Raw genomic sequence first — 144,179 nt, 5'->3', positions numbered from 1 at the left:
TAAAAACAGAATAAAACCAATTAAATAAACATTTAAACAGTTAAAACCCTGGAGAACCAGGCCAAACATTTAAAACAATTTAAAACAGTTTACAACATTTTAAAAACCCTGGAAGGCCAGGCCAAACAGAAAGACAGTAATGAACTCAAATTACGGATTTCTGTCGAGAGTGCATTCCACAGTCCAGGAGCAGCTGCAGAGAAGGCCCACCTCTCAGTCACCATCAGACAAACCGGTGGTAACTGGAGACAGACCTCCTCAGATGACCTTAACATGTGGTGGGGATTATGATTATGCTTAACGTGCAGTGGGGATTATGAAGAAGGGACTCTCTAAGATAACCGTTAACCTTTAAAGATTAAAATTAGTAATCTGAATTGTGCCCCAAATCCAACCAGAAGACAATGTAGCTATTTTAACACAAGTGTGATGTGCTTCCTTTGGCTCACACCTATAATTTACAGGACATTGGATTTTGAACTAATTGAAAATTCCAGGTAGTCCTAAAAAGAAGTAGGGATGTGCACAGAACCAGCTGGCCCAATTCAGTTCGAGTCCTGACTGGCCTCGAACCCAACCAGGCCAGTTTGGTCCATCACCCCCTTGAACACCCCCGCCCCCGTTCGATCTGGTCAAGGGAGAGTTCGCGGACGTTTTCAGGTTTTAAAAAAATTCTTTTTTACTTTACTCCCTTTGGGGGAGTTCCTGGAGGTGGCGGGGTGGTGGTGGTCCACAGAGGTTCCCCTTCCCCCTGCCGGCCTTCCTTATGCCCTCCCCCAGCCGCTTCAGCCGCTCTTCGGCCTGGGCCACACAGAGGCCAATTGCGCAGGCACGCAGCCTCCATAATGGCCGCCAGGCTGCCAGGAGAAGGCTGGAAACCTGCCGCAACTCCCTGGAAAGGAGTGAGGTAATTTATTTTTATTTTTATTTTTAACCTAAAAACGTTTATGAACCCCCCGAACGGGGTGGTTCAGTTTTATCCCGAACCATCAAACCAAACCAGTTCGACATCAAACGGGCTCGATGTCGAGCTGGTTTGCACATACCCTTAAAGGCAGCCTCACATTAAACAAATCCAATAGTGCAAGAGGCTACCAAGTCATTGCTTCAACTTCAAATCTACATCTTAACCATGTGATGTAGATGATCATAAATCTTTTTTTTTTAAATTTGGTTATGACAAACAATCATGTAAATAGGCTCACAACAATGAGTCTCTCTCTCTCTCTCTCTCTCTCTCTCTCTCTCTCTCTCTCTCTCTCTCTCTCTCTCTCTCTCTCTCTCTCCTGGCTTAAGGTACTTTCATATGTTTCATATCAGGCACAATTTGGAACAGTCAGAGCTTGAATTCCAGAATTAATGTGAATTCAACAAACTTGAGTCAATATAGTGGTTAGGTACATGGATAAGTTACTTCTGATTTCTGGATTGAATGTAGCAATCTATCCTTTGATCATCAAGTTTAGGAACACCCATTCATGGCTGATTATAACAAGTGACAGTATCCAGTGATAAAAGTGCTTTAGACTGACAACTGTGAAAAAGTCCAGACTCTAACTGTGGATGTCTTAAGAGAAGAACCGTGATGTCCTCTTCTAAGACTGTCAACTTAACAATTTCCAATAATCCTGAGAAGAATTTAACTTTAAGAGGTTAAAACAGGAAACATATTTCTTCCAACAACAAAAATCTCTGACAAAGTGTATATGGTAATCCTGACTGAAAACCACAGAAGGCTACTTGTTTAAAAATGGGAGAGAGGAATTTGCCTCTGACCATTTTGTAAGAAATGCTACGATTCCATCTTCCCCACCGCCCCGCTTGTTCTTGAAGTTGTTTCAGCATTTAGTAACCAAATAGAGTATTTCCATATCACCTAAATATGAAGCTAATGGAAGACTTGTGCAAGTGCTTTTTATATTAAGATTTGCCCAAAGAAAGGGGTAGAGGGTTTTTTTTTAAAAAAGTCATATAGGCCATATTCACATGTTATGTTCAACATCCGTACATTCTAGGCATCTTGGGACATTAAGTAAAAGATGTTGCATGTGAGTACAGTGTCTAAAACAGAGCCACAAGTCCCACCCCAGTTCTGACACTCACCCCCTTGCTGGTGCCGCTCACAGATATGCTGGCATTCATCTGAAGAGACAAATGCCATATCTGTAAATGCAGGTGTTTCTGTGATTGGGAGGCTGGGATACACCAACCAACCTCCCAATCATGGAAATGACTGCATCAATGGATACTGCATTTATCTCTTTAGATGAATGCTATCATACCCTTGAGCAGGGGGTTAGTAATGGGGGGCCTACTGACCCCATTTTAGACACTGTACTCACATACAGCATCTTTTATTTAACATCTGCAGAGGGCTTCTGTGTATAGGTTACCCAGGTACAGATCTGTACACATGTAGGCTACATTCAGACATAACGGATAACTGCAGTTAATCGTGGCCAAAGTTGTAACTTCGTTGTGCTTGAACGCCCGAAACCGCAGTTATGGGCCAAAAGGGGCCTCCGGTTTGCCTCACCAAACTCCAGTTTGAACCTTCCGTTATCTCTAAGGTTTGCCGCCGACACCTGAGATTTGGCCACTGAAGCATTATGTCCAATTGATGATGCAGCTATAACCATGGTTTCATGCCTATTTTCAAACCACAATCATAGAGGCAGCACTACAGACCTGCCCAAGGATGTGGCTGTTACATGCTTTCGGCACTTCTTGCTGGCAGCCTCTTAGAAAACCAGCCTCACATCTTCTGTCAGCGATGCAGCTTTGGAGTTGTCAGGCTACAGGGATGCCGCCACGCCCCATCCCGGACTTGTCAGCCTGTCAAGCTGCACCCCGTTGCTCAAGGGCAGCCCTGATTCCCACTCTGTCCCTTGCTCCCCACACCTAGCAAGCAGTAAGGCGAGGACACGGGATGATAGGACGGGCACCAAGTGTTCTGCTCCCTGAGAGGAGAGCAGCAGGCATGTATGTTCACAAGCACAAACACTCCAAATGGCAACATAGGCAAGGTAGCCCATCACAGCACTGGGAGGGGAACATTTTGCAGAGGGAGGGAACCTGGGGTCAGGTATAAAAGGCAAAGTAGCAAAGTTCTCCCCTGCCACACACACATATAGGTTGGGGAAGAGCGGCCAGCCCTTTGGGGGATATTTGCTCCCTAAGTCTTGCTCTTGAGAAGGTCCATCTGTGATGACCTATCTCAGACTTCATCACACTGGAGACCTAGCCCATGACCCTACGGAATGCTCTTCATAAGAGTGGCAGACTATGGGGAGTGAGGGAGAATGTTCAATGTAGGAAAGCCGCAGGGACAGGCACTTGGGAGAGTGCTGTCCTGGTCTCGGCGACTGCCACCAATCCACTGTCAAACTCTGTGCCCTGCCAGTCCACACACCCATGTGGGGATGTGCACCCCTGCCCGTGGCCCCCAAGGGGTGCACATCCCAGGCCAGCTGGAAACCGGGACTCTCCTCTCCAGGGAATCCCCATGCCAGGAGATCTGCATATGGCACCACACTGGACCCAGGTTTAAAGGTCCACGCCCAACCCCTGTGACTTCACTGTCCACACAAGCAAGTATGCCCTGACAAATGATCCCCTCATGGCAGGGATAGCCAGCATGCACAGGGCATCCCCTCTCTGGCTGGGGAACTTGGGGGGGGGTGCTCATGTCCGGGCTTCAGGGACTGCCACAAGTAGGAATTCAGGAGAAGCCAAGTTCTATATTTTTCACAGAAAGGTTGGAGAAGGAGGGCCCACCCCTTCCCCTTTTGGAGGGTTCATGACCCCAGGCTTACTCATGAACAGGGCTGGGCAGCTGGACTAGCAATGCTCCACCATTTGAAAGGAGTTTTCCTCTGTGATGAAGATGGTTACAGAGCCAGCACGGGGAGTGGGGCACAGCTCAAGAGAGTGCCTGGCCACAGGGACGCTCCCACACCACTCATGAGAAGAACCATCAGAAGGGAAGAGAAAGAACTGCCAACCATAATCACCAACATTATGTGAGGGCCGAACATCCCTTTCTCCCATGGCAGCCCTCTCATGAGAGTGTCAGGCCATTGGGGCTCCAAATGGAGCAAGGTTGCTTTTTGGATGACAGCCATCAGGAGAGGTATCAGCACTCCTTGTCTTGGGAACTGTGGTTAAGCTGCTGCAAAAACATGCTGCCCACCAACCTGTGTGGAAATGTGCACCCCTGCCTGTGCAGCCAGGGGCAATGCCACCATCCTGGGGCAGCTGGAAACTGGGTATTCCCTCTCCCACCAATACCCACACCAGGAGATCTGCATACGGTGGCACGCCAGGCTGGCCCTGGGAATTTAAAAAAACAATTTATTTATTTTTTTGCAGACAATGCAATCTGAACAACATAAGGCTTTATCGTAGGATAGTTGCACTGATAAACAAAACGTGTGGAGATCTGCGTGTTACTCTATCAGATCTTGGAAATGACTATATGATGGGACTTAGGGGGAAAGATTACATATTCAGTCTTTGATACAGCTGAATATTTCACAAATTCATTCAAGTACAGATGGGCTTTACTTGCCTGGCATAACCCTTTCTCTGAAGTTAAAAAGATTTGGATACATATGTTTTTAGATTCAAAATAAGTATCATAAGAATGCATTATCTTTTCTCTCTTTAGTTTTCACTGGATTACTAATTGGACAGGTTTGTTGATAAAGTCTTTGATAACTTTATGTTATGGCTTTTTCTTGTCCCTGCATCTTATTATTTTTATTTTAGTTTAACAGCATTACCAATTGGCCTGGTTCATTGATGATAAAAGGCCCCTTTAAAAAAAATTCCATTATAGATTATTACAATGTTTTAGCTTACTAGTTTTCTTTTGTCTAGTAGGAAATGTTTCATATACTTACTAACTTGAACACTTTTGTTACTTTTCCGCTCTGGTATTTTCTATTTCCAGTTAATCTGACTGGCTTCTAAACAAAGTTTTGGCCACATTTTTGATAGTCCTTTACTTATTTTTAAATCAAATTGTTTAGAGAAAAACTGTTTTTAATTACAGATTACTTCACTCTTTCTTCTTCTTCTTCTTCTTCTTCTTCTTCTTCTTCTTCTTCTACTTCTACTTCTACTTCTACTTCTACTTCTACTTCTTCTTTCTCCTCTCAGTTTGCCTTGATGCAATCATTCAATACTTTTTGGTAGATAATATGCTAGATACCTGAATGATATAAAAACCAATGAGATTCAGGTTTAGTTTGAAGCTTATAACTGACAAAGTTGCCACTTTTCCGTTATCATACCTTTTCCTTTGGACTTTGCTTTAAAAGGATGTTTGGTTGGATTAGACAACTCTGATGATAAGATTGTACTTTATTTGTGGATAATAAGTTTGCAAAATAAGTATGCAAAACTGTTTTTATTCATGGATATTGTAAGTTTGGAGATGCATCCTATTGTTTTGATTTTATATTATTTTCAATTTTCTCCCTCACCTTTGTATCTTTGTATTTTGAAAACCAATAAAATTTATTAATTAAAAAAAAATGGACCTGGGAATTTTGAATGGGTTTAAGGGTCCATGCTGCAGCCCAGTGTCCACACCATCCATGCAAATGGTTTGGGTGGGGATGCTATTGGCAGGGGGTGCTAACGGAAGGGATTCTTGCAGCAAAGTTCTATTCTCTTCACAGAAAAGTTGGGAAGGGGCCCCCAGCCCTTTCCCCTTCTGGAGGTTCATGCCCCCCCCAGGCTTACTCATGAACAAGGCTGGTCACCAGGGTCAATCTTGGGTCAACTGAAAACCTTCTTCAAGGACACAGCCATCTGACCCAGGACTCACTGGCCAGGCATGAGAGGGAAAGGCCACAGGGACACCCCCAGATAACTCATGAGAAGGACCATCAGCAGGGAGGGGGAAGAATTGCAAGAACAAATGAATACAGATTGCAGAACATCCCCTTCTCTCACCAACACCTTGCCCTGCTAACTTGGCAAAGAGGCACCTTTTTAACGTGGTGATTCTCTTTATTTAGCAGGGGAAGAGTAACTGGCCCTCTCCACCCCCAGCACAGTACCCCTCCAGTGACTGTTGCTGGTATCTATGTTTCATTTTAGATTGTGAGCCCTTTGGGGACAGGGATCCATCTTATTATTTATTATTTCTCTGTGTAAACCACCCTGAGCCATTTTTGGAAGGGCAGTATAGAAATCAAATCAAATCAAATCAATAAATAACACCTCCCTCACAAGAGTGTCAGGTCATGGGTGCTCTAAATAGAGCAAGGATGTTTTTGGGATGGCTGTCACAGGAAGTGGTACCCTGGACATTGCTTTCCTTATCTTGGGGACTGCAGATAAGCTGCTGTGAAACTGTGCCCCCTACCAGCCAGCCAGCCTGCTCATGTGTACATGTGCACCCTTGGCATTGTCCCGGAATGGCCACCCCGCTGTCTGGGGGTGGTCGGAGAACATGGGCTCTCCTCTTCTGTGAATCACCAAGCTGGCAGATCTGCATACGACACAATGACGGACCAGGACCCAGGAATTGTGAATGGGCTTAAAGGTCTGTCCTGATGCCTATCCATCACTCCCCTCTGTGTACGTGCCTGGGCAAGGATAAAGAGAGTGTCTAGATGGCCTTTGGGTGCATGAAGGTCTGCACAGGAGAAGAGGTTGGGGAGGTATGTGGGGATCTTTTTAAAAAAAAAACAAAGAAAGGGTGGGGAAGTGGAGCCCCGCCACTTCCCATGGGGCATGTGGTGTTTACAACCATGGCTTACTCATGAGCAGAGACAGCAGGATCAGGATCAATCCAGTTTTTGGAACTATTCTTCCTCTGTGTTGAGGACAGGTCTCAAAGCCCACGTGGACTACACCCAATCACAAGAGTGTGTCAGGCCATGGGTGCTCTAAGTAGAGCAGTGCTGTGCTGCTATGTGTTGGAAAGCGGTGGGCAGGGGTATCTCAGTGACTGCTTTCCTGGTCCCAGGGATGGCGGCCAAGCTGCCAGTAACAAGCCTTCTGCCTGGCCATCCACACTTGTGTACAGGTACACCCTCATATGCAGCCCTTGCAGTCACCCCCACTGCTTTGGGGTTGGGGTAGAAGAAGAAAGTGCCCTCTCCCGCGATTTCCCCATGCTCACTTATCTGCATGCGGTGCACCGACAGAGTGGACTCAAGAGTTTTGAATTTGTGTAAATGTACATTCCATTGGCCCCATCCATGGCCATGCACATGCCCAGGCTATGACACAGGTGGTGTCAGAATCTCCTCTGGGATGTGTTCCAGGGTTCAGAGGGATTCAGGGAGAGGGAGATAGTGAAGAATCTTTTCTATTTTTTAGTGTGGAGAGTTGGGGGCTCCACTAAAGCGAGGTCCAGTTGGGTTCATTGGTGTTTAAGTGGGCAACTCAACTCTTGAGCTCGCAGTCCACAGGTGGGGATCAGCCTTTAATGGGCACAGCACAGCCATATCCCCATGAGAGTGTGAGCCCACTGGGCAGCAAGCTGCCAGACAGCAGGTTTGTGATGCTTCTGGATGGGTTGCTTTACCAGGGTCACCCCTCGTGACATTTTCTCTGGTTATGGTGGGACAGACTCCCCAGCATCCTTTCCCCTCCCCATCTGCATATCCCATTCTAACATATGTGGATTTCCCCCTCCCCTCCCATAACAAAAGTGGAATTCTACCCGCCCAGGACCCAAAACTACCAGATAATTTGTGTTTGTGTGGTGCTTTCAGAGTGCAAGACTACTTGAGGAGGTAGGAGGGGAAGTGCCATTGCTGGCAGAAGTGCTGGCATTGCAGGATATTTAAAGAGCTTTCAATGCCCTTTCCCTGCTGAGGGTGGGTGGAGCACTCTGAAAATGCATGATCACGCTCGAAACGCCCCTTCAAGGTGGAAGTCAATCCTGGCTGCTGCAGTGACGTCTTGTTCACAGTCTAGCCATGGAGCTGGCTGGGATTGGCCTTGGAGGCCAAACAGCAGGGAGGGGCTTCTCTCTCCTGCAACTGGAGTTTGGCTGTCCATGGTTTGGTGAATGTCTGTGGTGCAATTTGGAGTTTCAAATTGAAAACCCGGCCACAATTAACTGCAGTTATCCATGACATCTAAATGCAGCCTCAGTTATTCACATGTTATATTGAACACAGGTACAGTAGTACACTTCTTACCTGTAAATTGCATTTGAGGTTCACTTTTAAAATAAGCACATGTACAATCATTCACACAAAAACATGAACATGTGTACATACATCTGAAAGCCGGTACAGAATAATGTCTGAATATAGCAACTGTTGTTTATGAACAAGCATCCATCCCAGCTCAGCCCTCCTAAAATACAAGCTGCTCCTCTGCAGGTGGCAAAATGTACAGAAAGCCGCCAAAGGGAGGGTGCCAAAGTATCCTGGCTGCTTGTCGCTATTTGTTGCTATTGGGGAGTTTGCATTGTGTTTTTGTAAGGAAGTGGGTACATTAAATCTCCTGCAGAAGCTAAGCCACCAAGCCCCCTTGTTCATCTGATGCCCCAACACCTCTCCTCTCCGTGTCCCAGCTTTCTAGCATTTTCCATTCAGCCAGATACACATGCCCTCAGTCCTTGGATGGTCATCATTTCCAGGACTTGTATTCATTGGTACCCATTTCTTCCCCTTCTCTCAACCCCCAGCAACCATTGTGCTTTGGCCAATTGTCTCTTTGGCCTCAGCTCTTCTTCTGCCTCACCACAGCTTCTACCTTATCACTTCCTGTTGTCCAGGCATTCTAACACTGGAGTTCTAATGGATTGGACACCAAATTACCATTGCTCCTGTAGAGCACTACCTTGTTGTTATGTCCTGTGGCTCTTATAGTATCAGTTCTGGATTTGCCAATGGATCTGCTTATCAGATATGCCACAGCAATGCAGCCACTCTACCACTGCATCTTAACCCTGGTCATTTGAAAGTTGGACTTTCCTCTTCAACACCCCTTTTGCTTCTTGCTCATAATAATGGCAATTGCTGACACAATGAGGAAACTTACTCAAATTGCCTAACTTGTCTTTTTAATCTCAGTGGGACTACTCTGAGTAATTTTCCTCATCATGTCAGCCAGTATTTCTAAGTGTGCAGTTTAAGTGTAAATATATTGCATTTAAAAAAAATCATTCCCACTTTTTAAATTGCAAACCCTCAAAATAGGGATTCACCAACTTTTATGTTTGTGATTCTGTTACTCAATCTGAACATTTGAAATTGTATGGCTTACACATCTTTCAAAAATAAATATGTTGTGAAGGCCCTATATTTCCAGGAAACTCATGCTTGGTTATTGCTAACACATTATATTGCTTGATTCAATATGACATGGTTCCTCCAAAAAAACACCCCAAAAAACCCCTATTGAATCAAGCAGAATCCCTTATCATATAGCTTGATCATAGTGCATGAGGTTAAAATCTACACTTCTGTTGATGTATATGCATGTATTTTACCACAAGCCATCTTGAAAGGCATTTGCAGATCATTTAAGCTTCCTCTGCTAACTTGTCCTGTTCAAACTTTTAGCCCTTGTATAAGTTAATGATAGACATTATAGAAGCTCAAAACCAGTTATAAAGATAGAAAGTCAGCAGGGGAGGGGGCAATTCCCAGTGTATTGTCACATGTATGATAATTTGCTCCATGGGCAGAAGTCATGGGTGTGAGCAAGGAGCTCCTGGCTCTCAGGAAAACAAGTTCATTCCCTTGAGATCAAGGTGGCGGATCTGGAGAAGCTCAGAGAGACAGAGAGGAATGCAGACAAGACCTTCAGGGATGTGATAGAAGCATCCCACTCCAGGGCTGATAGCTCATCTGTTGTCAGGGAGAATGAAGGTCTTGAGGAAGGAGGATATCAATCTGAGGAAGAGGGAAATGCGCCTTTAGAAGGGATCTCTTCCGTGGAGATGAGCCCATATCCTCTCACACAGGGGATACTCCTCCAGGGGCTGGGGGCCATCTTGTAATGGGTGATTCAATCATTAGAGGTATAAAGAGATGGGTTTGTGACTAGCATGTTGACCGCATGGTGACTTGCCTGCCTGGTGTGAAGGTTGTGGATGTCACACACCATCTAGATAGACCATTAAGCAGTGCTGGGGAGGAGATAGCTGTTGTGGTGCACGTCAGCACCAACAATGTGGAGAAATGTAGTTGGGAGGTCCTGGAAGCCAAATTTAGGCTGATAGGTAGTGTATTGAAGTCCAGGGCCTTCTCAAGGTAGCATTCTCAGAAATGCTAACTATTCCACGTGCAAGTACAGTGAGACAGGCAGAGCTGAGGGGTTTCAATGCATAGATGATATGTTGGTGCCGGGAGGAGGGGTTTAGATTTGTTAGGCACTGGGATACATTTTGGAGCAAACCAGGTCTGTATAAAAGGGATGGGCTGCACTTGAACCAAGATGGAACCAGACTGCTGGCGCTTAAAATCAAAAAGGTTGCAGAGCAGCTTTTAAAATGATGCCTAGGGAATAGCCGACAGGAGCTGGGCAGTATCCGGTTCAGCAAATGCCATCCTTTAAAGTGCAAGGGTGAAAAGGATTCAGAAAAACAGAAGGGTATTGTTATCCCTAGATATAAGCTCAATAGAAAGGACAGGGAGGGGCACCTTGGAGGTGGAGTAGCACTGTATGTTAAAGAAGGGATAGAATCTAACAAGGTAGAAAACCTAGGAGGACCGGAGTCCTCCACAAAAACCCTGTGGGTGATAATACAATGCCTGAACGAAAATGTGCTACTGAGGACATGCCATCGCCCGCTGGATCAAAACGCTGACAGTGACTGAGAGTTGCAGGAGGAAATCAGGGAGGTGTCAAGGAGAGGCAGGGCAGTAATAATGGGTGACTTCAATTACCCACACATAGATTGGGTAAGTTCATAGTCAGGTAATGACAAAGAGGTCAAATTTCTAGATACGCTGAATGACTGTGCCCTAGAACAGTTGGTCTTGGAACCATCCAGAGAAAAGGCGACCTTGGAATTAATCCTGAGTGGCACTCAGGACCTGGTGCATGATGTCAGTGTCATCGACCCTTTAGAGAACAGTAGCCATAGTGTGATCAAATTCATCATACATGTGGGGAAAGAATCACTAAGGAAGTCTAACACAGACATTTTGAATTTCAGAAGAAGAAACTTCTGCAAAATGAGGAGTATGGTAAAAAGAAAGCTGAAAGGGAAAATTAGGAGAGTCACTTCACTCCAGAATGAATGGAGTTTACTCAAAACCACAATACTAGAAGCCCAGTTAGATTGTGGGGCTATTCTTACGATCACAAAAATCGGGCTAGGAAAATCCTAGCCCGATTTTTGTGATCGTTAAGAACCACCGGGCTCGCAGCCGAACCCGGTAGTTCTGGAGCGGCTAACCCGCTCCTATAGCCCGCCCCTTAGCCCAGGTTTGCGGAGCGAGCGCTCCGCAAACCCGGGCTATCTGCTTGTGCATAGCCACGGTGCACCTCCGTGCTGTGGCTACTCATGAGTAGACCCCCGGCCAGGAGGCTTAAAAGCAGCCTCCTGGCTCGGTGGTCTCCCCCGTATGCCCTGCGCACTCACACAGGGCATATTGGGGCTTCCAGGGGCCGCACGGCCCCTGAGCTCCCCAGCCCCTGCTGGCTCCGTCTCGGAGCTGGCCATTGTGTGGGCAGCTGATTCGGCCGCTCAGGGCTCCCTGCCCGCTCGTGAGCGGGGAGAGCGGGCTTAGCCCACTCTTTCCGCTCACGGCTAGGAACCAGGTCTCACTGATCGTGAGACCCGGTCCTGTATAACCAAAAGGCGGAAATGTACCACTAAGTTCAGGAGGATGCCAGCATGGCTACCAGGTAAAGTCAAGGAAGCCATAAAAGGGAAGAAGACTTCCTTCCGAAATTGGAAGGCCTGTCCAAATGAAGAGAACAGAAAGGAACACAAACTCTGGCAAAAGAAATGCAAGGTGACAATAAGGGAGGCAAAAGGAGAGTTTGAGGAACATTTAGCTAAAAGCATCAATTTTCTTACTTACTTAATTACTTACTTATTTGATTTCTATACTGTCCTTCCAAAAATGGTGCAGGATGGTTTACACAGAAAAATAATAAATAAATAAAATGGATCCCTGTCCTCAAAGGGCTCACAATCTAAAAAGAAACATAAGATAGACACCAGCAACAGTCACTGGAGGTACTTTGCCGCAAGCTGGATAGGGCCAGTTACTCTCCCCTTGCTAAATAAAGAGAATCACCACATTAAAATGTGCCTCTTTGCCAAGGCAGCAGGACAATGAGGGAGTGAAAGGGTTATTAAGGAGGATATAATGTTGCAGAGAAGCTGATGCTAAACGAGTTCTTTGCAGCTGTTTTTACGGCAGAGGATACTGAGCATATACCTGTTCTTGAATCAGGCCTTTCAGGGATGGAGGCTAAAGAACTGAGTTAGATAGAAGTGACAAGAGTTGATATTCTAAACTGTCTGGAAAAACTGAAAAGTAACAAATTGCCAGGGCTGGATGGCATCCATCCAAGAGTCCTAACAGAACTCAAATGTGAAATTGCCAACCTCCTTTCTAATAAATATAATTTATCCCTGCAATCAGGCTCTGTACCGGAGCCTGAAGAGCAGTCAATGTAATACTGATTTTCAAAAAGAGATCCAGGAGCGATCCAGGAAATTACAGTCCGGTTATCTTAACATCCGTTCTGGGCAAATTGATGGAAAGCAACCTCAAGGATAAAATTGTAAAGCACATACAAGAAAAGGCCCTGCTGGAAGAGAACCAGCATGGTTTCTGAAAAGGTAAATCTTGCCTCACAAACCTTTTGGAGTTCTTTGAGAGTGTCAACAAGTGCGTGGATAAGGGTGATCCAGTTGACATAGTATACCTGGACTTCCAAAAAGCTTTCAACAAAGTTCCTCATCAAAGACTCCTGAGAAAACTTAGCCGTCATGGAATAAGGGGACAAGTACATGTGTGGATTGCTAACTGGTTGAAGGACAGGAAACAGAGGGTAGGGATACTGTAAACGGAGAGTTTTCACAATGGAGGGAAGTAAGAAGTGGGGTCCCCCAGGGATCTGTACTGGGACTGGTGCCTTTTAATTTATTCATAAATGATCTAGAAGTAGGGAGTAAGCAGCGAGGTGGCCAAATTTGCAGATGATACCAAACACTTTCGGGTAGTGAAATCCAAAACAGATTGTGAGGAGCTTCAAAAGGATCTCTCCAACTGGGTGAGTGGGCGACAACATGGCAAATGTGGTTCAATGTTGGCAAGTGTAAAGTGATGCACATTGGGACGAAAAACTCCAACTTCAAGTATATGCTGATGGGATCTGAGCTGTCGGTGACTGACCAGGAGAGGGATCTTGGGGTCGTGGTGGACAGCTAGTTGAAAGTGTCGACCCAATATGCGGCAGCTGTGAAAAAGGCCAATTCTACGCTAGGAATCATTAGGAAAGGGATTGAAAATAAAACTGCTAATATTATAATGCCCTTATACAAAACTATGGTGCGGCCACACCTGGAGTACTGCGTGCAACAATTCTGGTCACCACACCTAAAAAAGGACATTGTAGAACTGAAAAAGGTGCAGAAGAGGGCAACCAAAATTATCAGGGGCCTAGAGCACCATTCTTATGTGGCAAGGCTACAACACCTGGGGCTTTTTAGTTTAGAAAAAAGACGACTGCGGGGAGACACTTTAGAGGTCTATAAAATCATGCATGGTGTGGAGAAAGTGGATAGAGAGAATTTCTTCTCCCTCTCACATAACACTAGAACCAGGGGTCATCCCATGAAATTGATTGCCAGGAAATTTAGGACCAGCACACGGAGATACCTTTTCACATAATGCATAATCAACTTGTGGAATTCCCTGCCACAAGATGGGGTGACAGCCAAGAACCTGAATGGAATTAAGATGTGTTTGGATAACTTCATGGAGGAGAGGTATATCAACGGCTACTAGTTGGAGGGCTGTAGGCCACCTCCAGCCTCTAAGGTAGGATGCCTCAGACCAAGTACTATCATATGCGGATGATCCCTTAGGAGTCTCAGTTCGTGTACCAGGTTTCCTCTCAGATATGGTGACTTGGTTTAATTTCTGTTTCATGCACACAATTTACGCATGCTTATCCCTGTTAAAAACAGGGGATGTTATTTCATTTCCCATTTGGAAAGTTCTGAACAGGAAAACCTGGGTCCATTTATATCACTGAGGGCTCGTCACACGATCAATCTAATATCAGTCTGGTTGGAATCTGATTTTCCCGCCATGTGCACTCCCACCCACTGGGTGTCGTGAGAACCCAGACTGTGTGTGTGTGTGTGTGTGTGTGTGTGTGTGTGTGTGTGTGTGTGTGTGTGTGATCTCTGGTTGGCAATGAGCCAACTTGACATGAAGGTGAGATCAACAAGTTGACTTCAGATCCTAAATTATGGATCTCCGCTTCATGTCAGGTTGGCGCATTGCCAACCAGAGATCACTGAAAAACCTGGATTCCCAAGACACACTCTGTGGGAATGTGCATGCAACAGGGATCTCAGATTCCTGCCAAGCTGACATTAGATTGATCATGTGAATAGCCACTGTGTAAAACTTAGCTTCATTTATTATCATCAGTATAAGCTGCTTTGAGGGCCTCTGGACAAAAAGCAGGCTAAAACAATGGCAATAATGACAGAACAAACCAGAAAACCTGTCAGTGTACATAATTCAACATAGTGATTATATTAGTTCCAAAATTATTATTATTTTTAAATTAAGTACTTAAGGTTATTCAGGGGTCTTCCAAGTTGTCTAGCAGTGCAATTCTGTTTATTTGTCCCCTTGCGTTTAACAGGGTGTACTCCCAAGTAAGTATGCATAGGATTTCAGTCTTAATTTATTTTATCTATCATTCATCCAGTTCATTCATTCATTCACTTTATATATTGCCCTTCCAAAACAAAACAAAACAAAACATTTAAACCAAATTAAAACTCATTAAAATTAAAACTAGATATCATTAAAAGCCAGATAAAAAGATGGGACTTAAAGGCTCTCCTGAAGGCCTCCAAGGCCGATAATCCTCTCATATCCATGGGAAGTGTGTTCCAATCCACAACCCAGGGGCAACAACTGAGACCTGATCCTAGGTCGCCACAGATGAACTGGTGGCACCTGAAGACACACCCCTCCTGATGATTTTAATGAGCACTGGGGATCTTGTAGAGAAGATCTACAATATTAGTTCAAACCAGCAGTAATATATTGGGGCCATTCACATGACCAGGCGGGCGGGGTGGGGGATGGACAGGCAGAGGGGAAGGCGGCTCCAACTCACTTTCCTCCCAGAGGATCAAAGAAATGCTGCTGGGAGCATGGACCATGCTCCCTGATGATCCGCACTGCACCGCACAGCATGGAGCTCTAGAGGCCAGGACATCCCGGCCTCAGAATATCCCACAATGTACCATGCCACGAGTACAGTGCATCCCCGGCAACCAGGTTAAGGGAGCACTCCATCTCTTAACCTCAGCTAAGAGCCCGGCTTAGGAGTGGGGTTAGGCTTGGTGGGAGCACCAGGATCTGCGTGGATCCATCCCTGCCCGCCACATGAGCAGCCTGGGTTAGGCTGATCAGGAGAACAGCCTCCTTGTTTTCCAATACAGTAGAGCTTGGGGCTGCAATCCTAGTAGAGCCACTTGGAAGAAAGTTCTTCTAGTGCTGAACATCCTTCCCCATAAATGTGTTTGCAGTCTCAACACAAGTCTTAAAACACATTTATGTGGAAATCAGTCCTGTTGATTTTAAAGGAGCTTTCTTCCAAATAAGTCAACTGTAAGACTGAGGTGAAGGTTACTGTAACATTGTGAGGGACATAGAAAATATTTGGATAATCAGATGAGGGAGTGCTATATTTACACAAGGTTACTTTGACATAAAGCTGCATGGGAAGCAAAGTGATAAATAACCAAGACTAGCAGCCCGATCCTAATCATGTTTAGTCAGAAGTCCTATTGATTACAGTGGGATTTACTTCCAGATAAGCAGGTTTAGGATTATAACCTTCATTAGCAAAGTCCACATGAGAATTCTATAAGAATCATATCTGTGCAATAACATTTGCACCGATAAAATATAAAATGTAATAACTATTTTAGATGCTAGCACTGTATTGCAATTTGTGCTGGCAAACTATTACACAGAGAGAAATCTGTAAACATGCAGTCTTCAACAAGAGCTGCTCTTTGCAGTTTAGGAGAGTCATAGAAGGCTGTGGCAATTCACATTGAATAAACCAACATTCTAATCCAATGCATACTTTCTTCAGAACAGTTGAATTATATTTCTCCAGAATAACTCCACTATCTACAAAGGTACATATACACACAGGGTTTCAACTTTGGTTGAAAATACGTTCCTTTAGAACCAGCAAGGTTGCTTACAAGGAAACATGTTTATCATGAGGTGCCAGGCTCCAGTATGTAGTGCTAGTATGCACAGGCCTCTCACTGATGTCTATTGTTATAATTTATTATTATGCTGCCAGTATAGTTAAGATGAAGAATTGTTTAGCATTCTACCACTATAAACCCTAAACATTCTATTGGACATAAAAGTGAAACCATCTTTCTAATCTCTCTGAAAGCTGGCAAACATCAACTAGGTGACAAGAGACACCAGTGCACCAAATCCAATGTGGATCTGCTGTAAAGTGACTGATATGCAGCATGTGAATGTTTAAATTCTAGGAAAGAAAAGTGATGGCTACCTTTTTCTCCATCAGATAACATATCTTGTAATTTTTTTCTACGACCCTTTCAATGTGTTTTTTTGTTTTTTTAAAGATTCAAGTATAATCATGTGCCCTTTTGAGGGGGGAAAACCCCTGTCAGTATTTCCTAGCTATTGGCCTCTGAATTCCTTATAACAAGAGGGTAAAAATAAATAAGGGTGCAAATCAGCATTTTTTGTCCTTTGAGGGTTCTGAAGCCAGAATTGGGAAGGGCACGTTCTGGAGAGTAACTTGAATGTAGGAGATTGATAAGGGGAGTTTAGGAGCACTCTGGCATGTCTATAGTTAAACGAATATTCCCTTCCTCCTTTTCCTTTTATGGGCTTTTGTTTTCTCCCTCCACCAAGGTGAAAGTCAGATGGTGGGGATCCATGCAAGGTCACACATGGGAGTGGCAAGGGGACCTTGGAAGGGCATTCAGAGTGGTGATGAGGTTTAGGGGAGCCATACTACAAGGGCATGCAAGGTGCATGAAGGCCTTGTGAGAGCATAAGATCCAGTGGTGACATGACAGATGGACTTGTGAGGGCCTCCAAAGTGGCATCAAAAGTGGTAAATGGTTTTGTGAGGGAATGTGAGGTGCTGTCAAGGTGGCAGGAGGCTTTGGAAAGTCACACGAGACTGTAGTAGGGTGATGAATGGATAAGAACATAAGAACAGCTCTGCTGGATCAGGCCCAAGGCCCATCTAGTCCAGCATCCTGTTTCGCACAGTAGTCCACCAGGTGCCGCTGGAAGCCACAGGCAGGAGTTGAGGGCGTGCGCTCTCTCGAGCTGTTACTTCCCTGCAACTGGTACTCAGAAGATCAGTGAGGGCCATACACAAGAAAGTGGAATGATAGTGATTGCACTTGCAATGACACACAAGGAGACAACAAAGTTGCAGGAGGCCTTGACAGTAATAAAGGGTGAGATAGTAGGTACTGTAGAATCCAGAGGAAAGACTTGTAGCATTCAAGGACACGGCAGTGGAGCAGAATCAGGAATATAAATGATTTAATGAAATAGATCTTATTTACAGAAAGGCAAGTGCAGACTGCTTTCCATGCTCTGCGGCTAGTTGTTTATTAGCCCCGCCTCTACTCCAGGACTGCACTAAAAGTAACTAAAGCACCATTCAAAAGCTGGCCTGTGTCAAGGAATGGATTAACCAACAGCACCACAGGCACATGAGATGATGGCTAGTGGTGGACAGAGGTTGTATATCAGTTATAGCATGTCTGATCATGGAGGCTCAGTTTTGCCACTGCTCCTGTTATACTTCTCCTCCATGAATTTGTGTAATGAGCTTTCAGTAGGAAGATAAGAGCCCTCTTAAATTAGTTAAAAGGTCCATCTGGTCCAGTAAGACCACATTTGGCCTTGGCCTTTCAGTTGGGGAGCTCCAGGTGCAGTTTCCCCATCACTTGTTTGAGGGGCCCAAATGAATTTTTGCCTAACACATCTTTACAAGGCACAGTGCTTCCTCAAAATGCCACTTCTACATTAACTGGTCAGTTAGGAATTTAACATGTCCCCAATCCAGCTACAATCACTTCCTACAGATTCACTTGATGGATTTCTGTTCGATACATTTCTGCAAGCACAATTCCTCCCCTACAAATCATTTTGTGCACTGTGTTTAACTGTATTTCACTGCCTGCCAGTTCAGAACAAGAAGATGGGGAGCATTGCCTGGCTGCCTCAGAACATGCTGACACATTTCCTCTCCTAAGAGAGGAAAAATATCTATTGGGGGAACAGAGATGAACATGTTTGTGGATTATGCTTCTCCCTTTATTTAGCTTAGCTCCGAATGGACTAGCTGCTGCCTTGGTTGCTAATGTTTTCATCTATCCTTCCCAGGGGTGGAGCCAGCATTGAGCAGTAGGGTTCAAAGAACCTGGGCCGCCAATGAAAAGGGCCACCAGTGTCCTCCGTGCACATGACGTCATGTAGAAAGGTAGCATGGCCCAATCGCTGGAGGGCCTGCCCCAGCCTTCCTGATGGCATGTGATGTCACTTGTAAAGGGGCATGGCCACACACAAAGGGGGAGTGGCCTGGGCTCTGGAGAGCCATGCGAGCTCTCCCAAGCTCATTTCCAGCCATCATTTGCTGTCTGGCTGTGTTTATTTCTAGGAGTGTGCACGAACCAGTTTGTCGGTCTATTCACAGACCACCGAACCGGGTCAAACGACTGGCATTTGAGCTGGTTCAGAGGTGGGGTAGGGGTTGCTTTAAAGCGTGGGGAGGGTGTCCTTACCTCCCCCACCCTGGTCAGCGTAATACCGGAAGTGGCAGGGGCAGCAATAGGGTATACAGCCACCCTGCGCCAGCAATTTTGACGGCAGTGCCAGTGGGGAAAATTTATTTATTTATTACACTTTTATACTGCCCCACACTCGTGTCTCTGGGCAGTTCACAATGATAAAACAGCCAAAAACACATATAAAAACACATAAAAACAATTAAAAACTAACAATTTAAAAAACCAGTTACAGAATTAAAAACCTATACCTTATTAAGAAGCTGAAAAAGCCTGAGTAAAAAGATGGGTTTTAAAATATTTTTTAAAAATTGTCAGAGATGGGGAGGATCATATCTCAATAGGGAGCGCATTCCATAGTCCCGGTGCAGCAACCGAGAAGGCCCGTCTCCATATGGCCACCAGACAAACTGGCGGCAACTGGAGACGGATCTCCAGAGACCACCGCAATGGACAGTGGGGCTCATAATGAAGAAGACATTCTCTCAAATACCCAAGGCCTAAGCCATTTAGGGCTTTACAGGTTATAACCAGCACTTTGTATTTTGCCCTGAGACCTATAGGTAGCCAGTGTAACTCCGTCAGCAGAGGTGTAATGTGGTCTCTCTGAGATGACCCAGAGACCAACCTGGCTGCTGCATTCTGAACCAACTGAAGTTTCTGGACTACATAAAAAGGCAAAAATGTGGCGGCAGGTAAGGACACCCTCCCCGCACCTTAAAGCAAACCCCCCCCCCGCCCACCATCCCAGGAGTGCATGGAACTGGTTCTCTGCACATCCCTATTTATTTCCCTTTCTCTCCCTTTAGCAAGGGAGAGAAAGTGAAATAAACACATCCAGACAGCAAATGCTGGCTGGAAATGCAATTGGGAGGGTTAGGGTGTGCCCTCCAGCGACTGGGCCGTGCCCCCTTTGTGAGTGACATCACGCGCATGGATGCATGGTGCGGGGGCCACCAGCAGGAGAGACACAGGTGGCCCTTCTGCTGGCTACACCACTAATCCTTCCATTTTTAGTCAAGATGCCACCTCGAATGTAATCAAAATATATGATGTTACTGTATCAAGTATCTGAGTTCTACAGAGCTGTTGGCAAAATAAATGGTAATGGCTATGCAAACTTTTCTGTTTGCAGAATGCTATTAATATATCACTTTTGAAAGTGATGCATTGCAGTTTTGAACAAAAATAGCATTTTGGGGGGGGAAACACCCACCTCTTAAATGCTTGGAAATAATCAAAATTCACTCCAGCTGTCTGCAGTTTCTTCAACTGCTGTTACCAGTTTTGGCTGAGGTGTGAGGAAGAGATGTCAACCTGGACAACCTTCCAGAACTAAAACTTCCTTTTGAATCCTGAGCAGGTTATTTGAGGACTATGGCTGGATGCTGTGAGAATGCAGATCTAGAGTAAGGTATTGATGGCATATCCTCTGCCATCCTATCCTATTTGTGGATGCTGTTTGGATATATCAGCAACTGGATACATCACAATATGGATGCATCACAATATGTCAGAAATTGTAAATTTCTGGCTTGACGTTTACCATAGAGAGGGATTTTTGGGAAGCAATGTGCCTTGTAGAGACGCATCAAGCAAAATTCATCAGGAGCATCTTTAATAAGTGAATGGGGAAGCTGCATCTGTTGAATTCGGCTTGGATGCATCTTCCCAGCCCAGTGTCCAGCTAAAAGGCCAAAGCAAAGTATGGTAGATGAAGCCTCATTTCCAAAGCCAGCATAATATACAAGATTGTACATAGTCTTTGCAGCTTATATGCCAACTAAACTTGCAATTTCCATTCTTTTTAGAGCACAAATGAAAATGTAAAGCAAGGTATCCAAATCCTACTGCCCTGGTTCAAGACTCTCCATTCCTTACACAGGAATAGCAAGGATAGTGGGATGAGAGGGGATGGAATGCTGCAGGATCCATTTCCTTTCTATACAGGATTTCGAATACTTCACATGTAACTGTACAGTATACTTTGATCATTTTAACACCTCCCTAACTTTGAGATGGAAGTGATTAATTTTCATTAATCATCCAAATTGGTGAGCTTTTGTTAGCCAAAGAAAAGTCATTGGTTCCCAATGGTTCATTGGGCATTTTTATAATGGTATAGGTCCAATCAGTGTTCTCTCTAACAGGGATTCCCAGATGTTGTTCACTACAACTCCTAGCAACCCCAGATGTCAGGTATAATAGCCTTTGGCTGGGGATTCTGGGAGTTGTAGTCCAACCATATCTGGGATTTGGGGAATACTGGGTCCAATGTCATACTGTATGATATGGATCAAATGACATTATAGATAAGTACATCATTGGATGCATACCATACAATATGTCAAATGAGTTAATGTCACCAAAAAATATAAAAGCATTCAGCATTTTTGTTCCAGACTGCCTAGCTTATAGCAAAGATGCTGAATGTTTTCAATAAAGAGCTGGTTGCATTGTAGATACATGTTGTGCTTCAACTGCTGAATCTGAAATTAAAATGCATGCTGGGAAACATTAATAACACAACTTCACTCACTACTGATATATTTATGTTCATTTCTTCCAGCTGTTATGTCAGGCCAAACACCCTAGAGAATGTAAAGAAGGTATTGGAAACCATTCAGCTACACAGCATGCCGTTTTAACAGGTTCCAGGTCCCCAATTAGTTGTCAAGCAGACCGCCAACTGTGGCTGTTAAAAATGCTCAAAAGAGAAACAGTGACCTCTGCTGGGCTTGTGAAAGAAGTCAACTCGAATTTGGCAACAAGCTGATGTATGATTAATCTAAAAAGAGGACTCATTCGCTTTCCTTGGGGTGGGGGTGGGATGAAAATAAGGCATGTTGAACATATTTTGTGTTGACATAGATGTTCGTTTTGAAAATAGACTCTTGTATTAATTAAGAAACATCTTCATCGTGGAAGAGCCAGAAAACCATAAAGCTTCTGCTTCAAAGCACATGGAGCTTCAAAGCCAGATATAAAGACTAAACAATTAGCAAAAAAACATTCATCTTCTTTTTCAAGTGGTGAAGAACTTATACAGTCCTAAACTATTTGGCCAACATTACTTGGTTAAACAAACAAAATGTCTTGTCATGGTTTAGTGGTTACATTTAATCCTGACACAGAAGGCCAGGTGGTTAGTATATCACTGAGGGCCTGTTCAAACATTAAGTGCCCAAGTGAACACTGCCCAAACGCTCCCTTCCCACCCCACCTAAAAAAACACACACAAAAAAGCACGTCTATGTGCTGGTGCTTCAGAGGGAAGCCTTAAAACCGGTCACATGACTACAATCATGCATAGAAGAATCATGCAAGATGCCTCCAAACCAGCACTGCCCCGCCAGGGTAGCTGCTAAAAGTTGGATTGCCTGATTAGGTCCAGCCATGTAAGACATAGTTTACAAAAGTCTAAGAAGTGTGTCCTCCAGTCATTTCCACCTGACTGCAGCCAAGGAAGAGACCCAAGGCTTCCTCTGTTAGCCTGGCAAGATCCAATTGCCTTTTGGCTCCTTCCTTCTGAAAACTATGTCCTTGTTCATGTAACCAAGCTGAAGTACATGTACACCACATAATCACAGATTCATCTCCTGGAGCTTTTTCAGACAGCAACTTTGCTGCAACTTTGCTTTGGGAGGGTGTGTTCACATATCGGCCAGATTTACCCTGAAGTCCATGAGATATTTCAGAGAGTACTTCACACACAATTTGGGTTTCCCCCTCCATATTGGAACCTAGCCCAATTTCTGCTCGGTAAAAAGTCTTCTTTCTGCGCCAGAGTATCTGTTATGCTCCAAACTTGCAGTAAAGCTTCATGGTAAACCTGAGGTAAAGCCTGCTGTCTGAAAAGCCTCCTGTTTTCCTTTGCCTCTGCTTTTCTCCCCTTCCTCCATTGTCTCTCTTGTGTCTCTCTTTAGATTATAAACCCCTTTGGGACATGGAAGTATCTTTTCATTCTGTAAAAAGCTCTGGGCACACAAATTTGCATATATAATTGTAATTATAGTACAGTTTCTTCTATATGGGTCAATAGCATTGACATGGAAGCATTAAGTTTTGAACTGTCCCTGAATGTTGTTAGTTTGCATGATTACCTTCAGCCATTACCACTTGTAAATTATCAGTCCCCTCCCCATAGAAGGATATGAAGGCTTCCATGGAGGTAGAGGCGTTGAGATTTCACTCACCTACTAAATACTAGGATCTAGGCTGAATGCCCCCAAGTTGTGGTAGGTCATCTGTCTGTGGCTTCACTACCTTACAGGCCAAGTAGCTGAACTGGCTACTTTGGCAGTTCCGTGAGCTAGAGAGAGAGGAACCACTCTAGTCTAGAATATGTTGTGTTTCTTCTTAACAGCATCCTCAAAACCTAAGCACCTGTCAGAAAATTGGAGAATGAAGGGACAATATGCTGCGAGTGCTTAAAAGAAAAGGAATACTCTTTTACAAAACAACCACAGTAAGCTGTAAGTAAACTATGCCGTCGAGTCGATGTCGACTCCTGGTGACCACAGAGCCCTGTGGTTTTCTTTGGTAGAATACAGGAGGGGTTTACCATTACCTCTTCCCGTGCAGTATGAGATGATGCCTTTTAGCATCTTCCTATATTGCTGCTGCCCAATATAAGTGTTTTCCATAGTCTGGGAAACATACCAGCAGGGATTCGAACTGGCAACTTCTGGCTTGTTAGTCATGTCATTTCCCCACTGCACTATTTAGGTGGCTACAGTAAGCTGTAGTGAAAGGGGGGGAAAGAAAATCCTACACAATGAAGTAACCTGATGTAGGGAGAGAGGTGTTGGTGTTGGCAGGGGTGTAACTATAATAGGGCACGGGGAGACAGTTGTCTGGAGGCCCACTGCCTTGGGGGGCCCCCAGAGGCAAGTCACATGACTGACTCCCCCAGCCGCGCACCCGCCCGGGCTTCCTTCAGTTGTATTCAGCCTCCGAAACTGATGTGAGCGTTAAGACCTGGAGCTACCAGAACAGCATGTCTTTCTCTAGTACCATTAAATGACTTGCATCGTCCACAGTTTACAAAACTTTTGAGCTGAGCTTCAGTGGGGTGGGAGGCCCATTTTATAATCTTGTCTCTGGGCCCACTCCAACCTTGCTACGCCCCTGGGTGTTGGGAAGTAGGTGTTTGTGTAGGGAGTAGAGATTATTTCTCCAGTTCTGAAAGAGAGGTTCACTAGACCCTGAGCATGAAAACAAGATCCATCCATTTAGCCTCCTTGCTCTACCCACTTTATTTAACCAGCTGACATCCAGACTAACATTCTGTATGCGGAAAGACATTCTGTGTGCACGATAGGGGAGGGGTGATTTTCATTGGTCTTCCCTTCCCACAGCAGTCCACAGTGCCTCTTGAAAATATGCTCCCAAATATTGAATATATCTTCGGGAGGCACAATGGGCTGTAGAGGAAAGGGGAAATTGGTAAAAATTGCCCCTTCCTCTGCCTTTGCACATGTGGAACATTTTTCTGTGCATACAACATCAGTCTGGATGTCAGCTATTGTTCTTAAGCAACTTACTGGTCCAGTATTCCATCTTCAGTTGGGCTACAACCAGTCTCCCAGAGAAAGGGAAAAACCCTCAGACTTCAGAAGGAGAGATCTTACCTAATCTCAACAAGTTATTAAGGCAGGATGCACAATGTTTAAATCCGTTTTTGCATTTCCTACATCCCATTTTCACATTGCCTGAATATCTGCCAGCTTTTTAAGAACCATACAAAATCGGCATTGGCTGCAATATATGTTTTTGCCCACTCTTTATTTTGTTTTGACAGCACTTACAAGCTACATATTACATACTAAAAGATATTCTTTGCATCAAGTGCAAAAATACTTGAAGATCCTTCTGCATCCCAATAAACAATTTCCCCTTATTTGCTTATCCAACTCATTTTTTAAAAAATGAATTTGATTCATCCCCTATATTCTGTCCTAAAGCTATGTCTGTATTTATTTTCATCCATTAGAAATCTTCAGCACAACTTTCCTATATTGTTTTAAGGAATCTTAGTTCCTAACATTCCACTCAAGATCATACACTTTCTCAGTGAGAAATTCCCCTTACTTTATTATACTGGAACAATTGTGCCAGTCAGGTGCGGCTCGTGAATGCGCCTGCGGGGGGGGGGGGGAGTGGCGGGCGGCTTCTTTAAGGTAAACGGAGCCAGTGCTCTGTGCCGACCAGCAGCCCCTGCAGCGGGGAATTGCCTCCACCACTCACCTGGCTCCCATGGAGGTGAGTCCCTGCCAGTGGCCAGGTGAGTGGCGGAGGCGATTCCCCACCGTGGGGGCTGCTGGGTGGCACGGAGCACCGGCTCCGTTTACCTTAAAGAAGCCGGCCCCCACCGCCCAGCCCCCCCCCCCCACAGGTGCGTTCAGGAGCCGTGCCTGGTGCCAGTATAGTTGAGCTGGAGAGTGTTTCAATGTTCCACCATTATAAACCCTGAACATTCTATTGCTTATAACATCAAAAGCATTTGTCCGATCTGCCTGGTCATCAGCACACGTTCCCTAGGTGACAAGAGACTCCTCTCCAACAAATTTGGTGAAGATCCATTGTAAATGGCTTAGACAGAGCAGTTTTATAATTTTCTCTTTTGAACAGGGGTTGGTGAAATTTTTTCAGACTGAGGAAGTGCTATTTAAATGCTTTTGTAGTCCATTTGCATGGTTTCAGCCTTTAGACTGCATGCCAAGAAAGCGCCTTTTATATATCGCCGCCCCTCCGGGAACCAACTGATTGATTCTCAAAGTTCAGTTTTAAGAGGCCGAGAAATGCATTTTTAGTTCTAACAGAGTCTGTGTGCAGTAGCAAGTTTGAGGTTACAGTGTCCACAGCACTGCCCACAATAAACATGGCAGCTGATACACCTCTCTGCCTCTCTAGCTTCCTGGACCCTGCTCCTCTGGCCTGATGGCCCCTCATAGGAACATAGGAAGCTGGTCCATCTAGCTCAGTATTGTCTACCCAGATTGGCAGCAGCTTCTCCAAGGTTGCAGGCAGGAATCTCTCTCAGCCCTGTCTTGGTGGGCTGCAACAGTCTGGTATATGATGATAGCTTTGGAAATGGGGTTCCATGCACCCATACTTTGCCTTGATCAGAGATGCATCAGGCAGAAATTCATCAGGGACATCTCTAGGAAGTGATTAGGGAAGTGCACCTTTTAAATGTCTGCCTGGATGCATCCCTCCCCAGCCCAATGTCTAACTGAAAGTCCAAGGCAAAGTGTGGGTGCATGGAGCCTCATTTCTAAAGCCGTCGTCATATACCAGACTGTACAAAGCCTTTACAGCTTATATGGCATGGAAGTTAAGATGGGCACCTTAACTTGCAATTTCCACTCTTTTTAAAGCATGAGAGAAGATGTAAAACAGCTTAACATTCATTTTAAACTAAGGGATTTTGGATTACTGAATCAAAACACTGTGCTCTCATAGCACTGATGAATCTATAAACTCATGTTCAGTCCCTCATTTTACACAGATTGCTTTTGTTTAGCAATATTGCACTGCAACTCTTGAAGAGTGTGTGATATGTCTCTGTGTCACTAACAAAGGCTATACAATTTAATCTTAACATTACACAAAGGCTAATTACATAGCAACAGTAACTAGCCGGCTGGCTTTCTTCTGACATGTTTGATAGATCAGTCACACGGATGGTAAATAAAAAAAGTTCCTACCTCATCAATAGCTTAGCTACCAGCTTTGAAAACAGTTTTGCTTCCCAATTTTATCTTCAAGTTCTTGTAATGCAGCCGTACCTAAAGGAATACTTTTATTGAGTTCTTATTTTGTTTTCTTTACATAGTCTTCTCTGCCTGTTGTTAAGCAAAGAAACAACAAAAGCGCAGCACAACAAAAGTTGAAGAGTTTATGCATTTTTTTTGTTTGTTCCTAAGAATTGCAGTTGAACCACCATACTATTTCTTGGCAGATACTGGAGTAAATTATATCATGATCTACACTTCCTTATGGTAAACTGTGAACTTCAAAGGAACATTTAATTTATTGTGCATGAATGATCTGAAATCATCATGTACTCAACTGGTGTGTTCACAAATCCATATGCCACAGAAGTACTGAGGACTAAAAAGAATGAACTTGTCACAGGCATAAACAACCCTGATCATCTTCTGAACTGGCTGATAGACAACAGAATTCTTGCACCAGAGAAAAAAATGGTTTTATCCTACTACAGAACACGAACAGCAAAGAACTCCAGGGTTTTGGATATCTTAGTTTCTCAAGGTGAGCGAGCTTGCAGACTGTTCTTTTATCCCTGTCTGAAAGAGATAGAGCCACATCTATATAACAGCATTAGGAATTATGTCAATGATGTGAATGGGAGAATTGGAGATGCCAGAAGGCAACTGATAGGGTACCTACTTGAGAAAGATAAAGGAACTATTCAAAAGGCTAAGGATTATCACCAAAAGAAGAAAGATAGTCCTAGACAGGTTTTTGCTAAGCGGGGAAAATTGACTCGGGGAAAACAGAAAGAACCCCAAGTTTCAACTACAGTAAAACCCAAAGACGATGTCAATTCTCTTTTTGATTCTGTGACTAAAGGTAATATTTCTGATCTTAGAAAAGCATTACAAGAGAATGATGTTAATGCAGTCAACTCTTCAAATGAAACCCTCCTACACATTGCAGCTGCTCATGGGCACATGGAAATAATTGATTATTTAATCAGCAAAGGTGCCAAGCTGGATGTAAAGGATAAAAAGGAAAGAACTCCACTACATAGAGCAGCTGAGAGGGGTCATGAGAATGCCGTGGAAATGCTGCTCCAAGCTGGTGCCAACATGTATAGCTTGGATCAAGGAGGCAAAACTCCACTTCATTTGGCCAGTCAGAACCACCACACCCATGTTCTGAAGAGCATCCTGAAAGAAGAGGCAAGACGATATAAGAACCGGAAGAACTTCCTACACATGGCTGCACTCAGAGATGATAATGACTTGGTACAAATGCTGTTAAAGAATGGTGCCTTGGTGGATGCCAAAGATGAGAGAGGCCAGACTGCATTGGGCTATGCTGTGTCACAGAGATTTGAGAAGACTGTCAAGGTACTGCTGGAAGCAGGAGCCAGCATTGACTCCAGCATGACTGATGTAGCCTTTAATAGCAACAACCAATCCCTGTTCAGGTTATTGCTGGAATACTCCAGAGGATTGTCACCAGATGCCATGGTGTCAGCTCTTTTTAAAGCCATACAGAACGATCTGCACGGCATTGTAGCAGCTTTAATTGAAAGAGGTACTGACATAAATGCTCTCAATGACATGCAGTACTCACCTTTGCTTGTGGCGTGTGAAATGGGGAAGACAGTGTCAGCAAAAGTTCTCATTGAAAAGGGGGCCAGCTTGAAGGACAAGACCCCCAGCTCAAGCACTGCTTTGCATCTGGCAGTTCAAGCTGGAGCCTCTTCCATCATTAAGTTACTTCTCTTAAAAGGAATGGATGCTAACATTGCAGGCCAGGGACACCAAACACCCCTCCATGTTGCTGCATTTCACAATAAGGGAGAGGCAGTTGATATATTAATTGAAGCAGGGGCTAAAATTAATTCAGTCACTAAAGAGCTATTCACTCCATTGCACATCGCAAGTCACAAGGGTCATGTTGATGTTGTTCAAAAGCTGTTGCAGCATAAGGCCAATGTCAATCCTAAAGATAAGCAGTCCAAGACACCTCTCCATCTTGCAGCCGAAATGGGAAATCCAGCAATAGTGGAACTTCTTCTCAATTCCAGTGCTGACCCCAGTGCAGCAGATAAAGAGAAAAAGACTCCACTTCACCTTGCAGCCATTGGAGGCCATCTGAACACAGTGAAAGCTCTGTTAGCTAAGAAGTCTAGATTTGGAGCCAAAGACATGGATGGCTGCACACCAATGCACTATGCAGCCATCAATGGAAGTACAGAGATAGTGAAAGCTCTTTTGGTGGCAGGGAAGAATAAAAATATTGATGACAAAAATATTTGGAGAAAGACGCCGCTGCATCTTGCAGCAGAACATGGACACAGTGATTTAATACATTTTTTGTTGAACAATGGCTCAGCTATTAATGCTTTGGACAACAATAAAGACACTCCACTGCATTGCTCTTGCAAAGCTGGCCATTTCAACTGTGTGAGCATTCTGGTTAATTACTCTGTGGGAGAGAAAGCAAATCTACAGGCTACAAATAGTCTGAAGAAGACTCCGCTACAAACAGCGGAATCTAATTCCACAGAAAACCAAGCTCAAATTGTTACTTTCTTGAAAAAGAAAATGTTATTAATAAGATAAATTTCAAATGTATGCAAATAATCAAAATGTATGTAATAAGTGGAAGTATTTCCTATGGGTGGCTGCCATGATGATATGCAACCTACCGCCTCAGTTAAGATCTGCTGCGGCTCTCTTGTGGATTTCAAAAGAGGCTCTGATGCTGCCCTGAGGCCACGATTGCAGAAGCTGTGTTTCTCTGTTTCCCAATTGTCCCAAATGTGATAACCTGTGCAAACACAACTTCTGTAACCACTGCCTAGGGCAGTACTGGAGCTTCCTTTGAAGTCTGCAAGTATTCCACAGCAGAAGCAGTTCCTTATGGAGGCTGTAGGCTGGGTGTCATGTCAGCCACTGTCTATGGCCTAGTAGTTCATCCTGAGGTGGAAAAACCTGTGTCTGGCTTATACTATTTCAGGGTCAAAAACCAGACATGCCACAATGTGGAAGATCATACCTCCCAACATTTTTTTTTTTAATAAACTGGCTGAAAAGAGGGGTTTAATCCTTCTCCCCCTACCCCATTCTCCCAATCAAAGCTGCAGTTAGCCTCACTGTCAGAAAAGGAAAGACATGTTAGAGGTACCTGATCTACCCACCCCCCGCCCCATGAGACTAATCGCAGCTACATGGGCAATTTTGATTGGGGAAATTGAATGGTGGGGAAGGGTTAAACATCCCCTTCCAAAGCTTGATCTTCCAATCAGAATCAGAGTCATCTGCAACTCCTTTGTCAAAGAGTATTCTCTTTCACTCAAGCATGCTCATTTTCTTTGTATGGTTTTTGTTTTTTGTTTTGGAATGGTGAAGATTCAATCATGTGAGTATGGAGGATCACCTGAAGTGGTACAGACAAGACATGGGCTTCCAACCTCAGTAAAAACTAGGCCAAAGTTAACTCAAGATAATTAGTTGTGTGCTAAATGCACAGAGTGCATGCATGTCCCTGCCTCCCAGGCAAAAAGAGCACCAAAGGGAGCTGGGCCATATGTCTTTGCTAAATTGAATTGAATTGTGACATTCAAGGTCAACATGTCTGTCCATTGATCAGGTGTTAATTGTTTTGACAAAATGCAACCTGCTCATTTTGAGCCACTCCACAGACAATTAGGGCCATATGAAAGATTTCACAGGCTCTCTGGACTGATTATCACACATGTATAAGGTCACCTTAAGTGGTGCAGCAGGGAAATGCTTGACTAATAAGCAGAAGGTTGCTTGTGCAAATTCCTGCTGGTATGTTTCCCAATCTATGGGAAACACCTATATTGGGCAGCAGCGATATAGGAAGATGCTCATAGGCATCATCTCAAACTGTGCGGGAGGAGGCAATGGTAAACCCCTCCTGTATTCTACCAAAGGCAACCACAGGGCTCTGTGGGCACCAGGAGTTGAAATCGACTTGACAGTACACTTTACTTTATAAGCTGTTATTTCTTAATAACTATCTGATAGATATTTAAATTGATACTCTGCAGAAATTTATTTGAATACCTGCTCTATATCAACCAATTGATGCCTTTAGATTTCATGACATTTCCAGACCATTAAGAAGAGCTTAATGCCTGATTTGAGTAATTAAGAGCATAATGCCTGATCTGATCTGATCTGATCTGATTTCATAATGCCTGAAAACACACTATTGAACATACATTGGAATTACCCATATGCTGCTAATGTGAGTTTGAGTAAGTGCAGATAATTTCAGAGCGAGTTCAAAACAGTCTAAAGAATGAAGGAGGAAACAGGGATCTTCCCATCTAGCACATTTATTCAAATTTCTAACTGTATCCATACCAAAGGTTTGGTGTGGGGTGAAATTAATACAGAGTAAAATAGAGAACTCTTAAAAACTATTCCTCCTTCTGACTTAGGGCCAGTTCACACATATATGTTTATCACTTGCTGATTGCAGACGAAGTGATAACTTACATATGTGAGATAGCCATCACAGATTATAGTGATTAAAATCACCCACTGTCATCTCAAATACAGAGACAGTTTACACCAGGGCTGTACAAGTTCGGCCCTCCAGATGTTGTTGTACTACAACTCTCATCATCCTTGTCTGTTGGTCACTGTGGCTGGGGATGATGGGAGTTGTAGCCCAGGGCGCTTTCAAGATTACACCCTACAACAGTATCACTATGTATCTGCTAAGTGTGCTTCTGTACTTCCTGTGTTGTGACACCACAGTCCCTGCGCGGACAGCAAGGTGCCGCTCAGATTTCTGATGCCTTCTTTCAGATTTTATCTTTGCGTTATAGTGCTACAACATTGCATGTGCATTGCAAAAAAGTAGCTGTATTTTCCTGTTTTAGGAGGTTTGCGCTAGCTAGAAAAGACTGCTCCCCCTGCTGGTGGCTTTGTGCAACAAACAGCTGGACCTTTTGTTTATGTTTTTAATACAATCCTGCCAAGCTCAAGTATTTTACAGCTGTTGTAGCATGTAATCTGGAAAGCACCCTGGTTTACACGATCAGCTGAGACTCATTGTGAGGAGATACTATTCAGGCAATATTGGATGCTGTCCCAGTACAGAATCTACAAGAGCACACCTGTAAGCCCTGTCCTCATGCTGACATGCTTTGAGCCCACTCATCACAAGTATAACATTTGTCTGAAGAGAGATACTGTAGGAGTGATTCTCCCTGTGACTACAAATTGTAAACACACTGTTATGTTTCGAACCCAGTTTAAAAATAACATCTCTGAAAGATGCTGAGGCTCAGTCTTTGGTGATCTCCCATAACCTCCCATATCCCTTTGGTGATCTCCCACAGAGATGTCCCATAACCAGTGAGCTACTAGAAAGAAGAAATAACAAAAGAGAGAACTCCATTTTACTCACTTGTATAAATTAATTTTACCAATACATCTAACTTTAAACATACAGCATTATGAAAACAAATTTAAGGTTTTCCACATATGTGTGTGTCCTGGAGGGAGAATTGTTTGTTTCTCATGTCTCAGCCAGAATAATAAAACCTAAAAGTTTTGTTGTTGTTGTTGTTGTTGTTGTTTATTACACATCAGCTTGCAGACCCTTGATCTGGCCCCATTAGAAGCAGCCCTTTGCCACCAGGACCACAAAATAGCTGAGTCCAAGCTTTACTGGGTGTTTGTACAAGTATATAATTCACCAGTTTCTGCAAGAGGTGCTGAAAGCAGCTAAAGCTGTAAATTATGTATTCATAGTGGCAATTCCACTATTTTCAGCACCGGAAGTCAGAACTAATTGAATTCATTACTGTGTGGCTGTATCCTTACATGACATGCTGATATCAGCATCAAATACAGCAGAAGGCAGGATTTCTGTATCAAACTTATTCATGCAGACACACACACCAAAGGAAGTCTGGGGGCAGAGCTTGTTTCTAACTTCTGTTATTGCATGGGATCAATACCACTGACATTTTGTTTGGTTCTGGGAGCTGTAATGGAATGCACTTAATCGTTTACACAGTGTATTTCCACGAACATTTATTTAATGGCAACTTTACAACTGGCTAGAGGCTGTCTTGAGACTTGTTCTTAATAATGCTGAATTGTGCTTGACTGAGTCTTTAACTCCTGTTATGTTGTTATTTATTTACAGTATTTTATTTATTTATTTATTTATTTATTTATTCTATTTCTATACCGCTCTTCCAAAAATGGCTGGGAGCGGTTTACACAGAGAAATAATAAATAAATAAGTGGACTTAAGTCCACTGTTCCTTCAGGAAACGTATAGCAAATTATACTGGGCTCCCAGGCTGTCTCCCACACAGATGCTGGATGAGACTGAGACCTATTTAAACTGTCCGTTAACAACACTGCACCTTCACACCATTTTCAGGCCATTTCTTCAAAAACTTTAAAATAACTGAACCTAGAAAGATACTTCCGTTAGTAGTTTCATAATTTTCAGCCTACACTAGTTTTAAACACGATATATTTAATATCCTTTAAGGACTACCTTACTGCTCACTCCTGACTCCATATAATCTTTATAATTAATCCTTGAAAACGTGCCCATGGGGAAGCATCCCGGCACCCAGCGGATTGGCTGGGCAGCAGAGGCGCTGGATTGGCTGGGCGGCAGGAGCTCATGCACAGCAGGAGGCCATTGAGCTGCTGCCAGGGGAAATGGTGGTGGCCGTGGCAAGGAGGCGGCCGTGGCGAGGAGGCGGCCGTGGCAGCCCCAGCCGTGGTGAGGCAGCAGCGGCCTGCGTGCCTGCTGGGGTCAGGAGGCGGCTGGGCTGCCAGGAAGAGGAGGCGGCAGCTGGAGGGGATGGAGAAACCGGCAGAAGAAAGCACGGGCGGTGTGTGTGTGTGGGGAATTGGGCTGGGTGGGCATCAGAGACGCCCGCCAGAAGACAGAGTCAGGGAGAAGGGGCTGAAGGGGGGGGGAAGAGTCGAACTAGGGGCGCAGACGCTATGCGCCCAGTCAGCTAGTTTATGTCTTAATACAGATCCTTCGGTAGAGCACTCTTACTCCAGTGTGAGAACTGTCCAGGTATCCTACCCTCAGCTTCCCATCTACCACCTCCCAAATCATTAGGACAGGTCTTCTTATCTCAGTTTAAACTTCTGGTGAAAAACTTTATCAAGAATGTCTGGGAATTCCAGTTACATAATGTCTACTGAATCATCTCTATCTACATGTTTGCTGAGACTCTCAATGAATTCCAAAAAGTTGGCGAGGCGGGACTTTCTTTAGCAGAAGCCATGATGACTGACAAGCAGCACTTATTCTCCTTCATGTTTAACCAATCTAGATTTAATCATGTTTTCTTCCTGTTTATAAGGGACAAAGTTTGACGGACAGAACTGTAGTTTCTTGCATGCCCCCTGGATCCCTTTTAAATGTAATTTGGTTCACACTGGCTAATCTGCTAACCCCTGCTAACTTGGTAAAGAGGCATATTTTTAACATGGTGAACTCTGGAACTATTCCACCTGCTAACTAACCCCTGCTAACTGGGAAAAGAGGCACCTTTTTAACGTGGTGATTCTATTTAGCAGGGGGAGAGTAACTGGCCCTATCCACCCCCAGCACAGTACCTCCAGTGACTGTTGCTGGTGTCTTATGTTTCTTTTTAGATTGTGAGCCCTTTGGGGACAGGGAGCCATCTTATCTTATTTATTTATTATTTTTCTATGTAAACCACCCTGAGCCATTTTTGAAAAGGTGGTATAGAAATCGAATAAATCATCATCATCATCTCCAATTCTCTGAAGTCAATTTTAACTCCCCTCCCCCACCCCAATATATAGTAGAAGTCTTTAAGAATCCCTGGTGAATCCCTTCTGGTCCCAGTATCTTGCTAATGTTGGGATTTTACCATAGACATTGCCTTGTATGGGGCATGCTTCTCTGTGTGAATATTTCTGTGTACTGGTCCTTTAAGTCACGCTTTGTTTGCTCCTTACTTGTTGCCTTGAATTCAAACTGAGTGGTTCTCTCTCCCTCTCTCTGCACAAGAGACTGTTAGGCCGAGTTCAGACATAGCATAGAACCGTGGGCCCAAATGGAAGTGCAGTTCCACCCCCCGGGTCTCCCGTCCACATTCGGATGCTGGCAAAAGGGGCTTCCTTGAAGTCAGCGAGATTGCAGAGAGGCAGGGGAGCTGTCTGTGCAGGCTTCCTTCTTGTCAGGAGGGCAGCCCGCATAGCCAATAGGGCCAGAGTGAGGGACGAGCTTTCTCCCTCAACTCCAATCCGCCCTCAACTCAATCAGACCCAAACTGCGGTGCCAGCGATCAAATGTAGAACTGGCACTGTAAAACCAGAGTTAGGGGCAGCGAAACTCCACTCTGACCTAAGGTAAAGAAAGTCGTAGGTACTGTGTAGCAAACTCAGGTGTGACCCTTTTTCTGCCCAAAGACACAAAAATCAGTCGGCTGTGTCGATGCATAAAAAACCAAGCCAAAGTAGGGTCCTAGTTTTATTTGAACTAACAATAGCAGTAGTTATTGTTAGAGGTTGTTGATTTTTACCCACAATAGGTAAAACAGCAGAGCACTAAGGAATGAGCACACACCAGTTACAGAGTAGGTAGCAGAGGATGGTTTGGATATTGCAGCTATTTAGAGAAAACACATGGAGATCCTTGTATGACTAAACACTAAACATTTATTGGTTAAATACACTTAGATAGGAAAGACCTATATCTAATCTAAAGGACTACATAATGGATAGGTAAGGAGAGAGAGAGAAATGTTTCCATCTGCTAAGAGGGAAGGAAGGGATTCTGACTCGGCACAGGAAGTGCTGCAGAGTCAGTTCAGGGGTCATAGAGTAGGGACAGAGACCCTGACTCACTGTCTCTACTCCCAAGGCCCCTAGTGGTCATTAGGACAGTTGGTGCAAAAGGCTGATGCACTGGAAGTTGATCTCCAACAGTTATGGCTACTTTACTTTGGTTTTGGGTGTGTCTATTTCGGTCTGGACCGTATCCCTCCCGATTAATATGCTGAGCCCCTGTTTTTGGCATTGGCACTGTTCTTCTGCCTGCCAGGCTCCACTCCTGCCGAGTCACGTGCCTAGCCTCCGTCTCCACCCAGCCTATGTTCCTTCCCAGCTTTCTTTTCCGCTCTCTCCCTCTCCCGTTTCCTAGAGACACCAACACCAACATCTGTGGGCAAAAGGAAGCCCAGTGAGAGCTTCCCCCTTTTGGAGCGCATGCTCCAGCCGCTCGCAGGGTTGCGGCGTTCCCGTGACTCGCGGCGGCAGGCGACGCGCGCCCTTTGACCCCGTTTCCTGTTTAGTTCCTGCGAGATCCGGCGGACTTGCCACCAGTAATGGAGGCTGCGGAGGAGCTCGATATCGATGTGGAGGGGGATGTGGCGGCGGGGCCGCCCGGAGAAGCTCAGCCCGGGTAGGTGGGAGAGAGGCACGCCTGTGGCTTTCCTGCGCGCTCCTCCTCAGGAGCGAGATTGCCCTGCGAGGCTGGCGCTGCTTTCCGTGCAGGAGGGCTTTGCGGTCGAGCCTGCTGCACTGAAGTCCTCCGCTGGCTTGTTCAGGCCCGTCGCCGGTCCAGCAGGGGCTTTGCGGGGAGGGGTGGTGGTTCTGTGACAGGAGTCCCCTTCTCCGGTCTCCCAAAATGTATTCTGGTCCTGCTCTTTCAGTAGGTTTAACCAACCCCAAACGCTCTTAGATGGTTTGTTTTCCTGCTCTGTTTACGGTGGAAATGTAGCAGAATTCCCGAGTCTGCCTCAGAAGGGTGGCACGGCAAGTGCCTTCTACCCCTGAGCTGCTGCTTGATGGGCATGCTACCAGAGCTGGCGTGTGTGCAGCCGAGTACTGAAGGGTATAACTAGGCAAAGAAGAAGAAGAAGAAGAAGTTGGGGTTGGAGAATGAAGTAGAGGGGGATTGCACAACTCTAGTCCTCCAGCTGTTGCTGGACTACAATTCCCATCATCCCCAGCCACAGTGGGGATCAGGAATGATGGGAGTTGTAGTCCAACAGCTGGAGGACCAAAGTTGTGCAGCCTTGATGCAGAGGGTGAGTGCACTACAAAAGAAAGGCTTTTCCGGCTGATTAATCTCTAGAAGGGTTGTCTTTCAACTGTCCAGCAACTAGGTTTTTTTTAAAGGGCTGAGAAAGGAGAGATATCATATAAGCTAAAAGGCATTTGTTCCTAGGCACAATTAATCTAAGAAATAACTTTGTAATTCTCAGGCACTGTTGTGTTTTTTATTTTTGTTTATATACAGTATTTAGTGGTAAAACTGCCACCCTGTAACCAGAAGGTTACAAGTTCAATCCTGACCAGGGGCTCAAGGTTGACTCAGCCTTCCATCCTTCCGAGGTCGGTAAAATGAGTACCCAGAATGTTGGGGGCAATGTGCTAAAATCATTGTAAACCGCTTAGAGAGCTCCAGCTATAGAGCGGTATATAAATGTAAGAGCTATTGCTAGTGCTATTATATACTATAGAATCTTCTTTGAAAATATCTTATATTTCCTGACCTCAGGTTATAAACCTTCTGCGTATCTAGTATTTTTCGATATTCTTTTTTCGGTCGTATTTGCATTGCACTACTATTTCTTGAATATATTATATTGTATGTTGGCTGCTTCCATTAAAAATCATGCTCAAGATTTGTTTTACTATTTACACCATGAAGTGAGGACCTAAAATAACTATTTTCTCTTTGCATGTACTATAGGTTTTATAGCTTGATTCTACATTTCTCTGTACAAGTGAAAATTTACATGGGATCATGTGCAATCACCAATGCATCATCTTGTGATGTTAAATCTAGCATTAAAGTGCTAGTACATAAATACAACTTTTGAAAAGCTTTGTTTTTAGAGCCTCTCTTTCTCCCTCTGATAAGGAGCTCTCTCTCTTTTTAAATTTCAGAAACTGTGAAAATCCATCATCTTGCTTACTCCAAGATCACTACCTTGACTCAACTTGGAGAACTGATACTAGTCTTGTAAGTCAACTATGAAACAAGCTGCTAACTCTGAGACATCCTATGCCTGACTTCTTAGAGATATTTTCTTGATTTTTTTTTGCCTCTGCTGCTTCAGAAAATATATTGACTGGGATCCAAGGGGCCAGGGGCAGAAGAAAACATGATGCTCATGCTATTTCATGCACAAATACTCAAGTTCGATCTGCATACACAACTAGTTATGTGAACTAGTTTCACATAATTTTTATATGACTCTGAATACAGTTTAACTTTTCCACGCTCAGTTCCTGAGCAAGCTGCTTGTGCAAGGAAAATTTCTGTTTTGTATGCATTGGAGTATTTTTAGATCTCAGGCATGAAATGGAAACAGGTGGTTCATGTACTTCTTAATGTTATGCTTATTAAAACTCTTACATATGTTCCTTTGCTCCAGTTTTCATTGATTTGGGTTACCTTATTCACTGATTGCTGTTAATCTTTTCAATTCCAGCTAGGCTATGAATTTTTCTGGGGAGTCTTAAAAAAATAATTGCCACCTCTCTCTTTCAGCTTTGCATCAATGAAGGGAAGAAATACTGCATAACTGATTGTATGGTGTTTTTCTTTTAGCCATGGAGTCTTGATAGCACAATTAGTGAAGAGAACAAGGCTGTTATTGAGAAAATGTTGTTGGAAGAAGAGTATCCTTTTTGTTAAGTATGCCACCTAATGGCGCAGCGGGGAAGTAACTTTCCTAGGGAGCAAGAGGTTGCTGGTTTGAAACCCCAGTGGTATGTTTCCCAGACTATGGGAAACTCCTATATCAGGCAGCAGCGATATAGGAAGGCATCATCTCATACTGCACGGGAAATGGCAATGGTAAACCCCTTCTGTATTCTACCAAAGAAAACCACATGGCTCTGTGGTCACCAGGAGTCGACATCGATTCAACGGCACACCTTTATGACAAAACAGAATTCTCACCCCAAGAAACTGATTTTATAGTGTAAGCTTGTAATTAAGAGGTCACTATTAATTAAGAGGGAGGAGATCAGGTATTGTGGTAGCAGGCCCGAATTGTCTGCTTTGCTAAGCAGGATCTGTTTTGCTTTGCCTTGCATTTGGATGGGTGACTGTTTGAGTGCTGTAAGATATTCCCTTTAGAGATGGGGCATAGCTCAGTGGAAGGGCATCTGCATGATTTTTTCTATCCTCCCCCACACCCCCAACTCACTTACTCAGTGTTTTAATTATTGATACAGTTGGACCTGGTGTTTGAAAGTCAGATAATTATTTCTCAGTGCAGGTGAAATTTGAGCTTTGTTTTGTTATATTTTCAAAAGATAACTAACATGGAGTTAGCACTATAATACTTGTTGTGCCACAGAGAGTTGCTAATCTTGTGAAGAAATTTAATATTAAAAACTTTGGTAGGGGTGTGCATGAACTGAGGTTCTTGGACAGGTTTGGTGTCGAACCAGATTGGATGAGGTCCAAACCCGTTGAGTGCCACTGGAGGGGGAGAGAAGTGGTGAATGAGATCTTTAAAAAGGAGGAGAGCAGGTCTTTACCTTCTCTTCACTGCCCCATGAAGTTTCCTGCTGTGGCAGCCCTCGTCCCAAGAAACTTCGTGTGTCGCCAGCACCCACACAGCATCTAACATTGTGACTGATGTTAGAGGAATTTTCTCCTCAAGCCTACACCTCCTGCTGTAAGAAAACGATTTTGTAATTCTGTATTCTGTTACATTTTCCAGCCTGTCACAGAAACTAAAAATGAAGTATCAGTGATTTAATGACCCATATCCATTAATTTGCATGTCTGTAACACCAGGGTTTAGGGATGTGGTAAAGGTGCAGCCCTTTTGATGACTGCAGAGTCTCTTTGCAGACTTGTGTAGGTGATATCAGCTTCCTGTGCTTAGCCTTGAATCTGGGACTTTCCAGATTCAACCTGAGCGGGATCTAAAATTAACTGAGTGGATATCGAAAAACATGTGAGTGTGCACACATGCCTTAGAAAGAACACTGTTCCCCTTCCATCCCATAAAATAGGCTTCTGCAGTTATCCTATGCCTAGTCTGTGTGCTGTACCCTGTTTCTGTACACAGATTGCATTTGCTGGAATGCAATTAACAGCTTGTAAATACAGTATAGTTATTGAGAAAATAGTCTTGTTCACAACTCACTACTTCAAAAAGTCCTTAATAAATTGCAGGTACTATCTGTCTAGCAAATCACTTCCAGAAAAGTTTTGGCATGATCTGAAAGAAAATGATAAACGGAGCACAAAAAGGTAAGCTATATTGTGTGGAGACTGTGACTTAATTGTAGTATAACTAGATATTTTAAAGAATCAAAAAATGTATATTAAAAGGCCTCACCAAAGTGTATGCAGTAACTTTATCTTATTTTGTATTTTACAGTCCACACAAGAAAGAAGGAAAAGTCACGTATGTACTTGGAGTGCTCAGTCTTAACTGTTAAATGACTGAACTGAATTAATTTAGGACTTGTATTAATACTACTTAAAACCCCCAGCAATAACTGAATTTCTGACATAGGTTTCCTATTGCATCTCCTTGTTTTCTAAAGCCACCCACCCTGTGAAGAAAGTAGCAACATGTGAATAGCTTATGTATGAATTAGAAGATTTATCTTGCCTAACTTGAAGACATTGAAAATGGATAAGAGCAGAGTTAAAATACATTTACAAAATAAACCCACAATGAAATAATATCCTGAGAAAATGTATTGATTAAAAGCATCTTCAGAGATAATTGTAACTTTCTAATGGAATAAAAATGTGTTCAGCTTATGTTTAAAAGCAGGTAGAGAAGGTGCCAACTGGATTCACACGGGAGGGAATTCTAGAGGAGAAGAGCAATGACAGAGAAGGCCTGCTTGAGCATTACCACCAACCGTACTTCAGAAGGTGGTGGGATGCTAAGGAGGGCCTCCCTAAAAGATCTTACTAGGTGTGCAGATCTTACAATGTGCAGGGAAAGGGTCATTTAGCTCTAAACCATTTAGGGTTTTAAAGGTAGTAACCATCACCTTAAATTGCATCTGGAAACATACTGGCAGCCACTGAATCTGGTACAGTAATGGTGTACATGTTCTGAAACTCTTGTGCTTGTAAGAATTCTTGCCATTGCATTTTGGAGCAATTGAAGTTTCTATATGTTCTTCAAGGGTAGTCCACACAGAGCTCATTGCAGTAGTCTAAATGAGAGGTGTGGATAGCCATGGCCAGGTCCATCTGAGCCAGGAATATACTCAGCTTGCACACCAGTGGAAACTGAGGAATGCCCCCACCTTACTGTGCTACAGCTGCCCACTGTGCAACCAGGTATAGAGCTGGGTTGAGGAGCACTTCCAAGCTGTGAACGTACTCTTTCAAGAGAAGTGCAACCTCATCTGGAACAGGCTGATACATTATCCCTGGATCCACAAATCTCTTGACCAGCAGACCCTTTGTCTTGTCTGGATTTTATTTCAGCTTGTTTGCCATTATCCAACTCTTCATTGAGTCCAGACACTGATTCAGGATATTCACAGCCTCTCCAGCTGGAAATGGTAGTGAGATGTAGTAATATACACAAGTGACAGAACGACTCTCTAGTCTTGATCTTTTAAAAAAGGCAAATGGATGAATGATCTTGTGTTTATGCCACATTTCCAAGTATAATATCTACGATCATGTTAATTCCAGTGAATTTATGTATGTATTTATTTATGGATGAGGTTATTTTGACAAATACATACTGAACTGAAGCTCTTTAGCTCTTTTTTATTTTGACAGCTGCATTTAGAATCAGGGTTTTTGACTTTATTTTTTCTTATAGGGTACGTTCACCTTCAAAATCAGCTAGTGGATCATTAAAGTGGACAGCGGAAGAAAAAGAGTTGTTTGAACAAGGACTGGTAAATGCAATATTGTTTCTGGTTACATTATTTTTGTTTAAAGTGATACTATTGTATAAGAAAATGGTACTATATGACAATTTTTTTAAAAAAAAATGTAGCATACTAATTAAGTGGTGACATAATGTTAAGTTTGAGGGATGGTTGAAATAATCCCATGCTGAATGAGAGTCCTCTGCAAGCCAGCAGGGATCTCTGAGATAAGTTGCTAAGGGATGGAGTGGATCACTTGTTCTTATTGTGTTTAGCCACATTATAGTTTGTTCTCCCAAGATCTAGTTTTCTTTCTCTTTCACTCTCCTAAAGTGTTTAACCTTGGGTCCGAGATATCTTAGAGAGCGCCTTCTTTTACATGACCCCACGACACGCTAAGGTCATCTGGGGAGGTCCGTCTCCAGTTACCACTGGTTTGTTTGGTGGCAACTCAGAGGCGGGCCTTCTCTGTAGCTGCTCCTAGGCTGTGGAATGCACTTCCAGCAGAAATTCGTAATCTTAATTCTTTACTGTCCTTCAAGAGAGCCCTTAAACCCATCTGTTTGGCCGGGCCTTTTAGGGTTTTTAATTCGTTTTAATTGTTTTCATGTTAACCTGGTTTTCAGGTTTTAACTGTTTTGATAGTTTAATTGTTTTTAAAGATGTTTTTAAATTGGTGTTTATATTTGTATTTCTGTTTTAATTGTTTTTAATGATTTCTGTTTTTTAATTGGAAACCACCCTGAGCCAGCTCGGAAGGGCGGTATAAAAATCACCAAACAAACAAACCTGATATCTTGCTATGTTTGTCCCAGCAAAAAGCTGTTGTGGGTCAGTAAGTAAAGAGGTGGGTGAAAACTTCTGACCTAGGTGTTCTGATGCATCTCTATAAGACATGCTTTTAGGAAGTAAATGTCTCTTGATGCTGGAGGCTAACAGAGGCCTATATCTCAGCAATAAAAGCCTCAGGAGGTAAATTGACTTGTCTACAAACACAACGCTAAACTGTATTTTATTTTTCCCTATTAGGCTAAATTTGGCAGAAGATGGACAAAAATTGCCATGATGATTGGAAGTCGCAATGTTCTTCAAGTCAAGAGTTATGCTAGGCAGTACTTTAAGAACAAGGTAAAACATGCTTGAGAATGGCAGAGTTGCAAAACATCTTCAGCAGCAAGTCGCTCTGAGAAGGAATGACTTGGGCAGAAGAGCCTTTCCATTTGTCCTTCATAACCAATTACTCACTTTAATTCCTTGTTTGCTATAATATTAGTTGGCCACTTTGTATCTTGCAAGGTTCCCTCTTCATTGTATCCTGCCTTGGTCATTTGTGACTCTTTCCGGCTTTCTTTCCCCTCCTTCCAAGCTTTTTCACACAGGAAAAAGGGGAACAAGCTTGCAAAGACCACCAAGTTCTTCCCTTGTGCGTCACAGCATCTCACTTCAATTTTCCCTTGGCTTACACACACATGAGCAGTTGAGCTATGCAAAAGGAGAAGCTTCTGTTACTGCTCAGATTGGGATGAGAGGATTTTTGCTCTATCTTAGCTCTGGAAAAAATGGGTAGAAGTTACCTCTCTCTTTTTCCCTTGGTGAGGAAAGGAGTAGAAGTACTTGTCATGGGCTCCATTTCTTTCTTAGTGTCCACAAGTCCTGCTAGCCAACTTTTTATTTTTCATTCCTAATTAGTCGGGAGGAGGTACTATCCACATTCACAAATCACAAAAGTCTTGCAGATTTGCATTAACATATTTCTTGGACTTGGTACAACTGAGGCTTCTTCCTTTACTGGAATCCAATCCTAAGTCTTGTTTTCCCTCAGCTTTATTCCTTTTGAGTGTGTGTTTGACAAAATATGATTTTTATGATATCTAGATATTCTGTAACTTTGACACATTTTCTGTGCAGCCTAGTAAATGTCCTGAAATGCGATCCACACAGGTTAGGGAATATTGCAGAACAGGATATCGATACAAGTTTAGTGTGTGACTACTCATGTTATTAGATTGCTTTGGGTACTCTTAATTGAACTACTTGCCACTGCAGTGTTCATCCCTGCTGTTTACTAAACCGTGTAAGTAACTTTATATAAATATCTGAACCTCAATAACAATATTGTATTATCTGCCCTACAAACATGTGTTTGGATGTGTAAAGTACTATGAACATTTGTAAGTGTAAGTCTGTAATGAGAAGTATGTGTTCTTCTGCATTATCCAAAAATTGAAATAAGCTATTAGATGGCAAATACTAAGCCAGAACACTAGATATTCATATGATTAGGTGGTTTGAGCTGTCTGTTTCAATGAGCTATCTGTTTGCTTTATGAATGCTGCTGTTCTTAAAATGTGCATGCTGCAGAGCAATTGAGGAGAAATTCTCCAAAGCCTTCAAGTCAAAAGTCATTTGAAGGAAAACGTAATAAAATCTATTCTGTAAAGTCAAATTGAGCCTCTTAATTAGTAAACAAAGCTAATATCTAACAACTGTATATAGTTCAAACTAATGTTCTTTTTAATTAGAACACTGCTGTTGTCATTCTCAACTCTTCCTAATGTACTTATCTTTTAAAGACAAAAATGGATGGCTCAGAAAAAGTAGAACAGCAGCATTTTCACAGTGCTTCAGTTCCTGGCAGCAGTGAAGACGAAGAAGGGAAAATGGCATTATGGGCACCCACACACCTAAGAGGTCGTGCAGATCCTAATTTAAATGCGGTGAAAATTGAGAAGCTATCAGATGATGAGGAGGTAGACATTACAGATGAAATGGATGAGCTGCTTTCTCATGTGCCTCATCAAGAACCTGGCAAGTCTGAGTTACTGGATATTCCAAAGAGTCCAGCTGGACAAACCAGTTGGGCAGACCCTATTTTGGATTCTGCGGGACATATATCTACTGTTCTCTTAACTGCAAGATATATTCCTAAACCAGAAAAAAGCACAGTTGAGAGTCCAGAGACTACAATACCATGTTTTGATAAAAATGGTCATGAACTTGTGAAATTAGAAAACCAGAAGTGTGACAGAAAAGGCATTTCTGATGGCATTGATTGGTTTTCTAGTCCAGAGCTTTGTGGAGAACACAGGGACTTTGCTGATAACAGCATTCTTTTCCATTCTTCTGACCAACTGGAAGAGGAAAATCAGATGGATGTAGAGGAGCTTAAACCACCTGATCAAGAAGTAGAAATAGATAGAAGTGCCATACTGGAAGAAGAAAAGCAAGCAATACCAGAATTTTTTGTGGGACGTCAGGCTAAAACACCTGAACGCTACCTGAAAATCAGAAACTACATTTTGGATCAGTGGTAAGCAACTGCTTTGGATAAATGCAATAAGGGAGCAGATTCATATGTAGATGTCTGCTATATTTCCTTCAATTTGATCAGCCTCCTAGACCAGGCATGAAAGAAATAGAGTGAACCTGCTTGATGACATCATCCCCTTGGAGCAGCTTGACCTCCCAGGGTGAGGGAAAGCAGTTAGCTCAAAATGGGCCTGGTCAGCACACAAGATACTTCTAACACTGGTTATACTGTGTAGTAAATGATGGAACCACTTGGTAGGTTCTGGTTAACTATGTCCATTCTAGGCGCCCATGAGGATGCTAACAATATGGAAGCAATATTTCTTGGGTTGTGAGTAGGTGTTCAGTTCCTATCCTTGGAATTGTCTTTGTGGTGTAAAGTCATACACCAGAGAGCCAGTGTGGTGTAGTAGTTAGAGTGCCGAACTAGGACTGGGGAGACGCGAGTTCAAATCCCCATTGAGCCATGATACTTTCTGGGTGACTCTGGGCCAGTCACTTCTCTCTCAGCCTAACCTACTTCACAGGTTTGTTGTGAAAGAGAAACTCAAGTATGTAGTACACCACTCTGGGCTCCTTGAAGGAAGAGCGGGATATAAAATGTAAAAAATAAATAAAATAAATACAGTACCTGCAGAACAGACAAGGGTGGGACAAAAAACTGTATATATTTTTTATTTTTTATTTATTTTATTAATCAAATTTGTACACCGCCCTAAACTTTCATCTCTGGGCAGTTAATTATAGCATAAAACAGGTTAAAATATATAGAAAATCTTAAAACAATTTAACAATTTAAAAATCACCCACCAATTAAAACCTTAAAATTTTAAAGAACTGAAAAAGCTTGGGTGAAGAGGTGGGTTTTCAAATGCTTTCTAAACATTATCAGAGTCCTATATATAAGCCCTATTCAGAAATAATTTATATTATTTATTTATTTATTTATTTGATTTTTATACCTCCCTTCTGAGCTGGCTCAGGGTGGTTTACAATTAAAACAGAAATACAAATATAAACACCAATTTAAAAACATCTTTAAAAACAAACTATCAAAACAATTAAAACCTGAAAACCAGGTTAACATGAAAACAATTAAAACGAATTAAAAACCCTAAAAGGCCAGGCCAAACAGATGGGTTTTAAGGGCTCTCTTGAAGGACAGTAAAGAATTAAGATTATGAATTTCTGCTGAAAGTGCATTCCACAGCCTAGGAGCAGCTACAGAGAAGGCCCGCCTCTGAGTTGCCACCAAACAAACCAGTGGTAACTGGAGACGGACCTCCCCAGATGACCTTAACATGTGGTGGGGATAATGTAAAAGAAGGCGCTCTCTAAGATATCTCGGGCCCAAGCCGTTCAGGGCTTTAAAAATAATAACCAGCACTTTGTATTTTGACTGGAAACATATCAGCAGCCAGTGTAACTGTTTCAAAACAGGCATCATATGGTGTCTCCGGGTTGCCCCAGAGACCAATCTGGCTGCCGCATTCTGAAGTTTCCAGACTACGTACAAAGGCAGCCCCACATAGAGCGCATTGCAATAGTTAAGCCGGGAGGTTACCAGCTGATGCACCACTGTTTTGAGGTCATCCTCTTCGAGGAATGGGCGCAGCTGTCGAATCAGCCGAAGCTGTTAGAAAGCACCCCTGGCCGTGTCCTCCACCTGAGATGCCAGGGTGAGGCCTGCGTCCAGGAATACTGCAAGCTGCGCACCTGCTCCTTCTGGGGGAGTGTAACCCCATCCAGCACAGGAGGATCTAACTCATCCCTCAGATTCTGAGCCCCCACAATGAGCACCTCCATCTTGCTTGGATTCAGCTTCAATTTGTTATCCCTCATCCAGCCCATTACTGCCTGTAGGCAGGCATTTAGGGAATGAGTGCCATTTCCTGAAGATGAAAAGGAGAAGTAGATTTGGGTGTCATCAGCATACTGATAACACCCAGCATCAAATCTCCTGATGACCTTACCCAGTGGTTTCATGTAGATGTTAAAAAGAATTGATAATGATGTACTTGCATACAGCATCTAAAACAGGGCCAGAAGTCCTGTTTCTCCCCACCTTGGTCAGTGATTCCTGTTAGATGACTGACTGGGCTGGGTTAAAGCAGCGTTCATCTGAAGAGATGAATGCCATATCCATGATTATTATTATTATTCCATGATGCACTTCCATGATTGGGAGGCTTGGGCATCTCTAACCATGATTGATGGGCTGCCAGAGATGACTGACAGGGCTGGGGCAGGACTTCTGGCCCAGTTTTAGATGCCATGTGCAAATGCAGCATCTTTCTTAAAACCTGTGAATAGGACTATAATCTCTTTTGTTGTAGAGAGACGATGAGTCTGGCATATCTTGCTTGATGTTTAAGAAGCCAAAGTGTCTTCAGTTTATGGGGATCCCTTTTTTGTTCTGTCTACATGGCAGTGGATCTTGTGATTTTTGTTTCCTAATGGGTTCTGGTCATCTGACAGAAGAGCTGATCTATAAGAAAGGTCTCTTATGGCAGTCTTGTGATCATTGGATTATTGGCTTGTAGACACTGTGGGGAAAGAAACAAGTAGGACTGAGGCTTGCTCCTTCTGCACTTGTATAACCCCTGATCTTAGAGAGAACGCAGAAGTCACTGTACACACTGTGCTAGGATGTGGCTTTGAAACTGATTATGAATGAACACTTGCTAGGGCTGAATTGACAAATATCATTCTTGATCCTGTCTGTCAGATTATTATTAAGAATTATTTGTATGCACTGTGTCTGAACCAAAAAAACCACCCAAAATTGTCAAAGCAGTTTACGGGGTGGGGGAAGAGAGATGGCCTTGCACATAGCTTTCGTTGGCTATGCCCAGCCACATTTAGCCTGTCTGAATAAGGCAAAGTTAGATTGATGCATTGAGGGGTGGAATCATGGACCAACACGCACTTCAGAACTCATTTTCCAAGGCATTTTTAGTAATGGGAGATGGTGAAATGCTGTTTTATTGAAGAGTGTATATTGGGTCATACCATTACTGCTTGTCTTCCTTACATGAATTCTTGGCTGTGAGAAATTATAACTTTTGACATTTTTTCACAAATGACTTAAACTGAAATTCCTGGACATATCTTTTCATAATCCTACCTTTAAAAAAAAAAAAGTAACTAAAATAATCTTGAAAATATACCCCAAATAATCTGATATATTTTGGCTGCAATATACATATTGTTGATGTACTGGCTATTCCCACTCTGTGGCACTTAATTCCCTGTTTGTGACTTGTTAGGGCTTATTTTGAACATTGGATCTGTTGTTACGCTTAGCTAATCCACTAAACCTGGAGTTCTTAAACTTTTTGATACTGTCACCCCTAAATATATAAAGTTATGAAGGGGACCCTCTACCCTAATGATTAAAGCTACTGATTGGATTAGGTAGAAATGAACATACCTTTTCCATTAGAAGGATGAGCTTGCTTGCTCCTGCTTAGTTTTTCAAACCTAGGCTTTTATGTTTGAGACTGCCAGCCTAATTTCAGTTCCCGAGTTCTTCTGATTGGTATTTGCTCTTTATAGCAGCAATTGCTGAAAACTCTGATTCACACAAGTAGGCTGTTGCAAAGGGAAAGAATATTTTCATAGTTTTCTCATTTAATTATTGTATATTTGTAATCACCTTGCACACTATTCCAAAATTCAGGAAGAAACAACATTTAGTAAGTAGTAAACTCTATTACAATCATTGAATGGCAAAAAATACATAAAATAACAGAACATAGAATATAGAACCCTCAAACAAGTTATTAACATACTCCATCACACTTAACACTTGGAACTAATTAAATCTCTTTGGTCAGCTCTGGTTTGGTACTACACTGTACCCAATGTAGGACTGGGAAAAGTGCAGAAGAGGGCAGCCAAGATGATCAGGGACCTGGTGTACCATCCTTATGAGGCAAGCCTATAGCATCTGGGGGTTTTTAGTTTGGAAAAAAGGCAAGTACAAGGAGAGACATGATAGAGGTGTATAAAATTATGCATTAAGTAGAGAGAGTTTTTCTCATTCTCTCACCATGCTAGAACCAGAAGTCATTCCATGAAATGGAAAGCCAGGAAATTTAGGACCAACAGAGCAAGTACTTTTTTACAAAGCACAAAATTAATCTATGGAATACTCTGCCATGGGATGTTGTGATGGCCACTGGCTCGGATGGCTTTAAAAGGGCTTGGGCAAATTCAAGGAGGAGAGGTCTATTGATGGCTACTAGTCTGGTAGCTATAGGCCACCTCCAGCATAAGAGGCAAGATGCTTCTAAATACCAGTAGCAGGGGAGTAACGGCAAGAGAGAAGGTATGTCCTCGCCTGTGGGCTTCTCAGAGACATCTGGTGGGCCACTGTATGAAACGGAATGCTGAACTAGATAGGCCTTGGGCCTGAACCAGCAGGGCTGTTCTTATGTTCTTAAAAGCTGCAGTATAAAACCTAGCAACATTAAGGTGCCTGGCAACTTCACTTTTTAAAAGTATAATAAAAATTGAGTGAATGAATTGATAGTGAATTCATGAATTGAGAGTGAATGAGCCAGTATGTTGTAGTGGTTAGAGTGCTGGACTAGGACTGGGGAGACTCAAGTTCAAATCCCCATTCAGCCATGATACTAGCTGGGTGACTCTGGGCCAGTCACTTCTCTCTCAGCCTAACCTACTTCACAGGGTTGCTGTGAGGAGAAACTCAAGTATGCAGTACACCGCTCTGGGCTCCTTGGAGCAAGAGCGGGATATAAATGTAAATAAATTTAAATAAAAAGTTTGAGAACTTGTCCTACCATTTCAACTTCACCTGCACTTCAAGGACAAATATGCTCATAGTGTGGGGGTGTTGTGGTATCTTCCCCAAAATAGACGTGAGCCAGCGTGGTGTAGTGGTTAGAGTGCTGGACTAGGACCGGGGAGACCCAAGTTCAAATCCCCATTCAGCCATGAAACTAACTGGGTGACTCTGGGCCAGTCACTTCTCTCTCAGCCTAACCTACTTCACAGGGTTGTTGTAAAAGAGAAATTCAAGTATGTAGTACACCGCTCTGGGCTCCTTGGGGGAAGAGCGGGATATAAATGTAATTAATTAATTAATTAATTAATTAAATAAAATAAAATATCTTCTATAAATGTTAAGGAGATGTTAATGTTGACAACTTAAAGCAGTCCTGAAGAGCTGTTCTGATGCAGCCAAGGCATGGGGAGGTAGACAGGGAGATGGGAGCTGACAACCAGACATCTCCTTCACCACTCAAAAAACAAGGGCAGGCACATCAGTGGCGCTTCATTGGCTGACTGGCCAAAAGAGAGGTCCCCCTTGGAACACAATTGCAAGAGCTTGTCTCCTGAGAGGAATTTCTCTTCTGTCCAGTCAGCCAAAGTAGTCAGTTGCTGTGCTGTGCCTGCCTTCAGCTTTGTGAGCAGGGGAAGAGCAAGGCAGTTGTCATGTCTCTTTGTCTGTCTCCCAACTGTCCCCATGCCTTGGAGACGTCAGGTAAGGCCTCTTACTCCTGACCCCCTTTAAAATTACCCCCCGTGGGTTTTGACCCACAGTTTGAGAACTTCTAAACCAAACAATTGGTTAGTTTTTAAAAAATATTGGCTTTCCCAGACCCACTTTTTGCTGTCATTAGGAAAACATTCTAACAGTCTTTGAAAACTAATGTTAACAGGTAAGCAAATACATAAAAAGAAAAACTTTTTGTTCTACAAGGATTTCTAAATTATTAGAATACAATTACTTGAAGTTATGGTTGAATATAAATGACATTGAATGGTCATGGGAGGTTGTAGCTTAAGTCCCTAACATCTGTTAGCTTCTGGGAACTACTGCTTGTGTATATCTGTGCATGAAATGGATTGCTCCTACAAATTATAGGATATTCTAGAAATATCAAATGGTGCAAACTTAACTGCCCTGTTAAGGAGTTGTTTATATTATCTTTTGTGGTGGCCTTTTATTATAGGGAAAGAATTAAGCCAAAATACCTGAACAAGACTTCGGTACGCCCAGGACTGAAGAACTGTGGTGATGTCAACTGTATAGGACGGATACACACATACCTGGAATTAATAGGAGCAATTAACTTTGGCTGTGGTAAAAAAGAAATCTTTGATCTGTTTATTTTTAGATTTGGGAGCTCCTGTCAAAAGGCAAGGATGGCTGAGAAACAGCTCACAACACTAATAGAGCAATTCCATTATAACACCTTACAATTTAGAAACTGACACTAAAAGAAATGGATGCATATAAGAGTAGGTTGGATTAGGAGAACATATTAGGAAAACACTATTTTTTAAAATGCTGAACTCTTGCAAATACAAATATCCAGCCATTGTGGTTAGGGGCAGGGAAAGTCCAGCTGATTCAGGAGTAGGCACATGGTGATGTCTTTACCTGCTTCTTTCACTTTCTTCTGCTTATGTTTTAGCCAAAGTTTGTCCTCTTCTGCTAAATTGTAGCCCATGTCCCTGTAGGTATATGTGTCCAAGTAAAATTTTGCATATGCCATTTTTAAAAGGGCAATCTTTCAAGCTTATTCCTATTCTTTTGAATCTCTCTTAAAATCACCCTGACTGTTCTCTCTTTAAGAGTTTGGGAATGAATAAGCCCTATTTCTTACAGCAGAAAGCTTTAGCCATGAGTTGAGTAGAAACTTTAAAAAGACCACTGCTGGAATATAACTGTGTAAGACATTGTGTACATGCTACTCCAAGATTTTAAAAAACCCAACTAAACCTCTGTTTATTCCTTGTCCCTCATAATTAAAGCTTTTTCCTCTCATTCTCTGTTAATAGCCTGCTCTTGGTAGCTTCCTTTTAAAGGGTAATGGAATGTTGGAGAGCTGTATATAGGCTTAGTTGACCTGAGAACATCTGTACAGTGTGTGAGAGAGTGGTCTGGGAGGGGAGCATCGGGAGAAAGATGTTTTGCTTGGAAGATGTACTAGGTTACATCATAAGTCTTGTTTGTGAAGAAAGCTGTAATGTTAATTCATTCATTCTAACTCTCAGAGTACTAGAATTCCAGTACATATGTATACAAGTGTAAAGCGGTTTCCTTGAGGCCACTACACAGCTTCTTTTTGTGTGCCTCTGTGAGCTGTGGATTGAACCATAATTTCTTTTGTGCTTTTCTTCAGAGCAGGCTGTATATAATAGACCACAGCCTGCTGACAAAATACGACCCAAAGAAGGCAAGGACACCATAGAAGCATATCAGCTTGTTCAACGGCTGCAATCTATGGTAAGGTGAAAATGATTGCATGTGCCACTGGAAATCTCACTTTGGGTTTGGGTGGGTAAAGAATTTCTTTCTAGATCTGAAATTGGTTTCCTGCAATGTGTGGTTTACTTTAGCAACAATCTTGTTGAAGGTGAGATAAACCAGAGTACATTTTCTTACAGACTTTGCTTGGATAACTTTGATTTGGACTAATCAAATAATATTTTGGAATTGCACATATAGTATTTCTTCATGGCACTTAATAAATTATTGCCTCTAGAAAGAGTGTTCTTACTAGAGAATACATAAAAGTTCTTTAAAGCTGATGTTCTTCCCTTCAGTGACCAAAAACCAAATAAGCCATGTTTTAAATGAATTAGAAAGAGATTTGTATGAAAGGCATATATGTTGCTGCGTACTTCACTTTTGTTTTTAGGATGCTTCAGCACATACCGTGTTTCCCCAAAAATAAGACAGTGTCTTATATTAATTTTAGCCCCCAAAAATGCACTAGGGCAATTAGCGGTACATCAGGAATTACTGCTAGGTCTTACTTTCGGGGTAGGTCTTACTTTCTGGGAAACAGGGTACTTCTAGGGCCAATTAATGCTCCTTTGATCTTCATTAACTGACTTTACTGTACTCTTAAGAAGAAATCTTGAAACTACCAATTTGTAAAAATAAACAAAAACATTGGGCCTAGCTGATAATGTTTGACTTGGGGACAATTCACATCATTTTGGTGAGTGGTGATTCACCATGGGTACAGATGGCTAGTGACTTTTTGATATTGGGTCAAATATGAGTTGGGGCAACCCAGGTTCTGCAGTGATGTGTGCTCATAGTCCAGATTTTGATACTCCACAAGTTTATGTGAATTGTACCTCAATTTAAGAAATGTCACTGCCTTGATATTCTTCAGTAGACACGTGAATCTGTTTCTGCTTGCTACAGCGAACAAGAAGGCGACGAGTCAGAGACCCATGGGGAAACTGGTGTGATGCCAGAGATTTGGAAGGACAGACATTTGAGGTAGTGTCACTTTAAACTGCTCTGGTATTTTCTGAGAACTTGGTGAAGAAGTTCACTTATGTTTCAAATACTTAATGCTAGATGTACACATGGCACATTTTTAATTAACCTTCTAAGTAGTAATATACAATTACTGTATTAGTACTTAGAAAATTAATAATAAATTGTACTGCTTTTCTGCAAAATAAGTTCTCCAAGAAATTTACATGGCAAGATAAATGAGAAAATGCTTCCCTATCCCAAATGTGTTCAGAGTCTACAAATAAACACAAGAGACTCATTGGCAACAGCCACTGGGAGGGACACTGGCTGAAATCCTGATTAGCAATTCATGCATGCTTCAAGGGACTGTGTGGGCGTGACGGGACCTCTTGCATAACTCCCCCTTTGCCAGTGTGCATGTTGTGTAAGAGCCCTTAGAGTCCAGAGTGCTCTGCACACTCAAGAAGGGATCTACAAAACCATAGATAATAAGATACAGGAACATAGGAAGCTGCCATATACTGAGTCAGACCATTGGTCTATCTAGCTCAGTATTGTCTTCATAGACTGTCAGCAGCTTCTCCAAGGCTGCAGGCAGGAACCTCTCTCAGCCCTATCCTGGAGATGCCAGGGAGGGAACTTGGAACCTTCTGCTCTTCCCAGAGCGGCTCCATCCCCTGAGGGGAATATCAGTGCTCACACTTCTAGTCTTCCTTTCATATCAACCAGGGTGGACCCAGCTCAGCTAAGGGGACCAGCTCTCCTCCAATAGACATAGGAAGCATTAATCTTTTTGCAGTCTGCTATTAATAGCATTAATTGAAGTATTCTCACTTGGTTCAAACTTGCCTAGATTCTATAGATCCCGATTTCTAAAAAGGGAAGTCTGGTATGTGCACTGTTGCATTTGTGCGGGAAGGATGACTAATACAATGCTAGGGCCTTTTATTATCTAAGAGCAAGGCAGGCAGAATATTGTGTGTTGTGTTTTTTTTTTCTGCTTTTCAACAAAAGTTCTCAAAGTGGTTTATAGAGATAAAGGGAATAAGATGGTTCCCTGTCCCAAAAGGGCTCATGCTGTGCTGGGTTGGATAGGGACAGTTGCTCTCCCCCTGCTAAATCGCTTACCACTTTAAAAGGTGCCTCTTCGACCAATTATCAGGGCATTGGAAATGAGCCATTGGAAATAATCTGAGAAGTCTTAATCATAGCTCAAATTTGTTAAGATGGAAGAGTGTTGACAAATGCATATTGTGGGCTGAGAGCGTAAAGAGCATATCTGAAGTGCTGTAAGTTCTGCCATAAACTTTGAGTTTATTTAAACCCAAGATCAGCACTCAATGGTAGTTACTCTTCTTATGTTTGAACATTTGCTCGGTATCGGTCAAAACATGACTAACAAGCAAATGGGCAAAGGGCTGGACATTCAGAATCATCCCTTGAAATTGATAGACTGTTAGTTCAGCACAGACAGCAGCACACTTTTGTGTGATGTCTAACCTATTGAAATTTTTGTTAGAGAATATTGTGATGGCTGCTAGGTAAACTGGCTATAAAAATGGTTCATGAAGAAAGGTCTACATGTGGCTATTAGCCAAAGTAGTTGGGTATAGGATAGGGGTGCACAAACTTGGCCCTCCAGCCACAAATTATGACGATGATGGGAACTGTAGTTTAACAACAGCTGGAGGGCCAGATTTGCACACCCCTGTTGTAGGATCTCCATGTTTTGAGCCAGAATGCCTCTTATTGACATATTAGTAAGAAATGGCAATCACCATCTTGTCCTGTTTTTCTAGATGGATCCTTTGACCTTACCCATCATGGCAGTTCATGATCCATGGCAGAAGCAGGTCAAGCCAGTAATTCCCACTGGTGGAGTGGGAAACCATGATGCTATTCCAAAATTTGCTTAAATTTATGAATAGTCAGTGGGATGGTGCAAGGAGCTGTTGACCTTATTGTACAAAAACAGATCTCTGTTCTTAATCTTGTTGGCTGATTCACTCCTTATGTCTGGTCCACTCCTACTTAAACCATGATACGGATGTTACCATTGGCCAGTGCCTTGTGCCCACGCCAACACACTGGTCTGGGTATGTTAAGCTTATTGGTGTCAGTGAGCTTAAGCTTAAGCACATTTCATAGTCTGTTGGATAGTAGCCTGCAATATATTCAATTGATCAGTTGGCCTGACAAACATGTTTCATTTTTAGCACCTCTCTGCTGAGGAGCTAGCCAAGAGGAGAGAAGATGAGAAATACAAACCACCAAAAGCATATAAAGGACAAAGACACATCAAAAGGTTTACCTTTTTTTTTTAGTGTCTACAGTATCTCTTATAAAAGTAGCTTCTGCAGTTTCAGGTACAACTGTTCCTCATCAGTCCGTATACATGCTGTAAAACTTCATTGTTTAAACTTCATTCAGGGTATTAAACCCAATTTGCAGTTCAAACAAACATAAATCTTCCTGTGACTCATTTTGAATGTGTAACTATCACGTTCATACCAAATCCTGAAGAAGTCACTACTGTGAAGATTCATAGAGTTTTGTATGTATGTGAATTGGAAATAAAATAGGTAAGAAATTGTACACTTTTAACAAGTTCCTCTCATTAATTTCGTATTTTCAGATAATCTTTTTTTCCCCCATTTTATAGTTCATTTGATCCCTTTCAGCTGATCCCTTGCAGTTCTTTCACAGAAGAAAAGCCAGTAAGTATGACTTGATCAATAAAGAAGTGCCTCTTTGTTTACTTAAGCAGCCTTTCCTTATCATTTTAATTTTATTTTTTTTCAGGAGCCATTCCAAGTAACAGTAGCTCCAGAAGCCCTTTTGATTATGGATTTGGTAAGAACCTATTGTCTTTCTCAGTTTTCCTCTCTTGAGTAACTTCCTCTATTTCAGAGTCAAAAAGTACCTTAATATTTAAGCCTACTCGCTGTTAACTGAACTACTTGGTCCTTAACACTAGTTTAGTCAACAAATGAAGCTGAGGGAATTGGAGTACTAGTGGTAAAGCCAGTTGTGTCATAAATTCCTGGGCATATAGCATGAAGATGTCTTCCCCAATCATTTTTAGAGTACTTACCAGATGGTGACAGCAAATATAAATATGGACTAGAGGAATAAAGTCTGAGGTAGATTTGAGTTGGTCATCTTTTCCTGCCTGTTCTGGTTTTTAGATGGTATGGATGGTGTGGGGTGGGTTTAAAAATTCTGGATGGATGGTCTCACACACACACATCCTTTCTTACTTTTTATTCAGAGGCTACAGTTTGAGCTTTTGTGTCATTATTTTGATAAAGCTCTGCACTTGTCATATCTCGGAACTTTTCCTGTCAAGGGGAGAAGACATTGTTTCACTATCCAAAATCCTAAGACTCATACTTGAATATATTTTCCGTATTTCTTTAGCATGCTCATGTTTCCATGGCAGAAGTAATAGGTCTGCTGGGTGGAAGATATTCTGAATCGGATGGAATAGTTGAAGTAAGTATCCTACTGCTTGATATAACAAAAGTGCTCAGTCCAGTCCACCATGTGTTTAGACTTCATGCCAAGCCATTAAGGGGCCTCTTTCCATGCAGTGGCCTGTGGTGAAATAGACCAAGTCCTCTGTGTCCTGCAAAATCGATGTAAAGGTTAGTATAATCACCAGTGTTCTCTCTAACAGGGATTCCCAGATGTTGTTGGCTAAACTCCCATAATCCCCAAGCAAAAGCCATTGCAGCTGAGGATTCTGGGCGTTGTAGTCGACAACATCCAACAACATCTGGAAATCCCTGTTAAAGAGAACACTGATACTCAATTTAGTAAATTTGGGATTCAAAGAACTGTTAACTTTGGAATAATTATTCTCTTGTTTACACAGTCAGACAGGTGAATTATTATTATTATTCTCTTGTTTACACAGTCAGACAGGTGTTATTGACTGGTTTGTTTTATCCAGACCTTGAGTCCTTCCCAAGGACCTGGGATGGTTGAATTTTATTGTCAATTGTTATAGATATCGTCACAGAATATAGGCTGTTCCCAGTAAAGCTGCTTTTTGTAATTGGCTGATGGTGATTTCTGTGACCCCTATGGTGTTGAGGTACTCTTCAAGGTCTTTTGGAACTGCACCCAGGGGGCCAGTTACCAGTGGGATTATTTTGGTCTTCTTCTGCCACAGCCTTTCAATTTCAATTTGTAGATCTTTGTATTTGGTGATTTTTTTCTATTTCTTTTTCTTCTATTCTGCTATCCCCTGGTATTGCTATGTCGATTATTTTCACTTGTTTTTCTTTCTTCTCGACTACAGTTATATCCGGTGTATTGTGTGGCAGATGTTTGTCTGTTTGTAGTTGGAAGTCCCATAATATTTTTACATCTTCATTTTCTACCACTTTTTCAATTTTATGGTCCCACCCATTTTTGGCTACAGGTAGCTTGTATTTTTTGCAGATGTTCCAGTGTATCATCCCTGCTACCTTGTCATGCCTTTGTTTGTAGTCAGTCTGTGCAATCTTTTTACAACAGCTGATTAGGTGGTCCACTGTTTCATCTGCTTCCTTACAAAGGCGGCACTTGCTGTTTGTTGTGGATTTTTCGACTCTTGCTCTTATTGCATTTGTTCTTAGTGCCTGTTCTTGCGCAGCCAGTATTAAACCCTCTGTTTCTTTCTTCAAGTTGCCATTCTTAAGCCATTGCCAGGTCTTGGTGATGTCTGATTTTCCACTTATATTGTGCAAATATTGACCATTTAGGGGCTTATTTCTCCATTTTTCTGCTCGGTTCTTGGCTTGTTCTTTCTTGTAGGCCTGCTTTGTTTCATTGGTGTTGAATAGTTTTGTGTTATTGACCATTTGAAGTGCATCTTCTTCACTGTCCTTGATATATTCTTCAAGGCCTCTTTTCTCCTCCTCTACTGTTTGATGGACTTGCAGCATTCCTCTTCCACCTGAGCTGTGAGGGAGGTATAGCCTATTGACATCACTGCGGGGGTGCAGAGCATGATTGATGGTCATTATTTTCCTGGTCTTACGATCCAGCGTCTCTAGCTCTGCCTGGGTCCTGTCTATTATTCCTGCAGTGTATCTGATAACAAGTATAGCCCAGGTGTTTATGGCTTGTATGGTGTTCCCGCCATTGAGTTTGGACTTGAAGATTTTTCGAACTCTCCTGATGTATTCACTTCCAGTTTTTCTTTTAACTTCAGTGTGTGCGATGTTATCAGCCTGGAGAATGCCCAAGTACTTGTAATGTTTTTTCTCTTCCAGGTTCTTGATCGTGTTTCCATTGGGCAGTTCTGTTCCTTCTGTTTTTGTTATTTTCCCTCTGTTCATTATTAATGCAGCACACTTGTCTAGTCCAAACTCCACTGCTATATCGCTACTGAATATACGGACAGTGTTTAGCAGTGATTCGATTTCTGACTGGGACTTTCCATACAACTTCAGATCGTCCATGTACAGCAGATGGTTGATTTGACTTGATGTTTTAGATGTTTGGTATCCGAGGCCTGTTTTGTTTAGTATTTGTGAAAGTGGCGTCATGGCGATTACAAACAACAGAGGGGATAGTGTGTCCCCTTGGAAAATGCCTCTTCTAATGCTAACCTGTCCAAGTGTCTCACCATTGATAGTTAACTGTGTTCTCCACATGCTCATTGCTTTTTTTAAATAAATATCTGAATGTTTTTGCTGACACCAGTTGTTTCTAAACATTTTAGTATTCATGTGTGAGGCAATGAATCGAAGGCTTTCTTGTAGTCAATCCATGCAACACTTAGATTGGTTTTTCTTCTCTTGCAATTTTCTAAAATCATTTTGTCAATCAGCAGCTGGTCTTTTGTGCCTATTATTATTATTATTATTATTATTATTACATTTATATCCCACTCTTCCTCCAAGGAGCCCAGAGTGGTGTACTACATAGTTGAGTTTCTCTTTCACAACAACCCTGTGAAGTAGGTTAGTCTGAGAGAGAAGTGACTGGCCCAGAGTCACCCAGCTAGTTTTATGGCTGAATGGGGATTTGAACTTTGAACTGTATTTTAATTACATTTTAAGGGATAATACAATATAAATCAGCACTGAACTGTAATGTCTCCACTTTTTGGTTCATTGCAGATTTGTGCAGCAGAGCCATGCAATAGCCTCAGTACAGGACTGCAGTGTGAAATGGATCCAGTATCTCAAACTCAGGCATCAGAGACACTTGCTGCAAGAGGTCATAGCATAATTGGGTGGTATCATTCTCATCCTGCATTTGACCCCAATCCTTCAATACGGGATATTGACACTCAGGCTAAATACCAGGTAAAGTGTCTATATTTGAAAACAAAATTAGTTGCCTTTATATTTGGATATTTGATGGATTATGAACTTGCTTTGTACAAATTCAAGTTGGCAAGAATGTTAGTTGGGAGCCCTTCAAAGCATTATCCAGTTAGTTTGTTCCTCATTTACTTTAATGGGCAGTATTTACATTTTAATAGTGGGATTATCTGAAGTAAAGTGTGTATTGCATTCTTCATTATTTATACAGTTTTATCTAGAAAGATGATTACTTATTTATGGCCCATGTATCTTGCTTTCATGCAGAGTTATTTCTCCAGAGGTGGATCAATGTTTGTTGGAGTGATCATAAGTCCTTATAATCGAAATAACCCTCTTCCATATTCCCAGATTACTTGTCTGGTAATCAGTGATGAGACTAATTCCGATGGTTCGTACCGTAAGTATTTTTACAAATTATTCTTAATCCCTGGTCTCTATACATCTTCATTTAAATTATATTTTGAAATAAGGGGCTTGGAAAATATGATTCACTGTGATTAAAAAGAAACAAAAGATCCTGTCTAAGTATTGGTCAACTTTTCACTTTAAAAAAATCTCTAGAAAGACTTTTTTTTTACAAATATATTTATATATTTAATGTAAATGTTTGGGGAATTCTACAGTCCTAGTGTTTTCCATCTTGGTGACCGTGTAGCTTCTAATGGAAAACCATTAATGTTAGTTTTAGAACTAGAAAAGGAAGTAGTAGCACACAGTAGTCTGAGACTTGTCTCCTTTCTCATGTTTTATAAACACATTCTCATGTTTTTGGAAACCAAATCTTATAGCAGATCATAATGAATAGAGAATCCATTTGAAACAGCTTGTTAAAAAGATGAGTGGTTTTGTCAAAGCAAAGTCAAAGTTCTGGTTTGGATGTAATAGTGTAATCATGATTACTTTTAGGGTTTAGAATTGCATAAATAATCCATCCCAACTGTGTATATTTTCTCTACCTTTCTCCAGGCTTCAAAGAGTAGAGGAGCACATGTTCATTTCAGGATAAGCATTTGATTACATTTAATGCCAAATTTGGTTTATTGAGGAAAAATATTATGCACTTGGGGGTGGGGGCATATACATTAAAGGTCCATTCCTTAAGCCTTGTTACATCCAAGCCAGGTCCTATTTGTACGTGTGTGTGTATCCATCCTCTCTAAAGCAATTTGCCAATTCTCCTAATAAATGAGAGCACTCATATGTACATAAAATATTTTCAATGACTTTAAATGAAGGAAGCAGAAAATCTTCTGAATTCAAATAATCTTATTAAACTTGAATAATTAAAAAAATAGTGTAATGACTAATCTGGTTAAATTGGAAGGTTAAGCTTTTTTAAAAACAAAAACAAAAACCTTACCCTATGGACAAGGTACAATACTAATCTAAAAATGGCACAACTGGTTTTGAATCTTTTGTTTGACTTCTATCCTAGTGGTTATCCCAAGTGCAAAGATCAATCCTGAGCATGAGGACAATTGGACTTTTAAATTTTTATTTGTTTTTTTGTTTTGTTTTAGTAATTAAATAATTAATTAGATTTATATACCGCCCTTCCAAAGGAGGCTCAGGGCTGTTATGACCACAAACAGGGAGATAAGAGGTGCATTGACAACCTAAGGAATAGTAGCAAGTGTAATGTACAACGCAATATGTTTTAATGGCTTACAGGCCTGCCATACAAGTTTGACGTACGACAGATGTTGGAAGAACCTCAATGGGAATTAGTATTGGAAAAAACACGATGGATAATTGAAAAATACAGGATGTCTTCTAGGTGTGTGCCTGCTTGCATTTCAGAACCTTTCTATAAGCCAGTTCCAAATTTGTCTTTTGTACGTTTCAGTAGAAAATGGACTTTTCTGTGTAATCTGATCAAGTGTTGCCATATTTCTTCCAATAGCTGTGTACCCATGGATAAAATCTTCCATAGAGATTCAGATCTTACCTGTCTGCAGAAGGTAACCATTGTAAATTCTGTGTTTCTTACCTACATCCCCACCCCCCACCCCCAAAGCCTACTATGGTCTAGTTAAAATAGAAGTATTCAGTATTGCAAGCAAAAGGTATGACTGGAAACTCTAGGCCTCTTGCTTATCTTGCAGAAATATCATTTGATTTAATCATGTAATTACTGAAATTGCCACAAGAATCATCCTAATATTTGTGTCCACTAATGATGTAGCCCACAAAGCACCCATGTACACAATAGTGTGAAATAATTTTATTAGACTGTAGAAAGAGGCATTTATGAATTAGAGTGGCTATTTTGTTTTGTTCTTACATGCATGTTCATGAAGAATGTTTGCAAAGCTATTGATATTTGTGAGAAGATTATTTCTCTGTGTAAAAAAACACAAAAACATTGTATATCTGTAATGCTTGACATAATGCATATGTAGAATTACATTTTGTAGTAGAATGTGAAGTTCAAACTTGTTAAAGTACCATGGGATCCTTCCTTCATTTCTATTCCATTCAGCAGTTGGCTTCAGTGAAAAGGATCCCTTACTCCAGTGATCTTCACTATTTTTCAAGTGTGGAGCCACTTTAGCAAAAACCTTTCAGAGTGACAACCCTTTCCCACTGTGCTGACCTCTGCACGTCCTGGGGTTTCCCCCAGTGCCACTGCGGAGTTTCCCCAGTGCCACTGTTTCTCTTAAGAGAAATGGAGTCCTGTTAAACCCCAGTGCCATCTTAGAAGGTGTATGGACTGGTGGGAAGTATCCCAGCACTTTCCTCTTAGAGCTCTATGGGGAAGGCACCGGGAAGGACACCTCCATGTGTATCTTCCATGACACTGGAGCTTGAGAGAGTCCATTTCCCTTAAAGGAGTCCCACCAGTGCTGGGGAAAATGTAGACTGCACAGTCTCTTCTGCATGATGCCATGGGAGCTGTGTGAAATATTTGGCTTTGACTGAAGTTTTGCACAGACTTAATAAACAAGTAGTCAGGGAATCACACTTAGGGCTGATGGGAGCCCCTACTGGCTCTTGCCACAAAGAACACTGCCTTAAGTGTAACATAAATAGTTAAAGCCTTTCTGTCTAAAGTCACTATATATTTCTGGTTGTTTTTCTTCCTGTGTCATTTACACAGTGTGTGTTTGTTTGTCCTTCAACTTTAAACTAGCTATTGGAGTGTATGAGGAAGACTCTGGACAATGTGGCAAATAGTTTCATTGCTGAAGAATTCTTGGCTCAGCTAGAAAACTTATTCCTCTCAAGATACAATAATGAGAAGTGGAACAATGATTCTGAAGAAAATAGTATGTGTCCAAATGACCTGCCAACATAACATCGGAAAGGTGTAATTGCACACTTTTCTAACAAAGTGGCTGTTTTTGAGAGTGACAATATCTACCATGTTACAAGGAATCGAGTGTTACTAAAAGGCAATGTGAAATTATCATGACATAACACTTGATCTCTGACATAACTGCTAATCAACTGAAATTATGGTCATTGCAATTAAATGAATGAACTATTTTTGGTAGCATGCCACTTTGAGTGGTATGCTGTTAGTTGCTCACTCAACGAAGCTGAAGTGGTGACATTCTAATTGGATCAAGAGTTATTAGCAAGTTTATGTTCAAATTAAGTCTTACCTCACTTGCATGTGTCATCTAGGGATTTCTCTGTATAGTACATTTCATTGTCTAGTGTAAGCTATCTCTGTATTGGCAAACTGTGTTGTGCATTGCTGAGAGCAGGAAAGAAGGAAGTGAAACCATTTAACAGCAAAGAGTGGCTGGATTCTTCATGACAAATCTCACTTTAACTTCTCACTTTTTCATGCATGCCCCGCCTATTCAAGAGCCTTATAGCTCATGCAAGTAATGGCAAAGTAATATGGCTATGACTTTCCCATACCAAACTTATTTTCATGCTTCTGTACCACATATTCCAATGTAAGTCACTCCCAGAGTAGCTTGCAAGATAAAACTTAAATAATTAAAAATCCTAACATGACAAAATAGCAGAAATAAAAACACAGCAGCATAAAAATAATATCAAGAGCAAAAAACCTGGGAGAATAAATCTTCTATATTATTAATTCCTGTAGATGGACCAGGGGCATGCGTGGGACAGAGCATCTGTGTGACAGTACAGCTCCTTCTGCCCTAGTCTCCCATTCCCCTCCCGTCTCCCTTGCCCTCCCCCCACCTCCTGCTGACCCCACACAGAGCCTCTCACCTCACCGGGTGGCAGGCCGGTGCGTGTCAGCCGTCGGGCAGCCCAGCGACTCCCGAAGGCGCCTCTTCTCCTTGCTTGTCATCCCTCAGCTGGTCAACCGTTCACCTCCCTCAGCTGCAACCTTCCTCAGCCACGACCCCTGTGGAGTCTCGCCAAACTCCTCCTGGCACACGCTCCTCCCTCCCACCCTTGCACGTGTCACCTCATCTGGGCTCGCCATTGGTTGTGTCTGCAGTGGGGGTGGAGCTTGCCACATCCCCACACATCCCCCTGGTCCTTCTGCAGGATTTAATGTTCTTTATTATTGTGTTTATTGGGTGCCAAATGAGCATCAGAAGAGGTGCCAGGCAGGTCTCCCTGAGGAAATAATTCTATAAATAGGTTGTCACAGCAGAGAAAGCCCCCATCTCCAGGCATTGCTAGCCTCATAGCAGATGGTTGGAGCATCCAGAGGGAGGATATTTAAAGATGGCTTAAGACGTCAGTTCATTTTAGGTAGCAGAACTTCATACATCTGTGAGGTTTATTGCTGCAGTATAGGACCATCTGTCAAGTACGAGGTGAAGGAGACCTGTGCAATGTTAGAATAGGAATTGTGCTGAAATTATTCCAGGAGTGCCAAACCAGATGAAGTATTAGAGATGAATATTATATATACAAATATGGGACTGGGACTCAAGGTGCAAGAAAGTTCCAGAAGCATTATTATTATTTATTATTAATAATAATTAATGAGTACCACTTCTAGGAATAGGTGATAATCCCCTCGCCTCTCTAATAATCTGGAGTTTAGCAAATACTCTTCGGGACCTCTGGTAGAGTCTCAGGTGGCATATTTTGAGATGCCACCTTATTGTTTGGTGTGGGGGCCAAGCTTATTGTCAGGCAGCCTGACTGCAGCAATAGAAATTGCTATTCTGAACATGCTTGGGAAGGACCATCATCTCTTGGGATCAGGGGAAATGTAGTTTCTCTGGGTAAATAAAACTACTACGGAGTCTCACCAGAAAATGACAGCTCTGAGCACATTCAGACTTATCATTTCAGGTTTTTCAGCTGCCAGGTCAGGAGCGTGACTGGTAGTGAGTCAGCACCTGCCTGTTGCCGGTTACCCCCTCTAGTGGTAAGGGTTTTTCTTGCCAGAGAGAAGAGCATTATTGACCCGTCTGGGTCTGGATCAACACAAATTGCTCACAACATTTTTATAGGAGTGGTATCGGAGCTTTGCCTGTGGATTAATATGCAGCATGTTCTACTTAAGCCATTTGCAGCTAGGCTGGCTTAAGTGCAGTTATGCTGCCATGTAAATTGTGCATCCAGTGTCTAACCTGAAATATTCATAAGGATGTATATAACAAGACACTTCTCAATGAAATCCAATATATATTTTGCTTAATTTTCATCTGCATGTAAATTCCCCAGATTGCAGTGTGGTAGATATACAGTAGTTGCCTTCATTTTGAAATGTGATCAAAATATTGATGCAATCTCTGTACATTCTCTCCACTGGATTTCAAGTGATAGAACACCCACCCACCCCTCCCCTCTGTTCCAGTTAGATCCTAACATTGTGCTTAATATTGTTGATTAAATCCAAAACCATGGTTTGTTGTTAATTAAAGCGTTGCTTTTTTAATTAAATAATGTATACATTATATTGTAAATGTGCATAACAATGTTGTAAATATTTTGTACAGAAAAGGATTACTGGACTACTTGATTCTCATGTAAAAGCTAAGCACAATACAAATATATTTGCCCATTATTTGTTTTTGTGAAAAAATGGGGATGATTTGATCACTAAAATAATTGAAAGAACTCCTTCCTGCAACATTATCTCTTCAATAAATTGTGTGAAGATATTTAAAATGTTACATTGCTTCAATTTAGTATCCCCACACATCTAAAAGGGAGTCCTTTCATGATAAAACGTGTGTTTGTCTCCTAGATTTACGAGCCTTTTAATCAAGAAGGGCATTGGCTAACATACTGACGAACAAAGCACCAGGGCGGCGGTGGTGGTAGTGTTGCTGCATCCCAGACTAAGACTGTGGCAGAGCATGTGGTGGGTGGGGAGAGGTGTTTTACCTTGCTTCTGCAGCTGCTGCACCGCCCAAAAATATTCCCCTGAACCTTGGAGCCTTTAATGTACCATATTTACCCAAATAGAAGATGAATCTGAATTTAAGATGACCTGTTTGAAAAGCAGAGGTTAAAAGTTATAACTGTACATGCCCCAAAGGAAGAGGACTCTGAATTTAAGATGCCCCCCTCCCCCTTTCCAACATCAAAGAGCTTAGGAAACACTAGTCTTGGATTCTGATCAGTAGGTAAATTCTCAAAGTGGTTTACATAGCAAAATAACAAGCTAGTTCCATGTCCCAAAAGGACACTCATGCTTTTAAAAATTGATGATACAGGAGGGAGATTGACAGACAGCCACTGGGAGGGATGCCATGCCAGGAAGAATAGGCACAGTTGCTCTCTTCCTCCTAACTATGAGAAAGCCATCACTTTTTAAAAGATGCCTCTTGCTTTGTGAGGATGTCTTTTCTCACAAAGGGCTACAACTAAGCAGAAAAAGACTTTCTTAATTCTTAAGAATGTAAGAACAGCCCTGCCCAGTTAATCCAGCATCCTGTTTCCCACAGAGGGTTCCCCTCCATCCCTGCCCATGATGACTCTGAGAAGCCCACAGGCAACAGTGGAAGACATTCCCTCTCCTGCTACTACTACCCTGCAAATGGTATTCAGAAGCATCCTGCCTCTGAGCCTGGATTAAATTCTTTTCTTTACCATTTTCCTACTTGTGTACTGAAAGCAGTATACAAGTTACAGTCAGATACTTTCTAACTGCAGGTGTTTCAACCTTTGGATTGAAGATTGTATTGTGGTCACTCAGTATGCATTGGTGTTGCATTATTAAAATTGTTACTGCTTCATAGCATGAGAAGAGGCTGGGATCCCAGGCAACCCCATGCTGCCAATACAGAAAAGTCATTTGGTATGATTTGCCATGAGGGATCCTAACAGTTGCAAAAAAGCAAAGCACATTTTGCAAGCTTTTAGGCTAAAAAAAAAAGGTCAGCTGTCATTTCTGCATACACACTGGCATCACTAAGTAAACACTGTTTTCCCTCATACCATCATCCTGCTGATAACATTTTACAAAATATTTTCCAGGGGAAAAATATCTACTGTTCTCAGATTTGTAACTAGCTGTAGTCCATATTTGGACAGAGCCAGCAGAGGGAGCTATTCAACACCTAATTTGAAGTGGCAACACTCTTTAATTTACAGTAAAATCCCAGTTATCCAAAGCCTTGTGATATTTTAGGTTTTCTGATAGCTAGGAGTTTATACAAACAGAAATGCTATTTCTCTGAAATGGTTGTGTGGGGAAAGGGGGTTGATTTTGTCACACAGACTAGAAGTATCTGCTGCCCAAGTAAAGCAAGACATGTGCCAAACACAAGGCAATAGGACATAGTCTAAATATCCTAAGATACAGTAACTGCCTCTTTATCTTTTTGAGCAATAGCTATTGTTTATTATCCATATGCCATATTACATAACAGTTTGCCCATGTTAGCCCATGCCAAGAGCATATTATTAGGAAACTCATCATTTAGGTCTTACTGCATCAATAAACAACTGTTGCTCTCTATTTTTTTTTTAAGGGACAAAGGTGAAGATGAATTTGATTTATTTTTCTCCAAGAAGAGTAGTGGTACAAAGGGATTGTTTGAAGGTTGGGCTTATTTTTGAACATATGTTCTAGAAGCAAGCATGCGTTAATTTAAGGAACACTAGAAATGCCTGTTGTCCATATATTTGTTTTACTTACAAATATATAAGATAACATCTAAAGTAAGCAGATTCCTAGAAACAGGCAGCAAAACCACTAATTCAGCATCAGATTTCCAAAGAGTGGTGGTTTCAGCCAACTCTGACATTCCACTGCAGTTCTAGTGAACTCCAGGTTAAACCCTCTCTTCTGCATTCCTTTTTCAAATTCAAAGGGCCACAATCTTATTTGAACATAATGGGGTTAGCATGCTGGCAAAACTCATACAACCTTTTTCCTGATTTTTGATCACAAACTATAGCTGTATAATGTCCTAGCTTTGTATTTGTTTCCCTGATAATCATAGTTCTCATAAGCTGGGCATCAGTGTGTCAAAGAGACTGTAAGAGGCATAGAGTGTATGCAAAATTCCATTACTCACCTCCAAGGTTCTGACCTAATGTAGGTGAGAAACAGGAAGAGAATGAGGAGGTGGGAAAGTGGCTCATTGACAATGTGTTTTGAAAGGGCAACAGATGGTGTTATGAGCAGAACTGGATAATAAGCAAGGCTTCGGTAAAAGGCAGAATGGGAAATGACATCTGGTTGTATCAGAGGAAGACCCAAAGTGGCAGACTTTAAGAGGGATTGGTGATAGGTGATTTGTGGATTTGAGAGGTACTAGGTCTGGACTTGACCTGGTTGCCATGTTGCCTAGAAATCTAACTGTGGTGCCCAAATTAGGATATTCAGAAGTAGAGTTATTTAATAAAAGTATTTATCCCAGGCAGCCCTGTTTCTGTTCTGTTCTAAGTGTGTTACTTATAAACGAGATAAAGCAAAGCCCATTTATCCACCCCTTCCACAATGTCTATACTAAGTCCACCGATTTTGTCAAGGAACCAATGAGGCTATTCACAGGAGTGTACAAAACCGGACTAAGGGAGCCCAGCCTGGTTTTGCACGTGTGTGTGAACCGCTGGGATTGCGCCTGATCCCACGGTGGCAAATCTGCCTATGAAGTCTCCCTTGAAAACAGGGTTAGGAGAGTGCTCTCCTAATCCCATTTCCTTGACCGTGTGTCAGCCACGGCTTGCAAACCTGGGGAGGGGAGAGTCCCATAATGTACCACACACTTGCACAGTGCATTATTGGAGCTTGGGGCGGGGGGGGGGGTCCCGGCACCCCAACCCTCAGAGCTACTGGCAGCAGCTGATGCTATCTGGGCGGCTGATCCACCCACCCAAGGAAGGAGGACTGCTCGTGTGCGGCGGAGGTAAGCATTTTGTGGCTTCCTCCCCTTGCCCCTTTAGAGCCCATTCACAAATCGTGAGAATGAGCACACTGTCTGGATCCTAATTTGGGGGGCTGTCTCCTAGATCCAAAGGAAAAATTGTCAAGGCCTGCACTAGGTTGTGTTCTTGTGTTATGTTTCAGCACTGTTGGTGCTTCTTGAACATATAACCTCAGAAGGCTGTGTTCCTGTATGAAGAAGGCTTGTATGAGAGGAGCCCATTCTGACATTCTTCCTACATCAGTATTGATGGTTCCTAGAGCGCCGATTCTAGGGTTTGAATTATTGATTATCAATTTTCCCCAATAGCCAAAGTTTAGCAATGGGGTTTTGGGTCCTGACCAGCTGCTTGCCCACTGCCCAGAAAATGAAGCACACACTCCAGAAATCATTAATATTTTATGTGAATTACATTAAAAATAGTTTAGAATTGCTGATTCTAAAAAGTGTAAACATATTAAAGAATTAAGTAGGCATCTCACCACTCCAGGTAGTCTGCAAATCAATCTCAGCAACACAAAGATGTCATTTAGAATATAATTAAAATTGATTACTATTACATCACTTGCAAAAATATATTGGGACTAGATCTCATCTGTCATTTAACTTGGACTAAAGAGCAAACTCTCAGTAGAAAAACCCCTTGTGGTATTTCCAGTTAGAAAACATTCTAACTATGGCACCTAACTTGCTTAGATGACCTATAGCCATGTTAAACTTCCCAGTTACAGAGCTCGCAAAGCAATTTTCTAAATAACTTGTCAGCGGGGCCTGTATAAATAGACTTGAACCAAAGTCTTTCAATGTGGATTACTGATTAAAAGCATAAAAGCCTCATATGTAATAATATGATTCAAATAATGTGATAAACTGATCAAATAATAAGACATGACCACATGATATATATGAGATGTATAAAAAAAATAATGCAAGCCCCATTCTCCACCATTACCATGCTGTAAATCCAATGTGGGACCTTCTTGCATGATAGGTTTTTCACTAGGGGTGTGCACGAATATAGATAGATAGATAGATAGTTTCAATTTGTACCTGAATTGAAACACCCCCAATTTGTTTTGGGTCTGAATCTGGAGCCAAAAGAGTGGGGTGAGTGGTAGTGCCCAATGGGTAGAAGCTACCACCCAAATTTCAAAGAAATTGGGCAAAGCGGTGATTTTTAAAGAATTTTTGAAGTTGGCGTGTCTTTAATCATTTCCCCATAAGGAATAATGGGGATTTCAGCAAACTTATCGCTCCATGTGGGGTGCACCAGGGTGGCCCAGAGCGGGTTGTAGTGGGTGGTATTTCCCAATGGGTGCAACGAAGCTACCACCCAGATTTCAAAGAAATTGTGCAAAGGGGTGATTTTTAAATGATTTTTGAAGTTTATGTGCCTTTAAGCTTTTCCCCATAGGGAATAGTTGGTATTTCAGCAGCCTTAGTTATAACTCCCCGGGGGGGGGGGGGTAGCACCAAGGTGGTCCAGAGTGGGTTGTGGTGGGTGGTAGTGCCCCAATGGGTGCAAGGAAGCTACCACCCAGATTTCAAAGAAATTGGGCAAAGGGGTTATTTTAAATGATTTTTGAAGTTGGCATATCTTTGGGGCATAAAGGGGATTTCAGGGGCAGAAGAGTGGGTCAGGTGGTAGTGCCCCAATGGGTGCCTGCTACCATCCAGATTTCAAATAAATTGATGAAAGGGGTGATTTTTTAAAGAATTTCTTGAGTTTGTGCATCTTTAAGCTCTTTCTCCATAGGGAATAATGGGGATTTCAGCAGCCCCATAAATTCACTTGGGGGGTACCAGGGTGGCCCAGAGTGAGTGGTGGTGTAGTGCACATAGGGTGCCAACCACCCCCAAACCCACAAGCCCATGGGGCACTGGGTTTTGTTGTTTCTTAGGTGTTCTTCTGAGAGTAGATTCTCTGGATTCATTGAATCCACTCTCATTTGCTACCAGAGGATCTACTCTCAGAAGAACACCTCAGAAACAACAAAACCCAGTGCCTCATGGGCTTGTGGGTTTGGGGGTGGTTGGCACCCTATGTGCACTACACCACCACTCACTCTGGGCCACCCTAGTGCCCCCCAAGTGGAGTTATGGGGCTGCTAAAATCCCCATTATTCCCTATGGGGAAAAGCATAAAAATATGTAAACTTCAAAAATTCTTTTAAAAATCACCCCTTTTCCCAATTTCTTTGGAATTTGGGTGATAGCTTCCACCCATTGGGCACTACCACTTTGGCAACAAAATGGAGGTCAGAATCTCCAAAAATTTTGGATCCAAATTGGGGGTGATTTGTTTTGTACCTGAATCTGGGCAATTGAGGACAGGGGTGATTTGTTTTGTCTACAAATCACCCGAATCAGCCAGATTTGGGTACAAATGTCAATGCTCTAGAATTGTTACTTTTGTGCTCCCCCGTCAGATAGGAAAGAAATTCATTATTGGTAAGTGAAAATGGATTTTATTAAGAACATTCTGGAGAGCAGAATGCATATATAGGAGGAGGACCTCAATATTCACAGGTGTTCCGTTCCTGGCTGCAACCACGGATATGGAAACTGTGAATATTGAGTCATTTGGGGCTATGGGATTGTGAGGGTTAGGTTCCCAGTTGCTGGGAAAATCATTGAAAATTACCATAAATTGGCCAAATTTTGGGAGGGAATGCAGGGAGAAGCTCCCTACCATGCTTTGCTGTTCCCCCTGAGTCACACTGTGCCATGGATTGCCCCTAAATCACCTGAAAATTGCTGTTTTTTTCTTTTTTTAAAAAAATGGAGCCATTTTGAGTCTCCAAAACACAAAACAGCGACCTGAAATTACCTCCACGATAATTTCCAGCCATCCCCAGCCCACAGATATGCAAGGTCGATGCCCACCCACCCACCCCGCCTTTTTGGCTGTATGAGGTTGGGTGTCTTTTACCCGACCGCAAATATGCTGTTCTGCAGGATTCTATTTCAGTACTTTCCCCGTAAAGGATACATTAGGAACCATACACTTCTATTTTAAAAAATATATGTGCTAGTATATGCAAGCTGGTATTTGAACTAATACATCCTAGGTGATGCTCCTAACCACTCTGTTATAATGGTCCCTTAACTAGTATATATATTCATGCAACTTTTTTTCATAAGGAACAGAAGGGAAGTTGGTAAAAAGCAATAGGTATTTGCTTGGCCAATCACTGAATATGTTTAAGATCAAAGGATATGGTATAATCCTGCATTCATTTCAGTCATTGTGGGAAGTACTTGTCTAGCTAGCTGCTTTTTCTAATGAAGGGGTGGTTCTGATTAGCTGTTGTGACTTGCACACACACGTTAATAATAAACCATTGAGTTCACTCTAGATTCCACCCTTCCCCAATTGAACATTTAGATCCAAATGGAGGAACTTGTTGAACCAAGTTAATTACATACAAACTGACAACTTCCATAGCTTCCTACTCGCTGTATAAAAGCAATTGGATAGCATTTGCAGTGAGACCTGCCCTAAACATATTAAATGGAGGAAACACCCTGGGGAAACCCGAAAGACAATACAGTCTAATGTAGTCTTATAGAAACTTGGCAGCACTTGGCATTTTACATGGTAAATTAATGGAAGAAATAGTTTATGATAAGTTTATGATCCCCTCTCTCTCTCTCACTTCATATACACGTTTCCCCTGTTTGTTGCTAGTTTATCACTGACTGGTTCTACAGACAGCACAATGGGGTGGAGAAGATCTCATCACAACTACAGCATTTTTCTTTGCATGCAAAATCTGTAACCATCAACGGGTGGGATTTCAGACCATGCCAGTGTGAGGCTTCTGGGTGCACTGTTGGGGATGTTGTACACTAGTGCAGAGTCCCCAGATTCCATAACAACTGAACAGGGCCTAAGTCTCATTGAAATGAATGGGACTTAGGTTAGTCACAGTTAACTTGTTTAATTGCTTTCAGCAGTGCAATTCAGACATTAAAGCTATTCACGCGTGCACGCAAAACCAGATTAAGGGAGCCCAGCCCGGTTTTGCATGCATGTGTGAACCTCTGGGATTGGGCCCGATCCCGCAGCACCACAGCAGTAAACCCGCCTATGGAGCCACCCTTGAAAAAGGTACATTGGTACTCACCGTGAAGGTGTATTCTGGCTGGTGTAGAAGAGGTCACCCAAGCTTGGGACTACATCCCCCCCACATGCTCCAAAAGGCAGGAAGTAGTCATACTTGAAGATCCTTAACCCAGTGCATGTGGGTGGATCTCCTCAGTGCTTAAAACAGCTCAAGCTATGGAATGAAAACCACAGAACACAACAGAGAATATACAACAATATACAAACAATAATGCAGAGAAAGACAGAAAAACTGTCCCCCTACAACCAGATCATCAGCTCCAGCCTAACACAACCCGGGCGGGCCTTGGGTGACCTCTTCTACACCAGCCAGAAGACACCTTCATGGTGAGTACCAATGTACCTTTCTCGGCTGGTGTAGGAGGTCACCCAAGCTTGGGACATACCACAGCACCAACCACGGGAGGGAAAATACCCAAGCTGGAGCTACTGACCCGGAAGGACCTGTTGCAGGACCCTCCGACCAAATGCTGCTCTGGCAGCTTCATGTTCATCCAACTTGTAATGCCTTGAAAATGTAAAAGGCGACGACCAAGTAGCCGCCTTGCAAATCTCTTCATGGGACACCGGTGAAGATAACACAGTGGAAGTGGCTGCTGATGTAGTTGAGTGCGCCGTAATCTGACCAGGCACCGAAAGTTTCTGGGCTTCATACAACATCGTAATGCATGAATGAACCCATCGAGCAATAATGGCTGAAGAGACCTTGCATCCCATCTTAGAAGCCTTAAAGGCCACAAAAAGAGCATCTGACTTACGAAAAGCCTGCGTCCAGTTGCACTCCTTCTCTGCAGGGTGACGAGCATCCAGACAAAAAGAAGGTAATTAAATGACCGCCTCACGATTAAACTGAGACTTTACCTTAGGGATAAACGAAGGATCCGGGATAAGTCTCACAGAGTCCTTAGAGAAAATACACAAATTACTCTTAACTGACAGAGCCTGCGATTCAGAAACCCTCCTGGCTGATGTTACAGCTACTAAAAAGGCCACCTTCCAGGACAGCATCTGATCAAAGTGGTTCAAATGGCGGAAACTGCAGACCCCACAACACAATATGCAAATCCCATGATGGAAAACGATGGCAGACCAGAGGAGACAACAAAGCTGCCCCCCTCAAGAACTTGCATAGAAGAGGGTGCCACGCCTGAACAAATGCTGATGAGGAAACAACATCTGGATCAAGCCCGCCGCCCGCCGTTTAAGCATGTTGGGTTTCAGACCAAGCGCAAGGCCATCCTGAAGAAAACCTAGTAATCCCCTCGACCTGCACTTGTCCAGCTGCAGGGAGAGCTTTCTGTCCAGCGCAGAAAACTACGCCAAGTCAATTGGTAAATCTTGTTGGCTGAACACTTTCTAGATGCAAGAATGGTAAATCAGACCTTGACACAGCAGAACTGGATGGTCTGGCAAACTGAGTGGATGACCTACGGTCAAGTCGACGATCTCGGAAAACCAAGGCCCTCTGGGCCAAAAAGACGCAATCAATATCAGGGATGCCCGGGAACCACGCAGCTTCCTGAGGCAACGGGAGAGCAGCGGCACTGGAGGAAATGCATTCAGCAGACACAGAGGCCATGGCACCGATAGCGTATCCATCTCTTCTGCCCCCAACATCGGGAAACATGAGTAAAACCTCTGAATCTTGGCATTCTGAGGATATGCAAACAAGTCTATCTGGGGACACCCCAGCCGCTCTGTCAGCCACCTAAATACTTGAGGGTGCAGGCCCCATTCTGCCGGCTGGATCTCCTGCCGTCTTAGCCAATCTGCCCGAACATTGGAAATTCCGTTTACATGATGGTCCAGAATGGATATTAAGTTGTTCTGTACACATTAAGATATTCCTTCCCTTCACCAAGGGCATGAAGGCTCTTAGGGCCAGAAAGACAGCCCGCAGCTCGAGCCAGTTTATGCTATGGAGCAACTCTTCCACCGACCAAAGCCCCTGGGCAGAACTGTTCCAACAGTGAGCCCCCCAGCCCGATAGACTGGTGTCCGTCGTGACCATCACTCTCTCGGGTTCTATGAACAGCTTGCCCTTGTCTAGGTTCCCCAGGCCGTCCAACGAATCGACTCGCAAGAGACACCTAGAGAGGAATGTTCTTGTCACGTTTGAGGGCAATCCTGTGCTGGTAAGGGAGGAAAGCCCACTGTAACTGGCGTAGATGAAAACCTCGCCCAAGGCACCGAGTCCATAGCCGCCACCATGAGACCCAACAAACTTGCTAGATTGAGAAGGCTGGCCCACAGTCTCGAAGCAATCACACGAGCCAGTGACAATAAGACCTCCATCAGATCCTGTGGCAGAAACAGTTTGCCTACTGAGGTGTCCATTACCATGCCCAGATGACGAAGGCTCTGTGTGGGCATCAGGTGACTCTTGCCCACATTTATCAGAAACCCATGGGCACGTAACACAGACATTGTTCTGGACAGAGCCTACTGAACTGCCCCTTCTTGAGCAAGTTGTCGAGGTAACAATACAGGTGGACCCCCTCAGTGCATAAAGTGGCCACTAGCAGACTAGAACCTTCATAAAAACTCGGGTGGCTGATGAGAGACCAAAAGGAAGGGCTCTGTACTGATAATGCCTCCACATGTAGCAGAAGTGGAGTATATGTCGACTGCATGGATGAATGGGGATGTGTAAATAGGCCTCCTGGAGATCTATTGAAGCCATGTAGTCCCCCATCTGCAATGCCTCTGAGATGGTACAAAGGGTTTCCATCCTGAACCTCCTTTTTATCACAAAACGGTTGACTGGGCATAGGTTGAGAACTGCCCTGGCCGATCCGTCCTTTTTTGGCACCGTAAAAATCACAGAACAGATGCCCTTGCCTCTCTGAAGAGGTGGGACCTCCTCTATGGCCCCTATAGCCACCAGATACTGAATGGCCATGGACAACCCCTTGTGCTTTTCCGGTTTCCCGGATCTAGGGGTAAGGAGGAATCTGTTTCCTGGGGGGCTGGCCAGCTCCACTTTGTACCCATGTAGGCTAATGGAAAGAACCCACCTGTCGATGGATTCTTTCCAAACGGGCCAAATGGCAGACCCCCACTTTGCCTGAGTGGGAGTCAGGACTGCTGCTTGGGGGCCCCGCTGCTGGTTTCCGAAAGACTGATGGTTCTGCTGAGTGAACCCTTGCCTGCCTTGGCCTCTGGATCTGTTCCACTGCGATTGAAAAGGCCTAAAAGGCTCCCTCTGACAAACTGAGGTCTAAATGCCCTGAAGGTTTGCGTCGGTCTACGATTAAAACTCTTGTCCTCCTTCCTAGGGGCTGATGGCAGTTTCAATGAGGACCTCTTTCAGGGCCTCATCCCCAATTAGCTTCCCCCCCAGCATAGGGAACAGCAGCTAATTTAGCCCTAGATGTATTATCAACTTCCAAAATTTTAGCCATATGTTGCTTCTTGCCAGGACACCTTGCCAGGACACCGCACGTGCTGAGAACTAAACACTGTCCAGAGTAGTATCCGCTGAAAAGGCAGACACCCTCTGCAGACGAAGTAGCTTACGCCGCATCTTAGATTGATCAGTGGGAGGGTCATTGGGTAACTCACCGATCCACAAGACCGATGCTCTAGACACCAAGGACGCAGTGGTGTCAGCTCTGATGGCCACTGCTCAAGCCTCGTGGGCCCTGCGCAGTGCAGATTCTGCTTTTCTGTTTCCTGGCTCCTTAATAGAGGAGTCCCCATCCTTGGGTACCCTATGCTACTAAGTAGGGCCCCGAAGGGAGCATCCCTAAATGGCACCTTCAGCAAGTCCAGAGTCTCCTCCTCAAAGTTGTACAATTTGCAAGCCAATGCCAACATACGCTTTGGGAGTCGCAATAGCCGCCTATTCCTCCTTGATGGTATTAGTAAAGCCCTCAGGTATCATTGATTTAATCTGTGGTACCTTAGCCTTAGGCAGCACCAAGGAGCCCTTGGACACAGGAGAGATCTGTTCCTCTGTAACTGGCTACAGATCAAGCGCAGCAATAGGCTGGTTAATTAGTGGCTGAAAATCCACCATAAGAGAGAGCCTCTGACTGTGTAGGTTTGCTGCAGAGTCCTCAATAATCTCCCCTTCTTCCGAGGAGGAGGGCCCCTTGTCTGGGTTGCCCAGCAATGTCTCTGACCCACCGACCCTGGGTCGCAATAAATCTAATTAGTGGCTGAAAATCCACCATAAGAGAGAGCCTCTGACTGTGTAGGTTTGCTGCAGAGTCCTCAATAATCTCCCCCTCTTCCAAGGAGGAGGGCCCCTTGTCTGGGTTGCCCAGCAATGTCTCTGACCCACTGACCCTGGGTCGCAATAAATCTGGGGAGTCCTCTCCTGACTCGTCTGAAGACCTCCCCCTACCCAAGGGCACAGAGTCCTGGCGTATAGCCACCCTGGGCTGCTTAGCGGGCACCGTCTCCTCCTGAGAGTCTGCGGGCGACAGATGGATCACAGCCTGCCTTGCAATGCCTTGCAGGCTTCCGCACTTTAAGCGCCGCTGCCAGTGAGACCTGAACGGCCTCCTGAATCCAGCCCTTAACAGTGGCAGCATCAGGGGGAACCCCCACATTCCCTGTAGGAGTAGGCCCTGAGGGAGGGGCCACATAGGGGGCATCTGCACTCACCTCTTCCCCCCCTGAGCAAGTCCCGATCTTACTGGGGGGAGCTGTTCATGGCCTTCTGGGTGCTCCGATGCCCCATCCACGGGCTCAGCACCGCCTGCCTCATCATCCTGCACGTCTTCCCCGTCTGATTCCGACAGGCTCTGGGGCGGCCACTCCTGCTGACGTTCCCTTCAGCGCGGCCCCAATACTTGCTGAGGCAGTCCTCCTCCTGCACGCCCAACTGCTAGGGAAAGGAGTTGCGGGGGGGAGGCCAAATATCACAGGCTTACCTTGCTCGCGCTGCCAGGCGAAAGCTCTCTCACCAACGGGGCCTCCTTGTAGGGAAGCCTCCGATTCTGGTGCCGCCACTTGTGTCCTGCTACGGTGGATTGCTGGTGGCATGAATTGCGCCCAGTCTCCTTACCGGTATCTGGCCACCAACGGGGCCTCCTTGTCAGGAAGCCTCCGATTCTGGTGCCGCCACCTGCGTCCTGCTTCGGTGGATTGCTGGTGGCATGAATTGCGCCCAGTCTCCTCACTGGTATCTGGTGACAGAGAGGACCGCTGTGGCCTACAGGCGCCAGCAAGGTCATCTGATACATCTGCCATTTTCCTTACAGGATTTGCGCAGTCCCGAGTTTTTGGCGGGAACAGGCGCTGATGGGCGGATCTCTCCCTAATAGCCAGGAGTCCGAAGGTCTTTTTAGCGGACATCGGCCAAAAGGTCGGCAAGAGGTGAGGAGAGGTAACGAATAACAGAAAGGACAGTAGAAGAACAGATATGAATTTTTTTTAAAAAAAATTAAAATTATTATTATTTTCTTTTTTCTTTAGTAACTAGAGAGAACTAATAGTAGTAGAATACCAGGTGAAGAATAGATTGGAAATAGTCAAAAACAATAGGAATATACGCAGAAGAAAAGAAGAGGCCTAGTTAACAAGGCCAAAGCCAGCGAGCTGTAATGCGAGCCTTCTGGAGCAAAGGCAGGAAGTAGAACTGAGGAGATCCGCCCACATGCACTGGGTTAAGGATCTTCAAGTATGACTACTTCCTGCCTTTTGGAGCATGTGGGGGGGGATGTAATCCCAAGCTTGGGTGACCTCCTACACCAGCCGAGAATGACAACCTCATTTTCAGCGAGCGTTTTCCTAACCCTGTTGCTTCGATCATGTGTCAGCCATGGCTGACTCGGGGAGGGAAGTGGGGATTCCCATAATGCACTGTGCACTCACATGGTGCATTATTGGAGCCCTGGAGGGGCGGGGCGACACACAGTGACGTGTCCCAGCACCCCGACCCTCCGAGCTGCCTGCAGTAGCCAGTACTCATCTGGGTGGGTCATCCCTGCCCAGGGAAGGCAGAATGGTCGTCTGCGGGGAGGTAAGCTCTTTAGGGCTTCCCCCCTGCAAACCCAGTAGCCCTTTCTCACTGCTCATGAGAAAAGACTCATTATGTTGTACCTGCATTCAGATATCTGAATACTCATAAATGTTTTTGTGTGAATTACTGTATCAGTGTTCATTTTAAAAGTGAATATGCGTACAGGCCCCTTCAAATGCAAGATACAGACAGGAAATGTACTGCTGTTCCTTCATTCAATATAACATGTGAATAACTATATGTGTGTGTGTGTGTGTGTGTGTGTGTATAACACAGATGGTATGAATGCTGCATGTAACGTGAATAGGGTTACAGGTGTTCAGTCATGAAAAACTTTCTTTAGATACAGTCCATTGTTCCCATATTTCTCAGTTGAAAGGGAATAACTATTATGCTAGTCTGAGGTCAGAGAGGTTTATAGTTTAGATCCTGAACTCTACACTGCTAGAAAATCACCTATAAATAATTACTCAGTTTGGATTGCAAAATACCTCCTGAAACTGCCAGGGTGATGTTAATTGTTCTATTTTAATTTGTCAGCCTGGTGTCAGACTTACTGTATATTTTATTGGCTTCATCTACACTTGCAACATCTCAAAGGAGCAGATTCTGTGGAGATAAGTACTGTGAATAGGAGAATGCTTTTTAAAAGGAGCAATAGGGCCAAACTCAGTGAAACACTAACATGGATCATCTAAATAGGTTCTTGCTCTATATTAAAAGAGCAGCTGTGGCGTGCATTTAACTCTCTACTTCAATGCTGTTTTCCTGCTGAGGTCCCCATCCCCAGTACTTCTATTTAACCTTGAAAGTGCCATTTAGTACAATAGCACTTTCACGGTTAAATAGTTGGTCCGGGAGGCTGAGGGGAGAACAATTCATGGCAGGAAAATGGTGCAGAAATAAAGGGTTAAACTTCTGTGCCATATTCTGGATCTAGATCAGGGCCTCAGACAGCTATTTTAGTGCAAATGTAAAAGCACACACCTATCAGGATCATGACACATTTATGAATGTCCTGTCTGCTTTGGCCCATAGTAAGCCATCAGTTATGCGATATTGCAACTGTTTCAGAGATTTTATTGGAGGAGGAGGAGGAGGAGGAACTTCAGAAGCATAGAAAAGAAAAACCCAAATCAAGTGTACCAAACTAGGCAGTGAGACAGGGCAAGGGTTACAGAATAAGAGCCTGAATGTTGTGTTTATTATACAGAGAGCAGACTGGGATTATCCTCTGTCATTGCAGAGAATAATGGTAAGAAATCCAAACATTAATAGAAGAGAAAAATGTAATGACCCCTTTCTTACGAGCAGTGAGAAAGGGCAATAGGGTTAGTGGGGAGGAAGCCCTGAAGAGCTTACCTCCCTGCACACGAGCAGTTTCTGTTCCTTGGGCAGGCAGATCACCTGCCCAGACATGCACCAGCTGCTCCAAGGGTCGGGGTGCTGGGAAACATCGTCCCGCCCTCCAGAGCTCCAGTAATGCGCCGCTCAAGTACGCAGTGCATTATGGGTATCCCCGCTCCCCTCCCCGGAAGCACCGCAGACTGCTTACAGCCACAGCTGACAGACGAGCAAAGAAAATGAGGTTCAGGGAGCGCTTGCTCTCTTAACCTCATTTTAAAGGGAGGCTCCATAGGCAAGTATGCTGCTGGGACTGAGCCAATCCACACACGCGTGTGCAGAACCAGGCTGGGCTTCCTTAGCCCAGTTTTGCACGCATGTGTGAATAGCCTCAATGAGTGTTTCTTCATTGTATAGCATGTCTTTTACCTGATAAACACACAGATTTTCACTACGTGTACTTCGTATGACGGGACAGCCTCTTTCCAAGAAAAACAAGCCATTGGAGGTTAACGCTAGTGCGAATGGTATTCCCTCAGTGTTTGACACTGAGAACACCTTCACACATTACTTAGAGGTAAACTCCAATCTGACACTTCAGTGTACACACAACAGAGTGTGGCAGCTAATCACAGCTCCTTGTTGAGTATATCGGTGTGATACATGTGTTTGCCACATTCACACATTACATTTCAAGTGTACACTTAAACCATCTTCAGTTTAATAAGGCCTGCTCCTAAAACTATACACCTAAATCAGGGGTGGGGAACCTTGGCCCTCCAGCTGTTTTTGAACTACAACTCCCAGGCTGGGGATGGTGGGAGTTGTCGTTCCAAAGCAGCTGGAGGGCCAAGGTTCCCCACCCCTGACCTAAATACTAAGGCATACAGCTAAGGTGTATGTTTAATAAAGAGACCTGTTCTGCTCTCTCTCTTTCAGTTCTGTCCTGTACACTGACTACAGAAGCTGGTGTTTGTCTCCTCTCTTTAGTAGGAGTATTAAGCTTGACCATGTGGCCATACATGTGCAGGAGGCAGAAAGAAAGAAGGCGGATGGGTTAGGCCTTACATTCGCTGCTCACCCAACACTTATGACTCAGCCCATGAAGTAGGCACGTTTCTGTTTCTAAGAGCTTAATTTGGTATTGGTTTCTGTCTGTCTTGCATGTTGTGCTTTCTCATTCGGTGGGAGGGAAGAAAGGCAGGCAGAAGATTGCTGCCACTCCTTAAGATCATAACTGAAGATGGTGCAGTACTCTTGTTTCTATGAGTTTTCTGTGTCACCATAGCCCCGCTGTTTGTGTCTTACCAGCTGGACTGGTTGGGCAGGTCTGATGTGAGTTTAGAAAGAGAGAGAGCACTGCTCCTTTCACACAGAAACCAGGAGGCTCTCACTGTGGATGGATCTTCTCTTCTGGCTGTCTCTTCCTAGACTCTTCCCCTGCACATTCTCCTGCAAACCCATGGAGTCTACTTTAGGGGCTGCACTGCTTTTGATGCTAGTGGCTGCATCAGCAGCCCAGAGCTGCCAGTGTGCAACAAACCATCGAGTAACCTCCTGTACAATGGAGTCTGGTACCTGCACCTGCACATCATTCGGTTCGGACCAGAGGGTAGACTGTTCAACACTGACTTCGAAATGCCTCCTGATGAAGGCAGAAATGACACGCTCTCCCTCCAGGGGAAGGAGGTTCATGAAGCCTGAAGATGGCTTTCTGGACAACGATGGGCTTTACAACCCAGACTGCACAGCCAATGGCACCTTCAAGGCCAAGCAATGCAACCAGACAGACACTTGTTGGTGTGTGAACAGTGCTGGAGTGAGGAGGACTGACAAGGGTGATACAACCATGGTATGCAGCAGACTTGTCAGAACAAACTGGATCTTCATTGAAATGAAGCACCAAGAAAGAGAATCTGCCTTCCCTGAGTCTGAAGTGAAAAATAGTCTTCGCCAGATAATTCAGAGCCGGTACATGCTCCATCCAAAGTACATCACACTGATAGAGTATGACTCCCCATTCATCCATATTGACATGAAGCAGAATGAGTCTCAGATGACTTCCAGAGATGTCGATATAGCAGATGTAGCCTATTACTTTGAAAAAGACATCAAACGCAACTCTGCTTTTCCGCCCAGTAATGTGTTTAATCTCTCTGTCAATGGAGAACCTCTAAATATTGAAGAAATCTTAATCTACTATGTTGATGAACAGCCACCAGAGTTCACTATGAAGCGCTTGGCAGCTGGTGTGATTGCGGTGGTAGTGGTGGTGGTTTTGGCCATTATTATTGGAATAACTGTGCTTGTGATTACCAGGAGGCGAAGGACTGGCAAGTATGAGAAGGTTGAGATTAAGGAGATGGGAGAAATGCGAAGAGGACAAAATTCATAGTTGCCTTTCTTTGAAGCCAGAACTAAGACTTTGAACATAGAAGGAAAATAGCAGGATCACTGCATGACTTTTGAAAGTGTGTGTGTGTGGGGGGGGTGGTCTTAGCTTTTTGTTTTTAAAATTTTAACTGAAGATAAAATGACAGCTTTACAGAAACCTTTGCAATTGCAGATTGGAAGAGTGATGTAGCTCTTGTTAGCACATTCCTTTAATATAATTTACTGTATGATAAAAATATCATATCAAGTATGTCAGGAAATCCCTGTGCCATACTCACCCCTGAACCTTCTGAGTTTGAGATTTAGTTTTTAAATAAAACAATGATGTTCCATAGCTACACAGTTAGCTTAATGTATATTATCTGCATTTCTACATCTATGTGTCTCTGTGTGTGAGATATTTTCAGTGTTCCTTAGCATGTTGCTAAATTGTGTGTTCTCTCTACCTTACTTGTACGTCTGATGTTATTAAAGATGTAACCTTAGATGGCATGGCTGGTTTGTTGAAAGATTTTACTTCTGCCATCTAAATGTGAGGAAGAGGTTGATTTCTGTCTCTAAAATAGTTTTTAGCCTACTTTCCACTTATGAGATCACCTGGCACTCTGTGTGTCTGTGTGTGTCCCCACCACCCACATCACAATGCCTGGACCAATATGAACCAAAGTGGGTACAGTTGTAGGGACACCTCAGTCGTGTAGTTTGCGATGATGTCATCCATCCCAATTCAAGATGGTGGTTGCGTAAATGTTTGAGGCACAGGTGGGCTAACTTATGAATTGCCTAAGTGACTTGAACAAAATTTATTACAGCTGTAGGGACACATAGGGATGCCTCAAAGGCATAGTTTATGATGATGTCATCTACCCTGATTCAAAATGGTGGACACATTTGAGGTGTAAGTGGGCTGACTTGTGGACCATCTAACTGATTTGAACCAAATATGGTACACAGTTGTAGTGTACACACAGGGACACCTCAACAGTGTGGTTTCTGATGATGACATCCACCCCCATTGAAGATGGTGGACATGTGAGCATTTGAGGCACAATTGGGCTAACGTGAACAGCCTGATTTGAACCAAATTTCTACAGGTGTAGGGACACATAAGGACAGGCTCAGGGGTGTAGTTTGTAATGATGTCATCCACTCAGATTCAAGATGGTGAACATGAATGTTTGAGGTACAAGTGGGATTTGTTTAGCCCCCTCCCTAGCTGCTTTTAAGGCCCTTCTTAAGACCTATCTGTTTCACCAGGCATTTTCCCTTTAATTTTTTTTTTTAAATTGTTATTGGTATTGTTGTTGTCTACCACCTAGAGTCTTTGGAGGAGGCAGTATATAAGACAATTTTAATAAACAAACTAATTTGGACCAAATTTGGTACTGTTGTAGGGACACATAGGGACACCTCAAATGCATAGTTTGTGATGATGTCATCCATCCCAGTTCAAGATGATGGACACCTGAATGTTTGAGGTGCAAGTGGGCTAACTTGTGAATTGCCTAACTGATCTGGACCAAATTTAGTCCAGTTGTAGGGATAATGAAAGAAAACTAGGCAGATTAGTTCTTACTAGAACTTGTCAAATAATGGTATCTTATGTTAACTAATGTCACCATAGCTTTTTCCATGGAATTGGTGTGTGTGTGATGTAATCTTTGAAATAAATTTTATTAATTTTAAACTGTGGCTGAGCTTCATGCTGTGATTCTGGAAGATCTTTTCTATTCTAGATCAGAATGCCTGTGGTTCCTAATATCCTTTGGCATTTCCTGTATGGGTACATTTTTGGATCTTGATAAATTCCAGCTCTAGCATAGGACATTCCAGTACTGTACTGAATATCAAGTAGTCCATTATCTGAACTGGATTATATAATTAAGCAGTAGCTAGTGGTAACTGCCATTTATTGGAAACAATAATCCATCAGGTGGTAGCAATAGTCTGTAAGCTAGTGCAGTTTTAAGTTTCAAAGCTGGAATAAGCCATAACTGCTTCCTAATGAACCTTTCTCTCATAGATTAGCTGGAAAAATTTTAGTCTCTTGTTTAACAATCCTAGAGTGACTCAAAGTAACAATTTAGGACATGCAGTGAGGAATGCTTCCCCTCAATAATTACTAACAACCCAAATACTTCTACTTAATACAATACTAAATACGATACTGAAGTTGAAAATTAGTTCTGTTGCCCCTATATTGGATAGTCATCTTTTACATAAAACTCTTCCACCCACACCACAAAGTAGTAATAGTTATTATTCCAGTACAAGTTGGCACAATCACTGCCTCCACACCCTGTTTTGATGTCTCTCCATATTCACATAATTGTTATGTGGTTTAGGCACATAAGAATGTTGAAAGTAGAGTTTGGGCAAAATACATAATCTCTAGTCACTGCTTCTGAATAAGGTGCTGCTACCAGGGTAACATTTTGGACCTTTGGGCACGGTTATAAAACAGGTCAGGGCCTTTCTCACGATCAAGTGTGAGGGTGGGCAGGTAGCCTTGGAAAGCTTACCTCCTTCATAAACAGTCACGATGTTGGTGCTGGGCGCGCAGATTGTGCACTCAGATGCTCTGTCGCTGCCCCTGGCAGTGCAGAGGTGCGAATGAATCATTCCAGCCCCTGGAAATTCCACAATGTACCTCGTGGGTGCGCGGTACATTGTGAAGATCCGCTCAGTGACGGGTGGGCACTCATCAGTGTTTCAGCCCCATCTGAAAGCAGCTGGCATTGACCCATGGCCAGGTAAACCCATTTAAGAGGCAGGCTCCCTAGGCAGGTTTGCCACCAAGGTGCTGCTGCTGGGAGTCAGTCAGCTCCTGGCAGTTCCCACAGGCAGCCAAGCCTGGGTTTAGCTGCCCTAGCCCGGTCTTGGCTGCTCGTAAGAACAGCCTCATAGTTTCTCAGGAAAGTCGCAGCCACAGGCTTAAATCCAAATAAAAATATTTTTTATTGAATACAATGAAGAGACTTGACTATGATGCTAATGTGGGGATTCCCACATGACTTGGACACTCATATGGACATGTGTCCAGACTCAATACTTTACCTCTGCTGTGACTATGAATACATGGTAATGGCTATGATAGACAGGGCCGGGGAATAGAAGTGTGGTAGTTGGTCTGCTTAGTGGAGAAAATCATTTTGAGAGTAGGAAAAGAGAGGGGGGGGGGAGAAGCGGGTAAAAGCTCCAGTGGAAGAATTGAGGGCAGAGAACAGAGGACCCCACAAAAACCTGGTGCAACTGTCTTGCACCAATTTTCTTGCCAAACCCTGAGCATCTTTTAAAAGACTGAAATGTTTAATCTTTTTGCAGTAGCCAGAGGGTTCAGAAAGCAAATTGTTTATATGATTGTCATCCATTTTCACAATAGCAAGAATAATAAAATGTGTCAAATATGAGTCATGACCAACAAAGACAAGAAGGCTATTCTCATGACCATGGAAAATCAGGCTAAGGGTGGCCAGCTCGGTTTTCTACGGTCGTGTGCAGGACTGTGCAGCTCCCGGTTGCTAGCCCACCTAATTCTACCTCCCCTAAAATGAGGTCAGCGGAGCTAGCGCTCTGCTAACCCCATTTCCCTGACCGTGAGTCGCCATGGCACAGCTCCACACCATGGCGACTCATTAGAAGACTCCGCCCCCCAAACGGGAGGCTACAACAAAGCTCCCAGCATCGGGGGGCTCCCCGCACTTGTACAGCGCATTCTGGGACTTCCGGGGGCCTTGGCATCCCCTGATCCCCGCCACTCCAACCGGCTCCATGACGGAGCTGGTAATTGTGTGGGCAGCCGATCCGGCCGCCCAGGGAGGAGGCAGTGATCATCTGTGGGGAGGTAAGCGCTTTCGGACTTCCTCCCCACAGAAGGGGGTAGCCTCCTGGAGCAATCGCGAGGATCACTTCAAGATTTCATAGAAAAAAGATCTTTTGCATCCTGTTTCGCACAGTGGCCCACTAGAGGCTGCTGGAAGCCGCAGGCAGGAGTTGAGGGCATGCCCTCTCTCCTGCTGTTACTCCCCTGCAACTGGTACTCAGAGGCATCCTGCCTTTGAGGCGGGAGGTGGCCCACAGCCCTCTGATTAGTAGCCGTTGATAGACCTCTCCTCCATGAAGTTATCTAAATCCTTCTTAAAGCCATCCAGGTTGTTGGCTGTCACATCTTGTGGCAGAGAATTCCACAAGTGGATTATGCGTTGTGTGAAAAAGTACTTCCGTTTGTTGGTCTTAGATTTCCCGGCAATCAAGATGCTGGACTAGATGGGCCTTGGGCCTGATCCAGAAGGGCTGTTCTTATGTTCTTATTTGCTAGAAAGTGAGTGTTTCTGCAATACAACGCATATGATATCTAGTACATCTACTAGCACACCTAATATGTCAATAAAAGCAAGATTGGGGAGAAATACAATAAGCAACAACTGCTTTCTCAAGGCCTTTAGCAGAAAAAGTGCCAAGAAGCCCCCTTAATTTATTTCACTGGGTACTGGATTTGATTAGAGACCTCAAAATGCTGCCACCATAGTGTATACTGTCTTCATCATGGTTTATGCAAATTCTAAATATGTTACTGTATGCATAATTCAAAGTGTGCAGAATGCAAAAATGTTATCACCACACTGCCTTCAGTTTTTTAATGTCATAATCATGAGTGTTCCAACTTTACTATTGTGTGTGTGTATGTGTGTGTGTATAATGAAAGCAAAGATTCTCAGAAATCTGTTAATACCACCAGATTATACATTATGCAGCTAAATTCCAGAAGACCAGAAGTGGTCACAGCTGGGCAAATTTCTAAATCCTGAATCTGATACAAGAGGGATTTAAACAGCTGCACAAGCAAGCAGGTAAACAGTGGCAGCTGGGTACGTACAGAAAATATATTTTATTCCACATGCATGTTGTGAAAAAGGTTTTTCAAGAGAAAATGTTCTTACAGCTGTAGATCTGGAGTGCTTACCCCCTCTCAATATTCCTGCAATATTTCAGTTGCTGCCTTATCTTAACAGAAATGAAGACCTTTTTGGTTAGTAAGTACTGGGGTAGTTTAAAAGAGTGCTGTTTGGGCTATGAGTGCTGAGGTGCCTTAATCTGTCTGTAACGATAACATCTCTTTAAAAAGAGTTTCACTCAAACTGTACCAGGAATAAAGATATGGCTGACTTCCAGACTGTTATTTATTTATTTCATTTTTATACCGCCCCATTCAGAGGCTCTGGGTGGTGTACAATAACAAACAAAAAACAAACAACTAACAAATCATTTAAAACAAACTTTAAACCATTAAAAACCGTTAAAAACATTGAAAACTATTTTATAACCCTGGAAGGCTAGGCCAAACAGATAAGTCTTAAGGGCTCTCTTGAAGGCCAACAATGATCTCAAACCACAAATGTCTGTGGAAAGTGCATTCCACAGCCCAGGAGCAACTGCAGAGAAGGCTCAATTCCAAGCTACCACCAGACATACCTGTGGTAATTAGAGATGGACCTCTCCAGATGACCTTAACACTACTTATTACTCAGTAGTACTACTCAGGAGTTACTCTACTTAATTTCAGTAGGACTTCTGTCTAATTTAGGCAGGATGCAGATGTATAGGTGTAATGCGGGGTGGAGATGTTCCTGGGTTACCAGTCTCTGGAAACCACTAACAGCCCACCTCCCTGCTCTTACCACCACCTCTTGTGTTCTCTTAGGCCCCCCCAGACATGGGGAGCTCAATGCTGCTGACCTCACTGCCACCTGCTGTGCTCTCCCACTACCAGCAGGCATGGGGCCTGCCTGCCTTCATGGCCCTCTCCGGCTATCTGATCACCCACCCACTGCTGGCCTGTTTCCCTTTGCCAGTTGTGACATGACCGAATAATATTATGGTGCCAGCACGGTGACATCATTAGACTGTGACAACCCAGACTGACAAAGTGAAGCAGGATGGGTAGTGGGAGAGTGGTGGCAGCAACAAGGAGTGCCCTCAATGTCACTATGCCACAGCTTCCCAGATATAGCAACTGATATGAAAGAATAAAGAAAACTAGCTGACCCCGCACAGAGCATCTGTGCAGTTGTGCACGGAGCCTGTGGCATCCCATCGCAGCTCACCCCTTCGCTCTCCCCCCCGCAGCTCGCCCGCTCGCTCTCCCCCCTACAGCTCTTTCTCTCCCCCCCCGCAGCTCTCTCCCCCCCCCCCGCAGCTTTCTCTCTCTCTCCCCCCACAGCTCTCCCCATTGGGCGGGCCAGGGCCAGGACATCCCGCTGCTGCCTCCCACCTTCTCCTCCTGGCTGGTAGAGCTTTGTCCGCCATCTGCCCACCTCCTTGCCGCCGCCATTATTTCTTCCTGCCTCCTTTTCCTGGCCGGCGGGTTTTGCCTGCCAGTCCTCCACCTCTGCATCCTGACCACCGCCATTATTTCTCTCCACTTCAATGCTGGAACTCCTGCACTCTCTAGAGCATCTGCGCGTTAGTACTTGATTGCTCCCCTCACCTCAGCGATCTCCCCACCCTCACCTGGTCTGCACTCCTGCGCCTCCTCCATCCCGTTGCTTCCATCCCCCTCACCCTTCTTGGTCATAGCTGCAGCATTGCTGCCACCTATTTGCCAAGCAGCCCCCTATCCCGAGACCTCCCCACCCTCATCCGAGCCCCACTTCTGCTCCTCCCCTCAGCAGGAGCAGCAGTGGTTAAATGGGCCGTTCCTCTCTGCTGCCACCACCATGGCCGCTCATTCCCCTCAGGCCGCTGACAGGCCCAGGCCTGTCCCTTGCCTGCCTCCCTCCCTCTGGCAATGGCCTCAGTAGCCCCAAACAACAGCAGTGGTTGACTGGGCCCTTCCTTGCTGCTAGTGCTACCATGGCCGCTCATTCCCTTCAGGCTGCTGACAGGCTCAGGCTTGTCCCTTGCCCTTCCTTCTCTCTCTTCCCCCTCCCTTCTTTTTCTCTTTCTCTCTCCATCCTGGAGAATTAATAATATAGATAGGTTAATAAGCAAGAGAAGTACAAGGAATTATAACAAGTGTCACAACAGAGAACAGCAGGTAGGAAAAATATTGGTAATGGAGAGATGAGACATTTTTGTGAGAGTACATTGTTGTGAGGGGTGAGACTTTTTGTGAAATTACAAATAGGGCCAGGCAATTTTACAGTTGTATCAAAGTTACTGTGTATAATTAACCTCACCTGAAAATGGATGGGCCCTGGTATTTCTGTGTATGTCATAGAGAACCAGTTGGTACACTGCTGAGGGACAGAGAAAGCTATGAGGTCATAAATGGGGAGTGATCCAGTATATGTCAGCAATTAATCAAAAGAACAGAAAGATTAATTGCAGCAAGGGGCACAGAGAACATCTCTGGCCATATGTCATTCTTGCTGAAATAAGAACACAGGAGGAACACCATTTTAACAATCTCTGCTCCAGAATAAAATTACCTTCATTTCCTACTATTTCAAATATCTCACCACACAAGCTTATCCCTTTCTTACTTACATATAACTCGTCTCAGATTTAATTTTAACTGGGCATAAGGTTCAGCTTTTGACCTTGTGATTGCTATCAATGTCTTACTGAAAATATTCAAAGATATATTTCAAACTCTTTTAAATGCTGCAGGAGAAAAACAGGAACCACAGGAGCCAATTCAGACTACTCTTTTGATGTGATGATAGCCAAACAACACATTATATTAAATTATTATTATTGTTTACACAGTCAGACAGGTGTTATTAACTGGTTTGTTTTATCCAGATATCGAGTCCTTCCCAAGGGCCTGGGATGGCTGAATTTTATTATCAATGTTGTTGCTATTATTATTATAAATATCGTCGCAGAATATAGGCTGTTTCCAGTAAAGCTGCTTTTTGTAATTGGCTGATGGTGATTTCTGTGGCCCCTATGGTGTTGAGGTGCTCTTCAAGGTGTTTTGGAATTGCACCTAGGGTGCCAATTACCACTGGGATTATTTTGGTCTTCTTCTGCCACAGCCTTTCAATTTCAATTTGTAGATCTTTGTATTTTTTTCCCCTTCAGTTTCTTTTTCTTCTGCTATCCCCTGGTATTGCTATGTCGATTATTTTAACTTGTTTTTCTTTCTTCTCGACTATTATTATTACTATTATTATTATTATTATTATTATTATTATTATTATTATTAATCAAATTTGTACACTGCTCGAAACTTTCATTTCTGGGCAGTCAACAATAGCATAAAACAGTTAAAATATATACAAAAACTTAAAACAATTTTAAAATTTTAAAATCACCTACAAATTAAAACCTTAAAATTTTAAAGAATTGAAAAAGTTTGGGTGAAGAGGTGGGTTTTCAAATGCTTTTTAAAAAATTGTCAAATTGTCAAATGCTAATGTAATTACACATTACTTCATTAGAGATGAAGTGTTGGGCTTTTTTTTTCTAAATAGGAACTGTGTGGTGGGAGTGATCTCGGTTGGGACCATGGCATGGGAAAAGGGAGGATTTAACCCTTTGCCCCACCATGATTCCAATCCTCCACCACCACCTGGTGGGCCACTGTGTGAAACAGGATTCTGGACTAGATGGGCCTTGGGCCTGATCCAGCAGGGCTGTTTTTATGTCCTTCATCAATAGCCATTTCGGCCACATCCTATAGAACCTGAAGATCACCTGACTCTCATGATTGGCTCTTTGAGGACCACTGGGGGCTGCAGTGTGGACAAGAGCTAGAAAAAATACCATTTCATGAGGGGGGTACTGTTTGCAGCTCTCTGGATCCAGACCAATAGATGTGTTCTCTGTTTTTCTTGAAGATGCTACAAGTTTGGAACCACCCAGGGACTTTTTTGTATGGGGCAGTATATAAATGTACTAAATCATAAATAATGTTTCTTTGTGGGTTATGGTTAGGGGGGGAAAGTAGAGCAGACCACAAGTACTTTATAAAAAGCTAGATGTGTCAGTTGGAATGGCTTAAGTAATTAAATAATCATGATTCAATAGTGATAAAAATAAAGTAATTTCGATCTTAGATGTTTAACCACTTCTTCAGAGACTGGTTGTAATATTAACAAATTGTCCCCTCTTCCTTAATTAGGATGGTTAATACTATTACTGCAATAATCTTCCCCATGCAGGTACATTTACCCTTTTCAGAGCCTTCCCATTGATCTGCCTCAGGGTTTTGATAAATGTCTAAGTGCTGCAATTACCTCATTTTAATGCTAAAATTAATCTTGAGATGTTACAGCTGTGCATCAGAGCAGGAAGACCTAGCTTTCCCAGGTTTAAAAATATTATTTGGCAGCCTGAGCATAATTCCTTATGCCACAGTTTGGCCTCGTTAAAATTTTGCACACGCTGAATAAGCTGACAAGATCCTCATTTCATTTTCATGAAGGTCTTTGCTCCCTGAGGGACAATACACTTAGAATCCTACTCCAGAGCACTTCACTACCTAGGAAACAATTATGGTGAGACACATGGTTGTTATCTAAATGAGAGGCAGAATGAGAATGGATTTGTAATCCCCTCTGAGGTTTTACAGATGGACCCCAAAAGAACTGGTGACATTTGCTCCCATTATTTCTCAGACAATTTTTATTTGGAGTAAACGTCTGTCCCCACTAGACTTAAATACAAGCATTTTTATTTTTTGCTGGCCTAGTTTAAACAGAAGAACAATGCAGAACAACCACATAATAATTGGCTCTTTCTAGTCAATGGCCTATTTGAATGAAGTCTCCAATGCACCAAAGGTAGAAAATTTCCTAGCACTAACTTTTTTCAATATTTACACAGACATTATTACTGTATATGAGAATGCGAAAATCATTTAATGCTTTCATGGGAATAATGAGGGGAAATGTTATTTCAAAAAAGTATTAAAAGCAATAGAAATGAAGGGAATAAATGGTAGTTAGGGTTTTAACCTTATCTTTTTGTAAGCTTTCACAGTAAGAGAACAGGCAGTAAGGAAAAATAGGATTTCAAGGGACTAATTTTTAATTGTATAAATAGCATTGCTTTGAAGAAAGGTAATTTTTATTTCATTGTAGTAGCATTAGTCTAAATAGATATGCAAAGATAAAAAGGTGTACTGCAGTAGTCTTAGTAATTCTGTTTCGGCCCTATTTGGGCATACCGTAGGGTACAGTATTTAGTAGACCTTGCAAAGCTAGATCAGCAATGTTGGAATTGATCTGACAGCTCTGCAATCAGTAAAAATATTGTCCACATTCCAATTCAATATCAGGTTCCCAATATTAGATTCTAAGTGCCAGAATTCATGTCAAAATGCATATAGGAATTAATGTTGGATTGTTGGAATAGTAGAATCTTCTTGGACAAGAGCACCTTTCTACCATTTCCAGAATGATGCTCTTGTGCAAGAACACTTCATAAAACAATCAAAATATTAAAAATCACATAGCATTGTCTGATTCACTTCAAATTCACTACACAGAGTCCTTCCGTCCTGTACTTCACCTCTGCTGAATTTCAAAGTCCTAGGCCCAATTGTTCATTTTTCTTAAATTTTTTAAATGTCCCCATTGACCTCTATGGTAACAACCTGATGTTAAGTCAGATTCTGACTGGAAATCCAACTCCAACCCAACATCTGACACCTCCAGGTACCCAAGAATCAATTACCAATATTTTCAAAATTGGGTCAGACTGGATTCAGATCGGATCTGATTATTTTTGTACATGCACAGCCCTAGTATTTAATGCCTCCTTTTATACTTCAGTTACATTAGACACTCTGGGAAGAATGTTCCTATAACTGGGCATTCACCAAAAATCCTAATTCTGAAATCAAAGTTCTGTGAACTTATGCAGATAGAGTTTTGTAAATTTCATTTTTCCTTTGTCTCAGTGACAAAGCCTGGGAGCTATTGCTGTGAGAATCTGTTTTAAAGGGATGCTACTTTTTTGGGTATATCTCAGAGCCTGCATTTAGCAGAACCCACCCTGTACTGATGGATTCAACTACGCTGGTACAAGCCAACGTAGACAGCTAGCATTTTCTGCAGAAAGTACTTTCACCTGCTATCCTGGGCCCAATTCTTTTTCGATATCCTCTGCAAAATAAAAGTTGCTACATAATATTCATTAAAATTCAAGAAGAGCCACTACTTATAATTACTACTTATGTCTTTTGATCTAGCTGTCTATTTAAAGAAAAACCAACACTTCATGCCATATTTCTATATAAAGAGGAATTCACTGTAGGATTTTGATAGAGATATCCTGTAATTATCTATGCTATATTTGGAGACTACTTTGAAATGGTAATATGTAGGCTTGCCAGTCGAAAAACAAGGTGCACAGTGCAACTTAGCCCCCATCATATTTCCTTCATACACCCTAGATCTGATGTGATAGTACTTTTTTAGTGTCTCTCAGGGTTCTGAAATAATTCATTCAACCAGCTGCTGAATGAACCAGAGATTTTTTAGTGACAGAACTGCCAGCTGCAGCTGGTATAATTTTACGAAATTCTAATGAATTTATCCCACAGTTTTAAAAAAAAGGAGGGGGAAAAGACTCCTGAAGTCATTTACCATAGGGGGTCATGGGGAAAGCCCCCTTTCTTGCTTGCAATTTTATCTGTAAACCACTGCATAAATATCTCAAGATTCAGAAGCTGAACAACAAAATCTTTAAAGTAAGCCTGCTTCTTATTGTTCTATAAATATTTCATGGTGGCTTACCATTCTTATTATTTTGTGAATATTTAATGAGTTATCTGTTTTTGAAAGGGGGAAAAAGGAGCTTAATGAACTAGGCATTTCAGATTCTTCTGGTTGAAGAGATGAAAAAATGCCAACAAGACACAACAGTGAGCATAGTGTTGTTTGCAGTTTTATACCACTTACTTCTAGGGATAATCTGAAATATCTGTTACTCTGCAACCTATTTCAGTAAACGCAGATTCGAATCTCTGCATTATCTTGAAGCACCATAGAAAAAGGCAATGGGAAATTCCACTCATCTTCATGTTAACCTTGTGTTCCTTCCAGAGCATAGTTCATTCAGTAAAGATTAATGAAAAAAAGCATGTTGAGTGAGAATTAATTGGTATATATTTTCCTGCTAACTCAGCAAAGAGGCACCTTTTAAAGTGGAGATGTACTTATAATTAGCAGGGGCAGAACCATCATCCTATCCAATCTGAGCACAGCATCCTTCTATTGGTTGTTGTATGTGGGCCAGTTCAGATGAACAATGGCTCAATCATGTGATCTGGGATGCACCAAGAATGCACCCATCACCCTGGCATCAATAAAGGACTCCCAATGCAGTGTCAGGACATCCTTTAACTGTGAGAGAGGTGTGATTAAACAGGGTTTTGTAGCAGGAGTAGAGCAATTTGGATGAACTCTCCTCACATGAAATAAAAGGATGGCTGGGCAGTTTGTTGGGATGTCCTTTAGTGACATCAGGGTGGGTGCATTCTCACTGCATCCCCACCCTCCACATGTGAGCTGCCAGACACTTGTCCAGATCTGCTCTTTGTATGTTTTAGATTGTGAGCCCTTTGGGGATGGGGAACCACCTTATCTATGTAAACTGTTTGAAAACCTTTTTGTTGACAAACAGTATATAAATGTTTATTATTATTATATTATTTATTCTCAAATGTTCATTCAAAAGAGAAGGGGGAGGACAAGCTCTGGGAGGGAGGTGTAATTCATACAGGACCTGGCCACGTTAGCCCTAACGTGTGTGAGTGTTTTCCACATGTGCCATCTATATTTTCTCCTAGGCGTACCCATCACTAACTCCATGTGTGGCAGCTCTCGTGAGAGTTCACGAACAGCTGCCAATTAGTTGTCCTCCCCTATCCTCCATCGTGGGGGTAGCTTTCTTTCGATGGGCAATTCAGATGATCACCCTCCATGGCAAGTGACTGCCCCAGGCCCCGCTCTTTTAACCCCCATTAGAACTAGCTGGAAGGGGACCCTGCACTGGCTGATTTGCCCCAGGCCCGCCTCCCACCAGGGCTCTCTAAGGACAGCCCTAGCAAATGCTAAGTAGTCCCCTGCTAACTGAGCAGAGGCACCTTTTAAAAGTGAGGATTCCCTTTATTTGCCAGGAGAAGAGCAACTGGCCCTATCCATCTCCAAACACAGCATTCCTCCAGTGGCTGTTGCTGGTGTCTCTCTTTGTTTTTTAGATTGTGAGCCCTTTGGAAACAGGGAGCCATACACACACGTGTGTGTGTTCATATATGTGTGTATGTATGTATGTATGTATGTGTGTGTGTGTGTGTGTGTGTGTGTGTATATATATATATATATATATATATATATATATATATATATACACACATACATACATACATACACACACACGTAAGCTGCTTTGGGAACTTTTGCTGAAAAGCAGTATATACATATTTGTCATATTCGTAAGTACCTTTAAAAACCTAATCTACCCAAGCTCGCTTCAGAAGAATGGCTCACTTCAGACTGCAGGTGGGGGCATAACATTCTTGTATGTATGCGGTAAAAAGACCTTCCATCAATCAGGCAAAGCTCTGAGGCAGACCCTTTCTCCTTGCTGTACAGGTTTTCTATTTGCTGGGAAATGTTCAGCATTTTTTTTGTTTCCTTCTTAGTACGAAGAAGGAACATTAAAAAAATAAAAAATCCACACTTGCACTCTGAAGTGGTGCAGTCCATTTTGCCACCTACACGTGTAGCCCAACAAACGCGGCGCCCCAAGCGTGTGTACAAAGCTCCCATAGATAGGCATTTGCCCAGTGGCCCCCAGCCTACACGACCCGACAGCAAACATGACGCTGCCCGGGAGGCGGGACCGTAGGCCCGGCATTTTCCTCTTTCATCCATGCAACAGCAGCACTGCAGGAAAGAGCCCCACCCCGGAAGAGAAAGAGAGCCACCCCCGCGCGATGGAAGGGAGGGGAGGAGGCCGTGCGAAAGTCCCTGCGTGGGTGGGGTGAAAGAGTCGTCGTCATCATCAGCATCATTATCGGGTCCTCCATTGGAGGCGGGTCCTTGAGGCGGCCTTGGCGCGCCCATGGTGGTGCTCGTTTCGCTCAGCCCCAGGGAGGGGAGGAAGGCAAAGGAAGGTGCCCTTTCCTCTCTCCTGGGTCGGGTGCGGGGTGGTGAGTAAAGGGGCGCCGCTTTGCTGTGCGGGGTGGTCAAAAGCCCCTGCTCCCTTTCTCCAAGGTGCCTTTATTTGTTGGAAGGAGGAGGAAGCAGAAGCGGAGGACGGAGCGGGGCGCCGCCGGGGAGAGAAACGTGTAACGCCCCGTCTTTGGCTTGCGCTTTCATTGTCCTCCCGCAGTCGCTTGTCCCGTCACTCCTGGTTGGTGAAGGGGAGCAGGACTGGGGACAGCCCAACCTCGTGTGCACGACCGATGCTAACTGGTCCCAGTTCCTTAGCGAAGGGGATGCGTGTGAGCGGCGGCGCCTCCCGCCTCGCCCGCTCCATTGTAGAATGAGTCGCCTGATGTCTCCTTTTGGAAGGAAATATACCTTATCTTGAACAAGATCTCTAAAACATACCATGGTCGTTCAACGGGCCGGTTCATACGAACCTCAGTCCGTCACTGCTCCTACACGCAATATGGGGGCTGGGTGGGCGCGCTGCGTTACTCAAGGATAGGCCGATGCGATTGCGTCACCTCCCGTAATAGTGCGTGGTGGAGGGTGATCGTCTGAATCGCCCATCGCTCTACGCATGCCAGTGTGTGTAGGAGTGGTGGCGGGCTGAGGTTCACCTGAACCTGACCAGTTGAGTAGACACAGGAAATTGGGTGGAACTTCACATCTTAGCGGAAGCACAGAACAGGGTGCATTAAGCAACTTGTGATTTCCGTCTGCCTTTTTATGAGAACACCGTGAAGGAAAAGCTGTGGGTCCTGCTGTATCGCGGTGATGTGCCACCCTCCCTCACACAATCCTACAGGCTCAGAAAGTAGATACATGAGTTTGTCCCCCACCCTTTTTTGGAACACGTGACTCTTCCCTTTATCACTGCCTCGGTTTGGATTCAAACTCACTAACATGGTTTAGAATCCCTGCATGCTTGAGTCATATGGAAGCATTGAAAAGGGATAGAATTAGTGAAAAGGCGGGGGTAGGATGGAGTGAGTATAAATAGCCTTTTAAAAATTCAGCTATTGCAGTGAGGGAGTTTAACTTGAAACGGATTCGGTGAAAAATCCTTTACCATTATTATTTTTTTGCTTGTTAAAAATTTTTATTTTCTTCTTGCTGTGACCATTTGTGCTGCTGGAGAGGGGAGCTGGTCTTCTGGTAGCAAGCTTGACTTGTCCCCATAGCTAAGCAGGGTCTGCCGTGGTTGCATATGAATGGGAGACTTGATGTTTGAGCACTGCAAGATATTTCCCTCCGGGGAAGAGCAGAAGGTTTCAAGTTCCCTTCTCTCTCTGGCTTCTCCAAGACAGGGCTGAGAGAGATTCCTGCCTGCAACCTTGGCGAAGCTGCTGCCAGTCTGTGTAGTCAATACTGAGCTAGATAGACCAATGGTCTGACTCAGTATATGGCATCTTCCTTTGTTCCTAGCTGTGTAACCTTCATTTTGTTTGCTGTAGTGTTCCCCTTTGACACTAGTATCTGGCAGTCTTAATTAACCCTGGGGCTGAAATATAACACTATGTTTCCCAAAGTTTCTTTGCATCATTCTTTCTTCATAGTTTGCCTCTGGCATACAATGTGTCTGCCTAGATATTACCTTCCTTGCTCTAGTGGTAGAGAGTCGTTCTGCTTGTAGAGGCAAAATGTAAGTGTGCTGAAGTTCCACTTACTGGAGCATGAGTGCATTGTTGTTAATACCTGCCATTCATATAGTACTTGAGTGTTCAAAGCACTTCATATACAGTCTAGGTAATCCTTACAACAGCCCTTTAAGGTAGTGTTATGCCTGTATTGCAGATAAAGAATGGCAGCTAAAACAGTCTGGGGAGACTCAAGGCACATTCAGGTTTTACAGAGCGCAGCAGCACTCATAGTTGCAGCTCCAAAAGCTGGGAGGAAGTCCCACCCCACCAGTGTCACTCACCCCTTTCTGTCAGCTGCTCACAGTTACAGCACTGTGTGTGTGTGTGAAGCAGGGGGGAGTGCCATAACTGTGATGGCCGGCGCTTCCATGAGCAGCAGCCAGGATGGCCCAAAGCTTCCATTCACGGAAGCGCTAGCTATCACAGTTTCGGCGCCTCCCCTTCACACAAATTGTGCCATAACCGTGAGCGGCAGCAGGAGGGGGTGAGTGACAGTGGTGCGGTGGGACTTCCCACTTTTGGAGCCATGATCATGAGTGTGGCTGTGCTCTATAACACCTGAATGTACTTTCTCTTCTTTTATCTCTGTTGCTTCAGCCCACTGTTTTGTCTGTGCACCCTCCTATCAGCCACCTTGCTCCTATTCCTGTTTTCCAGCACCTCCCAATTCCCTCCCTGCTCACAGCACTTCATTTCTTAGGTTCTGTGTAACGCCCACACTGACTTTTCACTTCTCTTCACAATTACTTTGTGTCCATGCCTATACTCCACTAAAAGGGGAAAGATAGGTACATGTATAGAAAGTCAATCCCCCCACACCAGCCTGTGGTCAGGACTACCTTGGTTGTGATTACTGATGTGGGGCCCATTCAAACAGGACCTTGGAGTGCTGGTTATCCATGTTCTCTCCCATTATACGTGTAATCTTTATTGTGTACTGGAGTTTAAATGTGACTCATCCAGCTCAGAATGGGATGGGTATATTGTGTAAGCACAGCACTTGCATATGTATGCTCTGGGTTTTTTAAAAAGTTATACGCACAAAAGAGAGAGAGAGAGAGAGAGAGAGAGAGAGAGAGAAGCTAATTCCTATGTGCTGTCATGTATTAGCAACACACTTGAGCCCTATTCAGAGATTATGTGGTATAAGTGGACAGGTGTCTATATACACCTATATATGTTTGTGTGAATGACTACACATACCTTCATTTTTAAGGTGAACCTTTAAATGCAGAGTTGCATATATGACACTTTTGACTAGGAGATATATGTGCCTGAACATATACTTTATCACCACCTAGGCTTTTTGTCTCCAAGCAAAATGAATGCCTGTGGTATTAGGGTAGGTCTATCCAAGAAAAGTTCGGACAAGTTTCAAAGATGGGATTTGTTTCTTCTTGATTTATCTTTATTTATTCATCTATTTGTCATTTAACAAACAAGATATAGATATGTGCCCGAACCGTGGTTCGAAGCATAATTTGAGCACTTTTAGGGAAATTCAAAAGGGAACTTTAAGAAAAAGGAGAGCAGGTCCTTACCTGCTCTCCATTGCCTCATTCAGTTTCCTGCTGGGGTGGCACACATCCCAATAACCTCCCACACAGCATCAGCATGCACATGGTATCTGCGCATGCTGACACTGCATGGAGGGTCATTGGGATGTGCACCATCCCAGCTGGAAGCTGAATGGGGCAATGGAGAGCAGGTAAGGACCTGCTCTTCTTTTTCTTAAAGTTCCCTTTCGAATTTCCCTAAAAGTGCTCAGACCATGCTTCCGGCACATCCCTAACAAAATATAGGTTGACATTATGCCAAGCCACATTACTTAAGGAAAAATACAAAATTAAGCATTGATGTGGTGTCAAGGTTCAAAACGTAAAGAAGAGGTTTTCTGTTTCAAAAAGGCAGTAGTAGCAGCAAAGATCTAAAGACCCCAAATAGCAAGCTTCAGAATACAAATCTCTCTCATTCTCTTTTTGAGATGTCTTTCAAATACTTCTTTTGGTTGTTTGAAAGCAAGCATCCACCAAATATGCCTAAAATATGGATGTGATACATGACAGCAGGGTACAACTGGAGTGTACTACTGAATGTACATTGGATATTCTGTGAAAATAACCAGTGTTTCTATAGATTGTTCATGCATTGAACATAATGTGTGGATACGTGTCTGGGCTTTCTATGAACCAGCCTGTAGATGTCAAAGTTCTTCTGTGCCACATTGCGCCAACACCCCTCCTACCACCTCGGTGGGTGGATCTACCCTGAGGCTTTCCCAACCTTTGATTTAGAATTTACAGGTATTCAGTTTGTATCAGAAAAAGTGGCAAAAAAGTATACCAGTAAATAACATAGTGTCATTATCTTTTGTGATAATTTTAGTTTAGATATCAAGTTTTCCTGAGAGAGAAAGATGACTGCCCTCGGTGGCTCAAGAGTAGCCGCCAGGAACTATGTTTTAATTCGATTAACATCTCTGGCCAGTTGGGGAAAGTGCATTAATCCTTACAAGTTTTCCAATGAAACCTTGGGTGGACACCAGCATCAAGTGACTAAGTGCCAACAATGGAATAAAAGCAGCAGTACCAGATATTTTGTGACTGGAAGTTCCGTCTTATGCAGAAACTGCATTAATAAAAGCCAAGGGTGGTTTTTAAATCCTAAGAAAGCAGGAGAATACAATGTTGTGCGAAACTTCTCCAGCAGGCCTTCTACTTTCTCTGAGCAAAAGATGAGAGGCAAAGAGGCACTCCTTGGGACATTTTCTTCTCAGAAAATACGAAACTTTGCCTCTATCCATAGTGTCCAGATCTTCAGGCTTTTTCATGGGTCATCACCGTTGAATGCTGCTCCAGTTCCCATCTTGTTGATGATTTTGAAGCCAGCTCAGAAGCTCCTTGCAATCATTCTTGGGAGGTAAAGTATTGATATTGTTCTGGGTGAATGTAGCATTTTCCAACTGATATGCTATGGGACACCAAGCAGTGCGCTGCACTGCACTGACTCACTCCCTTTCCGTCCCAAAAGCAGGGAGTTTAAACTGGTGTGTCCTGGTGCATAAAGGAGCAAGGCAGTTCCAAAAAAGAGGGAGTTTAAACTCCCCACCTTTCTAACTTGCTCCCTTAGGGCTATTTGTGCCCAACAGCAAAGCATGCTGCTGGACTGGAGAAGAAAAGAAGTAAACATAAGAAATGTGTTGCAGGGTAGTGTGCCCCAAAATTGTTTGCTTTGGAATGAAAAGGGAAACACTGGGCTGTGTATATATTACAGTAGTTCTATACTGTGCTTTTAATTGGAATTCACATACAGGAAAACCTCAATATTTGCGGGGTTGCCATTTCCCGCTGCAACCACGGATATGGAAACAGCGGATATTGAGTCATTGGGGCTATGGGGTTGCATGGGTTAGGTTCCTGGTGTTCAGAAAAATAATCAAAAATTGGTCAAATTTCAGGAGGAAATGGGGGAAGCTGCCTACTGTGCTTTGCTTGTCCCTTTGAGTTGAGCTGTGCCCCCAAATGCCCCCAAATCATGGGTCGATGCTTTTAAAAAACTGACCCATTTGGAGGCTCCCGAACACAAAATGGCAGCCGGAAATGACCTCTGAAGTCGGCTGATTGATTGATTGAGTGATTGATTGAATTTATATACTGCCTAATATAGAAAACTTTAGGCGGTGTACAGAATTAAAACATAATATAAAACACTTAAAATTCAAAAAAAGATGAAAATCATAATAGATAAAACACATTAAAATTTAAAATTTCGTTTCAGTTAAAAGCCTGGGAAAATATGTAAGTCTTCAGAGTCCTCCTAAAATCAAAAGGAGAAGGAGATGTTCTTATTTCAGCAGGGAGCATGTTCCAAAGCCCTGGGGCAGCCACAGAGAAGGCCCAGTCCCGAGTTGTCACCAAATGAGTTGGTGGCAACCGTAACCGGACCTCTCCAGATGATCTTAATAGGTGACAGGATTCACGACACAGAAGGTGCTCTCTTAAGTATCCTGGTCATAAGCCGTTAAGGGCTTTATAGGTAATAACCAGTACTTTGTATTTCATTTGGAAACATAGAGCCCCTGGTGGCGCAGTGGTAAAACTGCCGCCCTGTAACCAGAAGGTTACAAGTTCGATCCTGACCAGGGGCTCAAGGTTGACTCAGCCTTCCATCCTTCCGAGGTCGGTAAAATGAGTACCCAGAATGTTGGGGGGGCAATATGCTAAATCATTGTAAACCGCTTAGAGCGCTCCGGCTATAGAGCGGTATATAAATGTAAGTGCTATTGCTATTGCTATAGCAGCAGCCAATGCAGTTCTTTTAGAATCAGGGTTATATGGTCCCTTCAGGTAAACCCAGAGACTAATCTGCCGCATTCTCTACCAATTTTAGTTTCCAAACTGCGTACAAAGGCAGCCCCATATAGAGTGCATTACAGTAGTCAAGCCTAGAGGTTACCGGCATGTGTACTACTGTTTTAAGGTCATTTGTCTCCAGAAATGGACGTATCTGGCGTATCAGCTGAAGCTGATAAAAAGCACTCCTGGCCACAGCCTCAGCCTAAGAAATCAGGGAGAGTTTGGGATCCAGGAGCACTCCCAGACTACTAACCTGATCTTTTAGGGGCAGTGTAACCCCATCCAGAATAGGCAGATCTAAACCATCTCTTGGATTCCGACCCGCTGCAGACAGTACCTCCGTCTTATCTGGATTCAACTTCAGCTTGTTATCCCTCATCCAGCCCAATATCACCTCCAGGCAGGCACTTATGGAGTCATGCCATTTTTTGATGAAGTAGGTATAGAAAAATAGATCTGGGTGTCGTCAGCATATTGATTGCATCCCAGACCAAACTTCCTGATGATCTCTCCCAGCAGTTTCATATAGATGTTAAAAGGCATTGGAGACAGTATGGAGCCTTGTGGAACCTCACACTTTAGCTCTCTCGCTTTTCAGAGCAACAGTCTCCAAGTGACTCCATCTGGAATCTGTCAGAGAGGTAGGAATGGAAGCACTGTAAAACAGTGCTATCCCATCCCACCTTCTTCAAGCGAACCAGCAGGATACCATGGTCAGTGGTATTGAAAGCTGCACAGAGATCCAAAAGCATCAGCAGAGTCACACTCCCTCTGTCGATCACCAATTGGAAATCATCCATCAGGCTGACCAAGGCAGTCTCAACCCCATGACCCACCCATCCCACAGATTAACCCCTTGTTTGCCTATTTCCCATTGCATATACCAAAGTCAGGTATCAATTCCCCAACTGCGGATACACTACTCTGCGGATATAGAGTCTGTGGATATCGAGGTTGTACTGTATAAGCTTAGCAGTGTACTTCCCAATCACTCCTGTGTGAATTGCTTGTAACATGCTAGTAATGTTGCTGAAGAGCCTAACAAATAGTTGATGAAAGCTCACTACTTTTTCATAAAGATTGCTGCAGTGTCATCCCAGCTCTTCCTCTTGGCTATTTTAAAACCAGGGAGGGCAAGTGAGAGAGTGCTCTTCTCAGCCAGGGTAAAGAACAGTGCAGCAGATTGCAGTACTGCCCCCAATCTGGAGAGAGCACTGCAGAGCATGGACCTCCACAGAAATAATTATTGAGGAATGGGGGCAGGGGGAAGTCTGTTAAGTGTAATTACAAGGCACTCATTGGACTCTCTGCAGCCTTTATACAATCAGCACCCTCACCCTGGGCACCATTGCATGGCACTAAAGAGAAGCAACAAGGGCCAAGAAGGCCCTGCATAGATGGCTTTCTGTATGGTATACATCTCAGCACTAACCTGTAACAAACAGCTCTAATTTTCCGATTTGATAACAGCACAGTAAGGTCTGTTAATCGGAGCAGATTCCAGCCACGCCACGCCACCCCCACCCCCGAAGCTGCAGTTTCATCTTTTACATAGAATCTGTTGTCTGCCTTAGCAGTGGAATGCCAGGCATTATGTCTGAAGCGGATCTGGCTGCTTAGTTAAGGTACGGCTGTTCTGCGCCCCTCCCTCCCAGTAAGACAGAGAATTTTCAGTATATTTAGAATGGGTGGGGGAGAGACACGTATACATACCCCGCCCGCTTTGTAGGGACACCCATGATAAAAAGGTATCTTGCCTGCCTTCCTGCTAGGAAAGGATGCCAAACTAGCCTTCTGTCATTCTCCCCCCACCCCTGCCAAATATCAAAAACACGCAGGCACTAGGCCTATAGCTGCGGTGGTGCAGCAGGAAGCAGCTTGCCTAGGGAGCAAGAGTCTGTTAATCCCTCTTTGTGCTTCCCAGACTGTGCCTAGTAAATATATATTTGTAGTCACCTATATCAGCCAGCAGCGATATAGGAAGGTGCTGGAGGTGGATGCTCACTTCAGTCACAATGGCAAAGGCATCATCTCATGCTGCGTGGGAGGAAGGCAATGGCAAATCACTCCTGTATTCTGCCAAGAAAACCACAGGGCTCTGTGTTTGCCAGGAGCTGATACCGACTTGACGGCACAGTCTTTCCTTTACTAGGCCTATAGTACCAGTTCAGATTCTAGCAAAGAGCAGCAGCTGGTAGGAAGCAGCAACTGAGTGCTTGCCCTTTCACCTGTTATCTAGGAGCAGCTACTTCCCGCCCCTGCCCCCCCCCCCGGCAAATGACAAGATTACACCTCTGCTACTATGCATTTTAATGTGTCCCATGCCTGTAAAATTTGAAATCAACCCAAATGCTAACACTATGTTTTGTGGACTTACACACTATGAATTTTTAACTTTCTTAATTTTAGGGCGGACTAACCGCTTCCTTAGTTTGGAGTTGTAGGTTTCTGGCACACATGAAACCAGGCATTCTACATTATTAGTCACTTCAGAAGGAAAAAACGGACTGAAAAATAAAATGTGATCTAAATATGATCAGCCTGAGGTCACACCCAGTTTTGTTGCATAGATGCTCTTACTCGGGTTTCTGTAATATATTGTCAAAACAATGTATCTTTTCCACAAACAGTATTGGGAGCAAGGCAGGTTATCATCTTTTACATATTTTAGCTATTTGTAATAAAAATTTCCAGTAAAATGGAGCATATTTTGTCTGTTAGGTTGAGAAACACTTTGTGTTATAACTTTCACTATTGAAGTGTTGTTGCTTCTCTTAGAATAGTGCTGCTCAACTTCAGTCTTCCTGCAGATGTTGGCCAACAACTCCCATAATCCCTGGCTTTTGGCCACTGTGACTGGGAAACACCTATATCGGGCAGCAGCAATAGAGGAAGATGCTGAAAGGCATCACCATCATGGGAGATGGCAGTGCTAATCCCCTCCTATATTTTACCAAAGACAACCACGGGGCTCTTTGGTTGCCAGGATTGGACACCAACTTGATGGCAAAACTTTACCTTTAGTCCAAAAACAACTGGGCGGCCAAAGTTGAGCATGTTTTAGAATGTGGCTCAGTGCATTCAGTTTCATTCCTAGTCTTGCCAAGCTAGTGTGGTTAAAAACTTAATCTTGTTCCTAGACTGAAATAGGGACACGCTGACCTCCAGCTACCTTTCTTGTGAAGTTTAAACAGTCACCTCACACAATACGGATATAATCTGCACACAGCAAGGCAGCTGTTCCAACTCCGCACACATGCTTGTGTCCTGTGACATGGCATATGCTAATAAAGCCGCACCACTACGCAATTCTCATAATCTTCCACCTTCTAGAAGCAGTGGAAGTATTGCTGTGATTTGGGGCGCACAGTGTGTGTGTCCTCATTGCACCTTGTTTTGCAGGTAGTGGTAGGGTGTGAGCCTGCTGCCTTACCTCACATGCAGTATTTCTGGACTAGTCATTGTGTAAGCTGGTCTGATGAAAAATATGCGGATCGTGAAAAATGAGGAAATCCCCCCCCCCACACACCCATATGCACAATATAGACCAAGATCCTCAACACTGGATAGGCTCGCAAAAGCACTGTGAAATCTTTTGCTTGGAACTGTTCATTCCCTCCCTCCACCAAGCTGTATAACAAACTGTTTTTGAAACTCTTCCTCAGTTTTGAAAACAGTTTGCCTTGTGGTGTAGAGGACTGCCGTTTGCAGAAAAGCAAGTCTGTAGTCCCCTTGGGCTGCTGGAACTAGTTTAACAGTTCTTTGGATCCTGGCCATAAACTTCACATGCACTGGCTTAATTATTATGCAGGATGGGGGGGGAAACAAAAGCTGCCTCTGCTTGTACTCTTACCATATGGATCTTCTACTCCTCCTTGAACAAGTATCAGTTGGATTTGAATAATATATACAAGGGGAGCCCTACGAGGAAGCAATCCATGGGAAGCTGATAGCATTGTGATGGGAACGCACAATAGGGCGAAGCCACTGTTAGTCCAAGTCAAGCAGCAACCTGCATTGTATGCTGTATTGTATTTGTACGTTGTATTATGATGTGTTAAAGTTTAATTGATAGTTATTTTGTTTTATATGATTTAAGGTTTTAATTGTTTTGTTTTAATTTGTAAACTGCCCAGAGATTTTATATGAGGCAGTATGTAAATGTGGTCGATAAATCTTGAGTTACTTGAATTTTGTCATGTTTATGCCTTACAGGAGCATAAGAAAATGGTGGAGTGCACTCCCTCCAAACAAGAGGGAGCTATTTAAAGAATCTGTAAGAAGAAATAAATGGAAGATAGTCCTGGGTCTGTGTAGCTTGGGAGTTATATTTATCATGTTTTATTTTACCCACTTGGAGGAGACGCCAATCACTGGACGTGCTCGTCTTCTGGTATTTGGGAAGGAGCATTTTGCTGAGTTGTCCCAGTTTGAATATAACATGGTAGGTATCGCTGTTTTTGTTTTTGTTTTAAAAGAGCAAACAAAGATCATCCTACCTTCTTTTTTCCTTTTGAAAAATTAAGCTTATTCTCCTGTAGCCTACTTTTCAAAGGGAAGAAGCCTAATGAGATCATTTTGTCTGTGTGGACCCCTCTACAATTACGTTTATAGTCTGATAAAAACTAAATTCACAGTGCATGCGAGGAGTCCCTAGGGGACCCCCAAGGGGGCATTTTTTGCCAGTCTACTATGTTTTAAGATGGCCGCCATTTGGAATATAAACAACACTCCTCTGTAACTCAAGTTCAGAAAACAAAAAATGACTCCTAGGTAAGAGTCACCATGTTAAAAGAAGTGAAAAGTAGGCTCTACTTAGAACTACTGGGCTTTTTTTTTTTTAGTGATGTAATCTGTGAGATGCACAATAGTAGTGAAATAACCTTAGTTAATAAGGACATTCCTTAGCGCTTAGTGTTCTGCACTTCTAGTCATGCTAGTGTTTCCTTTTGCAATATAGGGATAATCAAAACCTGGCTTTAAATACAGAACAAAGCAGCAGGAAGACTCCCTGTGAAGTGCGAAGCAATATGCTTTCATTTTGTTAGCATGACGTGTCTGCAGTCCTGTAGGGTTGGTATCTTATGGTTGTGTATGTGGTCTTGGATCCGTGTTCAGGACAGACCTAGGTAGCGTTGTAGGGAACAGCTTTTCTCCTGAAGCAGGTCTGTATCAAGTGATAGCTCTCTGTCTGCGTAAATAAGAAATTCCAGGCTGCCTAATGTCTTATCCCTGGGGTACCTAAATGTGGTGTTAGGCAGGCTTGTTGTGGGGAAGCCTAGTCATAGTAGGCAGGTACATTAGCTAGTGTCAGGAGTCTACTCCAAGGGACTGCAGCAAAGCTCCTAAGCTCCATGGATTGCAGCAATATAATTGGCTCTTTATTGGCAGAGCATTAAGGTCATTCTTACCAAACCTGATGCTGAGATTAGCCTAATGGTTTTTCCCTGAAGAGTTCCCTCCCCTGCTGGGCCAGCCAGGACATGCTTCCTTATCGTTTCCTGGAGGCCTGGCACCAGTGAGCTCTGTCCTTTTCCCTTCTGCACTCAGCTTGGCTGGCTAGCCAGAACAGTAAGAGGCATCAGCTTGGCAGCAGGCCATGTTTCAACCATTCCTTTGATTGCTTGAGCTACACTCACCCCAGAGTTGCTCTCCTTTCGCCATAGTCAGAAACAAAAAATCCTCGTTATTGATGTGCTCTGAAAATCCTCTAGGTGGTACATCCTAGTATGATTCAAATGCTCAGTATTAATATTCATATCACGAGGCTTACATCCTTTCCATATGGATTTTTATGCTAGAAATGGATCCCCCCCCCCGAATTCTCAACCCCAAATACGTGCCTTTTCTTCCAAATAAAACTGATTTAGCTGCCATGGTTTCCCTCTTGGAACATGTAGTTATAAGAGGGAGGTCTCTGAGAATCTCTTGGTGTACTCACAAATATATTTTGAATTAAATGTACCTTCCCTATTCTGGTTAGCAATTGTACCTACTTTGGGGGGGTATAAGAAAATCTGGGATGTTCAGAATGGTCAGATTGATCAATTTAAACAACTCGGAGCAAGATGTAAACAATTTAGAGCCCCTTACCTGTATACTGATATGATTTTAATAAAAGCAATATGCATGTTTTTTTAAAAAATTTGTAAATCTAGTTTAAATTTAGACAAGGAAAGAGAAATAGATCTCTGTTTTCCATTGAAATGTTGAATTTGGGATGTGTGTCTCTTTCTCTACAGTTCTATGTGATTTTCAACATATAGTAGCATACCACAGTGGTCCCCATCATAGAAATGATTATGTAGGCAAGATGCATGTTATTCGGCAGATGCTACAAGTAAGATGGGGCATGCAAAATCATTTTTTGGCACTGACCCATGGTAAACTCTTAATGCAAATGTGCTCTGAGGGGTGTGTGTGTGTACACGTACATATATCTGCATCTGGAAGAATACAACCAGATGCTCAAAACCAGGAGTGGGTACTATTTGCCCTGAGCCACAACTGCCCTGAGCCATTTTTGGAAGGCGGTATAGAAATCGAATAAATGAATGAATTTGAATTGGAAGGTATCTTCATAAACTGGAGGCTAATGCAAGTGTTCCTTTCAGAGCAGTAGAAGTATCCTATTAGCATTATTTATACAGTTTAATATGAAAACATGTATTGTGTAGAGACTGATAGAAGAGTGCTGCATAGATGGGGTAAGGCTGCTATCATCTCACACTAATGGAAACTGTTTTGAATTTTAGCCATTTTTGAGAGCTAATACTAGCCTTAGATGGGGTAACAACTTCCTGTTTGATGCCAAAGCTCTACAGATTAATCTACATATGCAGCTCATGGTGGATGTGAAGTAGAATTATTGAGAGTGGAACTAAGAGCAATTTGTAGGGGAGATGATTAGTGTAAGCAAAAGAAGAGAAAGGCACAAGGCTGGAAAAAACACATAATGCATTATTTCATTATCTCTGTGGCCGCAAGTACTTCTTGCCAACCTGTCTGCTAGCTAATAAAAAAATGGTTTCAAAAAGGCACTTTATGTGCAGGAACCTTTTCTTCTTCTTATAAGGAAAAAAACAACAAATCTTGGGCTAGTCTTATCACCAAGTAACGGGAAGCAGTTCACTTTGGCTGGCAGAGTTCAGATAGAGATGTGCATTAACCAGCTTGGCAGCTGTGGGCAGGGATCGGTTCCTTGGAAAAGTAGGAACACAGGTGCTTACCTGCTCCTCCTCTGCCCAGCCCCACTGCTCATCCGGGACTGGCACTGGTGTGCAAAAGATCATGCATAGGGCTGCGTCTTTGTAACCAGCAGCCTGCACATGGTGTTGGCACACACATGGCGCTACGTACATGCCAGCGTTGCGTTCAGGCTGTCTTGGATGAGTAGTGGGGCGTCGGAGGAACAGGTAAGCACTCGCGTTCCTCCTTTTTCAAGGAACCGATCTCCACCCCAATGGACTGGCTTGAGTATGCCCGCCTGAACCAGTTTCGCACTTCCATCCCGAGGCGCCAAACCAGTTCAAGCACATCCCTAATTTCAGAGGCGGCACCACTGTTCCATCTCCATTGGTGAATTGGACTAGCAGTCCATCTAGCCCAGTACTCTCTGAGTTGGCTGGCAGTAGTCATACAGAGTCTCAGACTTTTCCAGCAGTGCTACCTGAGATCCATATTAACTTGGTATGCTGTTGACTGAAGGCAGGAACTTGTACAAAGCATATGTTATACCAGTATGCCGGCCTTCTCACATTCTTAAGGGTATTTTGTCTTGACAGGGGCTCTTCCCAGTGCAGGGTTTGAAAATATCTGCTTTACTACTTCTTGCATAAATAAGTTTAATTGTGCTTGTGAGTAAACTCTTTTTACTTATGCAAGTAGTTCTGTCCCGAGGTAAGCATTTTACTCAGGCAGAGCCTAAAATTTGTGTTCTGTAAAATATTACTAGTTTAAAGAAAGATGGTGCTTAGCATTTTTTTCTGTTGAATTAGATTGCCCCATGTATTTATGATACTAAACCTTCTCCATGTTTATCAGTGTATGTAATGTATCTCTGCAGGGTTTTTTTTCAGTATGTCCTTTTTTTATCTCCACTCTCCCCCAAAGTGGGTAGAGGAATTTAAAGATAAAATGTTACCTGAAACGGACCCCCGATATCAGGTGGTGGAAAAGGCTGTTCTTCACTTAGCTGAAAGCAACAAAGATCTTCCGCAGGTCTCAGAATTCAAATGGACTATCCATGTGGTGGAAGAACCAGGCATTAATGCTTTTGTACTTCCAGTAAGTATAGCACCAAAAATGAAGAATAAGAAATAATACACTGGATTATGGTTTTATTCTCATTAGCAGCCTTGGGTTGCCTGTGGCAAGAAAAGTGAAATACAAATCTTTCAAAACTTTAAAAAAAAAGAAAAAGGAAAGAATGTGTTCAAGTACATTTTCTTGCAGTACATTTCCCCCTTTTTGTTGCAGAATGGACAAGTATTTGTTTTTACTGGTTTGCTGACTGCTGTGTCAGATCTCAATCAATTGTCTTTCATTTTGGGACATGAAATTGCTCATGCTGTTCTGGGACATGCCGTAAGTTCCCCCCTCTCTTTTTAAAATGTATTATTTTTCATTATGAAGCTAAATTTTGTTTATGGTTGCTTGAAATCAGTAACATGTAGACTGTCACATTTGGCTGCAATCATGTGGCAGAGCTGGGCCAGGTAGCTTTGTAGATAATGCTGTGTTTGTGTGTGGTTATGTCAGTTTTTTGAATTGACATGAGATGCTAGGGATGTTTTAAAAACAGTTCTTCAGAGAGGATAACTAGGCTTATAAAAACACACATCTTAACAATAAATGATGACATTTCAGTGTACAGTACAATAAAACTTTTTCACCTCTCTGTGTTCTATAGAATACAAATGCACACCATTTTTCTACTCAAATCCCCTTAAAAACAAAGGACTCCCTCCCAAACCAGAACAACAAAACCCTTCCGTTCAAACCCTCCTCTCAGAATCCTCCAGTATCGCTCCCTACAAAAATATCTTATCAATATAGTTGCATAGGGCTTGAGCCTGGAGTGCCTGGTAGATATGGAAGTAAGGCAGGTTTGCCTACACAAGGTGCATAAAGTTGCTTTATATCAGCCTGGGCGTTCTTCACACAGCAGGCTTTACCACAAGTTTACTGCGAACTCAAAAGTTGTCCCAAAGAACCAATGCAAAAAGTGGATTTTTTTTTACCCCAGGTATATATCAGGCTATACGAATTGAAAAACCTGAATTGTGTGTGAAGTGCTCCCTGATAGCTCGCAGGGACTTCAGGGTAAATCTGCCCACTATGTGAACACACACCCTCCATTCCAGAGGAGATGCAAGCTAAAGGGCTTTAAAAGCTCTTTGTGAAAAACACCCTGTTGCTGCAAAAGCAACCTGCAAGATAAGCAGTGCTGTTAATAATGCTGTTAATAATGATACTGCTCCTGGGGGAATTGGCAAACACCCCTGACTATTTAGGGGAACTAGCAAGTTAGATGGAGCAGCTCATTTTCAGAATAAATTTGTGCAAAGCTTTGGAAAGAACTGACAGAGTGTTGAAAGTTCAAAAATAGAATCAGGTTTATTTTAGGGCTTTAGGGTTACAGAAAAAGAAATCTTGGTTAGCAATGAACACATCTGTGATGCGTGATGACGTGGACAAGCTGCTTGGGGAGGTGTAGCCTACCACTTGTTCTCTGGATCCTTGCCCAACTTGGCTGCTTCTATCTAGCAGGAAGATTGTTGGGGATGGGCTTAGTTAATATCATTAACTCATTGCTGAGGGAGGGTAGGATGTAGGGCCATGTAAGAGGCCTCCGGACCGGTCCGGAGCCGGACTGGTCCAGCGGTCCGGCACCGAGAGGGGGTCTCCCTTTAAGGGCGGGGGGTAGAACTTACCCCTCCTGCCGCTCTTCCCCCTCCGGTGCTGTAGCGTTAAGTGAAGTTTTTGGGGCGGCAGCGTTCCTCGCTGCCGTCCCTGCCTCCGTCGTTGTTTGTAAAGCCGTCGTAAGAGCACTCTTAGAGCAGCACGCATGCGTGTGACATAGGCGGAACGCGCACGGTGGCGAGAGGTGCGCGTGTGCCGCCGCATGCGCATGCGTGCTGCTCTAAGAGTGCTCTTACGATGGATTTACAAACAACAACGGGGGCAGGGGCGGCAGCGAGGAACGCTGCCGCCCCAAAAACATCACTTAATGCTACAGCGCCGCAGGGGGAAGAGTGGCGGGAGGGGTAAGTTCTACCCCCCCGCCCTTAAAGGGAGACCCCCCCCCTCGGTGCCGGTCTGGACCATGCACATCACTAGTAGGATGCTTCCTTGTTTGAAGGAGGCAATGATTAGACCACTTCTTAAGAAGCCTTCCCTAGATCCCTCAGTGATGGATAGTTATAGGCTGGTCTCCAATCTCCCGTGGTTGGGCAAGGTGATTGAGAGAGTGGTGGCTAACCAGCTCCAGGTGGTTCTGGAGGAAACTGATTATATAGACCCATTTCAAACTGGCTTTAGAGTGGGCTATGGGGTTGAGTCTGCCTTGGTCGGCCTGATGGATGACCTTTACCGGGGAATCGACAGAGGGGTTGTAACTCTGTTGGTTCTTTTGGATCTCTCGGCGGCGTTTGATACCATCGACCATGGTATCCTTCTGGACCACTTGGGGGAGTTGGGGATAGGAGGCACTGCTTTGCAGTGGTTCCGCTCCTCTCTCTCAGGCAGATTCCAGATGGTGGAGCTTGGTGACAGTTCCTCTTTAAAATGGGAGCTGTTATATGGAATCACTCAGGGCTCCGTTCTGTCACCAATGCTTTTTAATATTTACACGAAACCGCTGGGTGAGGTCATCAGGAGATTTGGTGCAGGGTGTTATCAGTATGCTGATGACACCCAAATCTATTTCTCCTTACCACCACCACCACCACCACCACCACCATCATCATCATCAGGAAATGGCATTCACTCCTTAAATGCCTGCTTACAGGCAGTAATGGACTGGATGAGGGATAACAAATTGAAGTGGAATCCAATCAAGAAGGAGGTGCTCATTGTGGAGGTTTGGAATTTAGGGGATGAGTTAGATTTTCCTGTGCTGGATGGGGTCACACTCCCCCAGAAGGAACAGGTAAGCAGCTTGGGAGTACTCTTGGATCCAAGCCTCACCATGGTATCTCAAGTGGAGGCTATGGCTAGGAGCTCTTTCTATCAGCTTCGGCTGATTCGACAGCTGTGTCCATTCCTTGAAGAGAACAATCTCAAAACAGTGGTGCATCAGCTGGTAACCTCCAGGCTCGACTACTGCAATGCGCTCTACACGGGGCTGCCTTTGTACATAGTTCAGAGACGTAGTACGATTAGTTCAAAATGCGGCAGCCAGATTTTTCTCTGGGGTAGCCCGGAGGTAGCCCGTATTATACCCATATCTGGGGTAGCCCGTATTATGCCTGTCTTAAAACAGTTGCTCTGGCTGCCGATATGTTTCCTGGCGAAAATGCAAAGTGCTGGTTATTACCTTTAGAGCTCTGAATGGCTTGGGTCCAGGTTACGAGAGTGCCTTCTTCAGTAGGATCCCCATCACTCATTGAGGTCATCTGGAGAGGTCCGTCTCCAGTTACCACCAGTACGTCTGGTGGCAACTCGGAACCAGGCCTTTTCTGTTGCTGCTCCTGGTCTGTGGAATGCACTCCTAGCAGATATCCGCAGTTTAGGCTCGCTGTCGGCCTTTAAGGGAGCCCTAAAAACTTATTTGTTTGGCCTGGCCTTCCAAGGCTTGTAAGTGTTGTTGTTTTTTAAAGGTATTTTAATTGGTTTTAAATGGTTTGAATTGTTTTTGAATTGTTTTTATATTGTTTTTATCACTATGTTTTGAATTGTGTGTTTTAATGTCTTTTTAAAAGTTGTTGTACACCGCCCAGAGCCTCTGGATGGGGTGGTTTATAAATGAAATAAATAAATAAATAAAATTAACTAACAAAACAAACAAGGCTAATAAATCAATAGAACTAAATTGATGCTCACAAAGAGGCATTTTAGCTTGAGGTCTGAATTAAGTCTACTCAAGGCTGACCAGAGAAACGGTCTTAGAGAACAACTTTGGATTTTAGAGAGCAAGAAAGGAGGGGAGGAAGAGGTTTTGGAGCAGAGATTAGTGATACCTATGTCTGTCTGGTGGAGTGTGTGGACCCTTGTAGCTCAAGCAAAGTCGAGGGACCTTTTTCCTCCGGGACAGCCAGGAAGGCAAAAGGCAAGAGTAGGGACCCAAGTGCCAAACCAGGATCTAGGAGCCAGAAAGAATCCAGAGGGAGTCTGATCTCCGGAGACCAGTATCTTGCAGCCAAACGTCCTGCACAGATCGGGCTTGGAGAATGGGGCCGATCTGGAGTCGACGAACAGAATGAAAGCAGAAGTCCAGGCAAAGCAAGATGGAGTAGCCAGTGCCCAAATGTACAAACACGCAACTGGTGAATCCAAGGAAGAGACACACTGATTGATTGTGTCTTTATTAGAAATAGACAGCACCTTGTCCTGAGGTGGTATGCTGACCACACCTTTCTGTTGACAAAGGTGACAATAGGAATAGACAAAGGAGTGCATCCTTGTCCTGTTTAATTTTGCTGGGTGTGCTCTTTCAGCACAAAAAGGTGAATAAATTCGAGAAACCTGTTGGGGGTGGAATAAAATGGGTGCATCAGAGCTTATCTTGTGTTTTCAGGAGAGACCTTGGGAGTGTCTAGGAATGTTTTGACAAGCTTGCTTCCTGTGCCCTGAGCCAGCCATTAGCACTTTTGTTAGGGAAGGAGATGAGCTTGTTACCCCTTATTTACCCCTCCTATGAAGGTGATAGGAGAGAACTGATCTGATGTGCCAACATAGTGGGAGAGTATTTGGCTAATTCTTGAAAAGAATAGCGCTTAATTAATTCCTGTCTACTCTAGCTTCCCCACCTGAAAGGCAATCAGGGAGGCGAACACAGGGATACCACCAGGTTCAAAGTATGCCTCTGAATATCAGTTGTTGGGAAGCCACAGTGGGAGAGGGCTATTGGTCTATGAGTCCTCAGTTCTTCGCTTCCTAGAGGGATCTGCCTGGCCACCGTCAGTCAGGATGCCTGACTGAATGGGCCTTGGGTCTGATCCAGCCCAGCATTTCTTATGTTCCAAAGTGGAGTAGTTTGTGGTAGCAACAATAATGGTCTCCTATGGTTTCCTCCTCTAAGAATGCCCTTTGGCTTACAAGCTTGTACTAGCTGTGATGGAACAGTTTTGATGGCTTGGCACTAAAAAAAGGAAAAATATGATTCATTGAATGTCATTTCCTTGTGAAAAATACCATATGTATTGGCAAGAGGACAGAATAGGGAATACATTTAATTGTTTCCCACGCAATTTCTTTTAACCTAGTGGTTTAGAACATGGAAAACTGTGTGTATGTGTGACACACGCACATACCTTCTCTTTAATGTCATTTTCCTGTAATGTTGTTTTAAGGCAGAGAAGGCAAGCCTGGTACATTTCTTGGATTTCCTGTCGCTCATTATTCTCACAATGATTTGGGCAGCCTGTCCTCGAGACTCTTTAGCAATCTTAGGCCAGTGGATCCAGGCAAGATTTCAGGAGGTAAGATAATCTGGCATGCCTTAATGCCTTGTTATTTATTTCTGCCTAGTTCCAGCATCATTTGGGAGTGGGGTAGGTTTTGTGTGTTGCAAAGCATGCCAGTCACTGTTAGAAACTGGATGCTGGACTAAATGGACCCTGTGTCTGATCCAGCAGGTCTAGTAGTTAAATGTACATCTAGGTATGCCTTTCCCATATGGATACTGCGGCTAACTGGGAAGGAGGCACCTTTCAAAATGATGGCTCTCATGCATGTAGCAGTGAGAAAGCAACTCTCCAGCTCCAGCACAGCATCAACTTTTTTTTCTTTTTCGTCTGTGGGCCCCTTTGGGACAGGGGACCAGTTTCTTTTTGTTATGTAAACTGCTTTGAGAACTTTTTGTTGTTGAAAAGCACTATATAAATATTTCTAATAATAATAGATTATATTTTGCAGTGGAGCAAAGTTATGGTAGAGCTGTGTAAGTTGTGTATACCTGCACAAGATGCAATGTTGGCGAATAGTGTTTTTTTTCAAATCACTAATTCATGAGCGTTACAAATATTGTCTATGACTTTCTAGACTTCACACTGTCACAGTTTGGGAGTGAATGTCAGAAAATGGAGTACTCTTGTTATTTTCCTGAGCCACTAATATTTTTATTACTGGCCCCAGGCATGCTACTGAGTGGAACGTATTTACCTAGAATCAATAATTTAAATTCTTCTGTAGCATTCATCACCTGCAGTATTTACTCCCTGTAGGATGATGCGCAGTGTATGATTTAACTTTCTTTTCCTTTTATTCCTTTGTTTTTAAAGGTTAGCTTGATCACCCAGAAGACAATATAAAATGCAATGTTGGGTGGGTGGGGGTTGTATATTTATTGAGTCATTCTTGCACTATTTTAATATTTTCGGGCAAACCCTGAGATGCAGATGGCCCTCAGAACCTTGAATGCCTTGAGATCCTTCTTCTTGGCTTTGCTGGCTGCGTGCTACAAGGCTCATTAACCAGAACTAGAGGAGAGAATAAATGCTTTTGCTCTCTCTTGAACTTCCTTTTGCACTTGAACTTCCTGCCAGTCAGGAATAAAATCAGAGATGCAGGAAAAGGCAGTTTAGTAACCTAACCTAAAATGGCTGAGAGAACTGTCAGGATGATCAATGATACTTCAACACCAGGCTTTCTTTATAGTGCACAAGTTGCCAAACCCAGTTCTTTGCTCCTTGTCATACTTGGCAGTTCCCTTCACTCCTTTTTCTTTAAATAAAAAAATGTCCGTAGGTAGTACCTTGTTTGTTTTTAAACAAAGGAACTAGAAAAACTTCTGGGGTTGCAGGAACCTAATAATTTTACTGTTGCTGCTTCCTGGTTTCCACAATTATCGGGACTGGTTACAATGCTGCTTCTAACACATTATTTGCACCAACAAACATCCCTTACCAGCCTCTCTATCAGGATTATGAACCTGTGTTATGACTCAGTGGTTCCAAAAGTTGTTCACTCGGTGACCCCGTTCTATTTTGGATGACATCCTATTTTGAATGACATACTGTTGTCTTGCATCAGTAATGAAGACTAATGTGCCATACAGAAGTTAGGGAGCCACATATCTGAATATTACTTAAAATGTGCCTGTGAGCTCTGATAATCTACAGTCATTGGGTTGTGGTATGTTGTTGGGGGAAAAGTAACTCTACACAGTCTTGACTCTTTTCATTCAGGGAAGAAAGCTTGACATTCTTGAAGTTCAACTTTCTCAAAAAACATTCACCCCCTCAATGTGTTTCTGTTATTGAAATGAAAGGAAATGGCATGAAATACATTTTGCAATTGCTGACTGCAGTTCCCCCCCTTGGACTTTTATCCCCAAAGCCTCAGGGCTAAATATACAGGTGAAACTCGGAAAATTAGAATATCGTGCAAAAGTCCATTAATTTCAGTAATGCAAATTAAAAGGTGAAACTGATATATGAGACAGACGCATTACATGCAAAGCAAGATAAGTCAAGCCTTAATTTGTTATAATTGTGATGATCATGGCGTACAGCTTATGAAAACCCCAAATCCACAATCTCAGAAAATTAGAATATTACATGGAACCAAGAAGACAAGGATTGAAGAATAGAACAATATCGGACCTCTGAAAAGTATAAGCATGCATATGTATTCAGTACTTGGTTTGGGCCCCTTTTGCAGCAATTACTGCCTCAATGCGGCGTGGCATGGATGCTATCAGCCTGTGGCACTGATGAGGTATTATGGAAGACCAGGATGCTTCATTAGCGGCCTTCAGCAATTCTGCATTGTTTGGTCTCATGTCTCTCATCCTTCTCTTGGCAATGCCCCATAGATTCTCTATGGGGTCAGGTCAGGCGGGTTTGCTGGCCAATCAAGCACAGTACACTGTATACTTTTCAGAGGTCCGATATTGTTCTTTTCTTCAATCCTTGTCTTCTTGGTTCCATGTAATATTCTAATTTTCTGAGATTGTGGATTTGGGGTTTTCATGAGCTGTACGCCATGATCATCACAATTATAACAAATTAAGGCTTGACTTATCTTGCTTTGCATGTAATGCGTCTGTCTCATATATCAGTTTCACCTTTTAATTTGCATTACTGAAATTAATGGACTTTTGCACGATATTCTAATTTTCTGAGTTTCACCTGTAGATTAGATGCTCTTACTATTGGCTAGTGCTCTCAACTCCTCTCTGTCACTAAAATTGGGCAAATGCTAGTGGGTCATACAATTGGGACCAATGATATATAAATGCAATAAAGTCTGTCTGTCTATCTATCTATCTATCTATCTATCTATCTATCTATCTATCTATCTACCTACCTACCTACCTATCTACCTATCACCTAGTTATATATTTGATTTACCTCTTAACTGGTGGCTTGCTTTTCTGCTTGTGAATTGTGTTAAGAACATAAGAATAGCCCTGCTGGATCAGGCCTAAGGCCCATCTAGTCTAGCATCCTGTTTCGCACAGTGGCCCACCAGATGCCGCTGGGAGCCACAGGCAGGAGTTGAGGGCATGCCTTCTCTCCTGCTGTTACTCCCCTGCAGCTGGTACTGGGAGGCATCCTGCCTTTGAGGCTGGAGGTTGACAGAGTGTTGGCCTGCCATGGACTACCACACTTTTGCACTTATTTCCTTCCCCTCCACTCATGAATGCTTTCATTCTGCCCGAAGCTGATTGATTGATTGATTGACTGATTGATTGATTTAACTTCTATACCACCCAAACTTTTGTCTCTGGGCGGTTACTTTCGTCTCTGGGCGGATTGGAGAGAAAGCTTCGGCATCACCACATCAACATGTGGGATTGCACTTTTTAGCATTTTGCCAGAAGTAAGGAAACACAGTAGGAATTAGAAGCATATCATAGCTAAAGTTTAGGTACTCAACCATGCTGTTGCTAAAATTACTGATTGAAACCCTTAGTGATTTTGGTAGGGGGATGCATGATTTCTACAGCTTCCTTCTAGTCTCTTAGAAAAAGCCTTCTGCTGTAATTTGTTTCTTATGGGGTGGATAAATAGAAACTGTTACATAACTGGGATACACACCTGCGCAGGAGACATTTGGGGAAAATTCTACAAGCTTCACCTGGCACTCCCGGCTCTGCCCACGGCACGCATGCATTCGTCGAAACAGGCAGCCAGAACGCCGCTCTCCTCAGTTCCTTTCAGACCGCCGAACAGTATGGACACCTCAGAAGGTTCTTCTGCTTTGGCTGGGGTTCACTGCTCAGTCCTCCGGTTTTGTGAGAGAACATTTTACTGTCTTAGATTGTTTTACTGTCTTTTCTGATGTGCTGGACTGTTTTTGATGACAGACAGAAATGTGTGGTGTGGGAAATGTAACACTGCTTCCCATTCTTCGAACCACTACACCTTATGTCTCCTTTGACTTGGTGAGACACATAACACTGGAAATCGCAAAATTTGCTTAGAATTTTCCAAACTCGTAAAATCATACTTTTGAGATTAAAAGACACTCTCTATAATTTGGCGCTAAAACCTCCAGCATCAATGTCGACACCTTTGGCTATTCTGATTTCAAAGTCTACTCAGCTCTCGACGTTAAGAGCTGCAATGCCTCTGTAAAATCCTCTAGGGATTCCAATGTGAAGTCAATGTTGACACCAAGTTGGGTAACACCGAGCCCCCAACCTTCGACCCTGAAGTTGATACCGAAGGATAACACTCCGAAGCCTTCTTCCCCACTTTTGAAAGGGGCCAAGTCGGGGAAGGCTAAGTCGGACACAAAGCGACACTCTTCCTCTTCGACTACCTCATTGTCTGCTCCCAAAAAGTCAAAATCATACTGGAAGTCCAGACCCCCGATGTTGGAAGATTCGGCGACATCGGAGCCATCCATGTTGGGGAAGCATTTGAAATCGAAGTCTCCAAAGCCTCCTTCGATGTCAACAAAGCCCGCAAAAGTACTGATATTAAATATGACGGTGTCCGGAAACGTGTCACTGCCAGCACTGAAGTTTATGATCCTGAAGCTCAAGAGCGTACCAGTACAGTCAGGAAGGCATGCTGACGCTCGATTCCCTGACAGCTACCCGCTCGCTGAGGGTGACGACGGAGGTCCCTCTGTGCAACGTCTTGGCACTCCCTTCTAAGGCCAATGTGGCCCTGATACAGGGGGTTTACCCATTCTTCCCCACTCCAGTCCCAATATCACCTTGGATGACACCGATGAGGTCAGTGAGGTCTCTACGACTCAGTCTCTTTCCCCACTCACGCATAGATGCCTGATGGAGCAGTAGATCCACAACCTGATTAAATGGAAGATAGAAAAGCCTTGGAGTGCGTGCTCCTACTGTCCCGCTGTGCAATGGCACCCTCAAAGCAGAGGGGATATGTGCATACTGATAGTTACACACAGCCTTTACGTGTAGTGCACTATTCAGAACATGTGAGGGATGAAGGTGTTTTCCTGTGTCCCCACAATCTCCACCGTCCATGAACTGTGACGCAAGCTGTCACTTCCACTTCAGACTCGACCCTTACAACTCATGCTACAATGTCAACCCAGACTGATTCGGTCTTGCCAGCAGAACTGACCACACCATCATGCCCGCTACCTCCAGTGGCACCCTTATCCCCCCGCCCCCAGCACAGCCTCTGGAGCTCTTTCACCAGTCCCCGAGGACCCACCACCTGACCCAGACTCTGACTCTCAAACTTCTGAAATCCCATCTGAACCGTCCCTGGATGATGATGTGCTTTAAAAGTCCTCAGAGTCTCCCAAGGAGGAACACAAGAACTACCATATGCTGATCTCTGACATGGCCAAGGCCTTAGGTCTCAGTCTTACACAAGTCACTGAGAATATCGAGGATCCTGTCTATAAGTTCCTGCAGAAGGCAAAACCTTCTCAACCCACTGCTCTACCCGTGTTGCCGGCCTTGTTGCACGCTTCCAAGCAAGCATGGAAGAAGCCTTCCACTACGGCCCCCACTTCAAGGCGCCTTGAAAATATGTACAGGGTACAAGAGGAGGGCTGTGAATATCTTTTAAACACCCCCAGCACAATTCCCTGGTGGTGAATTATGCTTCCTCTTACCGTTCTGGTAGGCAGCATGGAGCCCCGGTTGACAAAGAGGGCCGCAGACTGGACTCCATGAGGAGGCAAATTTATTCCACAAGTACTCTGGCCATGTGCATTGCCAATTACACTGCAATTATGTCACATTTCCAACACTCCCTGTGGGAGGAACTCACTGAGATGCGACCTGAAGACATGCTGACTAAAATCAAAGAATTACAGGAAAAGTCTGCTGATATTACCAGGCAGCAGATTAGTACAGCGAGTCAAAGAACATGGCTTCTGCGGTGGCTCTGTGTTGTCACGTGTGGCTGCACTCCTCTATTTTGCAGTACGAAACTATGGACAAGATAGAGGACCTCTCATTTGAAGGTGATGGTCTGTTCAGTGCCGAGACTGATGACATGTTAGAAAAACTTAAAAAGTCTAAATTGACCACAAAGTCATTTGCAGTCCTGACAACCCAACCGGGCTACCACTTCATATGGGAAGAGGTGTGATTTTAAGAAATCTTCCAGGCCTTCATCTAAATCCTACCAATCCGGGGGTAGTCCAACAACCAATGCCCCAAACAGGGTGAGAACTCCAAGCAAGGCCTTTGATATCTCTGACAGTCCTGCACAAGTACCCATGATATCCCAGCTCCTGGACAATTGGAGGAGGATTACAATGGAAAAGTTGGTGCCATTCAATTTCATACCCATCCCTGATTCATGGGTATAAGATCCACTGCATCAACACCTGCCCTGCCACGGAGTTGTCAGCCCTTTTGGAAAAGGATGCAATAGAACGTGTTCCTCCGGGGGGAGCGGGTTCTATTCCAGATATTTCCAAGCGCCAAAAGGGATAGGGGCAACCGCCCCATCCTGGATCTCTAGTTTTTAAGCAAATTCGTTTAAACAACCAAATTCTGGATGGTCTCCATCACGTCCATCATCCAACTCCTTGTGTGAAAGACAGGTGGTTTGTCACCATCAATCTCAAGGACGCCTACTTTCACGTACAAATTTGGCCGGGGTATAGAAGGTATCTACGTTTCACGGTAGGCCCTCAGGTCTACCAATACAAAGTCCTGCCCTTCAGGCTCTCAACCACCCTGCCAGTATTTACCAAGGTGATGGCAGTCGTCATAGCCTATCTCTGTCATCTAGGTCTCGAAGTATACCTGTACACCTGCTTTTGACAGCCCAGTTCAAAGAGAAATGGGAACGAGACTTGCTGTCTCTCCTAAACACCTTAGGAGATCTGGGGATCTGAGTCAATTTCAAAAAATTGAAGACACCTTCAAAAACCATCCTGTTCATCAGGGCCCTGTTGGATGCTACCCAACAGAAAGTTTTCCTGCCAGAAGGCCTAATACTCAAGTTGTTGCACCATGTACACCTCACCATGTCGTCCTGTACGAGGACAGCACACCAAGTACAGATCCTACAGTGCCTCATGGCCTCTTGTACCTGCGACATCACCCATGCGAAGTTGCGCATGAGACCTCTACAGCTCTGGTTCTTGAGACATTTCGATCTCCTGCACAGTTCCCCCATGCAAGTCATGCGCTTGCCCCAGGCTGTCTGGAACTCTTCTGTGGTGGTCCCTCAGGGACAGTCTGGTCTTTGGGATTCCCTTACAGCCCCATTTCCCACAGGTAATTGTGACTTCGTATGCATCCAGCAAGGGATGGGGCACTCATTGCGAGACCTACAAGGTGAATGATACATGGATCCCTACTCATAAAGCAGCTCCTCATCAATGTGCTGTAACTGCTGGCATGTTTCCTTGGCCTGAAGGCCTTCAGGCCACTTTTGCAGGGCAAAATAGTCCAACTCGTCATGGACAACATAACAGCCATTGAGTACATGAACAATCAAGGGGGCACAGTCTCCCACCCCCTGTGCAATCTGTCGCTACACCTATGGGATTGGTGCATAATGCATGGCATTCACCCAGTCGCCATCCCCATCAAGGGTGAGACAATGTGGAAGCTGACTCCATCGGTCGCATGACTCACCATTCCGTTGCTCACAAATGGAGTATACCCATGCCCTGCCTAATTCCCTAATTGATGATTTTCACATCAACCAAGATGTGATCCTGCCGGCCTTCTGTGACCCACAGTCTGACTTGGAGCACTCCCTCCACATGCTGGATGTTCGCAGAGTGTTTGCCTTCTATCTTGACAGCTCTCATCTGTTCTGAAAAGATAGCAGACTCTGTATCCTACAGGAAGGATAAAAAAAAGGCATGTGAATCACTCACCAACTCTTGTCATGCTGGATTGTTCAAGCCATAGCAGAAGCCTACAATGCCCAGGGTAAGGACCCACCTCAAGGTGTAAGGGCCCACTCCACTAGAGCAGTAGCCTCGTCAACTGCCAACCTGTCGGGTGTCTCCATGCCTGAAATTCGGAGAGCTGCCACCTGGTCTTCGGAGCATTCCTTCATCAAGCACTATGCGTTAGACCTTCCGTCCTGCAAAGATGCACGCTTTGGGAGGGTGTCTTGAAGTAAGTTCTGTCCAAGTAACCCGCCTCCTGGAGGAACTTGCTAATTGCCCAGTTGTGTGAATATACTGGGATCACATCAAGGATAAACAGGTTGCTTACTTGTAACTGATGATCCTTGAGAGATCCTAGGTATTCACACATCCCACCCTGCCTCCCCTCTTTCTTGGAGGTCATGTTCTGGGCAAAGTCTCTTTCTCACTTACCCGTTCTCTCACTCACCTCTCCAGTTCTGCTTACCATGGTTGCTGATGTCTGGCAGTCATCCAGGAATACAGGAGAGTGGTGCTCCAGCTGCCTGTTTCGACGGATGCATCCGTACCGTGGGCAGAGCTGGGAGCACCGCTTGAAGTTTGTAGAATCTTCCCGAATGGTCTCCTGCGCAGGCGCGTATCCCAGTTGTGTGAATACCTAGGATCACTCAAGGATTATCAGTTACAGGTAAGCAACCTGGTTTTTTTATTTCAGAAACTGGCAAGAACAAAATTATAGCATGTTCTCTTTTGGTCTTCTTCTCCTAGTTGCTGTTTGATAGGCCATATAACAGAACACTGGAAGCCGAAGCTGACAAAGTTGGACTTCAGTTTGCTGCTAAGGTAATAATAGTTTTTGCCAGTGAACAGCAGTGGTTTATTTTGCCTCATTGTAAGTAGAATGTGTTGTTTACAAACAGACTTCCATGTATAGTTATTGTGTCTTTCAGTTTAGAGTTTCTGTATTAGTTTTTCCCTAGAGAAATAAATACAGTACTTACATGCAAGAGTAGCTGGATAGCCATACTGCTTCTGCCATCTAGTGGTGGCAAGAAAATTATGCTTCTGAGAGACAGACGCTTAACCATGAGTCTTACTAGCTTTTTTAGAAATATATACACAATGCAGCTTTTAATAACTAATTTTATTTTTTGAAGTCAAAATTCTTCAAGATTATTTTCAAGGCTTTATTATTTGACCAAGTTATACCACTGAGAGAAATATTTGAGAAGGCATGTGTGACTTGAGATGAATTATGTGAGAGAAAACACCCTGTTGATTCTTTATAGCCATAATATTAAAAACTGTTTGCTTGAAAGGGTAGAGCAGAGTGAAGCAGTAATTCCCCACTAAGTAACCATCAGCATCACTGAATCTGTAACAATATCTGTTGAGCAGGCGAGCATTTTAAAAAGATCTATTTGTTCCTCTATAAAAAATATCGCTTGATCTGCTTTATAGCCTTTTCATACCTGTGGTGTGGTAGCTATTTGAAAATTCGGGCATGCGGAGACTGCTTCCCCTGCCAAGGCATTTGTGTGAAGAAGCTCCTTCATTGATTGCAGTGCTTTTTGTTTTTCCACCACATTATCACAAATCCTCTTTCAGGGCTTTACAGTGACATGTTTAAAATTGCTACTGCTGCTGCATGTAGAGTGTTGCGTGTGAGGAATAGGCAAGCAGTTTTTAACTATAGATCATATGTATGGAACAGACGTCTCTCGTTCAGTGGAATTGGTGGTGCTGCCAATACTGTAAATGTGACTTTTCATTTTAAGACCTATTTCAGCATATTCATCAGTTTAGAGATGTATTACAGGGTTTTAAGCCAAAAAACCTCAGTTTTTTTAAAAAAAGATCCTTCCTTCCTTTTTGTTGTTTCTATAACACTTCTATAGATGTTTCTATAGAAACATCTATAGAAATAGACATTTCTAGAACTTCTATAACAGCCTTGTTTGTTTTTTGTATAACATTTTATAAGTCTGATTACATTTCTTCCTCATTGCAATTGCTACAGTAGTTACTCTTTTGCCTGTAAAGGTCAAGATCTTAACCCAGATGGTTTTACTTTCATTAGCATAATTGGTATCTCCTCCTTTTGCATTCACATATGTGCACAAATGCCACCTGTTCCATTTCAAGAATTGTTTGCATTTGTAGACTCTGGGTGATTTGCTTATGGCTTCAGCTACTGTCTTGCATAGCTCTGATAAAAAAGGAAAAATCAATATGGATTAAAATCTCAGTTTGATAATGTTGAGCAGTTCCTCCTCTTACTCTGTGTTGAAATATATAGTAAAGTATGACCCAGTAGTTGATCTACAGTTTAATGTCCATTGGCTCCCTAATTATCTTCAAGTTCCAGTCCTTCATGTAATTTAAGTAAAATTGCCTTTTCTTAAAAGATAAACATGCCCCCCCCTCCGCAAAACACACACACACACACACCCTAAAAAACCACCACCCTTCCTCCCATGGTTATATTTACCATGCAAGTAAATCAGTTTGCCTTTGATAATTTATATTGGAGGTTATTCAAGCTCTGGAATTACTTTGGTTGTCATAAATGTTGGAGGAGATACAGAAGTTTTGAAAGACTTCTAAGCTTATTGTGTACTGTATTTCTGAGGACTTCATTATCCAGTAGTATCAATCATCCTTCTCTTTGCTTATAGGCTTGTATGGATGTAAGAGCAAGTACTGTATTCTGGCAGCAAATGGAGCTGGCTGAAACTATTCAAGGGCATCCCAAAGTACCACAGTGGCTCTCCACACATCCCTCTCATGAGAATCGAGCTGAGCATTTGGACAGGCTTATACCAGAGGTAAGCTAAAATGTAAGGATGGTTGAGGTTTGGTCTATCTGTTTGGTTTTTTTTTTTTTACTGATTACCCTTTCAAGCCTTACTGTATCACACACATCCCATCCTTCCTCATGGAGTTCAGGGTTTTGTGTGGGATTTATCCCATTCTCCCCACCACCACCCTTTCCCCTCCCTCTGGCGGTGCTTACATTTGGGTTAATATATTAGCAGCATACTTGGAGTGTTTGGTGACTTGTACAGAGCCTTGATAAGTTTAAAGAAAACAATTATCTCATTTCCTTGGGCTGCAAACTTCCAGCTTTCCTGCTAAGTATATGCATATTGGTAATTCCTTTATTTGCAGCTATTGTCCCTTGGGAATTTGCAGACTGTTGTATAGGCTTTTTTTAATCAACTGACCCTGAAAAATAAGTAACTACTATTCATATTTTAGACTTCACATAGTGCCTTGCCTAAGTCCATGTAATGAGCCTATGGCAGATGTGAGACTTGAAGCCAAGTCTCCCAGATGGTTGTTGAATTGCTACTCAGTTTTATGACCGACTGATTTGTTTGTCATCGGTAACATATGTATATTTGAAGTCTAAGAAATCAAGTGCAGTCAGTCGTAAAGCTACTTAACTTTGAACAAAACTCAAATCCTTGCTCAGATGTGGTCTTGAGCAAGCTGCTCTAAGCTTTGGTTTCCCATCTTTCAAGTGGATGGTTAATGAACAGTTTCATGGAGTCTGACTCCAATCCTCCCTCCCTCAACTGCTACCACAGAGTGACCAGGGACCATCTTGCTCTGAGGGAGGCGAGAAGAGAGACAGACAGGCTGGGGAACTGCTGCCATCCAGCTCCTTTGTTCCAGCTGAAGTGGCCCCTCCCCCCCCCCCAAATATCCATCGCAGAGCAACCAGGGACCATCTTACTCTAAGGGGAAGAGAAAAGAAAGACACGAGATTAAGGCCCATGTAAATGTGTGGCCCAGGGCATTTAAGAGGATGTCTTCACTATGAGCCCCGTGCCCATTCAGATCATCTGCAGAGGTCCATCTGCAGTTGCCACCAACTCACCTTCTCTGTTGCCACCCCAAGGCTTTGGAATGAGCTCCCTGCTGAAATAAGAGCGCCCCCCCCAAAAAAAATCTCTGACAGCTTTTAAAAAGCTCAAGAAACATTTATTCACTCAAGCTTTTTAACTTGAATTCTGGTTTTAAACTGTTTTAATGTTTTAATTTCTGTTTTAATTTGTCTTATGTTTGTTTAAACTGCCCAGAGACATGAGTTTGGGGTAATAGTCTTCTTTGTAGTAACATTAGAGAGACTTCCCCCCCTTTACCACATTGTGTTTTTGAGCTGGCCTTGGTCTGGGTCCACATCAGTTTGCCTCAGTTGCATATAATTGTAAACCATTTTTTAATATGCTTTGGTCAGTATCCCCTTGTAGCATATATTTTATGCACCCCACATGCTGTAAACTGTTGAAATGGTGTTCTTTCCATCATGAGCAGTTGCAGGGCAAGATGAGAATCAGTTGATGCAGAGCCCAATATGTGCTGCATTTATAGGTTGCTAAATATGCTGGTAAATGATGAACACACAGTTTTGCAAGGCAGTAGTTTTCATGATGTGTTTTGTCTCTAAAACACAAACAAAAAACACCAGCAAACCTAGAAATGGAGTGCGAATTGCAAATACGTGTATTGGATGTAGACTGTGTAATGTAATAGTGCTCTGTAATGAAACAAATTAGGCACAAATTGGCTGGTGCAGGCATTGTGTTGGAGGGCACAACGCTAATTTTCACTGTTTACCTTCCAGTCTTCTCTCCAGTCAAAAGTCCTGTGACAGGAATAGTAAGTAGATCACTATACATGTGACATGAAGGCTCTTCTTAATCTGCTCATTCCTCTAGCCACAGTTGCCTGAAAAGTTCGTATCACTCAACTGCTGTCCTTGTCCTTGGATCTAGCTGTAGTTTTGTGCATCATTCTCCCTTGGAATGGAAGTCTCCTGTGCTTTCTTAGAACTGAACTTCAGTTCAACTAGAGGTTATTCTATTTTGTTTAGAGATGTACTCTGTAATTTGTTTTGCTCTATTGCACATGTATTCACACAGACATATATAATGTCACATACAATTCTACCAACTTTCTCTGGGGTGACTTCGGGCATTATGATCAGTCAGAGTGTCTACTTATTGTGTTCCTGGTATAATGTGCATAGAAAGAAGTTGCACAACTTCCCGGTATTAAGGTGTGCGTGAGTTCCACACACCTGGTGCCATGCCTCTCACTTGCCAGGAAGATGAACAGCTTCATTTTTTGCACATTGCATCAGAAACACAATCTAATATGCAACTCATTCTACTATCATTACTTGTTTTATATCACAGACCACCTCATGTATAATAGAGCCCTTTATGCTAAATGTATGTATGTAGCCACACACTAATGCACATGCAGAGTACATATACACATGGATACATGCAAAAGTAAAGCTTGCATTTTGCAAGCAGAGAAATACTGTATGTTTATGGCTGCAGCTGGAAATTGGTCTCTCCTCCAAATTAAAATCTGTTGGAAATGTGTGAAGAGGCAACAGAACTTGCACACAACATTGTTTTATAAGCTGCTTGACTCTGTGCTGGTGTTTTTATGTTACTTTATGTTCTAAGTTTAAATATTAGATGGGGAGAAAAATCTGTTTTCAGTTTTGCTTGGTTTTTAGATAAAATTTTATGACTTCTACAGGCAACATTTGATACCAGTGTAGCTCAAGCCATTTCAATTTCCAACAACTTTGATACAGAAGTCAGAGACACTCACACCCACCTGCAAATACGTAAGAACTTGCATTAGCATGCAGGCATGAATCCACCTTTTTATTTATGAAAAGTATGCATCGCTGCTTTTCCAGGCAGGTACTGTGCACCCTCCATCTTGTGAAATCTGCCATGTGTAAGTCCTTTGATGGGGGGCATCTTTCAGACTGAGACTAAGGAGGCTTCTACTTGTGCATGGGGAAGGGGTTAATTTTGAATCAGGAAAATGATAGATGGGAAATTTTAACACATGGACAATCAAAAGTGGAAAATGTAGGGACAGGATAAGCAATAATTTTGAGCAAATTCTGGTTGACTATACCCATGAGATACAAGTCCAACAAATATTAAGTAGTTAACACTAATTATATTGTGTTTTCCCATTAAAGTAGTGATGGTGGTTTTAAATTTTTTTAAATTTGAATATTCATCACATTGGGCAGCATCCAGACTGAACCATGTACTTAATCATTCATGGTGCTTAAATGTCCCTATCATTGGAAATATGTCCATGGGTTGAACAAGTCGTACTACAGGCAGACATTCAATAAGAGCAGCTTTTTTCCACATAGAGATGCGGTGGTGAGAAAAGCTTTTTATCTTCTGAATGTCATGAAGCTATTTGAGGCACAAAAAGCCAAGAAGAGCAATCCTGCATTGCAAACCTTTCATATATTTACTCCATATCAATGGCCCAAATAGGGCAGGATCCTGCTCAGCAGATTACCTAATGGTGCACTAAGCAAGTATTTTTCAACCTTTTAAGTAGCAAGTACCCCCTAACTGGCAAAAAGTGTATGAAGTACAGTTTATTTTCCAGTAGATTTTATATTTGCAGTAAAGTGTGCCTTATGTTGAGGAAAGCATTGTGTGTACAGGGCTGTGATGTGACAGATGTCCAATCTGGAGTGGCCGGGGTTGCCACCTTTTACTCTAGGGATGCGCAACTCAAGTATGCACCTGGGCTAGAGGTGATGTTGGCAAAGCTAGTAGGGCTGAGCCCAGCGCACCGCGGTGCAAAGTGCAGCATGCTATAGTATTGCTGGGAAATATAAGGCAGTGTACACTGCCCAGCATGCCCAACTTTTTGCCATCGTTTTGAGAGAAGGGAAGGGAAGAGAGATGGGGAAAAGGGCATGAGAGAAGAAGAGACAGGAAAAGAGAGTTTTAGGCAGTAACCAGCAGCAAAGGTAAGCAGGCACAATTCTCTTCATCCTCCTCACTTGGCTGGGTTCCCCTCTCTCACTAGTTCCATATCCCCTGACTTTGTCTTGCATACCCCCAGGAGTATGTGTGCCACTATACGTTAAGTCATTAGCTCTGCCACTAGGTTAAGCAATTGTCCCGTGAAATAAACATACACCAGGTTCAAGACAAACACAGATGGTCATGATACAAAGCTGACTTACCGAAAAGTCTTCCTCCCAGAATTTGTAAGACTCAAAGATCTGCTACAGAGTTTCATGTAAGATTGGCATATCACTTGCTGTTCTATGCTGTTATAGGATGCTCGGTGCATGCATTTTAATGGTTATGGCAGAATTCAGCAATCGTTTTATGTTGACATGGAAGTGGCGGAAGATGAAAATATGTCAAGCCTTTGTAGGCCCTCCCTCCCTTTCATGTCTTCTCACTGTGGCATCTGCCACACCACCGGTCTTAAATTCAGGTAATAGTCAATTATGGAGATGGCAAGAAGGTCGTGTGGCCTACATAGAGTGGTGCAGCGAGAGAAGGGGGCACCCTGGTGAAGGTGTTGTACCACACAGTTGGTGACCACAGTCTTATTTCCTATCTTGTTCCCTTGCTGCACCACTGTATGTAGGTCACACCACCACCTTCCCATCTCCATAGTTTAGATGGATTAGGCACTGTCAGCTTCTGACCATTAGCATGTGATCTGACTGACATTACAAATACATAGAAGTTTGGTAATACACATTGCTGTTTTCATAAAGAATATGGGTAGAGTGGGCCAATGCTTAGTTTTTTGTTTAGTAGGGAAAATGTGAATTGATTTTGGGCAATGACAGAAGAAGGGGGGCAGGGAGTTGGTCTTGTGGCAAGTGAGCATGAATTGTCCCTTTTGCTAAGCTGGGTCCAGCTTGGTTTGTGTTTGGATGGGTGACTACATGTGTACACTGTATGTTATCCCCCTTAAGGGAAGGGGCCATAGTTCAGTGGAAGAGCACCTGAATGCTTGCACGCAGAAGGTCCCAGGTCCAATCCCTGGCATCTTTAGATAGAGCTGGGAGAGACCTGCCTGAAACCTTGGAGAACAACTGCCAGTCAATGAGGCACTTCACACGATTAGTGTTACGTGCCAGGAGGGTTCGTGCGGGGAGAGCAGAGTGCTCACCCTGGGTGGCTGGATTGGCTGACCACACGACTACCGGCTCTGTCATGGAGCCGGTAGGGGTGGCGGGTATCGGGGGCCGCCTGGCCCTTAGAAGTCCCAGCATGATGCTGGGGAGAGCCCTGAGACTGGGAGTCTCCTTGTGAGTTGCTGCAACGCAGAGACACGCTGCAGAATTTAACGACCCAAAAACCTGGGTTAGCGGAGCACTCGCTCTGCTAACCTGTGTGAAGGGGAGGGATTTTTAGTTGGGCTAGCTGCTAGAGAATCACGTGAAAGCGGCCTGGGCTGCATTAGCACGCTTTTGCACGGTCCTGTGAATAGCTTCAATGTATACGGTACTAAGCTAGATGGACTAATTGTCTGACTTGGTATAAGGCAGCTTCCTATGAATAAATGTAGGGTATTAAATCAAGGCATAATGATGCAAATAGACAATTCATTTTAGTAGGATCAGGTACTAAAAGGGAATCACTTAAAAAATAAAGACAACTATTATTGTACAGTGTTCTGAAGCATGGTATTAGCTATGAAGTGTGCTTTAGGTTTAGATAATGTACTGTGAAGCTTCTTGCACCTATACAAACAACACTCATTCTCCGTCCAGATTTCATTTTGCTTGTGACACAGAGATTAAAGGTAAATATTTTACTAGCTGGTATAATTGAATTGGCCTTGAAACTACATGATGCTAAAAAGCCTAACATTTTCAGAATGTAAAACAGCAACAGCTTTGTCCTAGATTACTGTATATAGCTTGTATCTATATTAAAAGGTAGGCTGTTAATAAGAGACTGCATTTGTGAGAAGATACTTTTAGAAAACTCATTAGAAGCATATGAGGTCATGTTTATTTTTGGTCTTAAAGTATTTTAGTATTGAATTACTGAACAAAACCTTTCACTCTCTTGAGAGTTTTAAAGCAATTTGGAAGCTATCTTCCCCTAACTTTTTGTTAAAGTGATGAAGTATATTACCTAATGTGTAAAATTCATACTGTACTGATTATACTCACTTCATATCTCACTGTGAATATGATAAAAGACAGGAGCATAGAGCAAACATCCTGATGCTCTTCCAGATATTAACTAATATGCAATACAAGTATGAACCCACAACAAAATTTGCAGTATATCCCTGGTGTACATATGTTACTTGAGCCTATGGCTGAGCATGGTATGAAAACAGACGTTAGCAGCAAGCGTACAGTGAGAAAATATGCAGCATGCCATGATTTTATGGCACCAATAATTTTTTACACAGTGACCTAGTGCTAACATGTGAACAGAATGGCATTTTATGGTGAATAGCTTCTCTGCATTGACTTTTGAGGAAAGAACAATAATCTACTTGGCTAGCAGTTCAGCCCAGTGATAACTACTGTAACTTGGTTCTTTCTGGCCACTGGCTTTGGGTTATGTATTCTTCAGATTTGGAAACATCAGTTTTGGTTTTCTTAATTCATATATTTCTAAAGTTCTGTCCTTGCAACAACTCAGGTGAGGTACATTAGACTGGTTGACGATGACATTGCCAAGGCCATCCAGGGTGCATTTTACCCAAATGGAGGTCTGAACTGCATTTTCAGCACCTAATATGCACCTGTATGCTAGTTCCTGAACCATGCTGGCTGAAGTCATGATTATCAGGAGTGTGGGGACAATGGAACAAGAGAGGAGAAGCATCCCTCAGCCACTGGGATCTGGGGGGCCTGCCCCCAAGGCACCCCCTTGCCCCCTCCTGTGCCCAGCTAGTGAACAAAGTGCTTGCCATCTGGGAGTGTGAGGTCCGAATGGGCCCTCTTCTGAATAATGGCCATGCTCCCTGTGTCTGCATCAGCCACGGGGCATGGCGGGAACAGGGCCCTCAGTTTTGCTCCCATTTCTTCCCAGTCAGTGCTGTGTTCCAGCCTGGCTGGGAGCACTTTCCTTGGTCTTGCAAAGAAAGAGGTCCCAGCCAGGCTGGAATGCGGCAGTGACGGGAGAAATGGGAACAAGGCTGAGCAGCCCCTTTCCCAACACTGGCCCCACCCCTTGCGTCTGATGTTGATGCAGGGAGCGTGGTCAGGGCACATGCGTAAATTTTCAATGGTGAGCAGGCCGCCAGACAGACCATGTCCCCCGGCTGCCAGCAGCTTCCTATGCCCCTGAGGTGTGACGCCCCTGAGGTGTGAGTGATTGAAATTCCACAGTAGTGTTTCATGTGAAAATGCTTCCTGGAGAGTAGATGTCACAAAATTAGGATCTGAGAACAGAGGGTGAGAAACTTTTCACACCAAGCCTACACACGGGATAAGTAATAGTTGAATTGAGAGTACGGAATAGCTTTGCTTGAAGCATTTCACCAATCGTAAAGGACTAGTGCTGATCCTAGGTAAAGCAGTGTTGAAGGGAACTCCTGTTCCCGTCTTACTCTTTATGGAATATGCCACAGGATTGCAGAATTGTCAATGCATTTGTAATTTAGCAAAGCAAAGGGCACTATTGGCACGAATGAAAGCAGCAACTGGGAAGGGCACTCCCTGAGTGAGCTTAATTTTTCTTCTTCTTCCTAATCGAGATAGACATCTATACAGAAAAATTGCTGCCAGCATCACTTTGACTGGAGTGTGGCTGCAGGAGAGCCCATGCTGAGCATAACCTTCTCTCTGTCATCCCTGTAGTCTTCATCTTGTATTTAATGGAGTATGAATCAGTGTGGTGTGTGTTTTAATCAGGCACCTCTTGCCCCCTCAAACTGCTTGATGTGGAACAAGAAAGCAAATACCTTCATACGGTAAGGAGGCTTCCTCTACGTGATCATATGTGGCTCTTGGGAAGGGTGTGGGGGTGTGTGTGTGTGATGAGTGAAACCAGGGAAAGAGAAGAGGCACTACATCGTTGAAAGCCAGATATTTGGAAATGCTAAATTAGTTTAAAAGAGGATTACACTGCCCTTTTCAAGATACAACCTAAATCTTTGTATTTCTAACTTGGCTTGAATAATGCTGTTTGACATTAATGCAGTCTTGTAGTGGCTTATGTTCAGCAAAGAACAAGAGAAAATTCTAGTCTGTCATTATAAATATCATGGAATTGATTGGTTACTGAAGTGGAAATGGCTTGATATACATCTAGTGAATGTTTATGAGCAGTATGAGGATGACTGCCTACAAAAGGAAAAGTTTATTTAATATATTTTTTTTTAATTACTTTTTTAAAAAGAGAGGGAAAGAGGGAAGCCCTCTCCCACACACACTGATACGTGGAACCTGAACCTGGAATGACTCAGTGATGAGTCATACATCTCATTTCAACCAGAAATGATCAGATCGCACAATTGAAAAGACATTTGACATATGCCTACAATTTGTTTCCAAAAGCTGATCGTAGTTAGCATGTTTGTTTACAGGCTAGTTCCAGAACATTGTATTACTGTACAGAAAAGATTTGGCCTCCAAGAAATGTCGATTCACAATTCTTTGGTATAGGAATGTTAGGTTATACACTGTTTTCCCTATAGTCAGCTGTGTGAGAGATTTTTGGCTGCCTCTATTGGAAAAGGGAAAAAAAACATGAATGCCATTGTAAACCTAAAATTTCAAAGAAATTATTCTTTAGCCCATGTCTTCTCCCAACAGCTGAATGGCATTGTATGCTTAACCTACAGGGTAGGAGACACTAGCTTGCACTACTGTACCAAAAGATGTATGGTGTCAATAAAAAGAATGGCCCACATGATGTGCAAGGCCTTGCCGCTGTTTCCAAGCACCAGCACTGCTGTGCATGTGGAAGTCAGCCCCTATGGTGATGTGCAAGAAAGCAGTTGTGCAACTACTTGCCTACCCTTGAGCAGCGCTCCTTATATTGGAAACAATGTGAGTAGTGCTGTGCAAGTATGGGCGTTCTGTTTTTTTAACTAATGGTGCAACTGCGTTCTTGCACAACACTGCCAGGGCTGGCTCCACATGCACAATGCCAGCCAATCGGGAATGCCAGCTTTTCCTTGCCCGTCGTGGGCCAGGCTGATTAGCCCTCCTAAATAGGCAATGTGCAAATGTGAATAACGGTTCTTGTAATATACCACAGTCAGCTGTTTGAGGGCCTTGGATAGGACTGTAGCTAAATGGCACAGTATGTTTTGTTTGCAGAATATCACAGACTCAGTCACCAGCATCCCAGCATTCTGTCACTTCTGGTGAGAGTTGGTGATATTTCCCTTGTATTTATTTTTTTGATTGTGAGCCCTTTCAGGGCAGGGAATCATCTTTTCATATACATATTAAGCAATACAATTTCTGTCTAGAGCTGAGAAAGTCTGAAACTCTGGATAACTGCTATTAGTAGACATTATCATTGTAGATATTACTGAGCTCGATAGATCTTGTGTAAGGTCTGACTTGATATGTTCAACTTGTTGGGAATTCTCTCTGGTAGGAGAAACCCTTTTTCATTATAGCAGAGTGCACAGAGGCACAACACAGCGGAATTTATTTAGACATGCGTGTATGCTGAGAGTAAAGTAACTTAGAGCCAGCCCATAGTTGCAAATCAATATATAAGTGGTATTTATTATAGAACTCCATTCTAGATAGGAAAGTGAGGAGTTAGGATCTCTAATCTAGCTAGCTAGCTGGATGCAGATGGATTCTGTACCCAGAATGTTGGGGGCAATATGCTAAAATCATTGTAAACCGCTTAGAGAGCTTCGGCTATAGAGCGGTATATAAATGTAAGTGCTATTGATATTGATATTGCTATCTCTGCACACATGGTGCAGGGGAGAGGAGCTTGCATGTCGCAAGGTAGAAGGAAGAGGAAGAGAAGGGAGAGGAAGTGACAAGGCAGGAAGGAAGGAAGTGTCCCTGAGAGTAGCAATCTACATTCCAAAGGGATAGTGTCAGAGCAGTAGAGAAGGGATGACCAGTGTCTTGACCCTCTAGCCCTCTGACTCACTAGTCTGTCCTCCACTGTCATTGAGACAAGAGACAGTGCAAAGTCCTTCACTTCCAACACAACTGGCTTGATCAACTGAATATGTTCAACTGGAGTAGCACTCCATGGCACTGACTGAAATCACTATTACAAAGCCATATCCACTTTGAGTAACTTTGCAGTGATGTGAATATGGGTTGATGCCTGCACATCTGATGAAGCACACACTATTCCATGAGTGTACTCTGAAATTTGAAAAGATCTGCTCAGTCTACAATGTGCCGGTTTAAACATCGGAGGTCCATTTAGAATAATGTGAAAATCACAATGTGAAATGTCACCATATAAATTTCAGTTTGTTTCTTTAATGTGATGCAACCAGCTTCTTGAGTGTGTTTCCTTTTTTTGAACCTACTTGTTTCTAGTACAATAATATTTAACATGCAAATGATTAAATGATAAACAGATAAATTATGCATAAAAAACTATACTCAGATGCAAAAGTACATTAATCCAGAACTTCCAAAGACCAAAAAACAAGCCTTAAGCCTCATATAACAATGTAGCCAAAGTTGACACTTGCAGTGCAAAGTGTCTCTCTCAATCCAAATGTCTGTCTCACCTTTCCTATATCTTATTATGGATCCGTTTCATTATATTTCATGTACTGGATTTTGAGTGACCATAAATGAATTGGGACAGCACTGATATCCTTCAGATATTCTGCTATTCATAAGCTGGTAGCACACAATAGATAAAAGCTGATTTTTGGATGTGCTTTATTTTTCAATTCAATAGATGCAAGAGAGGCTGGGATCCAGAGGGAGGGCCCATGGTAGAGCACATGCTAGGGCTAGAAAAGAAGGTCTGACACCCTGCTGCCAGAGGAGTCCCAGCTGTCTCTTAGGCATGGAGCTGGGGAAGAAGGCCAGGGCTTATCTCCAGAGTTGCACTGCACTTTTGAGGCCTTTCAAGTTCCTTGAGCAATTTCCATCCCCAGCTTCATCTTTGGGGGGGAAAGGCTGGGACTCATCCTGTTCACCAGAGGTGGGAAGATGTGACACCAGAGAGGAGGGTGGGATGTGTGGCAAACATATTCATAGTCCAGTATATGTGTAAAACTTAGGTTAGCTAATTAAATAAAGTTGTTTTATGGATATAAAATTTAACTTTGGCATTGTACTTCTTGTAAGTGAGACTATTTGTGTCTGAGAACTGTCTTCAGTCCATCATGTGATAATATATGAAAGAATTATTCTGTCCTCAAGAGACCTCTGTTTCCTTTAGACAAATTGTCAGAATATTTAAGGAGCTAGAGCAAAAGTATATGTAGCCAGGGCAGCACAGTGAACTTGAAACATGCAATCCCTCTCTACTCATTCAAATGTTCTGTTTCATTAATTATTTCATAGGTCCAGTTACAGTTGCTACCGGCTCATTTGGTGGTGACCCGGGACTGGGCCTTCTCTGTGGCTGCCCCGGGGCTTTGGAATATGCTACCTGTCAAAATAAAAGTCTCTCCAAAGACCCTCAAGACACACCTGCTTTCTCAGGCTTTTAACTGAAATTTATTTCAAAGTGTTTGCTTTTTATCTTTTTATTCTGTGAAATAGTTTTGTTTTTATTATATTTGTTTTAAATTGTGTACACCACCTAGAGATACACATCAGGCGGTATATAAATATGACAAATAAATAATCATTTGTATAGAGCATTTCTTTGGTTTCCGTACAACAGCTTTGTGAAGAAGCTGGCCTCTTTTTCTGGATATTTTAGAACAGTAGAATTTGCTGGTAAGCTTCTTCAGTCATTTAGTGACTTTTGCTTTTTTTGTTTTTTGTTTTTTGTTTTTTTCTCCCAGGCACTTAAAATAAGAGAGCGTTGCAACTGCCCTGCTTTGTCTGGTCAGGACCCACGTCTGATTTTCAAACTGAGCATGCAGCATCTCCTGCAAGTTTCTAAAGATGAGGAAGTCCCAAATGTTGCCCATCATGATCTTCACAAAGTACAAGTGAATCCTCTTTTCATTAATGAGGAAAAGAGGCCTGGAAATATCGGGACTGAAAAAGGATGGTCAAGGTGAAGGCAGCAGTACTTCTGCATTAATCTTCATCCAGATGTTAATTGCACAGTATATATTATCCTTCAAACTTGTTAGGGATTTTGAAATGGCGAAATGGACAGACAGCTCTAAATAATGGCCCCAATCCTGCGACTGTGATGTACATCTGGAACTCAGCTCATATGTAGATTTTCAGAAGAATGCAGTTAAGGAAACTGTTATCTTCATCTGAGAACACAGGAAACCCTTGCTTGCATGGCGAACTGGGTAACAATCTGTTTAATGAGAGGCTACAATCAGAGAGAGAGATGTTAGGGTATTGTCAGTTTGACTCTCAGAATTAATTCAGCAGCAGATACCTTTCCAACATGTTATAGTGTCCCACTTTTGTTTCAAAAGAAGGTCTCAAAGGGACTTTCAGTTCAACATTGTGTGTGTATGTTGGCGGGGGAAGAGATAAGGGGAAGTATTCTAAGTATTTACATTTTCTGTTGCTTAAATGTGTGTGCATGACCTGTTCTTGCAATGCAGTTTTCAACTTTACCAGTACATTCATGTTCAAACTGTATCTGCCCCTTTAGTGCAGGTAATAAGAGAGTCTTCCTTACATTATCCATTTGAGTGTGCTGCAAGTTCAGTTATCTGTGTCCAAACTTTATTCAGGAAATAAGAATGCAGTGCCTTTTACAAGATGCAATAAACTGACCAGTGGGCTGGTCAAAATTCCACCTAATGTGTTGACTTGCTGCTGGGATTTTCTTTTTTGTACTTTCACAGAGACAGTCAACACTTCACTTCAAAGCAATTCCAAAGTACTGCACAGTTAACCTTGCACTGAAAACATGTTTGTAAGGTACAAAGTGAAATTAAGCTAGTTAAAATTTGACATGCAGAACTAAGGCATATGTTAAATTGTTTGTCAGCATTTTTACCTCTTGAGAGGCCAAATTGGTTAAAGTAGCATTTATTTGGACTGCTTGGATGCCAGAGCCTAGTGCTCCAGGCATAACTAGATCTGGTCTACAAGTGCTGTGAAGCTGCCATGGGCTATGACTCTGCACAGTCCAGAGACAGAGTTATGCTACTATAAGTGTGTTGAGGCATACGTTTTGGATGTTCCTGATTTGAACCAGATGTTGCAAGCCATTCTTTGTTCCATGTTGCCTTTGCAAAATTCTGGTTTTTACCATAAAGGTCTGCTCATCTGAATAAGCCTGCAGTCATGTCAGTCACTGTGGGGTTGGTCAGCAGAAAGTAGTTCTTGCTATTTTTATCTTATCCAGGGAGTGAGTGATTGTTGGAACACATCTCCCATTTCAGAACATTTGCTTCCATAAAACAGAAATCCTTGTCTCCATGTAGCCCTGAAGGACACATGTAACAGCAAAGAGAGGACTCTGTGTTTCTACTGGAGGAAACGGAAGAAAGCTGGTCTTGTGGTGGCAAACATTACTTGTCCCCTTAGCTAAGCAGAGTCTGCCCTGGTTGTATTTGAATGGGAGACTACATGTGAGCACTGTAAGATATTCCCCTGAGGGGATGGAGCTGCTCTGGAAAGAGCATCTAGGTTCCATGTTCTTTACCTGGCATTTCCAAGATAGGGGACACCAGTCCAGGGTATTTATTCATGAAGAAGCCTCCTTCTTCATGAACCCTATCACCTATTAAGATCATTGGGGGAGGTCCGGTTGCGGTTGCCATCAGCTCACTCAGTAGTGATCCAAAACTGGACCATCTCTTGGGTTGCCCTGAGGTTTTGGAACACCCCCCCAAATGAAATCAGAATCTCCCATCTCTGGTTGTTTTTGAATGATTTTTGAAAACAAACCCGTTTATCAGGCTTTTAGTGTATGCTGTTTTAAAGTTTTATTTATGATAATTTTAATCTGTTTATATGATTTTTAGGTTTTGGTTTGATTAGATTATAAACTGCCCTGAGATTTTATATAGGGCGGTATATAAATGCAACAAATAATAAACAATGGGGTGTTTTGAGTTTCCCCATTGTTCCCTATGGCCGAAACACTCAAAATATTCCGAGCTGTTTCTTTGAAACAGCTGGCTTGGCCGCTGTTTTGACAAAATATTTTGACTGTTTTGTTTTTCATTTTGAGCTCTAAACAGAACACAAAATCAGTTTCGTGCACATTCCTATTTTAAAACTATTGTTAAAATTGTTACAAATTACACACGATGCAAAACTCCTAGAGCTAATGTTTGTGATGATAGCATTGCTACTGCATTTGTCTGGATTACTGAACAAGCCACACTCTGACAACAAAATGTATTCTGCAACTTTCCAAATATTGTCCATCTAGATATTTTACCCAAATCAGAAGTCTGCCAATATCATGTATTGTTCCTGCAGGATAATTGCAAATCCTTTGAACAATGCAATCTCTGCCTCCTCAAGCTTCTCAGTTGTGTCAGATTTGTCCATCTTCAACATCAAGTGAAATAACTGATGAATGTTTTAAAATATAAACGTACAGTTGAACACACTTGTGAAAGAGCTGAGAAGCTTATTTTAATTCATGCAGACTTTTTATTTTCTGAAGTCTATGGAATTCAAAGTGAAAGTTCAGAACTGGAAGCTGTGAATCTTTTAAGCAGTGATTAAAGAAATAAACTTGAGTTATGCTAGTATTTTAAAGGCTATACCTATATAATGAGAATGGAGACATATAAATTAATACTAATTTTGTCTACAGTTACTTTGACATGTGCATGTTTACTCCTATCCTTTACTCAGAAACAAGTCCCACTGAGATCCAGTGAACCAGTGAATCCTCGATATTTGCCCATTGGACTGCAGTCTTCCTAAGTATAATGTACAGATAGCCAAATTGATTGCCACTTATATCATCTGTTTGTTTTCTGAGCCTTTCCTCTAAAAATACAAATTTATTCTGTTTTTGCATAAATTTCTAAGCCAAGATAATAAAACCTACATTTGTTTGTTACAGTGTTGATCATTAACAGCTTTTTCTTCTTTTCTAACCAGAAAAACTGGGATAGGTAACTTAGGATGCAGCAACTTGCATCTCCACTTCTTACACTGAGTATATTTGTAATGCCTCAACTGGTCAGCAGGTTTAATTTCTTTAATTCTCCTTAAAACTGTAGATGGCAAGTGGTGTCCCTGCAGAGGCATTCTCTCAGTGTGACAGGGAGGATAAATCCTCTCCTAAGAGGTGTGTACATCTAAAAACAGTGTGTACTTTCCCCCCAGTGTGTACTTTCCCCCCCATGAATCTACATGGGGGGGGGAATCAACAATTTATATGACTACTCGACTAACATTTCTTTGAATGACAGTATACATTGCATATTTATTACACCAAAGAGTATAATTTTAAGTGCCAAATAATACATACATGTTGAGTATCCCTTATCTGGACATCCGGAATGCTCCAAAATCCAAACAGTTTGCCGTAACAAAAACAAAAACAAAACTGCCGGCAGCTTTAACCTTTCACTGAGTGGAGCCCTGCTGGAAGTGCACTTACGCTTTTTCTTTTCCTCTGGACCCGCCTGGTCCTTTAAATGCTTTGTCTTCTTCACCGCTTTTTTGGGTGGCAGAGTAGCCATGATGGGGGCCGCCACGAGAGCCAAAGCTACCACTGCTTCAGATGCCTTAGGGAGAGTTGCGGCCGTGGTCCCAGCGAGCGAGGGAACTGTTACGACCTCCAAGAGAGCCCCTTTCGACAGGGAGCCTCTCAGGGCATCTCCCAATTGAGAAATCTCCATGTATTTTAAAGGCGCAAATCACCCAAAGGCAAAGAAAACTGAAAAAACTAACTGCAAGCCAACCAAACCTAAACGAGTGAAGAAAGGGAAATGAAAAAGAGAGGCAAACGGCTACTTCCCCCTGCCCCCGCACACAGTAGAAAGGAAGGATAAAAATAAGGATGTCCAGAGAAGGATAAACAAATGTAAAAGGGTAAAAGCCCTAAGGCTCACAATTCAAAAATCACTAAAGAGAACCAGCAGCTTAAAAAGTGCCTCCTCTTCCACTCCCTGCTCAGTTTGCCACCTGCTCTGTCCCATGCCCAAGATTATGCAAATAATCCAAAATCCTGAACACTTCTGGTCTCAAGCAGTCCGTATAAGGGATACTCAACCTGTAATATATTTCATCTTAAAATAGTAAGGAGTTCATTTTCTAACTAGAATGAATCAACTTTACTTCTGGATGCTCAATTAAGACACATCTTGCTCTGCTTTTTAGTCTCTGTAAACAATGACATGAAATTGGTCGTCGTCGTCCCCCCCCCCCATTTAAATATGCTAGTTGATTGCAAATAGCTTTGGGGATCTTATTCTTGCAGTGATGACTCAGAATGAAAATCAATGATGCCTCCATGAAAGGTCTCAATGCTGTGGCATTTTGTTAGATGTAAACTATGTGTGGAATTTGAAGTGGCCTTGTTAAGGGCAAAACTTGTCTTGCATTCACAGCACAGTGTTTTCTTTTTTAAAAAGCTACTTTTTATTATTTTGTTAAAATTATTATTTTGTTAAAAGGAAACATCCAATATTGGCTGTTGACAGAGTCCTCTAACAAGCTTGTAAGTTGTAGTTTGTTTACTCTCTTCCCCAAAGAACTCTGAATTTGCTGAAGAATGCCCACACCTATTTGTCTTTGTTTAGAGGAGGAATTTTCAAGGATGGCTCTGCTTCTGATTGCCAAACCTGATTTCCCTGTCTCTTGATTTAGTGTATGTTGTTCCCAAGCTCTTTATAGCTCCATCTACAAGACACCATTGGTGGCAGGTAAAGGTTCACCTTGACCATTTCCTGTCTCTTCATTACTTTTATTTATAGTGACAGAAGGATTTTTATTATTATTAACAAAACAAAAGCTCAGAAATGTGTTAAGCTATTTGGACACTGTCATGTCTGTTAGACTGAAAAGCATATCATGATAGATTTCTCCCCACAGATCCTATTGCTCACACAATAAAACCGAAGGTCTCAATGAGAGTTGCAAGCATGTATGTTTTGCCTCAGAAGGAAGGTG

The 144,179-nt window shown here is 43.1% G+C and overlaps 4 protein-coding genes and 1 long non-coding RNA gene across 18 annotated transcripts; 4 read left to right on the top strand and 1 right to left on the bottom strand.

The window, feature by feature from the left end:
• The first annotated feature begins 27,084 nt into the window (after window positions 1-27,084).
• On the top strand, window positions 27,085-29,346 carry LOC128323144 (CARD- and ANK-domain containing inflammasome adapter protein-like). The gene has a single exon (XM_053245867.1). The coding sequence runs from the start codon at window positions 27,085-27,087 to the stop codon at window positions 29,344-29,346; it is 2,262 nt and encodes a 753-aa protein (XP_053101842.1).
• Window positions 29,347-35,923: 6,577 nt separating this feature from the next.
• MYSM1 (Myb like, SWIRM and MPN domains 1) lies at window positions 35,924-65,577 on the top strand. 4 transcript variants are annotated; one of them, XM_053243091.1, is made up of 20 exons: window positions 35,925-36,190; window positions 37,684-37,759; window positions 38,351-38,421; window positions 39,938-40,015; window positions 40,146-40,172; window positions 41,568-41,646; window positions 42,649-42,747; window positions 44,193-44,929; window positions 50,913-51,043; window positions 52,089-52,192; window positions 53,126-53,203; window positions 55,402-55,490; window positions 55,848-55,902; window positions 55,988-56,038; window positions 56,606-56,680; window positions 59,302-59,490; window positions 59,776-59,908; window positions 61,183-61,288; window positions 61,415-61,472; window positions 62,612-62,787. In XM_053243091.1, exons 1-20 carry the CDS (start codon window positions 36,114-36,116, stop codon window positions 62,642-62,644), a joined length of 2,346 nt encoding a protein of 781 aa, XP_053099066.1. In that variant the 5' UTR covers window positions 35,925-36,113; the 3' UTR covers window positions 62,645-62,787. The 4 variants fall into 4 exon arrangements, with proteins under 4 accessions (XP_053099067.1, XP_053099066.1, XP_053099068.1 ...); XM_053243090.1 differs by having other exon boundaries at window positions 35,927-36,190; window positions 62,645-65,577; XM_053243092.1 differs by lacking the exon at window positions 61,183-61,288 and having other exon boundaries at window positions 35,924-36,190; window positions 62,612-62,770.
• Window positions 61,721-90,001, bottom strand: LOC128322220 (uncharacterized). The gene is made up of 2 exons (XR_008305598.1): window positions 89,809-90,001; window positions 61,721-65,902 (listed from the first exon to the last, which is right to left on the bottom strand). It is a non-coding gene; the product is annotated as an uncharacterized LOC128322220 (long non-coding RNA).
• On the top strand, window positions 81,699-82,721 carry TACSTD2 (tumor associated calcium signal transducer 2). Its single transcript, XM_053243104.1, has one exon. The coding sequence runs from the start codon at window positions 81,699-81,701 to the stop codon at window positions 82,629-82,631; it is 933 nt and encodes a 310-aa protein (XP_053099079.1). The 3' UTR covers window positions 82,632-82,721.
• Window positions 88,883-142,119, top strand: OMA1 (OMA1 zinc metallopeptidase). 11 transcript variants are annotated; one of them, XR_008305596.1, is made up of 10 exons: window positions 96,421-96,740; window positions 100,767-101,300; window positions 106,952-107,180; window positions 110,849-111,022; window positions 111,215-111,322; window positions 116,251-116,379; window positions 124,958-125,032; window positions 126,868-127,017; window positions 134,844-134,956; window positions 138,956-139,082. XR_008305596.1 is itself a non-coding variant. In XM_053243103.1 (10 exons), the coding sequence occupies exons 2-9, from the start codon at window positions 100,798-100,800 to the stop codon at window positions 128,847-128,849; spliced, it is 1,395 nt and encodes a 464-aa protein (XP_053099078.1). In that variant the 5' UTR covers window positions 96,421-96,740; window positions 100,767-100,797; the 3' UTR covers window positions 128,850-128,857; window positions 134,745-134,794. The 11 variants fall into 11 exon arrangements, 9 of the variants coding, with proteins under 9 accessions (XP_053099074.1, XP_053099078.1, XP_053099070.1 ...); XR_008305597.1 differs by lacking the exon at window positions 138,956-139,082 and adding an exon at window positions 138,507-138,808; XM_053243103.1 differs by lacking the exons at window positions 134,844-134,956; window positions 138,956-139,082 and adding exons at window positions 128,823-128,857; window positions 134,745-134,794.
• Window positions 142,120-144,179: the final 2,060 nt, after the last annotated feature.

Source organism: Hemicordylus capensis, chromosome 4 (assembly GCF_027244095.1).
Source record: "Hemicordylus capensis ecotype Gifberg chromosome 4, rHemCap1.1.pri, whole genome shotgun sequence".
In the NCBI taxonomy this organism is placed as follows: domain Eukaryota; kingdom Metazoa; phylum Chordata; class Lepidosauria; order Squamata; family Cordylidae; genus Hemicordylus; species Hemicordylus capensis.
The sequence above is the reverse complement of the archived record's forward strand: the minus strand, read 5'-3'. Positions and strand labels throughout refer to the sequence as shown.

Bases quoted from the DNA above. Each gene is read 5' to 3' on its own strand.
- LOC128323144 (XM_053245867.1), top strand. From the start codon at position 27,085: ATGTACTCAACTGGTGTGTTCACAAATCCATATGCCACAGAAGTACTG.
- MYSM1 (XM_053243090.1), top strand. From the start codon at position 36,114: ATGGAGGCTGCGGAGGAGCTCGATATCGATGTGGAGGGGGATGTGGCG. The intron at 42,748-44,192 runs GTAAAACATGCT...TATCTTTTAAAG, and splicing joins GGCAGTACTTTAAGAACAAG to ACAAAAATGGATGGCTCAGA. The intron at 52,193-53,125 runs GTAAGGTGAAAA...TGCTTGCTACAG, and splicing joins TTCAACGGCTGCAATCTATG to CGAACAAGAAGGCGACGAGT.
- TACSTD2 (XM_053243104.1), top strand. From the start codon at position 81,699: ATGGAGTCTACTTTAGGGGCTGCACTGCTTTTGATGCTAGTGGCTGCA.
- OMA1 (XM_053243099.1), top strand. From the start codon at position 100,798: ATGACTGCCCTCGGTGGCTCAAGAGTAGCCGCCAGGAACTATGTTTTA. The intron at 111,323-116,250 runs GTAAGTTCCCCC...TGTTGTTTTAAG, and splicing joins ATGCTGTTCTGGGACATGCC to GCAGAGAAGGCAAGCCTGGT. The intron at 116,380-124,957 runs GTAAGATAATCT...TTCTTCTCCTAG, and splicing joins TCCAGGCAAGATTTCAGGAG to TTGCTGTTTGATAGGCCATA.